Raw genomic sequence first — 144,179 nt, 5'->3', positions numbered from 1 at the left:
TCACTCTTATTTCTTACTTCTTCAATTTGTTTGCTAAATTCTTTATCTCTGAACCATGAATTTTGGAAATTTCTATTACATTTACTCCACTTACTCATCATATAATATGGGTAATACAATAACAAAATTGAATTCGCAATGTTCACATTCACACAGCTTCGTTTGACTACTAGGCGTAGTCATTAACTGAGGCAGCAACACGGTCAGATACTGTAACAGCACATATTCAATAGAAGTCTGGTATTGCCAGATTTGAACATTAAAAAACACTAAAACAAAAGTTAAACTAGTATTGAACATGTTAATAAAAACTATTGTTCATTGTGAATAGAATATTTACAAACAAAACTTTTATTGTATTATATACCAATAATATTTTTTTATTTCATACATTAAAATAAAAAATGTAGTGCATGTTTAAGAATTATTGCTCACAGATAATTAAATGTAGTCCAGAAAGTTACATGTCACCCAATTGGATGTTTTGGCAGCGTGAGCATTTAAAAAGTCGCCCAATCGACTATTTGTAGCCCAATTTGGCAACAGTCCTGCATTTCCGTCACAGCAGGCCGGATATACGAAGTCTACTGTATATAGTATACGTCCTTTAAAAAAAAAAAAAAAAAAATCTAGAATATAAACCAAGCATTCAAGTCACCGCTCAATGACCACGACGACAAGGTGGGAATATAGAAGATAGAGTAACCAGCAGACCATGGCTTCCCACATGGTTAGATCCATTCTTCATCGTCATCGCTAAAAATAAGAACCACTTCTCACCAAGGAGAATTGAGAAGCACTGTGTGATAATGAAACTTGCATTTATATAATGTTGTGGTAGTATAGTTGTAAAAAAAAAGCCATGTAGGTATATTGTATATAACAAAATAAAATGCTTGTTGCTGTTAACTCTTTATTTGCTTTGCCTCCTCTGGGACGAGGTAACCTTGACACAATTGCCTTTCGCCTCTGTTGTCAGGTATGTAAGTATTACGTGGGTGAAGCAAAATGTCATTCCTACAGCATCTCAAGAAGGAAAAACAATTCTGTATTCTATAGTTCGTGTACATATATCTTATCTTCTGCTCGCAAGTTGTATATTCATATTGCGTCCTTCATTTTCGTTCTCGTGTATGGCTGCACGAAAATTGTATTTTGTTATTTTATCTGGCCTTGTTAGACAGCTATCCGTAATATACAGTACTTCAATTGCTCTTGCTTTCATACCCACTCTTCTTCGGCCACATATGCTATTGTACTCTCACAGTCAAAAGTTTCTTCACGTTCGTACACCCATATTAATAAATAAATAAACTTTACACCAGGATTTTCCTAACTGTACACTTTGGCTAGCTTACAGGGCCAAAACATTTGGAAGATTTTCTGAAATGACATTTAGCTACGTATTGGTTTGACAAGGATAACTAACTAGGGTACGTACCATGGACCTTTGTTTATGAGTATTGAAAGAATCTTTTAATGACCACAGGAAGTTTACGACCGTCCAGGTCCAATGGTATTCTAAGCTGCCCAATAGTATTCTACGGAGCGCCTGGCTACCCTCTACCTACTTCTATGCACTTAGCCTTATAATGATGACAGTTATTTGGATTTTGGGTTTACATCAATATTTGTCGAAGGCTACTGTAAAAATTTGTCTTTTTAGAGTAGAGCTAAAAATGGTAAACGGAAATTTTTGGACTTTTCCAATAGCTTTTAGTTATACATATAATTTTAATGAACAATATAATTAATTATCCTCCAAATATAAGTTCGTCTTGAATATTTGGTGTTTTTTAGTGAGTTTGTAGAAATAATTCTTTAAAAAAAAAACTGTTTTAAGTTAAAGAAATCTGAAGCTTTTCTGTCCAAGGAGTGTGTGTAGGTACCTCTCAGAGACCAAGAGTCCTAAGGAGAAAGATAAAACTTAAAATTCAGGCGTCCTAAAATGTAGTAAAGTGTTTGCAAAGAGCAGGCGTCAAAGCAAAAGAGCTCTTAAAAATTAGGCTTCTTGAAGAGTGATGAAGATATTGAGAAAACCAGGCTCCAAAGCGAGAAAACCAAGCGTCTTAGGGAGTAAAATTATAATCAAGCAGTGAAATCTAATGCATTTTGCGGTGTGTTGGCTCGTTTTATCTAAAAATATTACTACCTTCATTAATCTTCGTTACTAACAACTGTTGACGACGGTGGACGATTTTCTTTTTTTCGTGGTTGCCTTCTAAAGTTGTTTATAGCCAGCACATGATATTGGGAGCACGTGTAAAACCTTGCACTACACATGAGAAATTCTTCGTGAATTAAAATATTCATTTTTATTATATATGGAACAATTCTCTAGAAAGCGTATATATATATATATATATATATATATATATATATATATATATATATATATATATATATATATATATATATATATATATATATATATATGCCTATATAGTTTACGTACAAGTATGTATATGTATATGTACGTACGTATATGTATGTATTTATATATATGTTTTAGATACACGTCTATGTTTTGATTTGTGGCGCCGACGAAAAATTGTGACACCAGTGGCGTACGTAAAATTTCGTCAAGGGGAAGGGTTCAAGCCCCCAAGTTCATATAATTGCACATGCTTGAGTACATATCTTAATATGGTAAATGTTTACTTCTACATAATATATTGCTCAAAGGAGGAAGGGGGGTAAAACAGCGAAACTTCTTATGTACGCCATTGTGTGACACTCTAAGGGCACCACACACCGGAAAAGTGTAGGAAGCACTACTTTAGAAATCCTGTTTGTATATTTAAACCGATTTGTAGATTTGATTCACTGACGTGCATCTCGTGATACTATTTCAGTCATTTCCAACTAGATATTGTGTGACGTCACAGATTGCAGCTGTCATTCTCACTAAATTACATAAAGAAACGTCAAACCTGTCATTGAAAACTGAGTAATGACAGATAAACAAGAACGTCGATAGCGTAGTTGATAGATTTGTAAATACGTTACTCGTGAATCCTTACTAACACACTGTCATTACTTGTTTTCAGTGACGACGCCAGAGGGGGGGCAAGGGGGGCGAGCGCCCCCTGGTGGCTACTCCTGCCCCCCTGACTGCCATCCAGACTGCCCCCCCCAGACTCCTACAATCATAAAATATTCTACATATAGTATTTTATATCAGTATCATAACCAATCTCATTGTCAGATCGTACTATCTATACATTTACTATGTGGCAGATTAGTCCTCAAGCTTTCTTTTTTGAGCGTCTGGGTATGCACACATATTTCTGTTTTCTAATTTAGCGCCTTTTCCGGTAAATTTTAGTTACAGTTCTTTCTTATGAATCTTAATTACTGTGCCTAGCGAACAATAGTAGATTTGGTAGACTTGTTTTCTTCTCATTGGATCAACTTCGATTAGAAACAAAAGAAAGGTAAAACCAATTACATAACTTGTTTGTATTTATCCAGTTTTGAAGTTTTCAGTTTCATATTTTGTTTTATTTAAAGGTTCTATACTTCTATTTCCTGAAACATTATTCTCGGCTTTCAATATTCGGAGGATGGGCTTATAACAGCTTAATTTGAGACTACCAGGGCTTAATTTTTTGAAGGAAAAAAATTGTGTTTTCCCTTCCTGCAAATGATAATAATAATAAATATATTTAATTAAATCGATTATTTATTTAGCTCCCAACAAAACGTATTGTCAGAGTGTTGATCTTTAATTCGTAGTTGGTATGCACTAGTGCTCCCTTACTTATTTTGTTTCAAAGTACTGACATGACGTCTACCATATTGACTAGAAATGTACGTCGAGCTGCTGAAAAATTCGTAGCCCAACCCAGGAGTGTAAGTGGAATGATGAAGTTTTACTTCTTCTACACTTCCCCCGAGAGTCAATATACTACCTTGTACAGTGCTCCAGTTTTGCAGAAGTTAAAAAAATCTGGAGACTTCCTCGCACCACTGTTCGTAATACTACCCTTATCAGATCTAAAGTTCAATCAGAACTAAGTTTGGGAAATAAATACAAGCAATAGTTAGACGCTGCTAAATCTGGGGAATAAGGATGATGATCTAGGCACTGAAATCCTAGATTATGCAATGCTAATTGTGTTCGCAGGGGTTCGATGGACAGGTGTATTCTCTTAAAGGAACACATTTCCTTTCTTTTCATTTTCTGCGGTGTTGAACTTTGAATTTTTCTTTTAGTTTTGTGAGTAATGTAGAGATTCTGAATTAAATATCTGACCGTTGCGGAGGTAGTCTATGAGTACGACTCCATACTTATCCCAGAACAATGTTGCAAACAGTTTTTCAACCAACTTCTGTGTCTTGAACTTCGTGGGGCGAGGGAGAAATGAGTGCTACTACTCCATTGACTGTTGTTTCGTTTCAGGATCATAGTGGTACAGCCATATTTCGTTCATGGTTACTATTCGTGAGCGAAATGATCAGCATTACATTCAAATTGGAAGAAGACTTCTCTTAATGCCGTCACTATTTTATTCTCCTGACTGATTTTTCGGAACCCATTGTGTCAAGAACTTGCGCACACTCAAGCCATTCTGAATTATACTACCGACACGTTCCAAAGAAATGCCCACAATCTCTGACACAAGTTTTACTGAGACGGTAAAAACTGATGGAAGGGGGTTGCAGCCAGACCTCAGACTATAATAAGTATATTGTGAGTTTACTACACTTTAAAAACTATATAAATATTAGCTTAAATTCTTTTTGTCAGTCAAAAACTGGGGTGGCGTAGGAACCCCGGCCCCAGGTTATATCTACCACTGGCTGAAATGCTGCAGTGTTCAAGAATAATGTCACAAATTGCATCCATGATTTCGGGAACAGTCACTGGATGTAAAGTCATCCTGGATGTAAAGCATAATTTGTTGAGAAACAGCCACGTTTGAACTAAGCCATCACTTCTTCACCACTGTATATAATGGAGAAGAGTTCCGTAGTGTTTCACTGATTTTCTCATTAATTTACTTTGGTGAGTATCCTTGGTGGAACAAAAATGTTATAAATGTTGTGATCTGGATGTTCGTGAAATTCGCTGTTTGGGCACACATAATCACTTCAGAGGCCTGAGAAAGCAATAAGAATTTCATTATTAATATGAAAATTTGTTTTCATTATTAATATGAAAATTTGTTTTCATTATTAATATGAAAATTTGTTGAAAACATGTTTTTCAAAACTACAGTTTCATCTTTCTACCTAGTACCTACACTCCTTCTGGGTTGGATTACGAGATTTTCAGCAGCCCCTCGTAAATTTATATATACGTAGCATATAATACTAGACGAATTTGTTACTTGTAGCAAACGCGAAAGTAATTCAATTTAGGTTTCAAAAGTTGCATTGAAAAATATTTCATGTGCAGACGTTACTTATTTGTTAGTTACAAATTTTTACTTGAAATAAGTTTACCATATAGACCTAATATAAAAACAACAACGAAATACACAATGTAAAGTAAGTCAAACGTAATAAATGTCATTTTTGGTGTGGAAAATAGCCGCTCCCCCGAAAATGTATCTGCCCCTCCCTTGCCCCCCTAGGAACTTACAGCTGGCGTCGTCACTGCTTGTTTTGTTATTCCTATACCTCTAATCGTCCTCTCCTTTTCTCCTCCTATTTATCATACCCTTTTTTCTAATTGCAAAAGCGTACACCTACTTCATATGTCGTGCAGTTAGAAAATACTGCAATATTGTTTTTGAAAATATAGATATAATTTTGAAAGTAAGACTATCCATGACTTTGGATTGACTATTTTAATAAAAAGCACTGACCAAAGCTTAAAACCCACTGTATTTTAAATTATAATATGTAACGGTTTCGGATATCTAACATATCCTTTTTCAGACACTATTGAGCATAATTGTTCAATATGTTAGAATAGAATAGAGTCTGAAGAAGGATATGTTAGATATCCGAAACCGTTGCATATTATAATTTAAAATACAGTGGGTTTTAAGCTTTGGTCAATGCTTTTTATTAAAATAATTTTGAAGTACGTGAAACGTTTGATTCTACAGTTCAGTATGAGAACTTATACACATGTATGTATATTGATATATACATTCTGTCAAGAAAGTACCGGGAATTGTACATTTACAAAGCCCAATGAAAGGGAGCGTCGAAATTTTCTTGTCGCTACGTTAGTACAATTGCCTTCTATGCTCACGCGGGGTTTGAGCGCCATACAGTTAGTATGTTTTCAGTGCTCCATTTGTCAGTTCATCGCAAGTGTGATTTTTGCAATGCGTAAATCTATCAAACAAAAAATCTGTCCGAAATTTTGCCGGAATTATGTGTGCCGAAGTGCTGAAAATGTTACATAATTCTTACAATGAATCGACTTTATCAAAAACATGTGCATATGAGTGATAGTATACAGTACACTCGAAAGCGGTCGAAAGATGGTAGAAGATTTGCCTCGCTCTGGTCGACCATCAACGTCTTCAACTGAACTTAACTCGCTAAAGTAAAGACAATGGTGACTGAAAATCGTCGTTTAAGTCTAAAAGACACAGCCGCTGAAATTTGTGTGTCTCACGAATCAATTCGTACCATTTTAAACGATTGTTTGGGCATGAAGAGTGTTACCGCTCAACTAGTACCGATGCACCATCTCACAAAGCTATCATTGTGAATGAATTTCTGGCCAAAAACTCAATAAATCTTCTCGAACAACCACCGTATGCCCCTGATCTGGCTCCGGTCGATTTTTATCTTTTTTCTAAAACTCAAATTACCATTTCAAGGCACCTGTTTTCAGTCGATAGCAGACATCAAAGAGAATTTGCGGCGAATACTGAAGTCGATTCCGGAAAATGCATTTCAAAAATGTTTTGATGATTGGATTAGTTGTTGGCATAAGTGTATTATTTCGGAAGGAGTCTACTTTGAAGGCGATACAATAAATATGGATGAATAATGCATATTTTATGTTTCATTGACCTATTTCCGGTACTTTATGACATAATGTATGTACTATATCAAAAAAGAAACTTCTTTCTTTGGGTAGGCCTAATTCTACTTTTATATGATGTGATACCTGTGTTTGGTGAATTCATTGAGGTCTTTTCATTCTTTGGTTTATGATTATACAACGAAGCCATGTACTAGGACAAATAGTAAATGAAATCAAAACATTTATGAAACCAACATACATGAAATGAAATGAAAGAACATTGTTTCCCAATTTTATATAGTTAACTTGCTATTAAAGCCAAAAATATTCTGCGTTTGGAATTTGGTTAATGGTGAAACTTAAACATTCGTTTTTAGATACAATTTATCACTGCATACATTTACCACTTGTAAGTCTAGAATTTAAAATTTAATAATGTCCAAATGGTATATAATAATAGTGAACATTGATGATGAGATGTCCAGCTAGATATAGCTTCTAGGACGAAGTTCTTTGTAACGTTCGGGCCGGGAATTTCTGTCTAATCCACATTATAGCTCGCATCTGGAACCTTCATATTTTCAACTTTCGTCAACGAGGTTTTCTTCAGTAATATTTTGTCTAGGAGGAAGTAGGAATAAAAAAAATATGAGATAGCTGCACTAGGACACCAGTTACTAAATGAGGTGCTCTGCACAAGAGTGTTGTTATACAGTCGCAGTTTAATGTATCTTAGCTCCGAAGGGGTTAGCCAACTCCGGAAGCCAAAATTCTCCTGAAATATTCTTGAGAAAAAAGAAAACGCTGTCTCAAACATCTCTCTCTACGCAGAATTTTCCAAATAGAAAAAAGCCTTAACAGAGAAGGTGACTGACTATGTCAATAAATAGTTAAAGAGAATATCTTTGTTGTACATGGAAATATTTCAATTCAAGTGTGGACCCGCGGAGCGTAGTCGCTAACACTCTCGCCTTCGGTGTGAGCGATCCCAGGTTCGATTCTCGATGGGGACACTAAGTCGAAAAAGTATAAAAATCTGCCAGTCATCCCGAATGAGATTTTCCTGGGTTTCCCTTATTCATACCATGCAAATGCCGAGGTAGTACCTAACTTTTTGGTCCCAGGCCGCTTCTTTCCTTCCCTCTCCCCGAATCGTGTGCTCGGCGAGGGATGTCATCCCTCATACGTGAGGGGCTAATTTAGCCATAGATGCCGAAAGCACAGAAACCTAAATCCAAAATCAGTTCCAGTGTAGCACAAAAAGAAAAAAAAAGATAAGAACCTTGGTTTTTTACTTATCGTAATATCAACCTTTGATAAGCGTTGAATATAATGAATATAATAGTTGCTCACCGGTATCAAATTTTGCCCTTCCTGCTGGTCTACTGGGTAGCGCGCTCCCCTTTGCTATACGATTTTTGATTACTCAGTGGGAAAACATTAAACAAATTATTCCACCTTAATCTGTAGGCCTGCATCTCATTTAGCTTCGGTGCTGAAAAGGGACTCGAAAGGATGAAACAGCTCCTATAACTACGTGTTCTACGAAGGATTTTCACAATTGTGAAGTTCAAAATGTTCCCTACTAATGAAGCACATTTTTTTTTACATCATTTTCAAGTTTTGAAATGAGGGAAGAGGTGAATTCCTAATCATTTTCCTCATGAATGTGTTAGCACCTTACAAATGCCACACAATAACTATTCTGTTTTTAATGTGGGCAGAGGAGAATTTATTTTCGTTAACTTGCTACCGTAGTTTGTATTCTAAACTGTCTTGCTCCCAGTCACTTTCGTTAAAAGAGGCGAGAATTAAATACATTTTCGTGCAGTTGCCTCCATAATTTGTACTCTACGCTTTCCTGTCAGACAAGCCTTTCGTAAATAGATACAAGTGTCTTACCTTACCTTATTGCCTACATGGTAAGAATACGTATAAACATGATCATTCTGGCAACACTGTCACCGTTAATGCTGTTAAAACACTTCTTCCTGTTCAACCTCCTGAGAGTCTTCTCTCGACGCCCTCTACCATCTGGTCTATGACCCTAAGAAGGCTTTTACTGATTCGACTACAAATAAAAACGCAACTTTTTTTCTTTTAATTTTTTACGTTCAACGATTACAAATAGGAGGTTTATAATAGATAAGAAATTTAAATCGGTAAACTACAGTAGTTTAGATTTTTGTTCTATGCACCTTGATACGTACTTACATTGTATTAACTTCATTACTTTGCTAGAGTGGGGAGGAGTGTGGCCCCTTACTTCTGAGAATTGCAAGAACTTTTCAAAATAAAGATTTATTTTCTTTTAGATTACATTTTGAGCCTCCACCACGATCATTGCTGTTGTACCCTTCTTGGCTACTTACTAATACTCACCTCTTCCCCTATTCGTCTTTTCAAATTCTTTTTTTCTTCTTTATTTCTATGTTCATTCGCGTACAGAGGAGTTGAGTTGATTTTGAGTTTAACGTCCCTTTTCAGCAGCGAGGCTATATGAGACGTGGACCTACTGATTGACGTGGAATCCGAACCACGTGAGCTCCCGCCGGGAATCGAACCCGGTCACGTACAGAGGAGCACTGGCGGCTCCAGAGTTCTACAAGAGGGAAGTTATAAATATCAGCAGTGGTAGCGAAACCGGCAACGCACCGGGGCCTCGAAGCCTAGGGGTCCCCGTCGAACCCGTTAATTACTCAGTTGGCTACTAATTTTATTATTAATTTCTTATGTACAAGTGGAAATCATTGTCAATTTTAAAATTGTCAGCAATATAGCAATATTTTGTTTTTCGTTTTTGGGGCCCCCAAGCGTAGAGGCATCCAGTACTGTATACTTATATTGTTATTCACTTTTTAATATAAAGGAGAAATCTTTGTCAATGTTCAAATTTCCAGCAATTTTAGTTACGTTTTTTGGGGGAACCTCCGAGCCTATAGGGCCATTTCTTATGTATGAGAAATAATCATTGTGATGAAATTCTTGATTACTAGTAACTTTCATAACGTTTTATTTTTTATTTTTTTCGTTCTTGGAGTTTCCAAACCCAGGGGGCACCGCTGATTACTCGGTACTGAATGCTTATATTCTGTTATTTATTTCTTATGTGGAAGAAGTGAACATGAAGTTATTTTTTGAAGATGTTCGAAAATCTCTCTCTTTTTTTTTTTTTTTTTTTTAATAATTAATCGTGGATTCAACATTGGACATAACAAACTGATCAGGTTAGTGTCATTCTTCGCTACATTGCTGTTAACTTTGAAGAAGCAACATTAGAAATTAAAGAAAGTTTCGTAGAATTTTATGCATTAGATAAGCATGGTGCCAAGAACTATGAATATCTCGTTCGTGAAATTTTACTCACAAGGAACGGACATGAACGTGTCACCCGGACATACGAATCAAACGTAGTCCATTCGATAAACGTAACAAAGATATGTTCATGCACAAATAATTAGGTGCCATAGACAACGGAGTAAGTCCTTGGGGCCCATTAAACACGTAAGTCAGCGTTTCCCAACCGGTGTGCCGCGAGGAAATCGAAACAAAATTATTAATTCTATTTCAACCAAATTGCAAGACATAGGAAAAAATATATATTTTTGTATTTCACATTAGTATACATTTCTACCATGGAAAAACTTACTGTAATTGTGATATATTATTCTACATTTATTACTGTGTAGCAGACAGTATTTTGCCTCGTACACATTTTCACGATTAGCTGCTACGTTAATTGAGAGTCATACTAATATCGAGAAATGGAAGCACTTGTACGGTACGCGTCAAGTGAACGTTCGTAGAACACTCATTCGCACGTGAATGACAGAACAACACTTTGTTCAACAGGTGTGTTTTGACTTCGACCCATTGCAAGCTGTGTGATTGCAATAGTATGCACCGGTTTTTTTGTTTGTTCGTTTGTTATTTAGTGATCTTCGTTTTTAGTGAAAGGTTGGATACAGTTTTCGAAAAAGAAAGCGTATTTTAAAAAATATGAGTCCTATATTTCATCGCAATTGTTTTCTATTTTAAAATTAGAATAAAAAAATAAGCATAATGAATTAGCATAGGGGGAAACCAGTGATCGAGCTTTCATCTCTGTGAGAAGATCAGTAATCATAGAAAAAAAATTATCATGGTATTTTATATTTGCAAATAATAATACCTATGAGTGTGCCGCGAGAATTCAAGTTACACCCGTAGTGTGTCAAAAGTTGAAAAAGGTTGGGAAACGCTGCCGTAAGTATAAAGAAAATCATATACTCGTAGTGAAATAGGTATTGCATCATCACTGTTCAATGGAAAGTCATGGTCTATAGTTCATTCTCTTCAGCATGAAACAAGCTTTCCAGAATTGCTATGTATTGGGGCCCCATAACGTACTTGAACAGGGAAAATTGGGAGAATGTCGGGAAAATTTCCTTCAGAAATCCCTCCCATCAACTTTGGCCCTTTTGGAGTGGCACCGGGTCGGGTCGGGTTGTCAGGTCAGGCTACTTGGGTCAGGTTGTCGGGGCGGGTCAGTCGGGTCAGCTCGGGTCGGGTTGTCGGGTCAGCTCGGATCGGGTTGTCGGGTCGGGTTACTCGGGTCAGTTCACTTTGGTCAACTGAGTTAGGTTGAGCTTAAACTCGGGTGGAGTCGAAAGGTGCTGTTTTTCACTAGCTGCCTAATTAAAAATAGCAATTTTAAATTGATTTTATAGAAATCATAAATATATTTTAAACACTTGCAGCTAGTGTTTTTATGGTAAATGCTTATTTTTGTACTTGTGTGTACTTTAATTTTTAAATGTGGAAGATTGATTTTACCAATCGACTGTAATATATCTCCGCCAATATGGAGTCTGGATTTAGAACCAAACTAGAAGTTGTTTAAGCAAGGCCAAAAGAAAGATTGGATATGGACGATCAAGCCCAAGCGGGGCCGCGGTGGCTCAGTGGTAGAGAATTCATCTCTGGTGTGTGGTGTCCATGGTTCGATCCCAGCTTGTGCTAAGTAGGCTTCGTGGTGGAGAAACGCCGTGTAGTGGGTTTTCTCGGGGTTCTCCTGATTCCTCCCACTTTCTTCATTCCACCATTTCATTCATTTCTCATGGTCACCATCTCCCTTAGCCTCGGTGCAGAATGGAGGGACCTTAAACTAAATATTTAATTTCATTTCATCAAGCCCAAGAACATCGTTACAAGAACAAGATAAGGATTGGATATGCAAGACGAAGTGCATAGTAATCTTGCTCTTGGCCTTGTTTTGGTGATCACCAAGTAGCGATGAGCATATTTTCTTGCTTTCCGTATATATGAAAGACCATAATCAAAATCACACTTGGTCTTCATTTGTACCGATGAGGCGAGCATTCTTGGCTCTTGTATAGCATGAAAGACCACCAAGACTACGAAATGCAGAACCAAGACTTAACTGTGCAAGACAAAGAATAAGACGCAGTATTGATGACCAAGACCCAGGGAGCGAATTGTTTGAATTTCATTTGTTGGGCTGAAAGTGATGAAATAAAATTAGTACTTTATAATTAAATATCATACTGTATTTTTAAATTTTAAATTACAAAATTCATATTATGTATCTTCTTACTTGCAACTATATATACTGTAAAATACGTTTTAATTACCGAGAAAGAAAAATCAAAGTGGCGCGGGTCCCGGAATCATAAGAACCTATTTTGGAATGAAAGTTGAAGGGTAGGAAAAAATCAAAGGTGTTCTCCCGTTTCCTCAACCCTTATCATTGTAGTTAAACGATTTCCTTTTGTCTCTGCCAAGAGACTCTTGCTACTGCCTTCCGAGAAGACCCCCTCCCCTGCCTTCCGAGCAGGTGAGAACACTGACATTGAAGAATAATTTCGTCTTATAGAACTAAAGCAAGAAAAAATAAATTTCTCCCACGTCGGACATTCTATCAGTTATAAAAAGAAATAACCAAACATCAAAAGTGCCAAATATTCCCTAAGATGCATATACAAATCCCCCGCTTGATCTAGCTAGTGGTTAACGTGTAAGACTTCGGTACACGTGGTCCGGGTTTAATTCCCAATGGGAGTGCATTTTGGCGTTCACCCAGTGTCGTGACGTAGTGCTCTCAAACGGGTCGGGTCGGGTCAGCTCGGGTCGGGTTGTCGGGTCAGGCTACTCGGGTCGGGTTGTCGGATCGGGTCAATCGGGTCGGATCACGGGTGGGTCAGTCAATTCGGGTCACGGGTCGAGTCGGGTCGGGTCGGTCTTCAACCCGACCCGTTGAGAGCACTATCTCTGATATCGCCTTTTTATTTCTTAATCATGATGTTCTTTTCTATAAATAACGTGTGTATAACTATTGTATACTATGAATAACAACATTTCTTATATTTTTTATTTTCTCTTAAAAATTTTTGTGATTAATACCTTTTTTCATTTTCATTAATATTGAAACGATGATGGATACGAACTGTACTTTTTAAAAGCTCTATAAAATAATGGTAAATTGTGAAATGCTGGAGTATGTAAATATACCATTTCTATCTTATGTTATTCCATTATTTAAGCTTACTTTGGTGGAAAGTATTTCTGTGTAAGTATGTGTGTAGGTGTGTGTGTGTGTGTGTGTGTGTGTGTGTGTGTGTGTGTGTGTGTGTGTGTGTGTGTGTGTGTAATACGTATTTGCTGGTCTTACTATTACATTGAAAAATACGTTCTCTTGCGGGGCTCCCAAATATCCTCTTGCACCGGGGCCCCAAAGAGTTTTGTTACGGCACTGGTCCCACCTCTTCCAAAATCACACCTCCTCCGGCTTTGAGACATCTGGTGATCTATTTTGAAGATATTCTTATATTCTGATGTGACGCACAAATACTACAGGTAAAATAAGAAAGAAATTTGATATGACAAAATCATAGGAACAAGTAAGTATATTCAGCATTGTACTTAATTCTAAATGCTTTACTCAGCACAAAGAATTCAAGCTATTCAAGAAGGGGAAAACAATCGATATTACCAACAGTGCTTATAAGTGGTCAATTCAGGATGAGGGCGGCGAAGGAAACTGTCCCCCTACATAGGCTCCTTTTTTCTAACTGCTATTTAGCATGTCTACCTTTATAGTATCACATTACGATTATTTTAAGATATTATATATAAAATCTACTTACAAATATACAACAAATCATCTATAATATATCTATAATGCATCTAATATATCATTTGCTTTATTTTACGTTGAAAATCTGTTATAGCTATTTTATAATATATGAGGGGGAGTCCTAAAATAAGTTTCCCCAGGCGACTGTGGACAGAAGTGGGGGATGCAAGCCCAAAAATAGCAAGTGACATTAAAGATTAGACACAGGGACGGCACTAAGGGTGGGCGGGGGTGGGCGACCGCCCACCCGATGAATGGCCTTGCCCACCCATCCGCCCACCCCAACAGAAGTTAAATGATGAAAGTGACATCCTGTACTTCAAAAGCAATAGGTATTACTATTGATTGTAATGTAATGGGTTCTAGGACCCTCTTTTACTCTGCAAGGAACAACGATTTTATTTACAAACATAATTCCAGATACAGCTGTACGCCAATTTACACTGGAATAAACAGTCTTCACCCTAAAAGTGAACATTTCCTCTCATTTGAGAAAATTGAACCACTTGCACGCGTCATTATGGATGTGATGTCGATAGTGTAGAGATGGAAATGAAACTTCTCCCGAAAGTTTTGAAACGTTATGAGGAGGGAAAGCAATGCAAAATTACCTCCGTTTCTCAGTTTACTGAAGTGATGGATCGTTTCAAAATTGCTTTTCATGAAATTCACAAATTACCTGTAATTGCTGTCACCATTCCTGTATCTAGTTCACCATGTGAAAGTTCTTTCTCGTGTCTTAGACGGTTAAAACATATCTACACTCTGTAAAAAAAATAGCGACACCTCATTTCTCAAGGTAACTGATATAAAAAACCATAGTTGCAACCCGCTAGAAAAGAAATAGAAGGAAACAAACAGTGGGATAGTTCATTTGCGTTATATGTGATACTTGTGGTGCACAACGGCGCTTGCTAATTTTTTATGTAGCAGTAATATTCTCTTCAGATGGCAGTGAGAGCACCTCGCAAGTTATTATAGGAAGAATTCTGCTTTGAATTTGAGATGTGTAGGTCCTGGTAAATAGTATTTTGTGATTGTTCTTTGGTTTCTCAATGTTTGGACAGTGTCAAGTGGCAGTATTCTTGTCGTGCAGCGTTGTTTTTGTTTGATATTGTATATATCTGGACTGTAAACAAATAAGGTGGGTAAGAAATGTGATTTGTCGCCATGTGAACAAGGCATAATTCTTACTTTGCTCAGCTACGGTAAATCTCGAAGGGAGATGGGTCTAATACTCAAAATCCACCACTTGACGGCAGGAAGAGTAATTCACAAGCAAAGACAGCATAACAATCGTCCCTTCGTCAACAATGTGATACAGAAAAGAAAGCGTCAACCACAGCAGATGGCCAAATAAAATCAATACCATTGCACAATGAAGGAATGAGTTCCCGACAACTCGCTTCTCTAATTCAAGATGACCTGGGAACTGCAGTTACTCGTACAGCTGTATTGTCTTTACTGTATGAAGAGGATATTACGAAGAAGAAACTTTGTAAGAACCTGAAACTGATAAAATCACAGAGGGCATCAACACGTAGGTGTGGGAGCCGATATGCAACTTGGACTTAAGGCAACTGGAAACACGTCAATTTCTCCGCCAAAAAGAAGTTTAGAATAGTGGCAAACGATTATAGTATGAAGTTGTGGATACGCACGAGCGTGGAACTCCACAAGGATTGCATTTTGAGGTGCAAATATTCACTCACCGAGTGATGGTGTGGCTTTGCTTCACCGCTAAAGGTGTCAAAACGATTGTTATATGTGAAGGGTCAGTTGATGTACGAAAATATCTTCAAATTCTGATACGTAAACTTTTTACAACAGTTAAAGATTACTTTTGTGAAGCAAATATGGACTATTTCGTTTTCCAGGACGATTATGCTTCATGTCACGGAGCGAAAATCGTTAATACGTGGTTCAAGAATATGAGTATTCAGAGACTCATGTGGCCTCCAAACTCACTTGACATGAATCCAATCGAAAATGTGAGTCAATATGCGCAGAAGATTGAATAGACAATTATCTCGAGTAGAATGGAAATCACGGAACAGGTATTCTGGGTGTGATTCCACGAAATCGACGCTGAATTTTGCAATAGCCTTGTTACCAACATGCCTGGATGATTCGCTACACTGCAGAAAGCCCCTGTTGGACATACAAAATACTAGTTTGCTGTATTGTATTTCCTGATGTTTGTACACAATATATCTTACCCTTAAGATTTTTTTTGTCTGCTCTTGTTGACCTTTCTTACTTTTATGTGTAACTCTTTCTACAAACGATCTGGTTCAAAACACACATAGCTACTTACACATGCATATAAATTAATTATTTTAATCTCAATAACCTAAATAGTGGCCCCGCGTAGCGTAGTCGCTAACGCTCTCGCCTTCGGTGCGAGCGGTCCCGGGTTCGATTCCCGGTGGGGGCACTCGGTCGAAAAATTGTAAAAAAAAAACTTTCTCCTGAATGAGGTTTTCCTGGGTTTTCCTTATTCACACCAGGCAAATGCCGGGGTGGTACCTAACTTATAGGTCCCAGGCCGCCTCCTTCCTTCCCCAATCCTTTCTTCCTTCCCTCTCCCCGGATAGTGTGATCCCCGAGGGACATCATCACTCAAACGTGACGGGCTAAATGGCCTTAGATCCGAAAGCCTAGAAATCTAAATCCCCCCTCAATAACCCAAATCTCTGGCGCAAGTATTAAGGATGAACTGCTCATTGAGAATATGCATTGTAATGTCATCAGGAATTCATGTAAAAAATAGTTTGGTTAATGTATTTTGTGAAAACCATATCCGAGCAAATGTCTTTACAGAGTGTAAGAAATCGTATGGCAAACTGTCGCCTAAGCGATCTTTGTTTCCTTTCAGTAGAAAGAAAACGTAATGAATATTGCTGTAGAGAATGTGGTAAAATTATTCGATGTTGGACATAACAATCAACGCAATGTACTCCATTAAAGAGCAGGTATGAAAGTTTATTGTAAGCTTGTTCGTACCATGTGATCAGCTCTACACAGGCCCTAGCCTGCCCGGTGAAAGTTAGGGGGGCCCGAGCCAAAAATATTATAGTTCATCTCCAAGCATTATAGTTCATTTGCAAACCTGTGAAAATTTTAGAGGGGGCCAGTAAAAATTTAGGGGGGGCGGCCCCCCTCGAACCTCCTAAATACGGGACTGGCCCTTCATAGTTTAAAATACATTGTTGTTTCTGTGGATCATGATGAAGTTTTGTTAATTGCTGTTTACATCTTTATCCAATTTATAATTGTTTAATTTTTTTTCAACTTGAGTTTCAATTTCAAAGATTTCTGTGTAAGGTATGATCAAACAATTATGCTGTCGAATTCCCCTTTTCTTTTAGTAACATAAATCTTTGCTGTTGCATATAGAGATCACGTCAAAAAATCTAATGTGCACAAATTAAGGATATACGAGACAAAATATAAATGATTTATATTTTTTGTCTCTTGCTTTTTTGTAATAAATGCTTCAAAGATAAAAAATGTTTGCAATAGTCTATTTTATTCTTGTTTTACTTTACTTACTTATTGTGTATTTTATGATTTTAACGAAAGGTAGAGTATTATCTGTTAGAAATAGTCTGTGTTGTTTGAACCTTTCGCATTCTTGGAGGGAGAGAAGGTAAAGCTGTCTTGAACTTCATCGACTACACAGTACATACTGTTATTATTGTTAAAAAAAAAAAAAAAAAAAAAAAACCTGGAAGTCGAGGTAATGTGTCTGCTACGCGGAATTCGGTAGGCCGAGCATATAGCCACGAACTCCCGCAGCCCATCCTAAATTCTGCATTTCTTCAGTCCCACCAGGCGAATGCCAGAATTGTACCTTCTATAAGGCCAAGACAGCTGTTTTCCACATCCTTGTCCCTCCCCTATCTCGGTCTGAGCCTTGGCTAACTAAAGAATTTAAAGATTAAAACTTAATTATTGTAAAAAAAAAAATGTCTACATTGCCCAGTTCTTATTTTCATTGTCTGCCCACCTAGCAACTAGGTCCGCCTTTTTCCGCCCACCCCATCAAACGTTTCTGACGCCGTCCCTGATTAGACATACCTTTATTTTTCCACATAAGCACCACGTATATTGAAATACTTGTCATACCAGTCTATAAGCTTCAAAAATCCTTTCAGGAAACATTCAGGACTCTGCATACGGAAGAAGCATCGAACGGCTTCTATGACTTCAGCATTGCTTCCAAAGTGCCTGCCGCCGAGAGTCTTCTTCAAAGCCGGAAACAGATGGAATTCACTGAGTGCGAGATCAGGACTGTATGGCGGATGGGCAAGGCACTCCCTACCCAAGAGTTTAATATGTTTTTGCGTTGCCGTCGTTGAGTGTGGTCTCGCATTGTCATCCAACAACAGAATACCATATGTAAGAGGCGAGGCAACTTGTTCCAAATCGCCTCCTTCAATTTCGACAATTTCGACAGTACTGTTTGGTTCCAACATCCAAAAAGTCCAGCAACAACACCCCTGGGGCGTCCCAAAACACTGTGAGTAGCACTTTCTCTGCAGAAGGCGTTATTTTGAACATCTTGTGGGAAGGTGATGATGGATGTTTCTACTCCATCGATGCGGCCTTCGATTCGGGTGTGAAGTGGTGGACCCACATTCCCCCTCCCCTCCGTCACAATCCGGAACAGAAAGTCATTACCATCACGATGGTGACGCACGAGATCTTCCAGGATGACGCCCATGCGTTGTTCCATGTAGTTTGAGGTCAGTTGTGAGGAACCCACCGTGCTGACACTTTCCGGTATCCAAGCATAGCGTGGATGATCTTGTGAGCTCGCGCATGTCTGATTTCAAGTTCCTCCGCTACTTCGTCGATGGTGATATCGGTTCGCTTTAACAGGGTCGGATTTAGGCATGGGCCACATGGGCCCGGGACCAGGGCGGCAATTTTTAAAAATTTATTTAACAAAAACTATAAAACTATTGAAAATACATATTTCCTCAACAACTCATAAAATAAGAGAAAGTCATTTTTTTTAATGGCCGTATTGTAGCAGATTAGTCGTAGCAAATATTGTCATAAGTTAGTTGGTTATTATGGTGGTTTGATCAGATGTCGATGGATCTGCTGAAAAGGGCAATAGTAGGCAGCTCGACACTCGTACTTTCACAAATTGGCGTGTATTTATTTATTTATTCAACAAATACCAGATACAGCCCGGAGGTCATTTTACACTGGATATGTAACAAGAAGGGAAAGAAATAGCGAAAATTTCAGTTAGGATGGTCAGCGGTGACGATTCAATTCACGACCTTCCGAATGCGAACCCAACGCTCTACCAACAGAGCTTTTTCGCTCGGTTTGAAGCAGTATGGTTTAACTTAACACAATTATCCTCAAACTTCATTTATGGCAGCCTTGTGGGGGAGACATTCTCAGTAATTTAATTCTGTGAGTGAAAAGATACAATCCCATAATACGAGTGTAGGTATAGTTATGAGTCTGTACACATCTCTCATTACATTTGTGGATGAACTGAAAGGTATGTTTAAGTTCAATAAGATAACTAGTGAGAAAAACTAAAGACTGTCGAGACTGCTTTTGAACTGATGGTAAATGCATAGGAACAGACCTAAAAAATTAAGATAAAGGAAGAAATTCTTTGATGAATCAGAATCATCTGAATCAAAAGAGGAAAAGGAGATAGAAAACATAGATCATCGTCTTCAAGAAACCTTTTTGTGGTCATTGACAAGATTCTTTCCGAATTAAACAAGAGAATCACGGTCTACAATGAATTTCTCAGCAGGTTTTCCTTCTCAACAAATCTATACAACTTGAGTGCTGAAGAAATCACCACAGCAGCAACTTCTCTTCAGGAATTGTATGCAGCGGACATCAAGGAATCTTAGTTTGTTGTTGAGTGCCTTCATTTAAAAGAACTTTTAGCTCAATAGTTCGGAAGTGCTGAAGAAAAGTCACTATCACATATCGAAAAATCTGTAGGACTTATATCTTAACATAAGTTTTTGTTTTAAAGTGCTTTTATGTACACCAGCAACTAATTGTGAGCCGGAAAGATCATTTTCCACACCGTCAAGAATCAAAAACTATTTGAGATCTACTCTTTCTCAGAAGAGACTGGTTCATCTAGCTGTTTTAGCCATCGAAAATGACTTGACTGTTAAACTTCATTTTGATGACGGTATTAATGATTTTGCCAATGTCAAAGCAAGACACAAACAGTTTTGATACACAAAAGTTTGGGAAACGTAATTTTGTAAATTTTTAGGTACAATAATATAACTCTTTATATCATTTAAGATTGTTTTATATTTTGCCGTCTTTTACACTATGTAATGTTGAATAGGTTAGGCTGAAGCCAGGTAAGTTTTAATGAATCTACTCCAAATGCTGGCCAGATATAGGAACTAAAATATATTACATAAAATGAGTAATAAGAAATAAGAACAGTAATAACTAGTAATAGTAATAATTAGTAATACCAATAATTATAATTTAGTCACAAACGTAAAAGTAATATTTTAAGAAGTGGATCCAGGAGAACAGAAGTTCTGGAGAGCGATGCGATTCATGTGGTTAGGGGCGGCAATTTCGCTAGGACCCATGGGGGCAAAACATGGAAATCCGGCCCTGCTTATTAACGGGATGATCTACCTTTTCTCGGCACAAAAATTTTTATATTGGACCTTATGGGGAGAACATGGCTACCGAATTTCCTCAGTTTCTAAGGAACTAGGTATCTCTAATGGGAAAGAAAAATTTTGCAGCATTCTACAGAAGTTTATTAACAGGTTGAAATACTTAAATTGTATATTTGTCTGCTAGTTTAGCAGAAATAAATTATTAAAAAATAAATAAATTAGTTTCTTTTTATACAAATTATAATATGTCTAACTTTGGAACCAATTATTGTAGAAAGATCAACTTTTTTTTGTTTTATTCCTTGAGAAGAAACGACTCTAATAGTTTTAATCTCAACCATATCTGATACGCCAATTAAAAAATAGTATTTTAATATAAGTATTAAAGTCCACCTGTCAAGAAGTTTGACGAGGGTAAGGCATCCGCGCCCACCCTTTTCTTTTGTTTTCGTCCCGAGAGATATGAAGGGACCGTTTTCGCAGCAGGTGTCAATGCGAATGTAAACATCCTGTCCTCACGTTCAATAGCCCAAGTTCGGCCACTTTTTCTCTCTCTTTTTTTTTCTCTCTCTCTTCCGAGGAGAGAGAAAATGGTGATCAATTATTTCTGATAGCCAGATGATAGACAAGCATTCTAAAATGCCTTCGAATTCCAAAAATGTATCGACCATAACTTTACCATCTGGTTATTTTCAGGAGGCAAAAGTATTATTATTATTATTATTATTATTATTATTATTATTATTATTATTATTATTATTATTATTATTATTATTATTATTATTATTATTTGGAGTTAGAGTGCAAAGCCACGAAGATACAAATGGCTCCATTGGCTAAACATACACATAGCTGCCCCCATTCAGAACATCCCTTTGTGCGTTAGAAATCATGCTATAACAATGCGCCCCTCGCAAAAATCTAATTCAACTCTTATTGACCTCAGTAGCGCTTACTAATAGCGTAAATGCTATAAATCAGGCATTTGCAAGTAGGAACAGGGATGAAGACACAAGTGGTTCGGATCCTACGTTAAGCTGTAGGTCCCACCCATAGGACGTCATCATTCTGAAAGTATATTCTTTTCTGCGTATCCTGCTTCTTGTTTCAACTCTTTACGATAAATCGAGACTAACTGACAGTGCGTAGTGTTAGCGGGGTAAGCGCGGAAAACGAAAAAGTCAAAGAAAACAGGGCTTTGCTCCCTTGTCCCCATATAACAATGCACAGTATGGAACCCGTTCCAAATGGGTCTTATAGTTGCTATCATGGCAACATTTTTGTATAAGACAATTGGTGTGTGTCGTTTGCATGGTTGTCTGGGGACAAAAAAGGGCAAACATGTTTTTCAATAAATAAATAAATAAATAAATAAATAAAAGAAAACGTGCATTTTTCAATTCCCATATACTCGTCCTAAGAAGGCGCTTAGCACAACGAGCCTAAACTTTAAATGCTTTGAAAGTTTGTTCTTTTTTGCGTATTCTGCTTCTTGTTTCAACTCCCTAGGACAGTGATGATTTCAGGGGTGATTCTGGGGGAGGGATTCTCCCAAGAGCTACGAAATTCACCCTCGGGTGCTTGAGATCTTCGCAGAAATTTCTGTGGAGCACGCAATTTTTAGTTGCTTTCCCCCATGTGCGTGGTGCCTCCGGAGGAAATGATCTGAAATTAACACTGCTATAGGACAATTGGAGATTGGCTTACAGTGCTTAGTCTTAGCGAAGTAAGCACGAGAAACCAGAAATATCACAAAAAACAGGGCTCTTGCTCCGCTGTTCCCCCGTGAAAATGCACGGTTTACATACAATACAGGTTGGATCTAACAGGGCTATTTAGAGAACGTCTTATAGAGCATTTGGTGTGCAGTGTTGTCTGCGGACAAGGAAGCAAAACCGTGTTTTTCATTAAAAAATGGAGTATTTTAAATGTTCCTCGCCCCCTCAGGAGACGCTTCTTCAATGAGACCGTATCCTGCCTCTTTCTCCCATTCTCTAGGCTCTAGGCCAATTAGGACTGACAGGCATTTGAATAAGTTCATTACTTGGTTGGCTAGTAATTAGCCATCATATTGGCTGCCATATTGGATTTAGACAAATGTTCTCTCATGTTACCATGTAAAATATGTTGTCGTGATGAAAGCTACCAGAAAAAGTAGGTTTCGTTTCGTCCTGAGGAAGTACGCTACATCCTAGAGTAATGCGTGCACATACGCATTTGTAACTTTGTACAGTTAATCGTTAGACTACAGTGTTGCCAGGTTGTAAGATTTCTAAGTGGCAATAAACAATGCCATATTTAAATTCATCGGCCTCAGAAACCTATAGTTTGACACCAAAATTATCTTTCTAAGTGCCTTGGTTCACGATCTCTCTCTTTATATATATATATATATATATATATATATATATATATATATATATATATATATATATATATATATATATATATATATATATAGAGAGAGAGAGAGAGAGAGAGAGAGAGAGAGAGAGAGAGAGATTTACGTAGGGAGGCGGCCATATTGGAAAATGACGGCTACCAAGAAAACACCTCAAATTTGAAATATATTCCCAAGACATTATTTAAAAAAAACTTAGGGGACATTTTTTACGGACACCTATATATAGGGGCCAGGACTTTACATTGTCGGAATCCTGTGGGGGTACCCCTCTGCCCCCCTTTCCTTCGCCACTACTGTATGCTATAATATTTGTCCGGAAGGGAAAAAATTCCCAAAATAACAGCGTTTTCTGATGTATACTGTTCTTCCCGCGCACTCTAGAATGCATCTTGATGAACTTCCAGAGGTAACGTGGAAAAGAGGATACTCCACACCACATCTTTTAGTCTCTTAGTATGGAACCATTTAGGGAGACAAACTCTATAAAGCTAACAGTATTTGGCAGCTGACAGGTAATCTCAGAAACTGGTCGAGAACCTGTTTCATTCAGACATCCACCCCCTTCCCCCTCCATTTCACCAACCCCCGCCCTTTCCGCGGCCAAGCTTAGAGTTGGGCGTGACTTACCCTCGCCAAACTTTGACAGGTGGACTTTAATACTTATATTAAAATACTATTTTTTAATTGGCGTATCAGATATGGTTGTGATTAAAACTATTAGAGTCGTTTATTCTCAAGGAATAAAACAAAAAAAGTTGATCTTTCTACCATAATTGGTTCCAAAGTTAGACATTTTATAATTTGTATAAAAAGAAACTAATTTATTTATTTTTTAATAATTTATTTCTGCTAAACTAGCAGACAAATATACAATTTAAGTATTTCAACCCGTTAATAAACTTCTGTAGAATGCTGCAAAATTTTTCTTTCCCATTAGAGATACCTAGTTCCTTAGAAACTGAGGAAATTCGGTAGCCATGTTCTCCCCATAAGGTCCAATATAAAAATTTTTGTGCCGAGAAAAGGTAGATCATCCCGTTAATCACGTCATTCACCATCTGGCATTTTTGTCTGTAGTGGCCGTGCACGTCTTTCCAAGTCTCGGTGTGTCCAGCACTCACTGCCGCTCCTCACTGAATTGGACCACTTGTTTCGACATCGTAGCAGACACATAGACTTCTACGAGGTGGTTATGGATTTCTACTCTCGATACGCCACGTGTCCACTCATAGCGGATAACCGCTGGCACTTCCACCTTTGACCACGATGTCAAAATGCGTCTTCACTCCATAGCTATTATGCTGCAAAATGTCTTGAGCCGTGGCAAAAATGCGAACTAACGCTCACACCCTCACACACCCACGCGTTGAGCCAATAAGGGTTCAGCTGTTGCTAAGCGAGAGAAAGCGAGTGGAATTCCTTCAGCCGATAGCTAAGCTTGCAATGGAAGACTAGGGATCAAGTCAATGTAGCATATCTATACCAGGCTCAGACTAGGAGACTCGTCTCTGCTTTGTGCAGACAATGCAATGGCGCCATTTGCAGAATTGTGGACAAACGATACCCACTTGTCTGGTTGTGTTGCGCGTGAAACCGCTGACTTGTTTCTCCCTTTGTTATTCGCTTTCCTGGGGAAAACGAGAGGCGAAACTTATTTTCGGACTCCCTTCGTATATCTACCTAGGTATGAAAATTGGTATTCCGAATTTATGATCATCGTTCAAGAGTTGATTTGTCCTTCCAATGACCCTTCTGAATCCGTTATTGGTTCTCAATCTATTTCTTTCATTTGAATTTGACAATCGATTTTGTAAATAACCAGACTTTTGTATTCCTTAACGTAACACTCTACAATGTTCATTCTTCGCATGATGAGAACAGGTTCATGGAAATATATTTGAGCCCCTCTCGTCCTTAGGATACGCATTTCAATGACAATGTACTGATAAAGATTTTCTACTTTTGTCATAAACTTTGATATGTCCTTTAATCAAAGTGGCATGACAAAAATACAGCTTGAGGTGCGTATAACTATATATACTCCAAAAGTAATTTCAAACGTATCAGCTGATTTCCCAACTCCGAAAACTATGCATTTGACATTAACCTCGGTCATTTTGGACAGTTTATTCTCGCTCTTTATGCCGATGAGATATGAACTTGGACTTAAATGACATTAGGAGTGTTACTATTCATCTCCAGGTTCTCGAAAACTATGGGTTTGATACGAATAACGACGTTTTTGCTTATTTTTACATGTCACCACTTTCCCATTCACAGTGATAGAAGTGCTAGAGATGTCTTACTACTCGACTAAACTTGAGCTTAAATATCATCAGAACTGTCATAGGGCTAGAGGTGATGTGCATGAGTTTTCTCGGTGCTCTCCCGTTTCTTCTTACTTTCTTCATTTCACCATTTCATTCATTCTTATCTTATCATAACTATCTTCTTTAGCCTTTACGACATAATTGTGGGATGTAAAACTGATTTAATTCTTAATTCTTTAAAGATTTAATTCTTTAAACACTGTAAAAGATACATACATCATTTTCCGATTGCCGGACGAAAAATAAGGCTAAAATTGAGATTACTAATATTAATCTTTTTGTGCATATCTGAAAAAGAATGAATAAAAACTTTGTTTCCTAATTTTAGAAAGTTCACCTCTGGTATAGGGGGTTTGGGTACAAAACCTCGCGGACCAAAACCTCGCCTGACCAAAACTCTGCCGCCCAAACGCTCGCGGACCAAAACTCGCCCCCGAAAATCTCGCCGGGACGATATCTTGCATGAGTAAAACATCGCCATCGAAAATTTCGCATCCCAAAATCTCGCCTAAACAAAATCTCACTTTGCCAAAACCTCACGTCCCAAAATCTCGCCTGCCCGAAATTTCGCGGTCCAAATCTCGCAACACAGAATTTCGCCTGGCCTAAACTACGCAGGATATAATCTCGCCAAGGTGACGATACTAGTAAAGCAAAAACATATTTCGCATTCGTGTTCAGGATCTTAATGCAAGAAAAAAGTGTATCTGCAACTTTAATCGGAAACACTTAAGTAAGGACATAGGACTAACTGAAGGTAATTAGAGGAACAACAACCATTTCCACTAATTATCTTCAATTAACTCTATCTCCGTAATTAAACGTTTCCGACCAAAGACAAACGTTTTTCTTGTGTTGAGGTTCTGAATACGTATGTGAAGTTTAACGGTTCTTTTATTCACTGTAGTCACCCTATGATAAACTCCAAGAATTACCTTTAATTAGCTCTATCGCCATAATTAAGCGTTTCCGACCAAAGTCGCAGATAAACTTTTCTTGTATAGAGGTTCTGAACAAGTATGTGAAGTTTGTAGTTGTTTTATTCAGTTTGGTCACCCAAAACTTCAAATCCGAGGATTGGAGATTGTGAGTTTCTAATCTCTAAAGTAAACATGTTTCTGATGTTTATTATTATTATTATTATTATTATTATTATTATTATTATTATTATTATTATTATTATTATTATTATTATTATTTGTCGAGACGAGGCGAGGCAACCTTATTTCTCGTCTCATAGGCAACAATCTCTTCGCCTAAAAGCAATAATCTTGCAATAGCCGATTACAGTTTACTGCGAGACAGAATTATCGACAGGGGACACGAAACCATACAGAACTTCCAATAGAAACGGATACCCTTTCCGAGACAAGACAGAAACACATGTCTTTTGTTTGGAACCCTATTGTCGATGTACATCGCATTGAGTGCAATTTTCTGCTTGGAACAGTGAATACTCGAAACAGATTAACAAAGAGAGAGAGGACACGAGGATGGAGAATGAACTAGAGAAGTGTCGTAAACGCGTGCGTAGTTACACATCCACAAATGGTCTACCGTAAAAACATCGATATTTTTTAGGAGTTTCGTTTCTAACCTAAATTCCTCTATATAAGGTGGCCAGAAAATCCCTTTACACCTGGGGGGCCGCGGTGGCTCAGTGGTAGAGCGTTCACCTCTTGTGCATGTGGTCCCGGGTTCAAACCCTGCTCCCGCCAAGTGAACTTTGTGGTGGACAAACACCGTGTGGTTGGGTTTTCTCGGGGTTCTCCCGTTTCCTCCCACTTTCTTCATTCCACCATTTCATTCATTTCTCATAATCACCGTCTCCTTTAGCCTAACCGGCATAAACGTGGGACGTAAAACTCAAAGATTTCATTTCATTTTCATTTTCCCTTTACACCTGTTCTTATTTCATCTCTGGATTTATAACACTTACAGTTATTTGTCCAAAAACGTCACTGTGTGCAGCTCCATTATCCTTGCATAGCTTCATACACCTCCATGTCCTCCTACTCATGCGCTTTAGCAGCTGCTAGGGATGCACGCGAGACGCGAGAAGTCTCGTCTTGTCTCGCATTTGCGAGACGAGACTAAAAATTTTATGCGAGACGCGAGACGAGACTAAAGCATGCGAGACGAGACGCGAGACGAGACTCGGTAAAGTCTCGCAGTCTCGCAACATTTATGAATTACATTTAATTGTATATTTAGTGATTTTACATTTATTGAGTTTTCTAAGTTGAGCGTTAATGCCTCCAGGAACAAAAAAGTGATTGGGGCAATAGACATTTTATGAGATTTATTATTATTCAAGGTTGATTTTCAGAATAAAAGCCTTCTTTAGTTTCTAAACATCATTAAAAAAGAAAACTTTGTAAATTGGAAATTTATTACAGCACCGATTTAGGACTTTATTTTGCGATACAAACACATACACGCGGGCGCGCAAGAATACATGAACTTCTGTGTTTGGTCTGAAAAGCGAATAAGACTCCCTATTGCTGCGAAATGTGATATTTCTGTTGTTTCTGTCTTTTTCACATTACTACTAGCGATGAATTTTGGGGGATGGCGGGGAAATCCCTTCTCGTCAAAGTTTATTCCCGGTCCGGCTCGTAGAAATAACATGATATTTTTACATGGAATAAGTATTTTCTTTCTATATATTTATCAAAAACATCCCCCTCTAGTTCGGAAGTTTAATTCAAACACTGGTTTGGTAGGATGGCCCTATAGGTTTGGTGGGACTTACACTTACTTTCGTTTTTTTTAAAAAAAATTAATAACCTCTCATTTGAGTAAGGCCTACCGCTCACTGGCGACAAAACAGTTGCGCAACTATCTCGTCGCTGTCGCCTGCAGTCAGCAACTTCACGGAGACAAAACAGTTTTGTTGCCATACCCTCGCTCACTGGCAACGGCAACAGAAAAGTTGCCGAGCATTTGATATCACAATTTACATAATCGGCAACCGGAACAGTTCACATAATCGCTGGTTTCTGACATAAAAAAAAAAAAAAACTACCGCCCATTTCAATGGTTAAATAAATAAATTTAAATAAACTTTCGAAGGTAGCCTCAACAGGGGCGTTATTTCAGTCTTCACTTTAGGGGGGCAAGAGCACCACCGACATAAGATTTTCACGTTTTGTACTAGTATATTAGTAGACAATTGATTAAAGTATATGTATTCCTCAAACTCTCGGGGAGCAATTGCACCTCCTGCCCCCCTAAATGACGTCCCTGAACGTCAATGAGTGACATAAATAACGGCATTGTGTAAGCTAATACGAACGGGAACAATTATTTGAATCAAAAGATAACAAGAATAACGAAAATATAAAACGACTGGAAATAACTAACAGAACAAAACTAACAAAAGCGGCAATCCGACAACACTGTACAGTAACTGTACTCTCAGTCTTCTATGTATAGCCATAAAATAAAAATTGGCTATCTTCGTTCTTCCCGCGTATTCTTCACGTTTTAAAATCGGACATTTTTATACAGTACAGTTTTTTTTTATATATATTAGAAATGGAAAGAAACTTGAAAATGATAATTTTATCTGTATTTTTTTTCTAGTTGTGGGAAATTAATGAAAGTAGTAGTGTGTAGTATGACAGCGATATGTCATTATCGAAAAATGTACCTACCTGTGTTTTTTTTCTTGGCTGGAAAGCTCATTCTAGTTTCCTATTACAGCGAAACACACTTCCTTCCATATTTTTTTCTTTAACGCTGAGCGTTTCTCTATATCAGCGTTTCCCAACCGGTGTGCCGCGGCACACTGGTGTGCCGCGAATGGACCGATGGGTGCCGCGAGGAAATCGAAACCAAATTATTAATTCTATAGCAACCAAACTGCAAGACATACGAAAAAATGTATATTTTTGTATTTCACATTACTATGAATTTCTACCATGGAAAAAATTTCTGTAATTGTAATATATTATTCTACATCTATTACTATGTAGCAGACAGTATTTCTGCTCGTACACATTTCTACGGTTAGCTGCTATGTTACGCTTCAATTGAGAGTTATACTAACACCGAGAAATGAAAGCACTTGTACGGCACGCGTCAAGTGAACGTTCGTAGAACACTCATTCGCACGTGAATGACAGAACAACAGTTTATTCAACAGGTATGTTCTGACTTTGAAGTATCGCAAGCTGTGTAATTGCAATAATATGCACCGATTTTGGTAAAAACAGCAAAGTTAAAAGTATAAGACATTTGTTTGTTCGTTCGTTATTTAGTGATCTTCGTTCTTAGATAAAGGTTGGATACAGTTTTCGAAGAAGAAAGCGTATTTTTAAAAATCTGAGTTCTATATTTCATTGCAATTCTTTGCTATTTTAAAATTAGAATAAAAAGATCATCATAATGAATTAGCATAGGAGAAAACCAGTGATCAAGCTTTCATCTCTGTGAGAAGATGATCAGTAATCACAGAAAAGAATTACCATGGTATTTTATATTTGCAAATAATAATAATAATAATAATAATAATAATAATAATAATAATAATAATAATAATAATAATAATAATAATAATAATAATATCTATGATTGTGCCGCGAGAATTCAAGTTACACCCGTAGTGTGCCGCAAGTTGAAAATGGTTGGGAAACGCTGCTCTATATCCTCAATTAATTTTTCATAGTCTTTATCACTAAAGACATGCTAGTCACTAATCAAAGAATGTATGTTTCCATTGCGAACACTTCTTTTCACGCGCTACACACTGGAACGAACTGTTACGTGAAAAAAAAAAACTTGTAGAAAACATTTATTTTTTACCTTTCTATTTGGAGGTACCTCGGCAACTTTTCTGTCGCCGTCGCCTCAGTGAGCGGACTCCCATAAGACTCAATGCATTTTTAGATGTTGCGCAACTGTTCCGTCGCCGAGATGTTGCCCTGCTGTCGCCCTGCTTGGCGACACCTCGGCAACTTTTCTGTCGCTGTCGCCTCAGTGAGCGGACTCCCATAAGACTCAATGCATTTAGCCAGAGCAACAAGATAGTTGCCCGACAAAATGTTGCCAGTGATCGGTAGGCCTAACACGAGTACTGCCGCCTAGTCTGTCAGACCCAACATTTCCTTTTCTCCGGATAAAATGCCTCTCAGCAAGCGATAAAATGCGGTCTACAACTGAGGTGTTGAAGTAGAAAGTTACACGAAACCGCGTTCTTGTAAGGTCAGCATTTTACTTAGCTCAGGATCAAAATAAATGTGGTCTGTGTCTGTGTGGCTTGACACCAGTGCTGTCGGGTTAACCAAAACTTTTCAGGTTTTGATATTCTGGCAACACTGCAGTTAGTTCAACTGTATGATCTGGAAATTGATCCAGAAAGCTTTTTTCGTATCAAGTATAGTTTGCTGGATATTTTGATTCTCGCAATTGTTAACATATTGCGTTATCCACAACTCCGTTGACACAAGTAACGTTATTCCTTGATGGTTGGTGTAAAGAGAGATAGGCGACAATAGATGGCAGCACTGTTCTCCTACACAAGTAACGTATTTTTATATTTTTTCTGCTGCTTCCACAAACTTAATGCTAGAGAGTTTAAACTTCCTGAAAAGAAAGTTCAAACCTATTCTAAGGGAACAATCAGTGCCAATTTTGGATATTGTGACGTTAGAACATTCCTCGGACTAGAAGCAGGTAATGACAAGGTTGAAATCCGGTTAAATAAAGACGAAGAAATTTACATACAAACTATACAATCGAATAGACTTTCCACCACTTGTAGAACATATCTCACTCTTACGTAAACGATACATAGCCAAATGCCTAGAATCTCATAAAGATATTTTTCTGGACACAATATTCATAGACTCAGAGCAGGATTCCACTTTCAAATATTGTCATACACCGTTAAGCATCTTGATCACACTTCACGTAAACAACCTTCCTATGGATCACTTTCATCGCAGATTCTTCCAACGTCAAATCATTCATCAAGCCATCCTTCATCTTTTTCCATAGCTGCACAGTTTTTCCTCAACAATAATCTGGGCTCCCCATGTCTACATCAGTCTTGAGCCGCCCCAAGACAGAAGCCTAACATGCATTCGTTTATATTAACCATTTCATTGTGTTGTGGCGTATAATGCACTTTCATCTCATCAATCATGCTAATATATTTATAAAAATTCTAATTATACTCAACATATTATATATTCTTTCAATTTATGCTTTCATTATTTTTTCGCTTATTCCTTGTTTATAACTTTCTCATGTTATATCTTTCGCAATGCTCAGTATCTTAATGTTTATTATATGTGTCATGCATATTGTTCTATTAAGCACTTTTGGTAGTACTTGTTTCTTTTCGCACGTATAGTTTTCTTTATATCACATTGTACAACTAATATTATTTATGTTTGCACTTGTTTACAGCACATCACATGCCGAGAGAGAGGGCGTAACCCTCTAGTGGCAGTTCCATATGCAAATAATTAATGATTAATACTAATGGAATGAATTATGCCCTACAAATAAATAAATACTACACCAAAAAAAATCCTAAAAGAAAACCCATTCCTTGTTCAACCTAAAATCTTCCTCTCAAAAAAAAAAAATTACATACACTTCGCTGGTTTCCAGCTTTCTCACTAGAGGCACTGCTTGCATTGTCAAGTCTAGACTAGGATTATTACGTGCTTGTGGACGCAAGCACGGCAAGTCTTAGTTACGGGCGAGAGAGTGAGAGAGACTAAGGGTTTCACCCAAGTGGATACTTCCTTACCGTACACACCAGTGTACAAGATTTTTGGAAGCTTAGCTTCATCATTCATACATCATTTCTTCTTCTTCTTCTTCATCATCATCATCATTTCCACTATACCTTACTACAGTACGAAGATTTTCATCAACCCCGACGTGCCTTATGGCATCTCAACCTGTGAGTGGCCAACACTCCGGTTTACCACCAGTTGTACCGCAACCCTCTTGTTCTTCCGAGAAATCGGTGCGCCGGAGATGTCATTCATTGGAACGGATCTCTACCAGCCAGGGCTCTTCAGCTCGCTCCCGTTCACCAGTAGCTTCAACAAAACTGCCACCTGCTAAACGACAGCATAAAATCAGTGACGCCAGTTCTGAATCTTCCATGAATATTGACATCGAGACGACAACCAGTTTCCTGATCTACCTCCACCGGGTCGACCTACTATCTATTCTTATTTGCTTCAGAACTTTGACCCGAAATTCACTAATACAAAACTTCTTTTCGTTCAGATTACTAAATACCTGCCTCGTGCCAATATCACTCAAATTATAAAGACCAGGAACGAAATGATTATCAAGACACCTGATCCAGAGTTTCTCCGTACAATCCGAAACAAGTTCAGTTTCTAGATTTTCGGAAAAAAATCTACAATGACCAAACTCAGTGACCAACGTACCAAACAGCCACCTCCACCGAAGAAATCACCTACTCTCTCTGTTGTTATTCGCGGGGTAGATTTGAGTTATACCGACGATGAGATCCTCCAAGAACTCAAGTTAGAGGGCTACCTTATCATCAAATGCATCCGAATCAAAGGCGACCATGGTCCGACATACATGGTGCGCGTACTTACAAATTCACAGCAGACCATTGATGACCTGCTAACTCGTGGTGCATATATCTACAAACAGTGCCATCGTGTAGAACCATCCAGGACTTCTTCTCCATCACCTCTTCGCTGTGAGCGCTATCAGGTCTATGGACAACACTCTACATCTCAGTGCAGAAACCCATTTAAGTGTGGTTACTGTTCCGACCCACATCCTACACGTAATTGTACTAATTTGAAATCACCTCCGACGTGCTCCACATGTCAAGAAAATTCACACCCAACATATAGTTACAAATGCGGATCCAAACCAGCTCCTGAGCCATCAAAACCAGAGACAGTAGTGCCACTGCGCATACCTGAACAAATCCAACCACCTATAAATCCCGCTCTTCAACAGCCTGTAACTGTCCATCAGATTTTAACATTTCTTACTCTGTCTTTACAAAACATCCACCCATTCTTACGTAACCACATCGCTCAACAAATTCAGTACGCAGCCAAGGCAATTTTCAACGTTAACATCTCTCCCACATATTCTGGCAATAATGTTTACTATCATTCAAATGTACTGGAAACCGAGGTTTAAAAGCCACCATGTCTCTCTTCATTACACTATGGCTCTCTCCTTCTTGTTTTTGAACATACGCTCTCTGTCACAGCACAAGCCGCTCTTTGAAGCGCTTTTGCTTGAAGAAAAGATCCATGCCTTTCTGCTTAATGAGACTCACCTCTCACACAACATGACATGTCGCGTACCACGATTTCAATTGTTACGGCAGGATAGCACCATAACAGCCAGACGAGCCAACGGGGGAGTAGCGATTGGGTTTTCTCCTTCCATCCCATTTCGCAGCCATTTACCCGTTTTACAAAATATTCCTGAACATCTTATCACATCTTTATACAATAAAGAACTCTATGTAACAGTTGCAACTTTGTATATCCGTCCTGGTCATGATATTCCATTCAGTTTCTTCCAATACATCTCTAATAATTTTCGCACCTATATAATCATGGCAGACGTGAATTTACATAGCCGTCCGGCGACTCAGCGAGACCAGTTTCTCAATTATATCACTAGCCATACTACCGGTGTGACACTACCACTGCCGAAACCTACCAGACCTTCTAGCCAGACTACCCCGGATATAGTTATTGTGTCGAGCAACATCTCTCATCGTAGCTCTGTTGAGGTACTTGATCTCATTGGCAGCGATCATGCTCCTATCAAACTCCATATTACAACTCGTTCAGCTTCTTCTCAGGATATACCTCCACGAACTACCTATCGTTACGATAAAGCAAATTGACTGCATACAGATCGCATCTCACAGAAAATCTTTCTGATCTATCGCCACCAAGTACCGAATCAGACCTCTATCATTGTCTCGAATCTCTGACTACTGTCATGTAAAATGCTACTGCCAAATACATTCCTATATCTACTACTTCTGCCTTTCGACCATCTTTGCCTCCACAATACCTGCCGTTGATAAAACGTTCTCGTCAGTTTTATAGGTATTTCGTCGCTACTGGCAACCTAGACTCCCTGCATCACCACCGACAACTTCAACGCACCGTTCACAACTATCTCAGAGCTTACAAACTACGGAGCTGGATCAAAACTTGCAACCATCTCGGTTCTCTTTCTCATCCAACGCAGTATTGGAAGAGTTTTCGGCAACTCACTGGGCAAAATACTCGAACAATTTACCCTCTTATTGACAATAATACGCCTCTTCATACCAATACTGACAAGGCTAATGCTTTTGCACAGTATCTTCAGGAAATATTTACACCACTGACACCTGATTTATCTCATCGTCCTCATCCCGTCGACAGGCTCAATCTGGACTCTCCATATTTACAACCAAATATTCAACATACTCTTCCCGAGAACAATCCTCTTACTGAGCCAGTCTTGATATCTGACATTACTTCTGTTGTTGCTCATAGGCGTAACACAGCTCCTGGTATAGACTCTATTACATACAGGCACGTTCGAGAAAGCCCCTATACTGTTTTATATTTGCTTTCTCTTATATATACATTTATTCTTCGTACTGGCTATGTCCCTGTCGACTGGAAAACATCCAAGACTCTCATGTTTCTCAAACCAGGCAAATCTGCTCACACTGTCAGCTCTTATCGTCCCATTCAATTAACATCAACATTTTGCAAAATTCTGGAGCGTATCATTGTCAAACGTCTTCACTGCTATCTGGCACTACACAACAGCCTTCCTCTTGAACAAGCTGGTTTTAGACCCTCTTTCAGCATCAACGACCAACTACTTCGCCTTACTAATTCCATCTACAACCATTTTAACACAGGACATCCATCTTGCTTGGTCCTGTTTGACTTGGAAAAGGCATTCGATAAGGTCTGGCATCCAGCTCTTATTTATAAACTGAAGCAGCTCAGATTGCCTATTGCCTATCTCCGCTTCATTTTTAATTTTCTCACTTGTCGCCTGGTCTACGTCTATATTAATTTCAGTTACTCCTTTCCAATTTTTCTTCATTCTGGGGTTCCACAAGGATCGGCTTTGTCACCCTTACTGTACATTCTATATGTTACCGACTTTCCTGCTGTTCCAGCTACAGTACAATTCTTTCAGTATGCAGACGACACTGCACTGCTCGCTACTGGTAAAACTATCCACCAACTTAATTTGGCCTTACAAGATGCTATCAATGCCTTTGTCGATTGGTGCTCTCACTGGCGCTTGAAAATAAATCCGACGATAACGCATGCTATTGTATTCCTATCACCGAAATACCGTTCTCGTATACACCGTAATCCTCGTCTCTTGAATCTTACTGTTCAAGATGTACCTCTCAAACCTTCTCGCACTGTCAAATATCTTGGCCTTACTTTCGATCACCGCCTTACGTGGTCGGCCCATTTACAAGCTATCGCAAAAAAAGGCATATGGTCGTCTCAATTTGCTGAAAAGTCTTGCTGGAACAACCTGGGGACTCTCTGCAACTACTATCCTGAACACCTATAAAGTTTTTCTGCGACCTATACTTGTTTATGGTTTCACCGCCTGGTTATCTGCACCATCATACTATGAGAAACTACGAATTCTTGAACGACATGCCTTGCGCATCGCTTTCGAATTAAGTTGCCCAGTCCAACTCGGGACCTCTATGCTCGGCTTACATTTCCACACATCCTCTATCATCTGGAAACACTTCGCACAAAATATATTACCCGCCGTCTGCAGTCCAACCATCCACTTTTACAGCAAACATTTGAAGAACACGCCCATAATCTCTCCCCCTCTGCTGCTTTCATTCCTCCGCTTTCATTACTGCTTACTCTCTACCGCTACACTATTCCCCCTGACCACCCAGACAGTCGTTACTACGAACCATATTCTTCAGATGCTCATCTCCCTCATATCTGGCCATCATATGCACCGTAACACCTACCGTTTTAACAGGGCACCCTTGTTTTCATTAATGCCTAGCGTCGCCCCTAGGCGAGAAGATAACACGCATTTGTCATACTAACAAAACCTATGTGTTGTGATGTGAACTGCACTTCATTCTCATCTGCTCTCATCCATCTGCTTTGATGCTCTTTCACATCTAAACCTTAAACCAACCTCATGATTATGGTTATTAAAACCATAATGACCTGACTTGCTTGTTAATAAAATGCTTCTTTAACCACCCATATCCCATCTATTGTTTCCATATATTGCAATAGTACATCTACCTCTCTTCCCCTACAGAGGGCGTAACCCTCTTCGGGTAGTTGCTAGCAATTGCTAGCAGGCAAAAAAATTACATATAGTAAAAGGATCCGGGTTTGGTTCAATGAGTTCAGAAAAACATATACGGAAACGTTATATTCTTTATATCCTAATTACATTGGCGACTTTTTTTTGGGGTATATTACATTGGCGGTATATTTTCGTTGTTTCGCTTCCGTTCATGAACCCACATACTTGTCAATAAGCACTCCTCCAAAGTGAAGCCACTATATCGTTGGTCACAAAACACGGAAAGGCAAGATAATGAATCAGGCACAGATTTTACCCTCCTCACTCTGCAGTCAGTCATGTGGCATTTACACGGGAATCACATGGCAATTCACGTGAGAAGTAGTGTTGCCATATCAATGATCAGGATAGGAGGTTCAAATTTTAGATATTATAACATCTTACTTGTTACTCGCATTTAGTTCGGGTGCAAAGGAACTTCGGATCACTGCATATTTACTTTGTATGTGTGTCAGTTCAACTGAGAGACAAAAATTTCACATGAACTACTTAATGGATCACAATCAACTTTGGCTAGGATGTAAAGAGTTAGCATTTAAGAATCTAGCTCGATCCATCCTCCGGAAGTGGTAAAAATTAAACATTTCGCTTTTCACGTTGATTACTGTAGGGCAAGAAAAAAGGTAATAAATATAGAGAAGCGATTTCGTGTAACCGATTAAGCGTAACAAGAATTTCATATCTATCCTTCAGTCTCTAGTAAAACCGAAAGTAATAGAAATTCACTACATCTTCCGGATTCTTGTCCTTGGTTATTATTGTGTGTTGGAGGTTTCGTTCTCTATTGATAATCCCAAGATTTTTTTCCATTATTAAGTTTTCAAATATCTTCCCTCTTTTGTCCGTGATCTTGCTGTTCCAAATCACCGATTTGCCATTGGCATCTGCACATATAATTACCTTTGTGTATACATTTATTGCATATTTTTGCTATATTTTCTAGAAGTGGCTCAATTGGTGGGCTAAACTGACTATAGCAGTTTATTAGTACAAAGCTATAGAATATGAGACATGAGCCCAGCCATCGCAATGCATTCAGTGTTCTATCATCGAGAATGGAACCCGTTAATCCGTGCACCAACGGACTCGCGCGCTAGCTACTAGATCAGTGGGAAGGGCTCCAATCCGAACAAATTGAAGTTGTTGCTTACTTAAAATATTCAATCCCGCCACCATCGATCACTTCGATTCGGTGGCACCGGTACGGACCATTGTACGATATAACAGTTTTTCACTGCAGCAGGTTTTCGTTGCAGTTGTACCATGGTTATGACTTCCCACTCCTGCTTGCAGGTATTCCTTTCCGCACTAACCCGACGTGATTAAAGGCACCATTCGAAAACTCCGAAAGCACAATAATCTATAAAACTAGGTTCTAGACCCTTAACGGAAATATCTTCGAATGAAATACCATTACCAGTTGCAATTGCCATCCGTCTGTACAAGGTCAGTTCCCCGGTGCAAATCTACATAACGGATAACGTCGCCATACAGTGCTGGTATTTCTTCTGTGCAAACCGGGGATAAGGCATGTTTTTGGTTTTCAGCATTGATTATGATATTTTTAAACCTTACGTACAGGGGCGTCATTTCAGCCTTCGCTTGAGGGGGGCAAGAGCACCACCGACATAAGACTTTTACAATTTTTGTACTAGTATATTAACAGACAATCGATTAAAGTATATGTATTCCTCAAACTCATGGGGGAGGGCAATTGCCCCCTTCTGCCTCTCCTAATGACGCCTCTGCTTACGAATCTTGAGCGTCTCTCTCTAGTAAAAGCCAGTAATAACCAATAAGATGCTTCGGGAAGCTTTCTCTGCGTTGGCGCATAAATTTATACTCGTTTATCATGTATACAACGACACCTTGAAAATGAAGAAAATGAACTTAATTCATTCCTCGAACTCCTGTTCGAGTTCCAAGACAAGTGTTTTCCCTTTAAAATAATCGAAACTGGATAACTCTTGCTGGTCCCAACGAACGCAAATGATTTTAACAGTAAATATACTGAATTTTAAGGTAAAATATTAGTGAATAATAGCAATACTTGAATAAAATTGAACTTTTTAGGATCATGGCGAATACACTATAAAAGAAAATAAGACAAAACAGGTTCAAAGGAATGAAATTAGCAGCGAAAATCATGAAATGCTCTCATTCCAGCTTCCGACAACGAACTAAAGAACAAAGCACGTGAGTGTACAGGGAAAATGTACACAGAAAAACACAAAATATGTTGTGGATGTTCGGATTACAAAGCAGCGTTCGTATTCCGAGGCAAAATTTATTCGAATTTATTGTTCATATTTAAAGTTTTTCGAGTTCTGGGGCTTTCGTATTTCCGAGGTAATACTGTATATCTGTAAGTGATAGCCCAAACTTTTTCAGGGTCACTTAGGTAGATCCAAGTTTCATTCATTCTCACAACAGAGGCGCGCACCAAGGGCGCCGATTTCTCTGTAAATTGGGGGGGGGGCATTTAGATGCAGAAGGCATGAGGATTTGAAGACAAATTTCATTCAAATTTTGCCAAATATTGTATAATCATAAATACAATGAAGGGGCCCACATGAGCTTTGGGGGGCGAGCCCCCGGTCCCCCAGGATCGCCGCCCTTGGCATGCACCCAGAATTTTTTGTTGAGACGGGTACAAAGTATGATGGAACCAACACTACAAGGAACTACGTCTATGTACTACTGAACCGGATTTATTTTACATCAATAAAGACGATACGTATTGTTGTTAAGTACTGTCACCTATGTTCTCTGAAAAGATAATAGAACTAGATTGTTTCTATAATAAATAAATAAATAAAAAGAGGAATGCGAATCCGGTGAGTGTGCCCTTGTGCACTCAGCAACAAAAGTTCTTTCCGTTGGGAAAATTTATTTTGTGAATAACGGTGGTATTGCTGGAACGTACAAGAAATTACATTCTTTTTAATTTACTGAAAACTGTACTCAAATTGTCCTTCCATCCTGAAGTTATTTACGAAACTAATTTCATCAAACGGAAAGAAATTTTGTCGCTGAATGTACAGTAAATATCCAGTTGTCATCAGCTATGTAGCACTCGTACAGCCTTTTGTCCTTGTTTCGCTCTATGATGTGCCGTGGTGTGAACGCGCACGCTGGCCTTGCAAACAGCAGCATCAATTTGTGATGGATTGCATGCAACATCCACTGTTGATCGGTACATTCAAAAAATTTTATTGAGGGGTCCGAAATCGGAAGTCCCGTGGTGCACACAAAATACGTGTATATTATTTAAAAAGAGTTATGAAGATTTTGGATTTTTTTCTTTTTCAACACAGGTAGCATCCTCATGAAATGAAAAGATAGAAATTTGGGCCGAGTTAAGTTTCTATCCACCTTATTCAGAATCGTTTTGATGAATGATTAGCGTCATACTAAAGGCCTGCCTATTGCTGAAAACATACAGTATGTTAGTACTCTTTACTATGGCACTAATAACGCGCCAGAACGACTCTGCATAAGGGCCTATATATTTTCATTTCGATTAAAATACGCACTCTAAAGCGTGAAAAAAGGGTTGAAACATTCCTTTCTTATATTTACCATAAATTAAAACTTCCTGTGCTAAGAACTCCCCTTGGTGGTCTAGTAGGTAATGTGTGAGCCTTTGGTACACTCGGTACGGAGTTCGATTTTCGGTGGGAGAGCACAAAAAAAATAATTTCACAACCCTTCACTTTGATTAATAATCCATCTCCATGTAGGAGGTAATAGTTAAAGAAAAAAAATAGTTTTTCGTGTGCTAAGAACGAGATATTGCAAATTGGAAGAAAAATGAAAATTATATTTGAAAAGAAAAAAAGCCATTTTTGATTAGGAACACCTTTCCACTACGTCTTGCATAGTGTGATCATTTTTGACATGCTGAGTGCAGATAACTTGAATTCAAATATCCATACACAATTCATATATATTCATACACATTCACATTCATTAACGTGGAAGATATATAAAAGAAAAACCTTTTAGAAAGCTTATGTACTAGCTGCGCAATGCTATGCAAAATTTTTGCTGTTCTCAGGATGCTACAATATTCTACACGTGCATATTTTACTTAGTCCTTTACCAATTAAGATCGTTAACAAGAATTTTAGGAAAACTAAAAATGGATCAAAAGATTGCGATCCTGGCCAATAATTAGTTTCGGGATCAGGGGCCACAAAATTTTTGAACGATGCCTAAATCAAATTTTTGTATTTTTCTACAGAATGAGACATCACACTGAGTTAACTGATGTAGTTTGGGTTTGGCTACACTATTTGTAGTTTTCCAGTTATAAGACCTACAAGAAAATTTTCTGTTGAAATATATTGGACCTTTTGGGCCAATTGAATCAGGGACAACAAAATGTTTGAACGGCTCCTAAATCGAGTTTTCGTATTTTCTACGGAATAGGCACATCATACTGAGTTAACTGATTGTTTGGGTTCGACTATTGTAGTTCTCCAGATATAAGGCCTACAAGAAATTTTCGATTGAAATACATTGGATCTTTTGATCCAAAAATGCAATATGTACTAAGACTATTATGATTACCTTTTTTTTTTTTTTTTTTGTCCAATTATTGTGAAGTGAATTCTCAGGGTTATTGTGACCACCCACTCATATACCAGTATGTTGGGCTCGGGAGAACAATAACGCACTACTACTGAGTAACATTCACGTGTGAGAAACTTCTTTCTTTCTTTTTAAGTATCAGGAATTCTCCCATTTCGTTCTTAATCTTATATCACAAAATGAAAGAAACCTGAAACTCTTCTAATTTACCAGTTAAAAAGGAATATAATTTAAATTGTATTCTGTTTTGTTTTAATCAAGTAGGCCTATAAGTGATTTATGTATAAAACAATCAACGAACATTATTTTCTAAAAAATCGTGGTTTTTTCAACCCTGTCTCTACTCTTCATACATTCGAAGATATAGGCATTTTATTATAATAATTTCCACTCCCTATCTCCCCTCCTTCTCGTCGAATTTCGGTAAATTCTTTCTTAGTGGTACCTTACATCGAAAATCCTATTCATTATCAAATTCAATTTTCTAGCTTAGGCAATTTGGCCTGGGTTTTATTAGGCAGTCATTCAGGAACTTTTTTTTTATAGATTACTTTCATTTTTTTTCAATAATCACTTAAACAAATACTCATGTTATTCGCTTTTCTTAAAAATAGGGAGAAACAAAACAATAAAAATGTAACATTTTTAAATTCTTGTATTATTTTCTGGAGTATCCATAGAGTAAAATTTTCCTGTCAACTTCATTATTTTGAAGCAGAAACATCAGTGTCGTAATTAAGAATTTTGTTTCGGAGATGGGGCTAAATTCAAAATAGCTATAAACCTGGCAGAAATACTGTGGGAGCAGTGGCGGCGATAAGGGCCCCGCAGACCCCGCGGTGCGGGGGGGCCCCGGACCAGAGGGGGCCCCTACAAGGTACGCTCAGCAAGACTTATTTTACGTCATTTATAATTTTAATGCATTTTGAAAGCGTTTCTAGACAGCCTATAACTAATTCTAACAGTTTCATTACCATTTTGAGCATCGAACATGAAAAAAAAAAAAAAAAAAAAAAAACGATAAAATTATAGACAAATTCTTGCTCCTGAAGGTTAGGTAAACAGTTCTTACAAATTTTGTGTTCCATTCCATTTCAAGTGAAATATAGTGATAGTGACGCTTACAATACCTCTCCTTAGTTTTATCATATGTGTTTGTGTGTTGAGTGTTCAAGTGTGACGATACAAGAAGAGTTTCCCTTTCGTTTTATTCTCGGCAATGAGAGTACTGTATTTTACGCGAGTACACAAAAATATTCTACGTTAATGTTCCGTTGTGTGGAATGTAGTTACAGTATAATCCCGGATAACCCAAGCCCGAATTATCCGAAATCGCAAATCCAATAAACATGTACTGTACTGGAATAATCTAGAAGACGGGGACGCGCTAGGCTGTGCTATTACAATACTAACTACATATAGATGTACTGTAGTCCTAAAAATGTTCATTTAACTTCCAAAAACTAAAAACTGAAACCACTGGCGTAACAAACCTTAAGTCCTGAGCCGGCCTCAACGCCATATGTTAACGACTGGTGGACCTACAACCAGGGTGGAAAAAATCATTATTTAAAAAAAAAAATCATTTTTGTTGATTTTTTGATTTGAATCGATTTTTTAAATTTAAATCAAATCTTTCTCCTCGTATAATAGAAGTCACGAACTGAAGAAAAAACATTAGGAATTAGTATTAAATGTTATTTATGCCATTTAAGCGAAAGTATTGAGGTTAAATTTTGAAGTAATCCCCAATCGTTAACCTATTTCAATCCCAAACAATATTTCTTCAGCATGAAGGAAAAAGTACAGCAACATTTATCAACATGACACTTTTCTTTTCACGAAAGTTACTGATATTTCGCAGGGGCATATTTTAAAAAATCGAAACTAGCTAGCGGCACGAAATACATATAAAGTACATATATTTCACCTAAAATTAAGTAACTAACTCTATGGTCTATGGAACTCGGAGCTTCAATGCCACGTTTACAAAAGCTCTCCATTGATTTCTATCCTTAGCCAATTGGATCCAGTTTCTACTTTGTATTCTTATTTCTGCGAGATGCATCTTAATATTGTCTTCCCATCTGCGCCTAGGTCTTCCTAATGATCTTTCTCCGATTGGTTTTCCAGTTAAGACTTTGACAGCGTTCCTACCTTCTTCCATTCTGGCCACATGACCTGTCCACCTGAATCTCCCAGACTTGATGACCTTAACAGTGTTGGGTAAACCGTATAAATTATGTAGTTCCTCGTCATGAAGTTTCCGCTATTCCCCATTCCCGTTCCTCTTGGGCCCGAATATTCGTCTCAGGATCTTGTTCTCAAATACTTTCAGTCTATGCTCTTCTCTCATAAAGCGACCATGTTTCGCAATCATACAAAGCAACAGGCATGATTATCATTTTATATATTTTAAGCTTCAAATTTCTCGACAAAATTCGCGACAACAGATTTTGAACTGATTAATAACAACAATTCCCTGCTTTTAGTCGACATTTAAGTTCTTCCTGAATATGGTTTAGGTCTGTTAATATTGATCCTAGATATTTGAAAGTATCCACTTCATCAAAAGTATTATTCGATATTTTAACGCATTCAAAATTTGCCGTATTGTGATCCCGAGGAACCTATGTATTTAGTCCATAAATTTCGCTTAGTTTTATTTTTTTTAGGAGAGGGGATCGGACCAACTCTAAATGCGCTCCTATTATCTGGAAACCAACAAATAGACGTGAATAGAAGAGAATTTTCGCTTTAAATGTCCATGGTGATTTCTCCGTTGGAATAGTTAACGATTTAAAAACCTTATGCTACGAAGAGAAGAAAGCAGGATTCACCCGTTATCCGTTCAAAACGGGATTTCTCTAATCATACTTTGCATGATACTCGTTTTCATACTGTGCTTACATACATTTGAGTCCCATTGTATTATTATCTTCCATAATCGAAATAACAGAACAGAAACAGGATTTTACTTATTTTCACTTTAAATTAATTTATTTCGGATTTTGATTTAAGTCAACGATTTTTATTTTTAAAAAATCAAATGATTTAAATCTTGATTAAAATCGTGATTTAAATCAGACTGATTTAAATCAACCCACCCTGCCTACAATTACTACGGTGACAAACCGGTGGTCAGCCCAAAGCGTCACCCTCCACCAACAGGCGTACACTCCTCAGTTTTCCTCACGACGCTGGGCAGACGTAAAAAATTTGGAGTATTCCAGCGGAGGATTGAACCCAGGATCACGTGGATATGAATCCAACGCTGTAACCACTAGATTATGGAACTCCCTAACTTTAATAAAGAACATAAGTGTAGCATACAAAGAAAGTTTTGAAGTTATTTGATCTTCAAAACATTTCAGATAAATAAAAAATATTGTAATACAGGCCCGGTAACAGATGTCCATGACCTAACAAATAAACAAAAAAAAAAAAAAAAATATCCGAAATAAGCCTCCTACTTTAGATCGGTTAACCGTGGTTATACTGTATTATTATTATTATTATTATTATTATTATTATTATTATTATTATTATTATTATTATTATTATTATTATTATTAGTTATGCATAGTAGCTGTAATCATAGTGGCCATACTGTTAACATTGTAAAATGGTACATTAGTACGCATATAGAAATTGTAAATGAAGTTCGAGTAACACATGGCCATTCGGTTCAGTTTTTGCGGGGGGGCCCCGAAGCCGGTATCGCCGCCACTGTGTGGGAGTAATGACAGACATCAAGGAACACCACAAAACTATTTATTTATTTATTATTTATGAAATCTGTAACAGAGGTGTAAATTCTTTTCATGTTAACATTCTTGACTGCTTATTCTTTGAACATCAATGGGAGTTGAAGGTGACCACAGCGAGTTCCACAGTCCACTGGTCGCACCCCAGCTACGGGCCCGTTCTAATGCGCATAATTATTTGAAGTTGACATTTTGTATATTCATGCAATTGGAAATGCATCTAATCACTAGCGGCGCTAGGCTCGTAATAGCAGGGGGCAAGAGGGGAGGCGAGGCAACCAAATTTGTTTTGCTTTGATTATTATTATCGGTTGTAAATATTATTATTATTATTCACCTCGGGTGGCTGTCGTCCCTCCTCGGCCCCTGTAGTGCCGCCACTGCAACTAGTCCCACGCATTTGATGTTTGCCGTGGAGATTAATAGGATATTTGATTTTGAAATTCTTCGAATGTGAAGAGGCCAATGGGACGTGTTTGGTGCATCTAGCAAGAAGCTTATTATTTTATACCCAATTGAATAAAACGCACTAAATTTAATTTAGTAAATAAAATCTCAACGATTTAATGTCTAGATTTACTTTAATTTTAAAAATATCAACTGTTCTATTTGAGGAGAGTAAAAAAATGTATAGCAACGGGCCTGATTTGTTGACTGTTCATGACGTAGCTACGGTGCAAAGAATTATTCATGTTACAAAAAAAAAATTATTACTTCATAGCCCTATGATAAGTTATTTCCTACAGTATGACCCATTCCCTTCCCTCAAAAGAAATTTAAAAAAAAAAAAAAAAAAAGTAATGTTAAGTAAATATTAGTTAATCTCCATACCCTTGTTTTGAATTCTGAACCACTCCCTCAACTCTTACGTATGGGTTACGCAATTCTCAAGAAAGTAGAGGGAAAAAGTAACTCATATTAGATTCAATTCGTCGAAACGTTGACAGCTCAATTACTAGTAACATCAGATTTTACTTTTGTGCGCTTTTGTTTCATATTTAATTGATAAGTAATGACGTTAGATTTTAAAATAAGCTACACGACCTTAGAGTAAAAGTAAACAAATAACTCTAAGCATCTGCTTCGAAACTGTTTGCTATGCGCGCTTGGTTGGTCGGTAAGTCAAACTTCAGGCAGTGTTGGGAGTGCCAGTGACGTCATACATCACGTGTCCACAACGGCGGGTTTCGGCCATGTTAGCTTGATACAGTGTGGTGGTGGTGAGGGAATTGAGTTGTGTTCGTGTTGTGATTTGAAGTTTTGCTGAAAGTATAGTAAACCATGGCGACCAAATCGCTTAGAAAGACCACTATAACTACTACTTCGTCTGTAACATCTCAAAATCCGACACCTGGGCCTTCTACATCACCTGGAAGACCTTCGAGTCCTCTTAGCCCAACCCGGCATAGCCGGTTACAGGAGAAGGCAGAACTGCAGAATCTGAATGATCGTTTAGCTGCATACATAGATCGAGTGAGGCAATTAGAAGCTGAAAATTCAAGACTTACACGTGAAGTTCAGACATCACAAGAAACAGTAACTCGCGAAGTAACTAACATAAAGTCTATGTATGAGCAGGAATTGTCAGATGCAAGGAAGTTATTGGATGAAACTGCTAAAGAACGTGCCAAATTGGAGCTTGATTGCAAACGGCTGTTAGAAGAAAATGATGAACTGCGTTTGAAGTAAGTATGTTTTAAAATTGTCAGGTTCTGTTTTACACTAAAGTATATATAAATACAATATAATATGTTATAACATCGATTTAGTGGGCGTTACCAACAGCACTCAAGTCACATATGACCAGTGGGCCTCTACACTTGATACCGGCGTTATGATTGTAATTCAACGGATAATCTTTTATTCAAGAGTTCTGCAAGATTGAAAGAATAATTTTTAAGTATTTATATTTCTGTCTGAAACCGTATGTGTAGGGTTGCCACATGACATCCCCCCCCTTTTTTTTTTTTTTTTAAGATTTCACAGAATTTTTTACAATGTCGAGTAGGAAAATGCAGGTACTAAGTTTTTTCCTTAATGCTTACAGCTAAATGTCTTGTATTTCCTCGGGAATTAAACATTTAGACAGTATTAACATTCTTTGCAAATATGAATCGTGACGTAAAACTCCCTCACGTTGGATTCATGAAATGTGAACTACTTTTAGTTGCAGCAAATTCACTCTGGTTATAGTTAAGGAGCCATACTTCCCATTTAGGGAAGGACGAGAAACGCCATACTTTCAGGAATTATTCAATGACTATCTAGGATGTTAAAAAGGAGGTAATAGACTGAGTTCTTGCCCTTGTACTTAGGGTGTTTAGGTAGTGCAACAGTAAGATGTATCCTCGTGCACGGGAGATGAGAAGTAGCTGTTCTTAACTATTACCTTCTTCACTCTTACTGTCTTTGTCTCTTAAGGGAGAAGTTACGTCAATAGGCGCAGATTCACTTTAGAAGGGCTCACAGGGTGTCTTTCGGTCACGAAATCAGAAAACGGTCAAGAAATTGAACTTTTGTTCTGTAAAACATGAAAATTCACCGCCAAAATGTCTGTAGTTGGCTTTAGACGCTAGCAAATCGCAAGCAAAGCACGCTTCTATTGCATACATTAAAATTCGGCCTGATTCGCACTCAAATTCGCTCTTGAGAGTGTTACAAATTTTATGGTTTGGTAAAGAAAAGGTCACAAAATTTAATTTCGGAATTTTAGTAGACACTCTGGCTCAGCATTAAACACTAACCAACTTGTACTAGGTGGCCATAAACAGCACGAATGCCATCGAAGGGAGTCTGGACAGCTCAGTAGGGAGAGGAGCGTGAATGGAAGCAAGGAATTGCGTCATGTAGGGAGCAGGCGCGGCAGCGGTGGTGGGTTGCGCGTAAACTCTGGCAATACAACAAACTTAACGTTCCACTGGTATTTTCACTTCTTTCTGCTTTCCTCTGCAACTTTTCACTGCCAATTTCTTATTTCACGTCTCACTTTACCGCAGTAGGCTACCGTGTTAAGCTTTCAACTGATTCATTTCTCTTTGTTTATGTTATGCACGTCCCATTTCTTACATATTAACGTCACGTCTGAGTAACTCACTCTTGAAAATTGCGATTTTTTCCCTACATCGTAGGAATATGAGGAATTCCTTGAAACCCTAATGTTTTATCCTTTCGTACGTCAGGTAATTGAAGTTGCTGTTTTAATTTTGTTTGATATTTGAGTACAACATTCAGTTCCGTCATACCATAACACTATCATCACTGCCGTTACCTTACGGAAAATAAACAATCTCCAATTTTATTCACCAGGTGGAATGAGTCTGACACCTTTCTGATTCTTCGATCATTGAGGATCACGATTTACAACGCTGCTTATTATCACCTACATGTTTAACAATACCTTCATATGTGCTTACACGTGCAGACGTATATCCAATATTCTCGCGTTTTACGCATGCTACTAGATCTACATATATTCGGATTTCTTATCTGTTCCTCTTTTCAAATCATAATTTGTTTCTTCCGTACATTTTACAAAACTGGGATACCATCTAAATTGAGATTTAAGTGGTCTGCCACTTCATTCAAATGAATTTATTCATTTCGAAGTGCAAATCAAAATGAATGGAATAATATAATTAAATTTTGCTTGGCGTACATGGGACGTATTCATTATAAGTAGGTTATTAAAAGTTGCTATGATCTCTACTCCTTCATAGCTATGTAACGTAGTTTACATCTAGAAAGCTGTTATTTTCGATTTGAGGAACCGGAATCTGAAATGACAACAAAGAGCCACGTTGTGAATGATCATGGCGTATATATTTGTGGAAGTATTCGGAAGTAAACTCCTGAAACAGTATCAAAATTGATGATTTGTTGGAAAGGATTTTTTAAGTGAAAGGAATATATTTTTCATTAAATCGCTAACTACATCTCGCCCAATAATTCGTAAAGAAAATAAACAAGCTTCAAACCTAACTTCAATTTTATTAACCTAGTCTTCCGCTTTAAATAAGTTTCGTAGCAATCCTGATCATAGTGGAGTGTTGGTGATATTCCTTATAGCAAAACCTAGTGAGGATGTCTATGAAAAAATGAAACGAAATTTTTAGTTTTACGTCCAACTGTTGTGACTTGTAAGCTAAAGGAGACGGGTGATGATTAATGAAAATAAATGACTATGAGAACTCCGAGAAAATCCATTGGCACGATGATGTCCTCCAAAAACTTAACATGATGATGCTTATGTGTATAAAAGTGTTTATTTGTGAAATGTTCAGGTATGCTGCACTTTTAAATGTCTTTTGAAATGCAAGCAAGCTAGGGTGTAAAATGTAGAGTTAAGTTTCGCACACTGTGTTCAGGATTTATTATTGAATGATGAGTAATCTGCAACTATAGTTTCTGAAAGTACACTCTTAAGTGACACGAAAATAATTACATTAAATGGAACCTAAGCTGATTCCTCTGAGCACAAGAATATATAGCCTATATTTATTTCTTACGTGCAGATTATTGACATGCTCTTAGTTTGTAACGTAATTGGAATATGAATTTTTAAGACTGGGTGATCAACTTCGGAATTAGTTAGTTGATAGCTAGATATAAAATGTGGATTGATGTTTGTAATTTGTGGTAGTAATCCATCGAAATAATTCTTAATTTGTGTCCAACTACTTCGCTCGATGAGAACACTCGGTCAAAAAATTGTAACAGCTTTTTCAGGTCAACCGTTCTGAGTAAGGTGTTCCTGGGTTTTCCTCATTCACACCAGGGAAATGTATAATAGTCCCAGGGCACTTTTCCATTTCTTTCTTCCTCCCCAATTCCTCGGGAAGTGTGACCGCCAAGGGACGTCATTTCTCATACGTGATAGGCTAACAGGCAAAGCCCAGAAATCTCATTCCTAATCGTAATCGAAATACTTAACTAGGTTTATGTATCGTGTTTGTTCTATAAACTCATGTTGAACTTCCATCACTTATAATCATGAACAGTGAATTCCATAACTTATAATCACGGACAGTGAAGTACAAGAGTTGATTATGAACAATGTTGCTACTGAAGGATATGACACTACAGAACTATATGTACGACAGTTTCATAATTTGTTAGTCAAAGAGTTACTGTTGTTGGAAAGATTGCTCTAGGAGTGAGGAATAATCCCTTAAAATTGTAGAAACTGATTTTCAGCAATGGAATATTCAATGGGAAACAGTAGTTTCTTGCGACATTCAATATTTATAACGTGTGTTTAGTTTTAACGAGCTTTTTCAGTAATTACTTGGCCATAAATTCCATTTTAGGTTCCTTAAAACCTTTTTATTTATTTATTTTTGACAGTTGTCTAGTACAAGGAATTTACATTACCGTATTAACAAAATAGGCTTAGTGCAAAAGAAAATTCTGAAAAGCGAGATCAGTTACCAGTGAGTTGTCCGATCTGGTCAGGGAACATGGAAACAGAGCAGTTGCATAGAGTCTAGTGCATTAAATGTTGGACATAATAAATAGATAAATAAATAAATAAATAAATAGAGTACACTTAACAAATGTACTTTCCTTGAGTATTGAAAGTATTCGGGTTTCTGTCTTGGTACTGTTTTCTTTCGGTTGCATGAAGTGCAGAGTAAAGCATATTACGTTTCAGTTGTAATTACTTTGTACGAGATGTGAGTCGTATCCTTGATATTATTTTCCCTGTATGTTCTGTGATTAGTAACTACTTACAGTGTTTGCTGTTGTCTGTTTGAATTATTATTAGTTTAGGCTTTCTACCTGATTGAGGGTGTAATTTCGTCAGGATCTGTATATGTGTATAAATCGGTTAAATCCGAAAATGATTGAGATTATGCCTCTAGACTCTTGTATTGAGGAGGGCAAATGATTTGAGTGACACAATTAGATGTATAATTGAGAGTTAAAAAGTGTAATTTATTGGTAATTAATACAATGTTTTCAATCTTAACAATATTACGAGTGAACCAGGGAATTCTTGTGCCGTGTGGTCTTTCACTTGAGTTTTTAATGGAAGTATGTGAAAAGAGGTAAATGATAATCTTAAAAAAGATGTCCTTGTATTTTTTCCACAACTGTGATCTACAAGAATCTAGTTGGTTTGGTGTCATATAGGGGTAGCGTAAGTGGTAAGATATGTATCTTCGTACTGGGTGGCCCGGGTTTGATCAACGGTGCGAATGAGTAGTAATCCCCCGCTACTGCTTTGGAAATTCATGCAAATACTTTAATCCTTTGAACAGAGAGGACAAACTATTTTGGTTGGTAGCCAGCACGGGTACGTTTCTATACTACAGGAGCAATATAATTATTGATATAAAAAATAGTTTTTTGGTACTAATATTACAATTTTACATATACTGTGGATACTAACCAGTAATAATGAATGTCACAAGATTTATCAGCTAATAGGCCTATGTCAGCGGAATTTGCAAGCGCACGTTACAAAACAACTGCTTTTTGAACTCAACAATCGTGTGGTAATGTTCGAAACATTGACCAGGACACAATACTGGCTCATTCGAACATGTCTGCCAATAACAAACAGTTTCCTTTGTTTACTCTTAATTTTTTTCTGTCAGTACGTTTAAAGCAGAGACTTGCTATAGTCGTAGCCTTGTACGGCACAAGTGTTAATAGACATGACGAGAGACAGTGTGCTCCTAGTTCCAGATACTTCTCATGATAATGTGCTGAGGGATGATTCGGTAGTAAGGAAAGACTATTCATTTTAATCTATAGTCCGAATTATCACTCAGTAGAGCTAAATGGAACTCATTGCAGTTCCATAACGGTATATTTTCGAACTCAAATTGCCAGTCACGCAAAATTCGTGCGAACAATGCTCGACAACCATTAACCTATTATTATTCTTATTATATACAAAATATGCGTGACAACGAACAAATAGGATTGATATGTTTTGGTTCAACTTTAGTTTTCAGACCATTAATATTTCTCATCGGGGGACACGTGGCTTAGTGGTAGAGCGCTTACCTCTGATGTTTAGCGTCCCTGGTTTGATCTCCGGTCAAGTAAGTTCGTGGTGGACAACATTGTGTTCGTGATTTTTCTCGAGCTATTCGTGCTTTCTCATTCCACAAATTCTTCCAACGTCATTTACTTGCCTTAATCAGTCTCCCTTAGTCTAACAGCCATAAATGGGACGTGGAACTAAAACATTTCATTTTTGTAGGTTATATATTAAAATAACGCAGAAACATAATTATAAAATGTGTTCAGACAACATAGGTATTTGTGGCTATTTCCGTTGTGAATGTTAAAAAGTGTAAGTAGTGGATTTTAAGAGAAATATTAACATAGACTTAAGAAAACATTAACATTTTTCTCTATAATTGAGAAACACCGATAAACGTATGTAGTTCTACTCATAGTAGCATAATTTCTTGCTTTAAAGAAAATACGCATGGTAAATAATATGACAAGAATCTATTCAAGCGTAGCATCAGTATACCGTTGTAACATTTGGATGCTTCATTGAGTACACCATTTTTTACTTCTATTAAATCTACCAATGCCATTCATGTTCCCAAGTATTTTGGACGTACTGTGGTATAGATATAAATTATTTTACAAAATTTAAGTGGTCACTATGTAGGTAACCTAGTTCGTCGATGGATTTGCACTTAATGTATCTGTGCGATACTCGATTTTAATATGCAGTTTTCAGTTTCAAAGGGAGTACGGGTTTCTGCTTTATTAACCCCCTCTTGCTGGTCTAGTGGCTAGCGCGCTTGCACACCGTTTCTGCACTGGGACACGGATTTGATTTTCAGTGGAGGAGCCTTGAAATTTGGACTCATTACGGTGGTCCGGATTACACCTTAGACCGTAAATTCACTTCTCATATAGCTACATTGCACTGAAAAGTAATCCTAACTCCAACCAACAACCCAAAATATTGGTAATTAAGGCATTTATTCTGCGATAAAGCCATTGTGACTATTTTGTGTGTCATATCAGAAGAATGCTGAAATTGTCTGTAGTAGGAGTATTGCTTTCTCCAATCTTCCTTGAAATATGGAAATAGTTTTGTTTATATAAAAATAGCATTTTTGCTGGACACGTTTGCATTTAATACCAAATAATCAAATAGGCAATGTAGCCGACTGTGCTTTTATTCTTTTTTTTTTTAAGTAGGGTAATTTCGAATTGACGTAATGTTATACAGAGTTCTGCTGTCAATAAGAATGTTTTGGAGTTTCCAAGAGTATTTGCCAGTACTGATGGAATCTATGAATCCTACATTTATGGCGTAACGCGTTGAGAAGCCGGAAGTAGTAGTACGGGATGATAAACTATATGTTTTAGAAGTTTCGTAATGCTTCTCAGAACCTTTATCGTTTACGTTGTGGTGATAAGATAGAGTATGAAATAATTTATTTCTGAAGTGTGAAGTTACTTTTTTCTTACCTTCCACGTCTCTCTTTTCTTTTCTTTCTTTCGTTGTAGTACATTGGCTACACGAGTGAAGTGCTTTCCCTGTGTGTATCATGTAGGAGAGCATGTTGTGGGCTGACCCATTTGGTGGAAGCCGTTCTATTCCGGTACAGGATGCCGTGTGTTCACACACAGCGTCATGTTGCGTCATTTTTCCGCCATGACGTCACACCTAAAATCAACGCTTGGCATGATTACGTTACCACAGCTGTATGATGGAGTTCAGCATTGTTTCACATTTTGTTGATTTATTGTACGGGAATTAAAATTAAAAAATGGAATGTTATCCCTGGAATATACAGTTTCTGCTCCTTTTAATACTCAGATGGGTGCTGGAGAACCCCAGCTACTTATTTGCTAGTTTTGTAACTAAATTTGCCAGAAATGTTTATTTAAATTCTGATGTGCTGTTTGGAGATAATGGAAATTGTTAGTCAAGCACAATTGCTGCCACTAGTCAGGTAGGAGCTCGATACAGTTCATTCCTTACTTTGTTTGTGTCTAAACATTTTGTATTGTGCAGGGGTTCGATTAGGTAGTTCAATGGTCCGTCTGAATCCAGTTATTCTTTGATATATAACCATGATAATCAGCTTTGGTTCCTTCATTTTCACTTAGGCCTGATACGTCTGTTTCATATCTTCCGATTAAATTTCGACTTTATCTTCGATATAGATCTTCAAAATTTAATAACTAGAAAGTAATTAATTGGGTCCAAAAATTCATAGCTGTTTAATTTAAATAACTGAACAGTGATTACAGAATTTCAAGAAGAAATGAAATAATGTTTTGTTTTTTGTTTAACGTCTCATAGTTAATACTCTTTAGGCTGAAGAAGCCTAGATGATTAATGAAAGTGAATAGTTGTGAAATTAATTTTTTGTACCTCCACTGGGAAGCACTCAGTACGCATACCTTTAGTGGACTGTGCCCCGGATCATGTCCACCAAAGGCATGCGTACTGAACTACTAGACCAACGAGAAGGGCTAATGTCAAATAAGAAAGAAAGAAAGAAAAACTCGATAATACGCATATGGGATGACAGGGAACCCTAAAACAAATATAAGCCACAAAAACTCAACTGAAAGTTCAACAAAAATACGTCAGTTAAATAGTAGATTATAACTTCAGCTAAGAATACAAAATGTGCAATGTGCCTTCTTAAGTAAACAAACTAGTGGGGGTGCCTTGCCACCTTTCTGTGTCCTAGGGTTAAGTGGGACATGAATAGCAAAATGCAAGATCTAAAGCTTCTGAGTGATCTCCTACTCTCACTTCAAATTGTCTGTTGGGCGTAATCCGGCTATGATTCCTGATGCTACCCAAAATTTTCGGCATTGACCCAACATCGAGGCATTTGAATTAAAAAGGTAGCTAATCAGTACGAAAATACGGAAGTAAGGCAGCGGAAACGGTTTTGACTAGGAGAGCTATAGGTACTTTCAAATTGCTTTCGATTCTCAGAAGTTATCGTATTTCTAATACTGTATCTTTCGGGAGAGAATGTGTTGAATATGTAATATATAATATTGACTTTCATATAGGACGTTATGCATATTACGTATATGCTACAGAAATACAAATAGTACTTGTATATAAAGTAAGGGTCACATTATATTTCATATATGCACAAATCCTGTCTATTAGTTTTAGCTTAATATCCTGAATTATATATTAGTTTGTCACAAGGTTGCTTTTTTTTTTTTTTAACTGGTTTAAAAAAAAAAAAAAAAACGAAAAATGCTTTAAATCGTATGAGCTTAATGGTGACGTTTCCACATATCAAATCATCTGCATTAGTTTTATCTCCTGTTCACCTTTTAATCAATGCGTCCCATGTTCAATTCTCTGTTGAACCACAACCCTTCTTTCAAGTGTAAACCAAGTAGCGGTTCGGATGTCACTAAGCGGAAGGCGTCTTCTTACCTCGGTATTACGTAAGGATGTTAAGCCTAAACACACGAAACGAACCCAAATTGTATGCCTGAATACCTGTTTTATAAAAAAGCCAAGGTTGCTTAAATATACTGATAGAAATTGGCAAAATTTATCGACTGTCTATGTAGCTTCCAACATCAGCTTGGATTAGACTTTGTTTTAATTTAATTGAATGATATCTCCATACTAAATTTGTAATTTAATATACCTCAGTTTTAGCGTACTGATTGATACTTTGACCATAAAATTTTATATGCCAAACAATATCGGGTTTTCGTTATTGCTTCACATTTAAAGTAACAGGGTTTTCCCAATGGCTAAGGCGGGAGTTTCCCGATTTATATATAATTCTGTATAATGGGTTCAATTGTGCAACTGTTTATCTTTTTATCCTTCTGAATAGCTCTTGACAATATTATATTAACAAGTATGTAAAGATCAATACAACGTATTTTTATCAGGAGTCCTTCGTGAGTGAGTCGGCAGACTCATCGCATTTGTGACCAATTAGTCCCGATTTTGAGTCCAAATGGAGAACAATTTCGGATAAGCCGAGAAGCTGTTTGAATTCCGCTGTAAGCTTATGTGACCCCTTTCAGCAGAACCCCGTTGTTGCATAACACCAAGGCGAAACAAACTTCTTTCTGTTCATATGTAATACGTATAAATACATTGAGCAAATTATTAAAAAAAAAAAAAAAATTAAAGCAAAGAGAACTTTTTTTCAATAAAAGCTATGGTTTTTGCCAACCTTGGTTTTTCACCTGTTGTGCTTCAGCACGTAGTCGAATAAACTTAATTTTAATCTTGATCAACTGTTTGCCTTTCTTTAAGTTTCAAACAACTACAGTATAATATTTTTAACCGCTTCTTTAGCTTGGCTATCTATCTGTGAAATCACGTGCTATTATGTTTCCATAAGTTTACTTACATGAATACCAACTGGGCAGATTTCGGTGTATGGTTTTAGTTAAGTGATCCATGAAAAAAAAAAAAAAAAAAAAAAACTAAATCAGTAGTTTAACTTTCCACGTTTTTATTCCTTTTTTCTCCTAAAAAGAAGCTAAAAAAGATAAGTGTGACGATGAAATTGTGGAAGAGTCCGTAAAATAAAAGTACGGGAGAACCCCCGACAAAGCAATACAAACTTCGAAGGGCTTGATATCAAACCAGGGACTTCTCACAGCAGAAGTGAGTTCTCTGCTAATGGGTTACTTGCCCAAAGTAAACCATGCATAATAAGATGCAAGTATGGAAGGGAAGTATAACGTTTATAAATGTCATCATAATACTTAGGATGCAACTTTGAATGTTTGGCATTTGGATTTTATGACTAAAACTGTGTTGTAAGTGCTAAACAACTTTCTTGATTCTCACCTTCCGTGATTATTTGAAAGATTACACCAGCAGTCATGAGAAAGATATCGAAAAGTATTTTTGATTTTGTTTTCTGCCATGTTTGACGAACGATGCTGTAACTTTCTTCTGGCATCGAAATCTTTTTTTTAAATTTCACGCTATGTTAGCCTTCCAGAACCTTCAAAAGAGGAGATATCTGATTTCAGGATATAAAATTATGCTGTCTGAAGGAGATTCCACTACGTTCATTAAAAGTAGACTGCAATGTGAAAGACAATAATAAATGTAAACGAGAGGATCAAGGCCCAAATTACATAAGATTCTGTGATTTATTGTTAGGTTTACATGTTTAGGAATGTTCCACCTACTACGATCAAGAAGTGTCTGTTCCTCCGTGAATTGCGGAAACGCAAGGTCATAAGGTCCTTAAAACCAGTTTTCACTCTTTTTATGCCTAATCAGCGGAGCAGGGATCTCAAACGCTCCGAAAAAGGAGTTCCCTTTCATTCAGAAAAGGTGAATCTAGAATCAATATACTGATACACAATTCTTTCCACAGTAAAGTTAATTTTCACGGCAAATTTTCTGATTAGTTCAATTTGCGAGTAGGATTTTAACTTTTGAGGATTTTTTTTTTTTTTTTTTTTGTAATGAATCTAGCACTTCCAAACCAATTGGGGGTAAGAAACTAATAATTATTCAAATCTGAAATTAAATAATTAGTGATGCTTTGTGCAACAGAAGCGAGCGGAGCTTTTTAAGTATTTTTTTCTCATGGAAGGAAAGGGTGATTTCAGCCTAAACAGTAGGCTTAGTAAGTTATCATGGTACTGAAACTCACAAGAAAATATGATGCCGAATGATGGAAGATTACTTCAACTGTAGGATCGTCCCTTAAATATTTTTTTTTTTCAAATCTGGATAATTTTTATTAGTAAGAATGTTCTACTCACTATTGTATTTGTATAATTTATAGTTTTCTCAGCTGTAGTGTAATTCGTTGTTGACATTATTATTATTATTATTATTATTATTATTATTATTATTATTATTATTATTATTATTATTATTACAAATGTTCAATCAAAAGTCCACAAGGACAGGCCTCGAGGAGTATTTGTGGTCCGTGGACCATGGTTAGAGAAACACGGAACTATAGTGCAAAGCATGTGGTGTATTACTTCGCTATGGAGTTCTGTGATTTCTATGTTCCTAGGAATTTTCTAGGTTCTTTTCACATTTCCACTTGACCAGTCATAGTTTTGCACTTATCGCTGCCACTGTAATATTCTGAGAACAAAATACCTTCATTCTTGTCTAAAAACTGGAACATTAGTGTATTTTAGGGTATTATATTTGTTACAAACTATCCATCATTGTATGGTTTACGTTTTTTTCAGAATGTGACAGGTAAAGCTTAACCTACCGGCGATGTTTTTTCATTATACACTAGCTGAACCTGCGTTCTCTACACAGAGTATCATTCACATATAAGCATGAATCTCATCATTCCTCACAACATCTGTACATAGGCTATCCCTTTACAGACCAAGTGAAGGACGTCTTGATTTAAAAAAAAAAAAAAAAAAAGCGGCAAGGGGTATCATAAAGGGGAGATTTTTTCGATTGTTTTTTCAATATCTCGTACCGTTTGCAAGATTTGAGCCTGCTTCCGGTTGGAATGTCTAATTCGTGATGATCAGTTTTTTCTTTCCTCTTCCGTGCAGTATGTGATAAGCAAATACGTACATTACACACACAGTTATAATGTCAGTGATGGATGATGTTCATTGGGCAAAACAATAAAGATTTATCTTAGACTGGAGAAATGGTTATCCCTCGTTTATCATTTGGTCATGAAACAAATGCCGGAGAGGTATACTAACCCCGTGGTGTTGGAATGTATAACGCGTAGGATATGATGCTTTTTAAAATTTCAATACTTCCAATGTACCCCTAAAATTTGTAATATTAAATATTCATTAGAACTGAGCAATCTACACTAAATTTGCAATCGATCAGTGAGAATGGTATCTTTCTTGAGTTTGTGGTTTCCGAGATACCATTTTCCAAAAATTGTCTACAGACATGTAAACGTAGCATTTTAACGTATAGATTGAAAGCCATGAGATGATTAAAACAGCAGCGTTTATACACTGGATAGCGTAAATGCTAGGTATTTCCATGAACGGAATGCAAATTGTGGTTTGTCCATATGCTACCATGAAACGCGGTAGGAAAAATAACATGGAACTATAGTACAAAGTAGGCCTATGTGCTGTATTATTTCGCTACAGCGGTTGTTCGAGCAGAATATTCAGATATTGCTACATTAAAAAAATAAATAAATATATTGGAAATTAGATAAATCGTTTCTTGCTGAGAACTGTAAAGGGAGATTAAGTAGAAATTTTCGAAGCGTTTGATCTAATAAGAAGAATCGTTGGGCAAATTGGAAACTTTGTATCTCTGTGGTTGCCATAACAAACCTAATTTAATACGAAATGCCTCATGTGTTGGCGTGAAGGGCAAACCCTGAGAGACAGAAGAAGAGTAGCAACACAGCCGCCGTGCTTGTTTGCGTGTAGTTTAATTTTTGTTGCTAAGCAACCTGAGTAATTCAGACATCCGTTCCGGTGAAATAGTACATTGCTGTCTGTGACGTCATGCTGGTTTCATTCACTGAGTGAGAAATCGATGTCACGTGACCAGATCGACGTTGCACCGTCGATGTCATTGGCGTGTTCTAAGAACCCTTCATGTTCCAATCTATAATTTCCATTCCATGCTGGCGATCATTATGTTAACGGTATTTTAAATTAAATGATTATGTAATAAAAAGTTGGAAACAACACGAGGCCAGTGATTTGTGCTGTATGTTGTGTAGTTTAAATACTTTTACTTTTATTTCTTTTTTTAATGTACAGAGAAGGGTAGTGATTGTTGTAGTTCCTTGTTTAAACAAGAAAAATGTTGCAAAGTAAGTAACTTCATGAATATTTAATTAAATTGTGAATACGTCCGTTTCTTTTGTATGTATGTGGGTGTTTGTGTGTATGCTGTTCGGTAGCATAATGTGGGGTAGTATGCTGATAGGAAATTTTGCCAAACTATAACAGTGAAACATAATTAAAAGTTGATTTAGGACAACTTAAAGTTGAAGATGCTATTACGAATTTCTTGCAGAAAAAGGGGAAAAACTGGTAAAAGTGTTGACATACCGATATCAAAAAGACAGTGTGACATTCGCTTTGCAGTCGTCGGTGCGCTTTTATAAACCACTGTGTAAAATTCAAAATGATACAGAAGAGTTAAAGGTCGAGTTCATTGTTATTATTTGTTAGCTGGTTAGAAAGAAAATTAGATAGGTCCTATGTGCTGATGCTGGCCATGCATTATTACCATTTTAACATAGCTATGAGTTTTTGAGAACAATTAACGAAAATTTTAAAAGTAATTTGACTGAAATAACATATGACGAGTTGTTTTATGACGTACCTAGCCTCGGCTGGCCGGGGAGAAGGGGGGGGGGAGAAAGCGACCAGGGGACCTGTATGTTAAATACCATTCCGGCAATTGCTGGTGTGAATGAGGAAAAACCTTACGTAGGATGGCTCCCCTGAAATAGTTGTTACACCTTTTCGACCAAGTTTCTCCACCGGAAATCGAACCCAGCGAATGTAAAGAAAAGTGCTTGAATTGTTCGCATCCAGTATTGAACTCACGATTAAAGGGTGCTATGAGTTGAGCCAACAGGTTTAGTAAATCCAACATTGGAAATTTCATAATGAAGGCTAACAACGTTTCGATATTTAAGTGATGACATACATTAATTTGTCAGTGTTTGACCACAAAACAAAGCACCAGTTATCCGTTAGATTTTTTTCTCGGAATCACTTAAATCAAGCGGTCAGACGCGTGGAAAAGAAAATGATGGCAGCGTTCGTAATAAGTGCGCATGTGACTACAATTCCTGTCGAAAATCAACGGACACGTGAACTCAAAATGATGCACAAATGTTCGTCTTCCAAAAATATCCAGTAAAATGCTGGAAGGTCGTTCCAGGTCCGGTTTGAGAAAGCTCGTGTTACATCACGACAACGCTTCGTCTCATTCTTCCAGTCTGTTGTCGGACTCATTCCCATTAAACGTTATCCATTCACCGTACAGTCCTGACCTGGCACTGCGTGATCCTTTGCTCTAGTGATGAAGAAACTTCGTGAGTATCGATTTCCTCTTGAAGATTCTTTCAACACCTACGAAGAAAATTCAAATGTAGTGCTTGAGGTGGAGTGGTACCAGTGCTTCCAGGATTGTTTTAGAAGAGTGAAACTGTGTAATATAAAGGAGGCTTTTTTATAAAGATGTAATAGGTGGAATATAAGTGTGTATTTTCAGGATTACATGTCGCGGAATTTTTGTAGTGGCTCTCGTAGCCCTGGTCCTGTCTAACTCAAATTATCGAAATTATGGTGTATTAATTTAGAGTACGTAAAGAAATGTTTAGATTTTCTTTGGTTTTCGGAATATTTTTTTAGAAATGATAAAAAGGAGGGTGTGAGACTGATGAGCATCCTTAATGAAAAGATAATAGTTTTTCAGAAGTTAATGATTGACTTTGTTGTTCGATACAATTGGTTAAGTACGACACATAAGCACGTATTCCAGTAGTGCGGTTTGATCTGTACTGCAAGTTTAACTAATCGAATCCGTGATTATGTATATATGCATTTTTCATCCAGCATCGAATTTAGCTGAATTCACTTTTTAAGATTGTCCGACATAAAGAGGATATTATGGAGGCAGGCTCTGACAGAATCATATCTTTATCAATTTGAATAGCTAGTTATTTTTTGGATAGTAAATTCAGTTTAAAAAATAATTGTGCTTTTTTGCTTAAGTTTTTAATTTTTAGCGAATGCTTTACTTCTTAATTTTTAGTTCCATCTAAACGTGGTTTATCGTATTGGAAACGATTGATAAAAATTTATGCAATAATACGTTATGTTTATTTTTATGTAGTAAACACCTTACAAGAAAATAACATTATAAAAATCATAATTTAATAAAAAAAAAAAAAAAAAAAACGTAAGACAGAATCTGAAGTTGCCTTATGTTTAGTTTTTTTTTGTTGCATCACTGTCTGGAATGTTTTGATTACCTTGTAGAACTTAAAGCTTCAATGTCTTTTCCTTCTATCGACCGTTCGTAAGAAGTAGGTCACCTTGTCTTTCCGTTTTAAGTTTGTTTGGCTCAGTGTGGTTTGTTCCAGTATTGGGATGATCAAGAATAGCTCGGAAGTTGAGCATGCCGATAGTGCATACAGGCTGTGCTTGCATTTTGTAGAAAGTCTGTTGGATCATTTCTGAAGTTTGTTTTGTAAATAGGTCAATCGCTAGGGAATGCGAGAGTTTTGTCGAAGGTTCGTAATGCGTTTCGAAGTAATTTAATCAAATATTTAAAAACATATTTACTATGTTGACAGGAAGGCAGGTCAAAGTCGTCATTTTCATTCAAAATAGTGTACTTGTCTCTAATGTAATGACTGCGAAAAAATATCCATACTGTTGTAAAGGAAAGAAAATAGTTTACTGTAACTTCAAACTCAATAGAAATCTTTTAAAGTTCTGTTGATAGCGCTTCAACCACTGCGAACATTAAACAGTAGCCAAGAAATTTGGGGTTAGTAGTCAAGAAATTTGGGCTGTGAGCAATGCTGTTACATTGATTTCTTACCAGCCTGCCCCTGACTTCTATCTGTAGCCAATTGGACCCAGCATCTACTTTGTATTCCTATCTCTGCGAGATCCATCTTAATATTGTCCTCCCATCTGCGCCTAGGTCCTCCTAATGGTCTTCCAGTCAAGACTTCGAAAGCGTTTCTACTTTCTTCCATTCTAGCTACATGACCTGCCCACCTAAGCCTCCTAGACTTGACGATTCTTTAACAATGTTGGGTAAACCGTATAAATTATGTAGTTCCTCGTTATGAAGTTTCCGCCATTCCCCATTCCTGTTCCTCTTGGGTCCGAATATTCGTCTCAAGATCTTGTTCTCTGATACTTTCAGTCTATGTTCTTCCCTCAGAGTAAGCGAACATGTTTCGCAGCCATACCGAGCAACAGACATGATTATCGTTTTATATATTTTAAGCTTCAAATCCCGCGACAGAATTCGCGACAAGAAGAGATTTTGAACCGAATAGTAACACAAATTACCTGCTTTTAGTCGACATTTAATTTCTTTGTGAATATGATTTTCGTCTGTTAATAAAAGGCTAATAGTCACCGCAAGAAACAAATTTTATCTCTAGGAAGTACTTTCGAAGAACATCGTCAGCCTAGGCACACTTCGAAAAGGATTTAAACCATAAAAAGAATTTTAAAAATGTACGAAGTAAAAATCTTTGTCTCTATAATTAAACATATGTTAATAGTAATTCATTTGTTACAGTGAACAGTGACAAGTGAATTACTATTAACATATGTCTAATTATAGTGACAAAGAGATTCTTACATTCGTACATTTTTAAAATTCTTTTTGTGTTTTAAATCCTTTTCGAAGTGTGCCTAGGCTGACGATGTTCTTCGAAAGTACTTTCTGTCACCACAAGATGTTTCTTGTGGTGACTATTAGCCTTTTACTTACGTTATTTGTATCTTAATTGTTAGAATATATATATATATATATATATATATATATATATATATATATATATAATATGTATGTGTGTGATTTATAATATCCATATACCGAATCGTTATAAAATCCTGTTGAAATGAGGTGGAAATAATCCTGAAGCATTCCAATATTTATTGGCTTTTGTCAAATTGTTAAATATAATACGGTAGAAATATCGCAGTTTAGTTGTTTGAACCGAGAGTTTTCCAGTTAAATTTTAAAATTTCATCCTTGCCTTATTATTCTAAAGTATCTTGCGGTAGTGTGTTGTCAGTTTAATAATCTCCACTACATATTTTGTGTACTATTTTACTTATTGTGAGAGATTCCGTGTGTTGAACATGTCTCTCACTTGTAAACCTTAAGATATTCCACAACCACAAGTGGCTTAACTGGTTAACGTGTTATTTCACAAGACCCGCAGTACTTACTTTTTTTCTTTTAAATCAAATCTGGCATGAACCAGACGAATACACATTCTTAGAGATGCCGTTCACCCTTCACAGAGTGCAGCGTTGCATTCTAATGTTGTTGCTCGACAGGGAAGCGCCATGCCTGAGCAAAGGAAAGAATGTGTTGTGTTCTATACCTGGCTCAGTACAGTGAAGCAGGGAGCGAAAAAATCTGCTCGTGCACGTGTAATTATCGTCTTTCCTATCTCATGTCGAAAGGAGAACCAGTAATAAATTCATAATGCTTGTTCTGAACCCGCAAACTTTTAAATGTTTTCTGTTATAGGATGCAAAATTGATTTTTCTTTTTTATCAGGAAGATCATGCAGCCTTCTTTAAAAAAAATCCATCAAAATATCAAGAACGTTAGACCTGTTTATAAGTTTAAAAAAATGAAAATTGAGCGTGTTTTGGTGGATACTTAACGAATACCGGGATGATGCGATAAATCATTTGATTAATTAATTGATTGAAAAGGGTTTAGTGGGATATCAATGATGTCCCCATAACTATAAAGCTAATGGCCAATACATGCAGCTAGTTATGAACCATGGTCGATCTTTTTTTTTTTTTTCTTTCTTCCTATGGGGAAAAAGTTCAACTTGAATTTCTTGCAGACCATGTTACGTTATGCTCACAATGAGCATATTTATTTCAGTTTTTATGAGTGCTTTAAACAGAGATATGCCATTTTGTTAAATTACAGTAGTCAAGATCGTATTGGATCCAAGAGTAGTAACATCGCTGGTATGTTCTTGTCGACTCCACTATGTTTCTAATTGTTGTCAAGTGTTAATGAGTATAGCGTAAAATGGCCTCACAGACTAGCAGTTTAAATAAAATAAAAGAAATACTGTCAATAAATAAATGAAGTAATGTTTTTGAATTAATTTTCAAAATTAATTTTCATCTAATTAAAGTGAAGAAACAAACTTAACTGAGATACCATAACAAGGAAAAGGTGATGCTTGGCGTTGTCCAAAACCAGATGGGTCTTCTGAAGGCGTCCCCTACCAGTAAAATGCCTCCTGCTAACAGCTGCATTGTGTATCATATCAAACATCTGCTTTTGAGAGCGTGCGTGCGGGGAGATGAAACAAGCGTTCGAGTAAGGCCAAAAGCACGTGTCTATCCACAGTTGAATACTCGAAATAAATCAAATGTCAAGCGTGTTACCTCATGCCATTAAATAATGTATATTTTCGTTAACAGCAGGTGAGAGGAGGTCCGCTATATTTAGATAGTGAGTATCTTGATATGAGTGCAGTGCGATCTATTTGTTTGATATCCACGCTATTTGTCGTGATGTTGGCAAAATTAAATGCACTTTTGGAATGTAAACTACAATATGGATAATATGACATGTAATGCGTGTTGTGGGACAGGTGCAAGAGAGTTTGTATGCAGTTCAGTGTATACAGATCTGATGGGGTCAAAATAGTTGTGAACTTCCTGTTGAGGAGAAAACTCAAGTATATTCTAGTTATATAAGTGTTGTATTTCTTTAACATTTACAGTCCTTTGCCAGAGTAAGGATATGGAGAATACTAAATTTCTTTGAGTTTGGCAGAAGAATGCAACCTCCAGAAATTTCCGAATATACATTGCATATATTTCTATTATTACAGTGAACTCTTTTTAATTCGAAGTCCAAGGGGACACGAAAAAACTTCGAATTATCCAACAACATTCATTTTCACATATCTAACAACAAACCAAAGTACTGTGCATCAAAAACATATTCATATGGAGTAGACTTTACATTTCAAGCAGCTTTTATTTGCGTGATCGAATACCGCAAACTAACAAACGACGTTCACTCCACATAATTCAAACTACGTGTACAATGGAAAATATATTTACGTACAACACTGCAACATACGTTCAATAGCCCAAACAATTAAACACCAGTAACAATGTGAATATTCTGTTCTCACTCGTAAGAAATCGTAAACCTCATTTGCTTAAATTTGATTGTTTTTGTACGGTCAATAAATCCTGAATTTCATGTATTGCGTGGAATACGATATTAATAACATTTGGTTGACTTTATCAATAATTCATCTTAAAGTTTCAACCAATTCTGAAACAAGATTAGATTGGCAAACATTCTCTATCTTTACTTCTTCCCCAACTCACCTTCATCTTTATAATTACATAGATTTTCTATTTATCTTTTGTATTCTCTGTGGCTGTATCTGGATAACTGAAAACACGTTATAACTGTATTTCTCTTTTTACATCTGTCCAACATTAAAAATTTTCAACTGTATTTACTTCGAATTATCCAAAACATAGGTTCTAAGTTCGATTTATCCACGATATTTTACTATTGTTTTCAATACAGTTTTCAAGGGGAATGGACTTCGGTTCGAATTATCCAATATTTCGAATTATCCAAGTTCGAATTAACGAGACTCTACTGTATTATTATTATTATTATTATTATTATTATTATTATTATTATTATTATTTGAGGGCAGTAATTCCTTCCGAAAGTGCTTGATGTTGGTAGGTTGGTGAGAGTTTCGGATATCAAGGGACAATACCAGATTGTCACTAATTGATTTAAGGTTTTGTAATGTGCATTCGTGGCAGAAAATACTTGTCGAATGGGAAGTACATCCGTGAAACTGTAAATAAATGTATCATGACAAGATGGATAAACACAAACCGTGGGCGATGAGTGTAAGTACCAGAATGAACAAAATAAATAGTTACATTAAGACGTGAAAGATACGAAGAAAAGAGAACGCAAAGCTACTCTTAATTCTGCTGTTTACTTTGTATTATAGGCCCCAATGTTTATAAAAGCACAGTGATAAAGGAAAAAAAAGAAAACCCTAGAAGATTTCCAATGTTATAACAGGAGTGTAAGCACTTGTATTTTACTGTTTAAAAATATAATTAAACAATTCACACCAACGATTAATCCTGACTTCAGCAATATATAATACTGAAATGGGTAGTAGACGTAAGATAATACGTGAACAGGGTGTCTATCGGTCACGAAAGTCGTGAAATCAGAAAACTGTCATGAAAGTCAAGAAAAAGTCACGAAATTTAGCTTTTAGGTCACGATTTTTTTTTTTTAATTTTGAGAAATATGTATAGGCTGGAAAATTTTGTTCTGTAAAACGTCAAAATTCTCCACCAAAAACTTCTATTTTCGGCTTTAGACCCTACCAAATCGCAAGCAAAGCACGTTTCTATCGCATGCATGAAACTTTGGCCCAATTCGCACCCAAATTTGCTCTTCAGAATGTTACAAAATTTTATGGTTTGGGAGAGAAAAGGTCACGAAATTTCATTTTGGAATTTGAGTAGACACTCGGTGAAAGATAAGATTGTTGAAACGAAACTGATCGAGAAACTGTTTCTTCTAAAAAGTAATGGAATATCTAATCTCCGGGAGCTACTCCAGCTGATTCCTCAATCAGATGGATCCGCAAATCAATTCTCAGAGCTCCCTTGTGAGTATGTAGTTAGCGTACTCGTTATCCGCACAGACCCGAATTCGATTCCCGGTGGGAGTTTGTCGTTCTGATCTCACGTCAAGCTAATAAATAATTTCATGTCTCATATGGCCTGGGTGTTGAAAGGGACGCTAAACTCCAATCCATTTTCTTAATGTAGTAGAAGAAATAGATTCTTATTAAGGAATAGTTGGTAACTCGTAAATTTAAGAATGGACTATTAGTAATTAACTAATAACATAGCTGTTTCGCACCTGCTACTAGATACGTCCAACTTCTGTAAGCACACCGAAATCCGTGTTTACATATAGGTGAAATCACCAGAGTGGGTTCAGACGTAATGGCTCAATATTGGACACCTACATCAGATAGATAATGGAGAAAAATTGGAAATAAGGATACGTATGACTTACCAACTGTACATGCAAACGTGTGATTAGGTTGAAAGAATAGATTACACATATTATCTTTTAAGAATTTGGATTTTGTAAAACGATCATAATATTGGTGAACGTACGTCCTAGTAAAACAGCTAGCAAGGTGCATGGAGAAGATATCTTAGAATTAGAAAGACGCGAATAGGAAGAAAGCTTCATGATTCTTTCGAATGTAACACTGAAAGCTCATTCCATTTAAAAAAGTAAAAAATAGTGAATAACATAAAAAGATGGAAGAATATAAAAATGTAGAAAGTGAGACAGATAATATATATACAAAACGATATTATATTAACTAATAATTGCTTACAAGACCTTTTTTTTCTTTAACAGTGTCCACATTTGACTGCCTAAGAATTATGATGTTATAAACTGTGCACCCATATTTCTAGACCATAAACGAAGGTCTAGAAGCCGTTATTAGTTTATTTAATAACATTTTGTAGGTACTATCTGGCTTGTTTGCTTCACTTCTGATATTCTTCATTCTCTTCAAGCTATTTACGAAAATCAAAAGTGGGAGAGAGTTTATCGAGGAGCCTTGAAGTTATTGTTTCAAATTTTGAAAGTATATTGTAGGAGATGGATTTTTTTGGGTTTTGTTGTGTATGTGAATTAACCCCACCCCTTTTTTTATGGGGGGAGGGAAAGATTCCAACGCCTTTGCTCTCAAATGAACTCCTGTCTGGGAATTTAGAAATTTTATATATTCAAAATGTAACTGTGTTAGTTATACATAAGCTACACAAAATGCATTTTTTTTTTTCATAAAGATCCAGGGTCATTGAGGAAATACTACATTATTGCAGTTCCCAACTAGGAGGCGAATCTGGTTAAAAATAGTAAACAAGAACTAAAAGAAATACAAGAGAAAATACTGGGAACAGTATTTTTTCACATACATTCTTCACTAAGCATTCTTTCTGCCTTATTTAAATCCTTACCTAGTAATCCAATGAGAGTTTCGTGACTATTCTAGCTCATTTCAGAAGGGAAAATATAAAAGTGCGGAAGCGAACAAGGTCATCCAAAAAGGGAATTCAGTTCCGTTAATAAATGTCATAACTATAATGTACACACGATATGAATAGTCTATTCTGTGACAAGTTTGTGCGTGTATCTTGTGAAAGATTGTTGACATTCATTTTTTGAAAACGGACTGATAGTTAGAGATCAAGGATTGTACATGAAATTGATTTTGTTAATATACACACCCTGATTTTCCTTTAGTGAAAGTACGGCCTTTGAGTTGAATTTAGTATTACTTGAATCATAGTAATTTTAAAAATTCGAATAGTGAGCTTTTATAGCGCTAAAATCTATTTGAAAAATCTTACGACAAAACATAATTTGAATTCGTACTAATAAGTAAAATTGTAGGCTAACATTGCGTTAATCCTGTGTCTTCCGCTGGGTATTCTTTGTGTAGGGTGCTCTTTTGTTGATTATTTTAACTCAACATTGGGCCACCAATTAAAAATCAGATAACAGTTCGCATCAATTTTTTGTCAGCGGTAGGGAACTATAATTTGTACCAGTGTTCGTTCTCAGGAGGTCAGCGCCTTCCGTATGTGTTTTTTGTCATCTTGTTTCAGATTCCATTACTGGTGGGTGTAGTGTATATGATTCGAATCCCACGAACACTGCGTATAAGTAACATCGGTGTTGAAAAGGTTAATTCAACTCCATAGAATACAGGTACGAATCAAAGATATGTTCATATTATTAAGAATCGTTAATTACAGCTGGATTAAATTGTATATGCCTAGCAATTGTTTAATTCTTTTTAAAACTACTTTTTCGAGTGGTGTGTGTAGTTTATACTTTTTCAGAAAAAGAAGCGAACAGGGAGGGGAAACAAAAGTTCTTAAAATTGCGTACAATTTGCAATTTTACATTCTCGTTACATTTCGATGACGATTGTATTCCATTCCATTTAAAAAATGGTATTAATACAAAATGTCAGATAACTGAATTTTTCACTCCTTCATCCTGTTCCCTTTTCTGCTGTCATCCGGTTTGGATGTTTGGTCAAGGTCTTGCATCTCGCTCTTTCGCTCTACATTTCTTCCCTAAACACCTTTTCCGTTTCCCGCCCTCCTTTCTGTCTTGATTTTCTGCAGTTATCTTTTACTTGACCTACCTCTCGGATTTATTCCCTGAGTCTTTTGCGTGCTATCCTTTACTATTCCATTCTCGTCTCTTGGGGAGCGCGGTGGCTCAGTGGTAGAGCGTTCACCTTCGGTGCTTGGGGTCCCTGGTTCGATCCCAGCTCGCGCCGTGTGGACTTTGTGGTGGACAACCGCCGTGCTCGTGGGTTTTCTCGGGGTTCTCCCGTTTCCTCCCACTTTTTTCATTCCACCATTTCACTCATCTCTCATTATCACCGTCTCCTTTAGCCTAACCGGCATAACCGTGGGACGTAAAACTTAAAGATTTCATTTCATTTTTTTCCATTCTCGTCTCGTGACCGTTCCATCTTATTCTCCCATCTCGATCTGTTTGTCTATATTTTTCACTTTCAACTTTTCCCTATTCAAGTAATCTTGTTTTAAGTTCTTTATATCAGTTGTTAAAAAAATAAAATAAAATAAACAGGATTTTAAAAAGCTAACTTCGAGTGTTGCTATGACAATATGACCAGAGATCTCTTAATCTGAAAAGTAAAAGAATAATTACGTTGATTAGCTCCTTATTTTATTATGTTCTTAAAGCAAAAGAGAGAGAGAGAGAAAAAAATGATTTAGTTTAAAAAAATAAGGTATATCTTACCAACATTTTATTTCTAGACACTATATGAAATCAGAATTCGTTTTATAGTAGGAATAGCAGTTGACTTACGCAAGTTAATATCTGTAATGGGGCCATAATTCTGTAGATGTCACATATGTGATCAGCGGCTTCAGGAACCTCCACTAAATGTGGCATTGCTAAATTCTCAATATACCCTGTCATTTCAACTACTTGGTTTCTAGTTTTCTTTGTATAGTCTTGTTAAAAAAATAACCAGACCACCTACTTCTCTTTGAAAAGCCCTGTATTTGTGTGCACAGTAGCAATTAAATCAAATTTAATTTTTATTGCCAATTGAGACTTTATTTAGTGTCAAAACATTTAAACTTCATATGTAATGGCTGCTAAAGTATGACCTTGTGAAGCATAGAGAGGAGGCAGGATTTTTTGAACAAGATTGTATCTATGTGAACCGTACTGCTGCTTTACTATTTTCATTATGTAAATGGGCCAGAACCTTTCTTCGTGCAGAACATTCGATAAATAAAATATATTTAAAAATGTCAGTGAACCGTACTGCTGCTTTACTATTTTCATTATGTAAATGGGCCAGAACCTTTCTTCGTGCAGAACATTCGATAAATAAAATATATTTAAAAATGTCAATACAGTATAGTATTTTGTCATTTTCTGTTTTTCATCATTTATGTATATCTTGATTTTAATTTCTCTGTTCAGCTATATAAAATAGTTTTCCAAAGCATCCGATTTCTTTATCAGTAATCGTCAGATGTTTTGCGTGTCGAAAACGCGTGTACAGTAAGGAGAATTTGTGGTAACAGGTTAACTTAATTAAACTTTGCGTGTCTGTAAGTAGCTTTAAAAATATTCTTTTTCCTCTGAACGCTGCAATGCCAATCTTCGCAATGCTTAATTTAATGCACACAAGTTTAAATATTACATATTAGTTACAAAGCAGTTCAGTGGGTGTTTAATGTGGACTGTAAATAATTACCGTAAAAAACTTTTAAAAACAACGCTATATATATATATATATATATATATATATATATATATATATATATATATATATATATATATATATATATATATATATATATATATTATTTATTTATTTATACATATTTTTTGATATTACCGGCATCTATGCCCTTAAGCAAGTCACGTATGAGGGATGACATTATCTGAGGAAGGAGAGAAGTGGCGTCGGACCTGTAACCAGCCATCCCGATATTTAACTTGTGAGAATGAAGAAAACTCAGGGAAAGTCTCACTCAGGATGGCTGGTTTGAAAATTCTTTTCGACCGAGTGTCCCCACTGGATATCAAACCTACGTGTGTTTGCACCAAAGGCAAGATCTTAGCAACTATACTACGCGGGACCATAAAATATGAAAGGAGAAAATAATTTCTTCGATGAGGTAAAATAAAGAAATGGCAATACGATTAAAAACATTGAGACTCTTCTTAAGTTTAAGAGCTACAGTTCTTATGCATATGAATGACGTCACTTAACATTAACTCACGCCCAGTGCTTTATCTTATTGTCATTTCTTTACTCCACCAAAGAAATTTTCTCCTGTTTAGTTCATTTTTACCTTTTGCATTTTTTAAAGGTATTTTTCTCTAATCAATTCTTAGTCTATTGTAGTTTCGCTATGAGAAACAAAATTAAGTAACGAAAATATCCTGATTGTTATACTGTACACGCTACTTTCTGAGCACTGTTAACTGCACAGTGGAATAGGATATACAGTTAGAGAAGATAACCTAATTAATTTTGCAGAAAGAAACACACAAGCTACAGTGAAAATTATATGAAAATATTGTATTCTCATCGGCTTTATGTATCTGTACATAGTTTCAGTGCTCTGATTAGTATGAAAGTGCGTGAAATTTAAGTTCAAAGATTTGACTCTTAAAGAACGTAGCCTATATAATGAAAATAGCATGCGTGTGTAATTAAATTCTGCCCTCGAGTATAACCAAATGATTAGCGCGTATGCTTCCAGAATCGATCGCCGGTGGGATCATATTTATTGACTCGGCGTCGTAAAGCAATTGAGGATCTCTATACTTTAACAGGTGGCGGACTTGGTTTTATAGTACCTGAAATAATAAGACTGGAAGTAGCGCTTTGCGATATCTGGATTTGAATATGGATATCAGTATCGATAAAATAATCGAAATATCGAAATGGCGGTTATACCCTTTAGGCTAAAGGAGACGGATGATTGAAGAAAGTGCATTAGTGTGAAATTATTTGTGTTCTCCCACCGGGAATGAACCTGAGACCACATGCACTAAAGGCACACGCGCTAGCCACTAGACCAGCGGGGAGGACTATACAGGATGGCCCAAAAGTAGGTATACACCCCTGTATTGATCAAGTATAACATTCTAGTTTATGGATTTATTTACTTCGACTGTTTCGGTCTTAAGTTATAAGTAAAAACACGTTAAGATCAAATAATAAAGAAACTAGGTCTACCCGTTTGATAACAATAAGAAATGATACAAGATACGGGATGGGACTGTATACCTACTTTTGGGCCACCCTTTATTAAAATATCAGATAACAAATGTACAAAGGTATCAAAATATTGGAAAATATTGAAATTACGAAAAATAATGGTGGAGAATATAAGTAAGTATCGCACAGCCGTGGCTGAAAGTGGAAGTAAATGTGCTGATGATGTATCACTCAATTGAATGTACGTCATATGGCCGACCATAACCTTTCCTGTAGCGCAAAGAATTATTAGTTGAGTAATTAATTGCCTTAAAATTACCAGTAGTTGCAGTATTCGTTATTTCAGGATTGCTTCACATATAGTCACCCCTCCCCCCCAAAAAAGTTTAAGAAAGGAAAATATTTTGAGATTCGAATACAGTTAGGTAATTTAGTTGTTTCCGTTCTTCCCTTACGAAATCAAATCTAAAAAGGCAGTTGTCGCCAGTAGTGACTTTTGAGCTACATAGATAAAAAGAAATTAAATTTCATCAAAACAAGCTAAGGAAAGAAAGCTTCATATAGCTTCAGAAAACTGTATATACAACAAGTGATACTTAGGTAAGCTTTCTTCTCTTTGCTTGTAGCAGTAATATTTATTTATTTATTTATTTATTTATTTATTTTTTTACCAGTGTGACTTCCCTGCAGATCCGTCACTGATATTTCATAATGTACAGTCCGCAGCAAAAAAACCTGCAACATGAGTTTGTAAGTTTATTGTGAAACGACGAAGTCTTTTGCTCCAAAATAAGTGTACAAGGGAGGACGCCAAGGTTTCTCCTGGCGTGATTCGTGCCACTTAGACGTTATGTTGATTCAGTGCGCTTTTAGGCGTAATTTCACAATAAACTTACATGCTCATGTTGCAGGTTTTTTGCTGCGGACTGTACACTTCTCCAAAGTATAATTGTGCGCCTGAATTTTTTTCAAGTGCCTTAAAATTGTCAGTTTCGCAACAACGCAGTCGAGGTAATAGAAGTCACAAGAAAAAAATAATAATAACGGGACTTGAACAGAGTGCACAGTTCGCTGTTCCAAACACACAGCTTCTCTTCTGTTAACGTAATCGCACTTTGAGAGAATAGTACTTTGGCAAATGCAGAAAATTTGGTTGTAGTTAAAACAATCTTTTAAGCACAAAATTTTTTTAAGAAACAAGAGGGTTGTTAAGATGTTCGTTATCTATCTATACAACTTGAGCAAAGCTTTGTAGTTATTTGATACCCATGCATGTTAAGTTGTTTCTTTTTGTGGTGATTTAATACTTTTGAACCTCGTTCGAATTCCACTGGGGGATTTTATTTATTTATTTTGTAACTTCTCAGTTATTCTTGCCGTACAAGAAGGAAATGAATCATAAAATCAGAAATTGTAAACTAAGAACAGTGGATTCACTAAGAACGGTGGATTCAAGTAAAAAAATAAAAGCACTCAGTGGGATTTCAACCAGGTTTAAAAGTTTTGAATTCCAACTAAACACATGGCTATCGAAATAAACTGGATCTACCTTTCAGTTATATTGATATCGAGGGAGTTTCTTAAAATCCTCCTGCTCCTCTTTTTTTAAAAATATATATACGATTTGTTTTGGGTAAAAAAAAAGTTTTCCTTAACTAAACAAATTTTGTACATTCACCAGTGTACTATTTTGCTTTAAAACTAACATTGTGTTAAGTAATGGAATAGGACCTGAATATTTCAAAAAGCAATCAATAAGATGTGTTGGGAAGACTTCACTACTCGTTTTTTTTCTTCTTCTTTCTTATGACTTCCTCTCCCGTTACTTCGAGTGTGTTGTTGCCAAACTCATAATTTTAAGGAACTTAGAAAAATTCAGGCGCGCAATAATATTTTGAGAAATGTACAATACAAAATACCAGACGTACAAATGAATTGGCTGTGTAAAGTTTGTTTGTTTTACTGTCTGGAGTGCGTCTTGATTAATTGTTTCTGATCGATGTTTTCTTATAAATTTATTGACCTTTTTGGGGTATGAAAAGAACTATACTATAACATTAAAGACTTTTAGTTCTGGAATTCGGAAGCCCATCGATCGTTTATCAAGCGCGTAAGATTTTTATCTTTGTGATTTATTGTCACGTAATATACTCACGCTAGGACAGGCAGCCGTGCTTCTCTTTGAACCGGGTAGAACTTAAGTAGTGTAGTTGCGTGCCATTATCAATTTATGCTTTTTTCTTCTGTTTTTTCATGTGATTTTAGAACGGTGACTCTGAACCTATGGATTGCGAAGTCTTTACTATAGAGTAAACTCTTACATTTAGCTTAATTGTATTTCTTATATCATTAACAGGTGAATATTGTAAAATTTCGGATAAGGCATTAGTTGTTGTCATCACTCTGTATGTTTGGATGGAACAAGATGAAATTCTTGAGATTAGCGAGAACCGAGTTCGATTTCCGATGGAAGCTCATATAGTTCGTATTCTATGTTTAACATAGGGGTCCACGTATCATATAGCTTCGGTGCTGAAAGGAACGTTTAATTCCAAACTAACAAACGAAATAAGATGATTATCTTGAATTCAAATTAGTTAGGGAATAAGGGGTTACATTTCTGCAAGGTTCCTACTGGTCAGGGAAGTCAGGGGGAACTCAGGGGGGGGGGAAATTGGAAATCAGGGAAAGCCAGGGAAATTTTGTAAAATATATTCTTTCTGACATTAATTGTACACCAGTTTCAGTTTGGCCAACCATTGATGATCACAGTATGGAACGTTACTCAGATTTTTATGCGTAGTAAGTGAAATGTACGTATTAGCAATTTATTATTATTTGTCTGTATAAAATAAATGTTCTCATATAAATATTCACCGTTATTTATTTCTTAAATCATCCGACACTTGTCATGAAAGTCAGGAAATGTCTTGCCAAACGTCAGGGAGAAATCAGGGAATTATATTTCTCCAGATCAGTAGGAACCCTGTTCTGGACTTTCGGCATCTATGACCATTTTAGTCCGTCATTTGTGAGGAATGACGTCCTTGACGTACGCACTACATGAGAAAGGAAGGACACGACCTAGAACCTTCATATTAAGTACCATCCTGGCATTTGCGTGGTGTGAATGAGAAACATCACTCAGGATAACTAACCTCAAAAGTCTTCCGGGATCGAGTATATCGACTGGTAATAGAGTTCAAACTAAGAACACAAACCAAGTCAGATTTGCGTTAGAAGTTAATCTCGATTGAACATAACATTCCTAGCTTTAAAAAGAAGCCTGTTTTACATACGGTTTATGAGTATAAAAATATTTGCCTTTAAATGTCAGTATCAGGTTAATTACAGTTATTTAGTTCCTAGAGTAAGAACTTAATATAAATTTTGTTTATACTTTTGGGTCACGTAATTATTTAATATTTTGCGAGGTGGTTTCCCGACTTTAAAAAGTAGAAAAACTTTGTCTTAAACTTTTATTATAAATAGTAAAATAAAGTACAGTGAGTGTAAATTAAAGATTTTTCATTCTATACCAATGTGTATGAGATACTGATATGGTCACTGGGTTTGCAGAAACTCGATTTACCTCGCTGATGCTCTACTAGTGGAGCTACGAGTGATACGATAACAAACCTAGAGAATTGATCATGTTATTAGCAGCTGAAATGATTAGGCTTTTGCCCACGGGTTGAGAGTGCTTGCCACTTCAGTGTTCAGTTTGTTTCACGTTTGTTTATGTTCAGCATGATGTTTGCAAGTACTTACTTTAAATATTTTATTTTCAGACTTGATAAGAAGACGAAGGACCTAAATAATGCAGAGAAAAATTTAACTATTTACGAAAGTAGAGTTGCAGATTTGTCCGCCAAATATAATCAAGCACAATCAGACCGAAAGAGAGCAGCTGACGAATTGAAGGTAGGTTTTAAAATAGGTATATACTTGTTTTACATTCTGAAGTCTAGATTATGTTTTCAAAGCGAGAGCCATGTGCATAAATTACACACTATTAGTGAAATAAGCAGGGTTCGGTGACCAAAAAACGAAAAAAAAAAAAAAAAAAAAAAAATCCTAAAAGTGTAAGTGTGAACACAGATTTGTGGGTTATCACGTTTCACTTCCGTATATTATTCGTATTAGATTCAGACCTGAATTCCCCCGTTCATTACTCAGAGATACTACATAAGCAACTTTTTGTTGTTTTCTTTTTATTTTATGAATGTTTCTTTTCTATTTTTTTTTTTTTTACAGTTGTTATTGTTATGCAATTGCAATCAAAGAAAAATTCTAAATATTATTTCGTTTAATAATGTTTACTATTGATAAAATACATCGAAATGACATACTTTTTTGGGGGGTATGTAAACCCCACGAGAGGCATTTATTGAAATTAGAAGTATCTTTGGTATCTATTTATGTATAAATGGGTCAGTTACAAAGTCAGGGTGGCCACTCACCTGGAAAACAGGGAAAAGTCAGGGAAATTTTTAATTCTGGAAAAGTCAGGGAATTTTGATGAAAAACCGGGAATTTTTACTCGGGGGAAAATTTACGTTCTACTGTATTCCTAGCCATTTAGCCGGTTTATTTATATACAAAATAGCTTTGGTTACTGGGGGCTTCGCCCCCAGATCTCTCCTTCGTTCCAGGTTTCGTTTATCTAGCTCTGCTGGTTTGGGCTGCGCATACTTCATATTCTTTCTTCATATGGTCAGAATCCAGGTCCTTCTTGTCCCGCTGAAGAACTGGTTGTAAGTAAAGAGATGCTGGTGGCTTCCGAAGAATCTATTAAAAATAAACATGCTAATGTTATGAAGTCGTTTCTAGTGTCTGAGTCAGTAACTAAAGCTGAAGTTCTGTAGTGTTTGCAGGCAGTAATGGAACACTTGTCATTCCGATCTGCTTCCTGACTGGCAACAAATTTCAAGCTCATGTTCCCTGATAGCGAAATTTGTAGTAATATGCAATTACAACGTACCAAGTTAGCTTATACTATCGTTCATGGTCTTGGACGACTTTTTAAAGGTGATCTTCTCAAAGAAATAGAAGCTTGCAAGCATTATGTTATTGGGTTTGATGAAAGCTTTAACAAAGTCTCGCAAAAGCAGCAAATGGACCTTACGATTCGGTTTTGGGACAATGAAAGAAACCAAGTGTCAGCAAGATATTTAAATTCAGTGCGGACATTCAACGTCAGCAGACATTCAAGTTAGTTTCAAGAATGGTATCTTAGGTTTGGACCTCAAGAAAATTGTTCAAGTTTCGATGGATGGCCCACATGTTAACTTGAAATTTTTAAGTGACCTGCAGAAAGATCTTGCAAGTTCACCTTCAGATCCAATTCTTCTTGATATTGGAAGTTGTGGGCTGCATACTATGAATTGTGCTTTTAAAGCTGCCAGGCAAGCAACAGGTTGAAAATTAGAATAATTCCTAAGGGCGTCTTATAATTTATTCAAAGACGTTCCAGTTCGTCGTGCAGATTACATAAGATGCACAGGGTCTTCTGTGTTTCCGAAAAAAAATTGCAGCATTAGATGGACAGAAAATTCAGACGTTGCTTCCTGGGCGATGGAAATATTACCGAACGTAAAGAAATACGTACAGTGGGCTGTTGATGAGAAGAAAGTACCACAGTGCAAAAGCTTTGATACTGTAAGACATTTCACAAATGATAACCTGCTTGGTGCAAAACTTGGCTTTTTCACAACATTAGCAAAAACTGTTGAACCTTTCCTGCGGGAATTTCAGGGAGAAGCTCGATTAGCTCCTTTCCTTTACAACTCGCTCCAGGCCATAATATTGTCTGTTGCAGGTCGTTTTGTGAAAGATAGTGTTTTGGAAGGCCGGCCATTGGTTAAGATTTATTTCAATAATAGCGAAAACTTAAAGCCAGCCAAGTTTGTAAACATTGGGTACACATCAAAGGATGCTATACGAAAAGCCAATACCGTATCGGATAGACAGACTCTTGAATTTCGACAAGACTGTCGCGCAGGATGTCAGAAATTCATACTGAAAATAATGGACAGGTCACCTCTAAAATTCAACCTGACAAGAGCAATTTCTTTCCTGGATCCAAGTGTGTTTGTTATGGATGACACTGTAGCTGCAAAGAGATTGTCCAATTGCCTAGAAATTGTAGTATCCAAGAATTGGATTTCAGGAACATTAGCTGATGAAATCCAAGGTGAATTCAAAGTTTTTGCTAAAAATCCGCTTGTATTGGAAGCAATGAGGACTTATGACAGGAAAAGTAAGAGATTAGATGACCATTGGATGGAGATGCTGCATTTAGGCGCATGCTCAATACATATGACTGATTTTGTGAAATTTCTCTTCATTTTATCTCATGGAAATGCTAGTGTGGAGAGGGGATTTTGAATCAACAAAGAATGTTTAATTGAAAATCAAAGCGAGTTGAGTCTAATTGCACTCAGGCAGGTGCATGATAAAATTTCAGCTGTGGGTGGTATTGATAAGTTTCCAATTACAAAGAGAGTTGTCCATGCTGCCCGCAATGCTCATGGAGTATATGTTGAGTCTATGAGGAATCAAGAAGAGGAAGAGAAGAAACAGAAGAAGAGAAATGCCATTAAGGATAAAGTTATTGAACTCGAGGCGAAGAAAATGAAGTTGTTGAATGATGTCAAGGAGAAACTGTCTGCAATTGATGATGAGATTATTGGTTTGAGGTCTTAAAACATTTAAGTGGATGTGGTCTTAACTTCAGTTTGATTTTAGTGAACTGGGAGTCTGTGATTTGAAGTTTTAAAACATTTCAGTAAAGTAGTGTTCGTTCCAGTAATTTGTGTTTTAGTAGTGGACTGTAAGTGTGTGTACTTTTGTGACTAGTATTAAGCTTAAGGTTGGAAAGCGATAGGGATAGACATTCCTCTTCTCGTTCTGTGCAGCAGTTGGTTACAGTGGAGTGGAAACACACAGGAGAATTGAAAATTGGGCAAGTAATGATTAAAGTTAGACTATTTATCTTCGCTAGTGTTTTTTGTGATTCTTTTTTTAATAATGATCCTCTAGTCCACATTGCATTTCACTTGTAGCTTCTGTTTAAGCTTTGAAAAACAATTATATACCAATTTTAGATCTCTCTAGACATTTTCTGGAAAACCGGGAAAATTTCTGGAAAAGTCAGGGAATTTTGAAATTCCAAATGAGTGGCCACCCTGAAAGTGAACTCAAATAGTGCGTTTCTTTATTCTTTTTTTTTTTCTGTTGTGCAAATTAAGTAGTTGTATTCCTTTAAATTGGACTCCTAAAAGTCTTAGTGAACTAGTTTGGACTAAATTAATTCTTCTGTACTCTGCAGTATTTTGAAATTGTCCATATGTAATTCTGTATAATGGTTTCATTTGTGCAACTGTTAATCTTTTTGTCCTGAAATGACTCTTGACAATTACATTAACAAGCAGGGTTGGCAAAAACCATGGTTTTTATTGAAAAAACCAAAAAAACAGAGTTTTTTTGGTTTAAACCCGTTTTTTTTGGTTTAAACCCGGTTTTTTATATCACATATGGACAGAAATAAGCTTGTTTCACCTTGGTGTTAGTATGCAACAACCGGGTTATGCTGGAAGGGGTCACATAAGCTTAAAGCGGAATCCTAACCGCGTCTCGGCTTACATTCAAGAGAAATTGTCCTCCATTTGAACTCGAAACCGGGACTAATTGACCACAAATGCGATGCGTCTGCCGACTCACTCACGAAGGACTCCTGATAAAAATACGTTGACTGATTTTCACATATTTGTTAATATAATCGTCAAGAGTCATTAGGACAGAAGGACAAAAAGATCAATTGCACAAGTGGAACCATTATACAGAATTACATATGGACAATTTCAGAGTAATACAGAGTACAGAAGAACTAATTTAGTCCAAGTCAGTTCACTACGACTTTTATTAGTCCAAGTTAAAGAAATATAACGGCTTTCTTTGCATATCAGTAAGGAAAGTGAATAAAGATACGAATTATTTGAGTCCACTTTGGCTCTGACCGATTTATAAATAAATAGTTACCAAAGATTCTTATTTCAATAATTGCCTCTCGTGGGGTTTATGACCCCCGTCCCCAAAAAGTACGGCATTTCGATGTATTTTATGAATAGTAAACATTATTAAAACGAAGGAATGTTTAGAATTTTCCTTTGGTTGCATAACAATAATAACAAACTATATTAAAAAATCACAAAAGAAACATCCATAAAGTTACGTTAAAAAAAGTTGCTTTTGTAATATAAACTTTTTGAGTAAAGAATGGGGAATTTAAGTCTGAATTTAGTACGAATAATATTTGGTCTAGGAATTAATTCGTGCAGGTGGACAAGAGATGGCGCAACGAACGGAGCGTCCCACAGTTCCGTTTATCCACACGTGTGTTGCAAACCCCTGTCATCGCGTATCGTTCGTAGTATAGGGCAGTGGATTAAAGCGTCAACAACACCAGTTTGTAGTTAAGTGAACATGGCGCAATTTGTGCCTGATAAAGTGTTTTTGCGGGGTGTCCTGCTGCATTACTTTAACATGCAGAAAAGTGCGACTGAAAGTCATCGTATTTTGGTGGAAGTGTATGGTGACCATGCTCTAGCTGAGCGAACGTGTCAGAAGTGGTTTGCACGGTTTAGAAGTGGTGATTTCGGCTTGGCAGACCAAGAGCGAGCTGGACAGCCAAAAAAATTTCAAGACGAAGAATTGACAGCATTGCTCGAGCAGGATTCGTGTCAAACGCAGGAACAACTTGCATCAGCATTAGGCGTTGATCAAACAACAGTCTCCAAACGCTTGAAAGCCATGGGAATGATTCCAAAGATGTCACATTGGGTTCCACATGAATTGAAAGACAGAGACGTTGAAAGACGAAAAACCATTTGCGAATTGCTGCTTCAACGACAGAGCAGAAAGGGGTTTCTGCATCGAATTATTACGGGTGATGAGAAGTGGATCCATTACGAGAACCCTAAACGAAAAAAGGCCTGGGTGAAACCAGGTGAACCAGGTCCATCACAACCAAAACGAGATATTCACTGTGCAAAGGTTATGCTGTGCATATGGTGGGATATGAAAGGTGTGGTGTACTATGAGCTGTTGCAACCGGGTGAAACTATGAATGGAGAACGTTATCGACGACAATTAATGCGTTTGAAGCAAGCTCTGGCCAGAACACGACCAGAATGGGAGAACAGACATGATAAACTTATTGTTCAACATGATAACGCTCGCCCACATGTCGCAAAACCGGTCAAAACCTATTTAGAAAATGTCGGATGGGAAGTTTTACCCCACCCGCCGTATTCACCAGACGTTGCTCCTTCGGACTACTACTTGTTCGATTGCATGAACAACGATTTGATTGGACAGCAGTTTACTTCTTCAGAAGATATCGAAACATGGGTCTCTGACTGGATCGCTTCCAAGGATGAGGACTTCTTTCGCCACGGAATCCGTACATTGCCTGACAGATGGGCGAAAGTGGTGGCTAGCGATGGACAATATTTTTCTTAAGGTATTTATGTATTTTGTGTTTGTACTACAGCTTCAATGTGTGTGTACCAACCGCACGAATTAATTCCTAGACCAAATATATGGGAATGAAACGTGATAACCCACAAATGTGTGTTCATCAAGATTTTACGAATAGTTACACTTTTACGAACATTTTTCGTTTTTTGGTTTAAACCAGCCAACCCTGTTAACAAGTATGTAAAGATCAGTACAACGTATTTTTATCAGGAGTCCTTCGTGAGTGAGTCGGCAGACGTATTTAATTTGTGGCCAATTAGTTCCGGTTTCAAGTTCAAATAGAGGACAGTTTCTCTCGGATGTAAGCCGAGAAGCGACTTGGATTCCTCTTTAAGCTTATGTGACCCCTTCCAACATAACCTGGTTATTGCATAATAATACCAAGGCGAAACAAACTTATTTCTGTCCATATGTGATATATAAAGCAAATTATTATTAAAAAAGGTTTAAACAAAAAAAAAAAAGTTTTAAATTTTTTTTTTTCAATAAAAACCATGGTTTTTGCTAACTTTGGAAATAAGTCTCAGTAAAAAGAAAACTTCAGTATTTTTAAGAACAGTAATACCTACTCTACTATAATTCCTATTTCAAAGAACATGTCATTACAACCCATAATTTCCACAGAGCAAGAACGATAAGAGATCGAGATGCGGTTTTTTGCAATTGAGTCATTGTCTCGAAAATAGGTTACGTCTTCATTAACCCTCTGTTCAAACCGAAAGTGGTTCAGATTGATCTTTTCCGATTTCAACATTTATCACCATAGAACGAAAATTGTAATAGATAGAGGCAAGCGGTTTTCTGCAAACGATTCAGGGTCTCAAGAGAACATACCATCACAACCCGACGCTCTGCCAAAACCGGAAGTGGTTGAAATTTCCTACTTTAAATTTCCGTAAATTCCGTAAAGCAAAAATGGTAAGAGAGATCTAGATGCAGATTTTTTTGGTGATGGATTCAGTTTTCCAAGAGTAAGTTCTGTCTCCTCCCTTAACTATTCAATCCGGAAGTGGTTCAAATTAACGGTTTTCGGTTTCAACCTTTATCGCCACAATACAAAAACAGTAAGGGATAGCGAGTAATGGCTTTTTGATATGGATTCAGAGTCCGTGAAACAGGTTCTATAATCGATTCTATCAATTTATTGCTACCTGTAGCTATAGATGTACTACTTCAAGTGTGAGTATTGAATTCTCATACTCTGTAAGTCTACTACTTTTTTTTTCAATCGTCTGTATTTTCCTCTTTCTGTTGACGGTAAAGTAAGGAAAATAATATGGTAGTTACTCTGGTATCCAGCACTTCTAGAATTTTAACTTACGTTGCCGTACCAATAATTGATTTCCGTCAATTTAACTAGTGGAAGAATTGATTTCCAAAACTCTTCGTCTAGGAACTTCATTTAGACAGTTGTATAGGTGTCGTTTCTTGTAAGTTACATACCTCCGATTTAGCTTTAAATTCCACTGGAATACTCAGTCCTTTTACCCCTCATATACTAATAGTCTTCAAAAAGGTGATATCTATCAAAATAATCAGATGGCCAATTTTCAGTGAATGTACAGGTAAGATAAGTTTTATTATATCTTCGAGTTTTTCATATCAGGTCATCAATGTATGTTTCATACTTTTTTTTTTTTTTTTTTATCATGTGCTATTTGCTAAATAAAAACAGTTCACATTTAATAGAGAACAAGCAAAGAATAAAAATAGTTTAGAATTTAATTTACTGTATTCTTACCTGTGCCTTTTCGTGAGAAGAAAATATAATCCCAGACACAAATACATAGACATGTGACCGTATCTGACGACACATTTCTATGTGCTAATATATTTTAAAGCTGAAGGACAGGAAATCACAATGGTATTGCACCAATTCTAACATAAATGATAAAATTTGAGTTATTAAAATTTCCAAAATAGGATGCAGCAGATAATTTGATGAGAAAGATGCTAATTAATAATGGTGTGATTATGGAATATACCTAATTTACATCTCGAAGTGTGTACTGTATCCAAATGGAACTAAATCTTTCTCTTTTGTTACTATATCGCTCGCAAATGGTAATGTATTATGTAACACTGAAAGAGAGAAGTAGAATTTATATATGTTTGATCTTTATCTCAAAACCCAAAAAAAGAAAATAAAATGTTTACAAACTTGAATGATTTCTGTTCTTAATGTAGTTTGTTTCAGTGGCTGAATAACATTTAAAATTGTCATATGAAAGAGAAATGTTACAATCATATTGATGTATTTTCATAATTCCGTGACTAATGTGAAGTTTTATTATTATTATTAGGAAGTGGAGAAGGAACGTGACAAATTACAGAAATTAGTGGATGAGCTACGTAAGCACTTGGAAGAAGAAACTTTGGCGCGTGTAGATTTGGAGAACAATGTTCAAAGCCTTAAAGAAGAACTCAGCTTCAAAGAACAGGTTAGTATCTATTGTCTTGATAGCAGAGAAAAAAGTATGGCGATTGTGAAAAAATCTAATTCGAGATTTCAACAGATTTACAGGCTTCATTGCCTCCCGTTTCCCTATGATGTCCAGTGATTTTTGAATGTCTCCTCGCTTCTTCGTTCGTCCTGATGTTCGTACACTCATCTAGATGTCATACATATCGTTCAAAATATCTGGACCAAAGATTTTTCACTCCCCCCCCCCCCCAATTTCCTTCCTACCCCCAAAGCAAGGAGAGTTGTGTGGAAAATGAAAATTAAAAATGTTATTGTCTCATAAATGGCTCTAATGAGAAAGTTTATATTTCATTAACAACCCTATATCATATTATAGTATGAGTCGTTTCGCTGGGGAAGTACAGAAGGAATGGTTTACATTTCGGGTTTACAATTCTTTTCGGATAATTTTCTCAGCGACTCTGATGATTTTGTTCATATCATTAAATATACATCATACAGGATCAGTGAGGGTAATTATGAGACAGATTACACAACTTTTCCATGTTACTCATCTTACATTAGTTTTGAAAACAGTTAACCTAGGCAGCAAATGAAGTAACAATTTGCTTCCAAGAAATTTCTTGTCTCATAAGTTGATGAGTACCGGTAAATGTCAACTTTGTGCTGCCTTATAATTTTCCTTCAAAAGGCTAATTATGAGACACCCGGTAGGTAATTATGAAACACTTGTTGTCCCCAGCTTTCTGTATGTGATATTGAGATATGAAGGAGTCAAATTGTGAGACAAAGAAGTCTTCGTTATTTTGTGTTTATTACATAAAGATATACAAATATTTGGCTGTTGCAAGAAAGTAACTCACAAAGAAAGTGGAAATATCTATTGATGTTATTCCATCATTCTTCAGAGTTGACTACAATAGGCCTATAGGCTAATAAGCAATATTAGGTAGTATTAGGTTACAAAACAGGCTTATGAAACAAATTTAGACCAAGTTCTAGGCTGTTCCCTATAAAAAACAACTTAGACTACTTCTGTTTCTTTGTTTTAGTATGTTGATATGCAGCCTAGGCTAGGCTGTTTTCAACAAAATAATGTAGGTCTACAATTTTGAAAGTTACTAAGAAACAAGATTATAGGGCTACCTAAATTACAGAATACAGCTTTTTGAAACTTAACATACTAGGATACAGAGACAGGTTCCAGCATGCGTCTCATAATTAGCTTCCATACGAGCAAAATGAGATTTTTTTTTTTTTTTTTTTAAAGTAACAGAAACAAAAGCCCTAGGGATAAATTCAACTTAACCTGTAACTGCCGACCTTCCCAACACCCATTGGTTTCACAATAATGGTATTACTGCACGAGTAAATATAAAAGTTAATGATAGGATTTCAAACCAATTATTAATTAAAAAAAAAAAAAAAAAAAAAAAAAAAAAAACCTTTTGTAACTGAAACTTAAAAATGTAGACAGAACATTCTGAAAGATATTCCAAAATGCCTGTGCTCTTAATTTGTATAGATTATTGAGGGTGTCTCATATTTACCCTCACTGACTATATATATATATATATATATATATATATATATAAAATTTTCACTAATAGTCCTATAATGTGGCATAACTCATTATCCTAAAAAATAAATAAATAAAATAAAATAAACTAGCAGTTTGCCGTAGGTGAGAGTTGTTCGAACTTTTTATTTTTAAAATGACTGAGGCTATTTTGTTAATTTTCATACATAAAAAAATTATCAACAATTCTACATTGTGGTTTAAATGATTTTTCGTGAAAGATCCGTATGTTAGTTTATTCCTGGGGAAGAGTTCTTATTCTTTATTTATTCGCACTCTGTTGTTAAATATGACTCAGGCAATCTTGTTGATATTTCATAAATAAGCGTTTCATTAATATCCCTAAAATATGGCATTAGTCATTTTTCATTTAAAAAATCACAAATACTGATTAATCTTGGGGATGAGTTTTCTTGAGAGTTTTCTGAAAATGGCGTATAATTTTGTTCATATACTATAAATAAATGTTTTAACATATCATGATTTATGAAATTGGTGCGAAAAAGTCAAGTACGGTTGCCCATACCTTTATTAACTTATTTTTATACTGTGGTAGTGTTTTCGCTTTTATATAATTTTCAGCTTCTTTATAACTAATGAAGATCTTGTACCCTTTAGGTTTACCAACAAGAACTTACAGAAACCCGAACTAGGCGACAAGTGGAAATCAGTGAAATTGATGGAAGGCTTTCAGAACAATACGAAGCAAAACTTCAGGAGAGTTTGCAGGAGCTTCGTGACCAATATGAAGCCCAGATGAGAGCTAATAGGGAAGAGATTGAACTGCTGTATGAAAACAAGGTATGTAACGTGATTAAGGTTTAGATTCTTCTTCTCTCTCTCTCTTTTTTTTTTTTTTTTTTTTTTTTTTTTTTGACTCCCTCTCTGCAGCAAGTATCAGTAGGCACAGAATAATGATGGAATTAAAAAAAAAAAAAAAAAAGAAACTGCATTTAAAAGGAGTTTAGAATGCTGTGCATACACAGTATACCTTGTGTTTACTCGGTTACTTAGACTAAATAAAAACTGGTAACACTGCTGTCAGGTGAGAAGCATGTCAGATACACAGGTGATAACAGAAAGACGCGCAAATGTGTCTAGTAATTGTCTTATTTAGAAAAATATCACAGTATCGTGAAGTAGAGGCGGAGATATCGAACACCTAAAAGATACCTAATGTGAGGTTGAAAGGAAGCAACGTGCAAGAATCAAAAGTTGAAGTTGCACGTAATCGGAATGTACAGAATTGTTTGCATGGACTGCATGAAGCATGTGGTGATGAAGCTGTGTCGTATTGGTCAGGCTGTCCATAGTGACGATTTCAAGGAAGTTGTCACTTTCCTTCTCATAGTTGTGCAGCGAGTCATATGCAATTGCATCATTGCTGTGTTTGCATTTCGGTGATTTGCCTACAGTGATGCAGTTTTGCAGATCCCTGGTAGGATTTGAAGCACGGTTTTATTGTATACACCTAATTCTGCGACTAACTCATGCGCAGTTTATCTGCTCTCCACTTCCAGCAGGAAAGAAAGAAGCTGAGTTGTACCGTTCTCAGTTTGGTGTTACTTCCTAACGGCATTCCTGCCATTCCATACAACAACCTCAAACTTAGAACCACCAAATTGATGATTTTTTTTTTTTTTTTTTTTTTTTTCCCTGGTGGAGCGGATTTTCGATGGACTGTACTTGAGTTGGTGCAGACAAAACAGTGCGCCACATTCTGCACAATGTTCTTCGTTCAAACTTCCTTAAGAGAAATTGGCAGTATGGACAAAACCTGTATTCGTTCGTGTGAATCACGCTTGAACCGGCAACTCAATGAGTAAAATCATACTGATTCTCATCGTCAAGTGATCCTGCGCAAGGTGGTGATATGTAGGTGATGTTCATTTTGGGAACGACACACACAAGGTAAACCTGTAGCATTTTGCACGTCACAGCAGATTGTTGATACAGCCTAATTACTTCGATTTCTTGCAGTATTATCTCTGTCAGAGAAAACAGCATATCTACTAATAATGATGCCCATCATTTTGTAAGATAATGCCAGATGTCACACGACTAATACTGTTCAAAATCACCTGTGTAATTGGCAATTGGAGGTACTTCAATATCCGCCGTATTTCCCTGATATGAGTCCATGCGATTGTAATAGTTTCACTCAGATAAAAGAATTACATCACGGGAAGCAATACGACACAAGAGAAACCATCATCACTGCCATAGGATGGTCCCTAGAAAACAAAATAATGGACGTGCAGACGGTGTATGATGCCTTCCATAAGTATACTAGAAGGTCGTAGACATCGTGGGCGATTACATTGAAGCATTGTAACTGGTATTTACTCTACCAATAAAGCTAGGCATAAATTATAGTAATATTGCCACTTATGTGGAATCCTTGTAAAATTTCATCAGTTGTTGTATTACTTCTACAAATTTTTTGCAGATGGCTGAGCAGTAGGGATTTAGGAAATAAATTGGAAAGCGGAAAAATTGAAAGTATCTGATAATTCACGTGGTAAGAAATTGTTACACAAGCGGCAGGTGTGGTTCAAATCTCCACAGTCCAGCATTCATTTTTTTTTATTTTAATAATAGTCTTGTCTGTCTGTCTGTCAGGGGTATTGAAGTAAATGGTCTCTATAATTGTGTGTGTATTTTTTATTTTATTTAATAAAATATTAAAACCACGAGATTGTTACGGAAGTTCTTAATGGTTTGAATATATTTCAGATTAAGGATTTGAGAAATCAGGCCCAAAGAAATAGTGGAGCTGCGTCAGCTGCAGTTGAAGAGCTCAGGCAGTCCAGGAGTAAATTAGACATCCTTAGCAATAGGGTTGGAGAACTGGAGTCAGCCAATGGTGCATTGCAGGTACGAAATTTTCGTCTTTTCCAGTGTAGAAATGTCTTTGTGTCTCGTTATTAAAGTTGTAGTATCTATTGTGCAATCCATTGTTTAGATGTTGGTTTAGTGGTCAATCAAAATACCGTGTCATTTATCTAATTGAAGTTATTAGGTTAGTTGTTTGTTACAGATGAATGTTTATTAATTTGTAAGTATATGTAATTTAAACATTTTATTTCATAATAACGTAATAGGTTTGTGACAAATGATACATCTCTTAAGTGAAACTTATATTATGTAAGTAAAAGCATATTCTTGAGTGTTTTTGGTAGTATGTTTTAATTAATTGATGTTTTTACAGTATATAATGTGATTGAGAATTAACTCCGTACTGAAAACCGCGAATAAATTGGATTTTTAATGAGACAGATTTTGATGGGTATAGTATATAATAGTAAAAATTGTATGAAGTGTTAAAATTCCACAGACAGGTGAACTGTATTTTTTAATACTTGTTTTCTATAATTACCCAAAAACAGCCTTGGATATCTTCCACAGGAACTCGGATAGAATATAGATCAAAACATTGCGATTGCGATCCTCCTTCCAAAATTTTTGGTTTGGTGCATTAAATGTATTTTCGTGAACCTCGTAAGAATCGGTTGAACTTCCTGCCTATTCATGTGACAACAAACCATTGTTTTGGAAATTTGTTGCTGAGGCACTGATGGATATTATTTGCAAAATAAGTGACATCTTTGCATTTTGTTGATGTCGATATTATTCCACGTGGATACAAGAAGCTAATAATTTTCCTGCATTGTTAGATTTAGCCGTATTTATTGTGCTACATCATCTTCAGTATCATGCTGAACCATACTGTAAACTTTTGATGCTACTGTGTTTATTTCAACGGTGGTGAAGGAATTCTGTTACGACCAGTAGTGGTTTGTATGGAGTCACACACCTGAGAAATCCATTCGCTCCTTAGAATGTTTTTAAATAATTGGGTCCTTCTTATATAGTCTCTCCATTCTCCTCGACACCGATAGTCTCCCAAGATGGTTTCCAACAATAATGCGGTTTCAAGAATGAAATTTTTCATCCTCTTTTTAAAGTGTTGGATCGTATTGCAGGTTAAGTCATTTCCATGGACAGTGATGGCGGGTTAGGCTACTTTCATGGGTGATGTGGCCTGTTAAGCTACTTCAGCGGGCGGCTTGGCTTGAGACCGACTAAATACTTCGTTCATCGTGCATTTTTCCTCTAAACGAGAAATCGAGCGACGATTATTTGTTTTAGAAGAGTGCACACTGATCTTGAATGTCAAGGATATGCTTCAAAATATGCTGCGAGTCAGGAAAATTGCCATATTTCACAAGAGTGTCAATATTTGTTAGCTGCTCACAAAAGCTATGAAGAACACCGCAAATAATCTAGACAGATTCAAAATGTGTTTTAAAAGAAATTGATGAAAGAAATGAAGCTCTGAAAGAAAAAGAAATAGTAAATGAAAAATATAAATGCTACAGAAGAAAAGATAAACTAGGTTGTAGACAAGCAGGAGAGAGAGCTCAAATTATGATACTTTATTTTTCGTTTGTGTTGAGTGTATTTAGAATGCTTAAATATTAAGATATTAGTGAATAATTACTGTTGGGTGCTAATGTTGAATTGTATTTTCTAAATACAGGAAGTCTGACTTATAATAAACTAGCAGCGTTCACCCCGCTTCGCTGGGGTCACCCCGGAACGCAATAAACCTTGTTAATTAGATAATTTTTACTTTTTCGCTTTCAAGTGATATGATAAAAACCATAGTAGATTGCAGTAAATGTTAACATTATATCGCCTGTCATTTATGTTAACCCGCCGAGTGACACGGTCATGCGGGTTGCATATAAATACGTTTATTTTTACCTATGATGAACTAACAAAGGATTTGTACGTTATGGACACTTGAATGGTCAATTATCTCAAGACACTGGTAATTAAAAATTAAAGTGATATGATAAAAACCATCTAGGGTCCAAATCCTAATAACCCCCCAAAAATGAAAGAAATTGGTTCAGCCGTATTAGCGTGATGAGGGAACAAAGGATTTGTGCGTTCTCTTTTATATATAAGATATTTACAGTAAGAAAGTAAGCTTGTACTGTATCTGAAAAATAAAGAAAGCGTTTAACAACTATGGGGATGGTGAAGCCGATTAAAAAGTTATTTTTTTTTCTCTCTCTCTCTAAACCTGTCACAAATGATAGTGTTCGCGATGTCGTAGGTCAGGGAAAATTTACGTATTCATAGAAATTCAGGGAAATCAGTACCAGAATTTCAGTATGGAACCTATTTAGAGTATCTGCCATGGGTCGTGATGGTCTTGGCATCTACAACACGAGGTCCGTGAACACTCAGTCACACTCTCTACTTGAACCGTGGACTACAACAACCTTATAACGGGAGACGTGTTGAGCTCATTACACCATGCCATATGTTGGGCCATACCTGTCACTCCTCGCCATTGTAATAGTCTTAAATGAGCAGTTCAAATCCACTCTGTAAAGATAATACATTTTCTTTCATGCAAATACACAATATGTACCATATACAAGCAATTTTCGGTTATGAAGTTAATGCTCAACAACCTTGTAGGTATCACATTTTCAGTTGTAAGGATCTTCTCTCAGATCGTTTATTCATTCATCAGAATTGAGACGCTAATCATAATTTAAATATAATACTGATGAATGTATTCCGAACTATGAAATTAATGTTAACAATAATACACTGGTTTGCGAAACTTATGTCACTCCCAAGTGGCATAAATTGGTGAAATTTGAACCATACATAGAAAGTAGTGTAACAGCAGAAAGGAACACTTGATTATGAAAACAAAATGACACTTTTATACAGAGACAATGACTTGCACTGAAAGCACTGTGACTCGTGAGTTGCATGGTTCTTGCTGCATGTAGACATGCTGCAAAATTGTATCACTGTAACTTCCCAAACGTGCTTAATGGGACTCAAGTCTGGGAAGTCTATTCGTTGAATATCCTCTCGTTCCAAGAGCTCCACCACCTGCGTTATTCGATTAGGCCACGCATTATCATCCATAAAGAAGTTGGGGTCGACTGCACCTTTGAAAAGACGCATGTGGACAAAGAGTACGGTGTTACAATAACATTGACTGGTGAATATGCCGTCAAAAATTGGGAAATTGATTCATAAGAATCGTTACATCGATCGCTGATCTCCACATAAGAACACCGGGCCACCAAAGTAGTAATGTTCGACAATGTTCCAGTGTTCATTGCGTGTTCTTACCTCGCGTCAGATGAGTGTACATCCAGATTCACTATTCATACTGAATCTGCTCTCATCGAAGAAGCGGACGTGACCTCAGTCCTGTTCTTGGGGCACGGAAGACGGTGCTGCCGATGTGATGCCAGCAGGTAGCATACTTCACTAACACACATGATTGCTATCTACAATTTATCGCGTTGATCATGTTGATTGTTCCCCCCAAATGTAAAAACAAATAGTAACAGTTGCTTTACGAAACTTACATCAAAACTTTTTTTGATGGGATGTGAAAAAGAGACTTTAGCAATAGATTCAAGGAACACATATGAGATTCAATGTTAGGCCTTTCAAAACATATCTTAAATATATATCTGTGTGTAGAGAGAAGAATATAATAGAAAAATTCAAGAATTGAAAATCAAATATTTGAGTATTCTTCGGTGAATATAAACATACAAAATTGAATCTTGTTTCGGAGAGATTAGACAAATGATTCTTTGCTTCCGCTGATTCTTCATATATTACGTACCTGGAAGAAGAACAAAAGAATCAGCATATTTAACGTAACATACGGTTATTACTATGATAGTGAAATGTACTTAATGTTGGGAGGCATTATAAGTTCTGTCGTATCACATTAGATAACTATTCCTTCAATAATGATAACCATCGAGTCTTCGACAACCATACCCTCGTGCTGGGATCACAGTGATTCGGAAAATTGAAGGGTAGATGCTGTTAATGGAAAGCATGTAAGGTAGATAATTAGATATAGTTTTCATATTGCATATGTTTTCTTTGTGTAAACAGATGATCGCGAGTAGAAATGTACATGAATAGAACATTCTTAAGATTGACATAATTATTTCATTTTAGTCACGGATCAGAGACCTGGAGAAATTGCTCGAAACGGAGCGATTACGTCATGCAGAAGATTTGCAAGTGTTAGAGAATGAACTTGCGCGACTGCGAGAGGAGATGGCTAATCAGCTGCAGGAATATCAGGACCTTATGGATATCAAGGTGGCATTAGATTTGGAAATTGCTGCATACCGTAAATTGCTGGAATCTGAGGAAGCCAGGTTAGTTTTCATTTATTTATTAAATATAAATTAAGACTATACTAACAACTTGTTCACTATATACAGAACATTTTCTAAGTTCCTCATTTGCTGCACGAAATATTGATGTCAGCGAAGTTCGACATAACACATAATTAGTAAATGTGTTATGCTGACGTTTTATTGCTTGTTCCAGTTCATAAGTAAATTAACCATACATTTATTTATTTATTTTCCACATTTTTGTTTCAGCTAATTTTTATGAGTTGTCATTTTATATCCTCATATTTATTAGTTTACACATAGTTGATAATGTATGTACAAAATCAATTAATTGAGAAATGTATTTAATTCCCATTACATATTCTGTTAACAACACGTACATAAAGTATATTTTCGTCAAGAGAGATCAGCGGTAGAACGCTTATTTTCTTTTCTTGCGTATGATGTGTTACATTAGTATGTTCGGTATTTTTTAATCACACATTGAAACACGCAAGATACAAATGTAGGAATAGTGTGTTACTTGCATATAAAAATAAAACTCAGGGATTGTTGTTTCTATCTTAATGTCTGTATATTGAAAAATATTAATTACAGATTTCTTTCTGCTGTGTCCTGATAAACTTGTAGTGGTGTCTTCTCTATATTTCCCAACAAAGAAGATTCCCAAATATATGTAGAGTTTTTTCTTTCTCTTGGCTCGACTCGTCTAGGAGATGGGTTTTATTAATTCTACAATACATCACACACATATATACCTAGTTATTTCATAAATATTTTCCGAAATTTTGACCACTGTTGGACCGTGCTGGGTATGAGTGGTGCCACCTGTGTATCGTGGGTAAAGTAGGTCCCGGAGCTTTTCATTTCACGGTGACAGGAGTGGCAGTGGAAGCTTGTAATGATGGAGTAGGGCTACTACGAGAATTGTATTGCAGTCATAGCGCTTCACAAGATGGGCATGCTACCACCATGGATCTTCGCCACCTGAGACCCTGCAAATCAGTGAACGATTTGTCTACTGCAACATTGTGTTGCAATTAAACGAGAAGTTTCAGTGACCGTCAGCGTAGTGGCAGACCGTGCACAATGAGGACATCACAGGCCGCAACTGCAAGGATTCGGCCAAATTTCCTGAAGGCTCAATCAGTGATATCCCGAGAAATGTCCATTTCGAAACGAACTATGTCACAAATTTCAATTAGGACTTGGGACTCAGAGCATACAAACAAAATACAGGTTATTCTCTCATGCGTTACCCCATCAAAGAGTGATGAAAGTCAGTTTCCCCAAGCGTCATGCAGGAAATTATCACAGAACAATTTTCTTTTCTGACGAAAAACTGTTCTCAGTTGAGCAGTTCTTTAATGCTCAAGATGACCGTCTGCAAGCTGCTGAACATGTTTCGAGGGTGTGAAGGTCCCATCATCTAGCATCGGTCATGGTGTGGTGGGGTGAGAGCTTCAATGGTAAAATATAGCTCAGTTTTTGTGGACAAGGGATAAAGATATCGGCTACTGTGTACCAAACCACAGTGTTGGAGTCCATTGTGAAACCACTGAGTACTACCGTTTTCCCTAGCCTAGTGGACCTTTAACAGGATTCTGCCCCGCACACAAGACACGATCAACACAGGAGTGACTACCTGCAGGGTTCTTACGTTCTGGAAAATCAGGGAACGTAAATGTGCAAGTGTAACTTTTTTTTTTTTAAATCTAAAATTGTTTCCTCTCCATCAGTTGTACATAATTGATCATGTAAAAGCAGATATCGAGGTATGATTTGTCATATTCGTGCACATCGGTTTTAAGAACTACTGAAAGAACTGAAAGCATCAGATAAAGATAAACTAGCTTTCAGGCTTGACTATCGAAACTTTTTGGTGGTCACGATCAAGAAGATTGTGAAAAGGAGACCTCTGAAGTACAAACTAGTACGTGCTCTGTCAGCTTTGGACCCCAGGTTACAAATTTCATCCCACGGCAATGCCTCAGTCGAGGGCGGGTTCTGTCAATAAAAACGCTTACTGTAGAAAATAAAATCGAAGATTCTGTGGTAGTGCAGAGGCGGGTGCATGATGCAATTATGTACTATGGAGGTGTAAAATCTGTTCCTGTTGACCGAAGAACGCTTCCCTCAGAACTCAGAGACGCTATGATGGAATACCTTAAACAGAAACGAATCAAAAGTGCTGAAGTTAAGAAATTGGAAGCAAAGAAGAAACAAATGGAATAATGTTACAAACAAGAACAAGACACTCGTAGAACAAATTCAAGAACTGAAAGCAAAACAAAATTATGTTTAAAATTGTAAATGTGAGGATTAACATGTCTCAGAATTGGCATTGTTAGAATTGAGAGTGGGCCTCGGTCGCTTAGTGGTAGAGCATTCACTTGTAGTGCATGAGGTCCTTCGTTCGATACCAGCTCGCGCCAGCTGAACTTTGTGGTGAACAAACACCATGTGCGGGGGGGGGGGGTCTCGGGGTTCTCCCGTTTCATCCCACTTTTTCATTCTACCATTTCATTCGTTTCTCATTATCACCGTCTGCTATAGCTTAGACGGCATAACCGTGGAATATAAAACTTAATTTCATTTTAGGACTGTTAATATGAGGTCTCGGGGAGAGTTGGCAATATATTCTTGACTGCACGTTATATTGCTTTTTATTTTATTTTATTTTTTAATGTCTAATTTGCAGTGTTAAGGTATGTGGTACTGTATCATACATATATTATTATATACTTACATGATAAATTTTGTAAATATAAATATAAATGTGAGGATTAACATGTCTCAGAGTTGGCAATGTTAGGACTGATAGTGGGCCACGGTCGCTTAGGGGTAGAGCGTTCACCTGTAGTGCATGGGGTCCTTAGTTCCCAACAATTACTCCTATTGGACATAAGAAATATGTAAATGGTAGTTAGAGGAGTATGTTAGAGACGGCTGTGGGGATGGAGGAGGCCGTTAAACTGTATGATAGAACTTCATCTTCCCGTTTATATTTAAGAATTTCTTAGGGAAAACAAGAATTTGTGTCGAAGAAAGTCAGGGAAATCGATCTTCACTTTTTTGTGGGAATCCTGTACGTGCCGACGTCCCATACTTCGTAAAAGTAGCCCGTCACTACACCATCAGAACTGGTCCAAACGATCGATGGGACAGAGTTCGTGTTCAAACTAGTGATGCGCGATAGGTTTTCTTTCTTTCTTTCTTTCTTTCTTTCTTTCTTTTTTTTTTTCGTAAATAACCACCGAGTGAGGTGTTTTTTCGGGTTCTTTATTTTCATCCCTATTCCAATTCCTTTCGTTCTTATATCTAAGTAATTACTATCTCGTTTGTGTGACGGTAAGCTAATGTTTTAATGTGAAGTATAAATGTTAAGCAATTAGTTTTCGCGTGTCAATGACTGAAAGGCACCTTCGAGAATTATGAAACTACGAATTTGTAATGATTAACTTTTACCCATGTAAATAATGTTTCGGGACACGATTTTATTTTTCTTAGGAATGGGCTGTTCTCTGCTCGCTTTCTGTTGTGGAAATTTAGTTTACTTTCGCGTTGCTGGAAAATAGAATTTTTTTAACCTAATAATTAATATCAAGTAACAGACATTATTCAAGAAATCGCTAATGAAGAAATGGCAACCTGAAAAAAGAGTATACACTTTATTATCGAGTATTAAGTGCACGATGTTTACGTGTTTTAATTCAGCATTTTTATTTCTTGTCGTAGAAACTTAATGTTTAAATACCTAGATTAAACAAAAACTGATGTGTCCCAAAAAGCAAAAGGAGTAGCAAACGTAAGTTGATTTGATGCAGTGTATCTTGGTGGTGTACATGGCAGAAGAAAAATATTTTGTCAAAACAGTTCAAGGGAAAGGATTCAAGTTTAAGGGAACAAACACCGTGTGCGTGGGTTGCCTCGGGGTCTTTCCGTTTCCTCCCACTTTCTTCATTCCACCATTTCATTCATTTCTCATCACAGTCTCCTTTAGCCTAGCCGGTATAACTGTGGGATGTAAAACTCAAACATTTCATTTTCAAGTTTAAGTAAAGATGTTTAATTTCTTGCTTTTGCAGGAATTTTTACTAGGTAAATGTTCTGTAATTTCATAATAAAATACGTTATATTTGTTTATATAATGTTCACTATTCTAGTTGATCAGGGAAAATTATATAATGTATTATCATTGTCCAAAAAAAAAAAAAAGTTTTGGAAAACCGGAGAAAGTCGGGGAATTCTTTCTCGTAATTTTTGTCGCACATTTGAACAGAAATTAAAAATAATAATAATTATTATTATTATTCATTTATTCTATTTTGTCAACGGCGTGTTTTAGAGCTACAACTTCTCACTCGAAACTTACAATTCTCCTAAGTCAGTCGAATTGGCCTCCATTCAGACCAATATAAAAATGATGGGACTCACTCACCTCGGAAGCCGTCTTCTTTCTAAGTAGCTTGAAAAGAAATTATAATAGGAACAAACTAACTACGGTCTCCAGTTAGACAGGAGGAAATCATTCATTCGTTCACCAACCGATCACCACTTTCACAGCTTACAGCTAAGTTTGTTCTTTCGAATAAAACTATAGCCATCACTTTGGCCAAGAGAAATCACACTTTTTTTCCGCTACGATCACCACTTAGATCGTTCCCGATCAAAGATAATAGAAAAGGTATCATCGAGGCGGACCTTCGACCAACATGTCAGAGGCATGATTCATTCCTACAACCTGTTATATATATATAAACGGGAGAGAACGATCTAAGTGATGATCGCAGAAGAGAAAGAGTTATTTCTGTGGACCAGAGTCATGTATAGGTTTTCTGAGGCAACGAATTTAGTTGTAGGACGGTGATTTAAGTGACGGTCAGTTGATGAAAGAATGAATAATTTCCTTCAGTGTAAGAGGAGACCATGTTGGTTGGTTCTGATTTTTAATTTTTCAAGCAAGTCAGGAGAAGCTTAAGTGATGGCGTCTAGGGTGATCAGTTCCAGTCATTTTTGTGTGGTCTCAGTGGTGACCAATTCGATTGAATAGGAAAGTTTTGTAAGTTTCGAGTGAGAAGTTAACTGTAAGACAGGCCGTTGTCAAAACAGAATAATAAAGAATTATTATCTTTTTTAAAATTCTGTTAAAGAGGAACAGAAGCCTAGGTCAGATATTACCTTGAGTGATGGTTTCTTCTTTAGAGAAAAGTAACTGTCTATGGACATAAGTGGTGTCCTAAGAATAAAGTTACTTTTTAATTATTTTTCTTTTCTTTTTTTTTTTTTTTTATGTAGAAGGCAAGTTTGAAATCAGGCTTTCCTTATAGTTTAGGCGTCAGTCGAAACTGGATCTAAGTGGGGACCCAGTGGGTTTCAGACTAAGGTAACTGATTAGGAATTTGTGATGCTAAGTGTCGCTCGCAGACAGTGATTTGGGTCACCGAGGTAGAAGATCTTACTTTACAAGCAAACTTCTTTTTAACTTTTAAAAACATCGACATCGGTATCTTTGAGCCTTTTTATGAATAAAAATGTTTTGTTAAGCCCAATACTGTAATTTGTAATAAAAGAAAACAAGCCTACCCTGCAACTTTAGGTTTAGATAGGGTTTGGTTTGCAGGTTCGAACTTGGGTTGTAGAAGTGCAAAAGTTGTACGTAAGAGGTAAGACAAAAGATAGCTATTATTATACATGTGGAGAAGACACCCTCTAGACGAGTCAAGCCAAGAATACTACACAATTTGGGAATCTACTCTGGTGGAAAGTACAGAGAAGATATCACTATGCATTTATTTATTTTTGTACTTCTGTACTAATATTTCTCAATTTTTGTATATATATCTTGCTTATCTAATGAGAAAATTAACTATTTTAGGTTGAACATAACTCCTGCACAATCTCCTGCAATGGGTCGTGTTTCAAGAAGTACTCCTGTTCGTCGAGGAACTCCAGTACGATCTGGAAAACGTAAACGAGTTCTTTTAGAAGAATCGGAAGAATCATCCCAGTCTGATTATTCTGTAAGCTCTCATGCCAAAGGAGATATTGAAGTATCAGAAACATGCCCACAAGGAAGATTCATTAAACTTCATAATAAGAGCAATAAGGTAATACTTGGCCCACTTTCTTAGAATTCTAATCTTGTAGAATTTGTGTATTTAAGTATAGTTTAATTTGATATATGTTTATTCTGTAAGTGCAAAATGAAATGAAATGCATACGTCAATGATAATGCCCTGAGAGCTAAATGAGAAACATGTTAAATGTAAGTGAAAGGGGAAAACGACAGAAAATTTTAGGACTGCGGACACGGTACAGTCCTTTCAAGTTCACACAATCTGCATTCAGTCCTCAATCTTTCGCACTAAAAGTTGGAATGGTAATGGAAACAACTGAATACTAAAGTTGTCCAGAAAGTAAAGAACATTCTGGTGCGAGACTTATAAACCAAACAATACAAAATAATGCGTAAAATAGAGGTAGTTACTTACGTAGATACACCTTGTTAAATCAATTGCTGCGGCCAGTTGTTAAGTGGCAGTGCGGCTAGCTGTGTCTTTTTCCACAGCATTCTGGAAATTTGAAATTTTGTAAACATGCTCTTGAATAAAGAATGTGTTAAATTAGATTTTGCTGAATAATCTACCCCTTAAGAGGTAAAAAGGTGGGAGGTGTAATATATTATTCGTTCTTTTTAACAGCAAAACTGTTAGGGGTAGGAACTTGACATTTTTACGAGACTCGTACAAATAATTTGACTTTTTACTCAGAATCCAGCATTTAAGGAAGAAGTATATTAAACGTTAGTTTGCCCTTCACCAGATCTCCGAAATAGTTGACCAAGGAACTTGAAATCTGTGTGTAAAGCGGAGCTTTTAGAAATATCCGGAACAAGAAGGGACGAATTTTTTATATACAGGCATGGAATTTGTACATGGTTTCTGATATACAAAGTATAAAAATAAAGTATAATTTTGCAAAAATCTTTGAAATTTTAATCAAAGAAATAATGGAACTGAAGATTTTTTTTAACTATTGGCCTTAAAAGGTAAAGAAATTTGGTATATCGAGACTTGATGCTTTATAGAATACGAATATCATTCACTTATACAGATACAATATGAGAAAGGTGAGAGAGGGTGAGTACACTGGCTGTTGGAAGACCCCGAATGTGAAATCGAAGTATCACTGACCAGTCACTGTATTTTCTGAAATTTGCGACCGAATGAGATATTTGGTAGGGTTGTTACTCTTAAATCACCGGTTCTTGTTTAAAAAGGATATTTAGAAATAACCCTTAAGAAGGTTCAGAATGGGGTTTCAGCAGGTGGACTCAACTTGAAAACTACAGGATTTTAAGGTACAAAATATTGGATGTATCATTGTTTTGTTTCACAGTATATGAATTTATTTGCTTTCGTAAATTCAAATGTGTATGACGACGCAGGAGGCGGAGATGCTTTTTACGATTAGATGTACGTAGTAGTTCCGTCTTTTTTAACCTTCAGGTGTTGAGAGTTTCTAGAGAGCTTTCCACTCCATTTCTTGCAAGTATCTCCTCCACCTTGGAATCTTTGTATTCTTTATTTTCGAATGATTTCTAGCCACATATTTCTTGGTTTTCCTTTTGGTTTTTCCCTATAACATTTGCTTCATACGCCCTTTTTACTATTTTCTTCCATTCTTATTAAGTGTTCAAACCATCTCAACTCTTTGTTTTCTGTATTTTATCTTCTAATTGAGTTACTGTTAACATTTCTTATTTTGACATTTTTATCTTATTTCTTCGAAATTTGCGTACAATTTCTCTAAAATATCTAATTTATCTTGGATGTAATATACATGATTTGTAGCGATATCTTCAATACGTTTTGTTCTCCGAATTTGGTTTCATTATTTATTTATTTATTTATTTATTTATTTTTATTTTTATTTTTTTATACAAACCCTGAATACCCTACGAAACTGCATGTTAGAAATTTATATTTGGACTCTTTTTAGATCACGACTTAGGTAAAATTATTTAAGGATTGAGCCCGGGAAAGTTAATTTCACAGGGATTAATAACTATTTCCAGTGAATGTGGTGGATGTACCATTTTCACGTGCGGGAAAGCAGTTTAATTCGTGAGACTCCACTTCGCCAATATGGACTTTGGGAAAATTCATTTCGAGCGAGGGCCAAAGAATTACATGAAATGAGATGTATTTGTCGTTTTCAGGTACAAGAAAATATTTGGTTTGGTCACAATGGTCAGAATAATTATTTAGGATGATTCTTTTATTTACTAGGAAGTGCCATTAAGTGGCTGGCAGATTCTGAGGAAAGCAGGAAGCGAAGAAGCCACTTACAAGTTCCATCGAAGTGTGAAACTGGAAGCTGGTGGAACCCTGACTGTGTGGTCGTCAGATGCTGGTCAGACACATGAACCACCTCATAACTTCGTTATGAAGGGGCAAAAGTGGGTAATAGGAGATTCAATGACAACTACTGTCCTCAGTAATACTGGAGAGGTTAGTTAATTTGTTTTATTTATTTATTATATACTTACTATTTTATCAGTTTTTTTTTAATTAATTCGTCTTACCTGATATTCAGAAATCAAATGTAGAAAACAATGTCAGTATATCAAAACGTGATTGTTTCGAATGGGTTGAAAATAAGCAAAAAATTTTGGTGAGTTGGAGTTTGTAGTTTTGAAATAAAATGAAATCTTTCAGTTTTACGTCCTACAGTTATGCCGGCTACGCTAAAGGAGACGATGATAATGAGGAACGAAGTGAATAGTGGAATGAATAAAGTGGAAGGAAACGGGAGAACCCCGAGAAAACCGACGCACACAGTGTTTGTCCACCACAAGTTCACTTGGTGCGAACAAAGATCGAACCAAGGACCCCACGTACCAGAGGCGAACGCTCTACCACTGAGCCACCGCGGCCTCGTTTGTAGTTTTGAATAATAAATGAAAGAATATGCATTTACCCACTAATTGCACTTAGATTCTTTCTTGGACAGTTTCAACCACAATACGATGGCCTTTCTTTAATAACTTGTAGAAGGCCGTAACATCGTAGTTGAAATTATTGTCCAAAAAAGGATCGAAACTCAGTTGGTGGGTGCATAAGGAGTTTGTCTGATCGTACTTGATCAATTAATTAAGTTTTAAAATTCATTTTCAGCAACGAGGCTATATAAAAGTGAACTTAACTACTTCCAATGGGATTTTACTCGAATAGGGAAGTAGACTCACCTGAGATCGAGCTCAAGATCATACGCACAGAAAGCATCGAGTTAAACACTTAGTCACGAATGGGAAGTAATTTGACTTAACTCTTGTTTGAGAGATTAGTTGTTTTATTTTTCTGATTATTATTTGGTGTGAGTTTAATGTTCCTTTTCATTAGCAGGGCTTTATGAGACGTAGGCTTACAACATCCGAAGACGCAAGAAATCTTACGTTTGACATATATATTGTTCTACAGAATACATTCAAACATTAGAAAAATGTGAGCAAAAGACTAATACTTACCGCAGAAATAAAACTCTCCTCTAGGAAGTACTTTTGGAGAACATATCTCCATCTTCAGTCTAATCACGATTCGAAAAGCATTTAAAACGTGGCGAGAAATGTGGATGGATAAAATTGGTTTGAAAGGATTTAAAATATGAGAAGCGTGATTTTTTTCTTGTCAAACATAAGCAGACAGTAATGGTAACTCACTTGTCACTGTTCATTGTTGTTCACTTTTTTTTAAAAAAAATTACTTCCCAGACGCTAAAAATGAGTAGTAAAAAGACTGCTCCAAATCGGATTTATGTCTGCGTAATCTGAATTGAGTGTAAGTTTCTCTTAATGATTGTAATAGGCTTCTTTCATTTTTCGTTCAGTTGGTTTTGCTTTATCAAACATGAATTAACAATGTTATGGTTATTATCTTTGAGATGTGATGCCAATCCGGATAACTGTTGTAAGCTACGAGATTTCGATGTGCGAATGTGCTCAGCTATTCTGGTACAAATATTCCTTTGTCTTTGTCTTCCCAAAATCCTTTTCGAATCGTGACTACGCTGAAGATGGAGATAATGTTCTTCGAAAGTACGTACTTTCTAAAGTTTTTTTTTTTTTTCTGCCTTTAGTATTAGTCTTTTGCTTACATTTTTCTAAATATTATCACCGCTCGCAACATAGTGATAATATTCAAACATTATTTATTTGCACATGGCAGTAGTAACTACTATCTGATCTACTTTTGATTTCTTGTCTCGTAATGTCAGTACTTGTTCAGAGTTTCTATGGTTTTCACATAAAGAGAAAACAGTCGTTTTAAAATGTGGAGTTTATTATTATTGTTATATTGTTCGGATTCATTTTAAAGAGGGTTTTGCATGAAGAAATATATATATATATTTTAAATTTCAATGAGTGTGGTATAAACACTTCAGATTAATTATCAGGTATTTTAGTTACTGACTCACGACGTCTCAAGTCAGAGTATAGGTGAACTTAAGACACACACATTGTATTTCCTGTTTCACGTCAAATTTTCGCTGATGTATTTTACAGGTTTGGAAATCCGGGCTTACGGTATTGCCTTGATTTATTCGTATCCATTTTGTCAGTTTAGCACTTCCGTTATTCTACGATTGTTTTAATTGTGAAAATTAACTTATCACACTTACCTGTCAATTTGACCAGTCATGTTCCGTATTGTTTGTTTCCCCTAAGTTGGCGCGACGTTGCAAAATATCATTTTGAAACTCCACATGTAAGTTCGATGTGTGGCCTGTGCTTTCTTTGGTAGCTTGTATTCAAATGAATAAATAAACTCAAAACAGTAAACGGCCTGAAATAAATGAAAGCATACAATGATACAACAAAATACCTTGGCATTACTAATATTGTATTGTGTTATCGTATTTGACGTAGCATTTTAATTTAACTGAACGTATGATGCCTTATCCGTAAACCAGGGTTGGCTGGTTTAAACTATGGTTTAAACCTTGGTTTAAACTAGCTGTTTTTTTTTTTTTTTTCAAAGAAAGAAAGAAAAAAAACTGGTTAAAAAAGAAAGAAAGCCTTAAATCGTGTTAACTTCATGATGACGTTTCCACATATTAAACCAACTTCATTAGTTTTATCTCCTTTCCACCTTTTAATCAAGGCGTCCCATGTTCAATTTTTGGTCGAACTATAACCCTTTTTCAAAGTGTAAATCAAGTAGCTGTTCGGATGTCACTTTAAGCGAAGGTCTTCTTGATAACCTCGATATTACATTAGGATGTTAAGCCTAAACACACGAAACAAAGCCAAATTGTATGCTTGAATGCCTGTTGTTTTATAAAGAAGCCAGAATCAATATCTTAAATATAATGATAGAAATTGGCAAAATTTATCGACTGCCTACGTAGCTTCCAACATTAGCTTGGATTGGACTTTCAGTTTTAATTTAAATGAATGATATCTACATACTAAATTTGTAATTTAATACGTCAGTTTTAGCGTACTGATTATGATACGTTGACCTTAAAATTTTACATGCAAAGCAATAATAGGATTTTCCCGATGGCTAAGGCCGGAGTTCCCCGATTTATATTTAATTCTGGTTTTGGCTGTGCAATTGTTTATCTTTTTGTTCTTCTGAAATAACTCTTGACGGTTATATTAACAAGTATGTAAAGATTAGTGCAACGTATTTTTATCAGGAGTCCTTCGTGAGTGATTCGGCAGACTCATCGCATTTGTAGCCAATTAGTCCCGGTTTCGAGTTCAAATGGAGGACAATTTGTCCCGGATGAAAGCCGTGAAGCGGTTTGGATTCCTCTTTAAGAGTATGTGACACCTTCCAGCAGAACCCCGTTGTTGCATAACACCAAGGCGAAACAAGCTTACTTCTGTCCATATGTAATATAAATACATAAAAGCAAGGTATTTAAACCAAAAAACCTGGTTTAAACCGAAAACGGGTTTTTAATTTTTTTTTTAAATAAACCATGTTTTTTTCCAACCCTACCGTAAACAAGTGGTAGCACTTAAAATACTGTTATTTAAAATTTCCTTTTAGGAAATGGCAGTTTATGAACAAAGAAGACAGCAGTTAAGTTCATCATCAATGCGTCACCGAGAAACATCCTCAGGGTTTTCTGCCCATCGTGCACTTGATGTAGGATCCGAGGAGTTGTATCACCAGCAGGTAAGTGTTGGCTTTATTAAAGAACTAACGTAACAGAGTGTCTTTGTATGTTGCATGTCTCACATATTGCAGAGTAGAATAGTTCGAAATACCAAGTTTATATGTTATATGAGTGGGAATTCAATATAATTAAACCATTTCAATTTCTTTTCTCCTCGTTGCTTGTGCAGTTTTTTCTTTGCTTCTCACCTTTAATTGTACATAATGTTAAACAGTAGAGTACTTTGACAAAGTAAAGTAAAGTAAAATAAAATAATAAAATAAAATAAATAAATAAAAAAAGTATTGGCTACATACAAAAGATACAGCCAAATCTCCAGATTCACTTTATGTTGAGAACAAACCGGGAGACTTGTAAATGAGCCAGAAGAGGTACTTCTAACAAGCAATGCATTGTTTACTGAATTACGGTATCGCTTATTTTAAAATTGTTTTTAGTAAAAATCAGATACATAACGTTCCTGCTAATATTCATGTTGTTTTCAGTTCTGTTACACCTTACTAAATTCAACAAAAGAATAATGCTGCCGTAAGATCGTCTTATTTTCTTGCTCTTAGTCAAGCTTTGATGGTGCTGAAATGGAAACAGAAATATAAGTATATAGTTTCTTCAGTTAAATTTTCGCTGAAGCAAATGCTGGGCAACTATTGAAGATCCTGCTTCTTATAAGCCAATATTGCGAAATCCCACTTTAATCAGTCTACAGCTATAGGACCGCAATAAATAGCTTCTGATTTTTTAAAAATTATTATTATCACCTAAATATGGAATGTAATTTTTGAAAAATTTAATTCATATATAAGAGACGGCTTTTTATCAAAGCAGCATACTATGATTGGATTTAACAAATACAGATACCAGAACTAATGACAAACGAGGCAAAACCAATACATAATGTAACGTTTAAATATACTTTAAAATTTCAACATAGTATCGTGATGAAGTGATATTTGTAATCTTTTTCAGAAAAAAAATCATATGTTCTAGTGTTCACTCACTGCGTACCTTCTACGTTGTCCCCAAATGCATTCAGTACCGTAATGATTTTACAGCATTGTCCGGGGGAGGCGAATTGCACCTGGGTCATTCACGTAAATAACTGAGAATCACCATCTCATCATAACCAAAAATATCTGAATGCAGCCCATGGTAAGGAAGTTGAGATTTCAAATGAAAATGTCTCACTCATAGGTTCTCCCCCCTAAAAATTAAAAGATCAGTGGCAGGAAATATTGAATACGTGCGTTAAAACTTTCTTTTTGTCTTGCGTGAAGAGACATACAGAAGTAATTGAGAAGTAATTAGAAAGGTGAAGGGTTCTTTTACATGTACAAGGCAGCAAAATTATTGAAAAATGTATTGAGGATGTGTTTAGCACACGGAAAATTAGTAAAAAATGATTGTTGACGATAGCTGTGGAGAAACCCTGGACATAATGTGGTTGAAGGTACAAGTGTAATTGTTGGCATAGTGAAGAACCTCCTGTTGATTTACTATGGTAAGTCAGGATCTTTGTAATAAGCTTTATGATCTGAAACATATCATTATGTTGCAGAGAAGCGTTAGAGTATTTAAAACATTTGAAGAAAAACATCAGTGTTGGACACTGCATTCTCAGAAAATTTCAACTTAATTGTGCATCGTGCTGTTCAGGAATTCCATTGGTTGACAACACAGGCAAGATACATCAGTTTGTTGCATACTTACCTTCTGTTTCCCCACAGCAGCCAACACTTGTCATCATTTATATAATCAGTGACTGGACCACACAAACATAATACTTTATGCTTTACAGAGCACTGTTATCTAACATCGCCACAACATAAAAATTTATTACTTTTCTGATGATTACAAAAAATCCCATTGCAAAAAATCGCAAAAGTTTTGCCCATCTTGATTGTCATTAGCAAAATTACAACATTGAAACTGAATTGAATTTTCTCACCGCGAGTCATAGCAAAAGTTCATACGATGGTGTGAAAGGCATAGGAAAGAGACTAACTGCAACAACCAGTCAATAACCAATTACAACACAACAGTTATACCAATATGCACTAAATGATTTTTTTTTTTTTTCGTCATCTGATACACATTTTGCTGAGAAGTTGGCCAGTAGATATGGTGCTTTCATCACTGTTCCATAAACCATAATCTTCCACAAATTTGTTCCTGTTGCTAAGGGATGTGTCAAGATGTACCGCACAGGGATGTGTCAAGATGTTTTTAGATTATCAAGAATTCGCAGTTCTCCCCACCACACAAAAAATGTAGTGAAATTAAATACCATTAAATCATCATCATACATTGCCTGTGTATATGATGGGAAGTGATATGTGGCTTTTGTAACAGAAATTTCAACTAGGAAATGTGATGTTCATTTTCTAAAACCAAGTGGACCAGCGGACTCATTCCACTGGACCAATGAACACAGCTGGGTGAAATCCACTGATTTTCTGAGAGCAAATATATCTCTGGCAGATAGAACACTTTCACCAAAGAAGTTCAGAATGGCATTACTGCATGTTTTTAAAACCATCATGATTAAACACATACCCTTCTACTGTGCATAACGCATGTATCCAGTGAATCGTCGACTTTATAAGGTGAGAATATTGGTATAATATATTGTTCAAGTTCTTCCTCATTTTTCTCGATAATGTAAAATTTCACGTTGAGTCTGCAGTGTCTGGCATTACACGAGAAGACTGGACAAAGTGCATTCAGCAAGTAATAAAAGAAGAAAAGAAAATGTGGGACTTGGATGACCAAGTGGTGGAAAAAGACCTGAAACTCCAATCAATAATAATAATAATATTAATAATGTATTTTTCATTTAACAAAACTGTGAATGACTTTCCCCTTTCTACTGTTATTAGTAGTAGAAGTATTATTATTATTGTTCAACCAGTTCATTTATTTTCTTGATCAAGCCGAACTGTTCGTTTTTATTATATTTTGCAAACACTGCAGTTCATACATTTGTCTTGAGTGCTCTCGCCCCAGCAGCAACAATTGCTTACCAGCGAAATTCAAATCTATTTTTAATCTTTCAAGTTTTCTTTTCTGCTGCTGCTCTTAAGTATCGGGACAACACGAGTCAGTATTGCCAAAATGTATGATTTGCTCCTTCCGTAGGGAGTGGGAGTGATACATCACTAGCCAATCGTATTTGTGAGAAGCGGGAGGATACAACTATTTTTTTATCGGAGTTTAGAGCTTACGCTGAACAGGGAATAGTCATTTTGAACAAAATATTAGCTCAGTGGTAGAGCGTGCACCTCCGGTGCTTGGGGTCCCTGGTTCGATCCCAGATCGCGCCGTGTGGGCTTTGTGGTGGACAGACACCGTGCTCGTGGGTTTTCTCGGGGTTCTTCCGTTTCCTCCCACTTTCTTCCACCATTTCATTCATTTCTCATCATCATCGTCTCCTTTAGCCTAACCGGCATAAGCATGGGACGTAAAACTGAAAGATTTCATTTCATTGCATTGCAATGAATTTTTCAGTAATTTTACTGCCTTGTACATGTAAAGGTGCCCATCAGCTTCCTGATGACTCCTCAACCACCTCTGTACATCCATTCACGTAAGACAAAAAGGAGAAAAAAAATGTCTTCATGCATATGTTGAAAATTTCGTGCCCTTGATTTGACCTTCATTTTTTTTTGGGGGGGGGGAGAGGGCATATGTGAGCGACAACTTTTTCATTTGGAATTTTATCTTCCCTTATCATTGGTTACATTTGAGATGTTTTTGGTCATAATCTGAGATGATCATGCTACCAAATTCTTGTTCCGTGGGATTATTTCCATTCTCCGATCGTGCTGAATCTGTTACCAGAATTTTCGAAGTACTGCTTTTTCCCTCATGTATTCAGGCCTCTCCTTCCCTGGACGAAATCTGAAATCACTGTTTTAATAATTGAACTAAGGATAATATCTGCATGTTCTTGACGTCTTGTCATTATGTGTATAGCGATTTCAGTGACAGATATCGCTACTATTGCGCATGATATATATGTAATATGTGAATTATACTATATATATATATTATTTGTGAAATTATTTTTTTCTCTAATAATGTTAGTTGCGTGTGTTTGTATAAGGCTTTTTATCTCATATGTGGATAGTATGCGATATCAAAACTTTGACATTTTTTTGAGACCATCGAATGGTGTTAATGTGAGATTGAATCTGCTATCGTAGACTGTCGTAGAGTGCAACATTGCGTTCTAAGTTCTTATCCGTATCAGGTACCTTTTTGTTCTTAACATAAAGTGAATTTATATATAAATAGTCCAATTACAAAGATACATTGCGTGTGTGTAAAGTGAGGTTTCGAGATAGTTAAGACTGCTAGCATTTAGAGCATCAGGCTTGTAAAACTGCGAGCATTAAGAGCCTCAGGATTGCTTTACTGTATATCTGTAATAGGGAAGAAAGAAAAAAAAAATTAAAAAGTGTGGAATAAATTTTCAGTAACACTCAGTACTAGATTCTGTAGTAAATTTATAAAAGCTTTACGCAGCACTTTATATAAGCTTGCATGTAGGCTTTTTAAGTGTTCCATAGTCTGAGAGTACCACAAATCATTGGTTAGTAACCTCAGTAAAGGAGTAGTTTGAACGTTCTTGTGAACGAAATTATGATAGGTGCTAGTTGCTTTTTCCAGTAGTAAATTATTTTGGCTTTAACACTCATGATGGATTTCAAGGTTAGAACATAACGTCATTCTTTATAAGTTTGTTCAAATACATTAAAACCTGTCATTTTGTTCACCTTTCTAAGTTAACCACCGACTTATCTTGGCCTGGTTTGTTTTGAGCCTAAATTTTCCCGGAAGACATTTGTTACTTATTACTCTGTAAGTTGGCCACTTGTCTATCTTGGAAGTTGGCCGCATTGAAGCAGTGTTTACCCTATGATGATAATGATAAATTTACCTGCGTAGATGTTGTGTATTTGTGACTGGAGACAAAGAAGCATGAATTCCCACGATTTGTTCTTGAAGGTCAATGGTCAGAACATTATCCTGATAAAGGGGTGGTGAAGAAAGATGTGATTAAGAAAAAGCACGTATAGGAATTCAGAAAATGGTTGTACGTATTTGTTTACCCTGTCTGTTTTGGTAAAACCGTTAGCTATATCGGCTCTTTTCATCAGTGGGAAGCTTTAGTAATTCCGGAAAATTTTCAGGGTTAAAGTTAATCATCTCAGTTGTCAACTATTGGAACCTGACGGATTGTCGAAAGGTAGCGGAGGTTTTGAGATAACTACAAAATTAGAATGTGCATAGGTACCAAAAATAAAAAAAGAAATACGTCTAGAATGAACCACTATGAATAAATCTGTTATTAATACTGTATACTAGTAATTTTTTTTTAGTACTGTGTATTGTTATGATTACTCTATATACATTATTTAAAAGTAACTGTCGTGCCATTGCTTCTTAAAATTTTACAATCAAGTAATAATAGAAATGTATTCGAAAAATACACCAATCACACTTATTTTCTGTAAGTTGGCCACTTTTTAATGGAACCGATGGTGGCCAATATAGACAGGCTTCAGTATAGTCATTATTTGTTGGTTATACACTATGATATTCGTGAAATAATGTGTTACGTTTCAAGGTAAAAATCGGACGTGTTAGCTTAACTTATATCGAAAGTTCGCCTGTGAAGTAGAAATTAAAGATGAAAAGTATCAATGTGACCCCAATGGTAGGGACTCTCATTTCCACACAGTCAAAAACTACGAATCGAAAGAAGACAAACAATAATAAATATTTGCGAGAAATGCACATCAAAGTCCCTTCATGCAAGAGGATCGATTAGTCAAATGCAGGGATCAAGCTGCTGTAACTAAGGTCAAATAAACAGAGCAACTTGATGTCCATTACTGGAATGCTATCCCTTACTATATCCATTAATAAAGAATTGTGCTAGTAGGAAAGGAAATTAAAAATTATAATTAAAATATCTATTATTTAGTAAATTACTGACATTTTAGTCTGTTCATCCAAAATATAGAATCTGAATAAGACAATCTTCTCATGTAACAAACAATTTTGCAGAGTTCTATTTAGTTCTGTCGAAAATTCTTGCTCTCAACACACCCAACTTGTCAGGCATAGGCGCTGACTGTACTCAAGATTTCTTTTTCTCCTGCCACAAGCTTGACTGTAATGATTCTGTCGTTTATTCTCTTCACGCCCACCAATATTTCTCCTTCATATTCCTATTCAAGACAATTCCAATACGATTCCTTCTGTTGTTCCACGGTATATGAGCTTGTATCCGTTTCCTATTTCCTTTGATCTTGAACCCTTCCATTTAGTATCCTGGATGCACTCTATGCTTATTCTATTTGAGATCGTTTTCGATAACCATCTGTCAAGGTTCCGACGTTTCACATTCCTATTCTGATCTGGTGTTTCTGGACGCTCTTCTTAGCTCCTTCTTTCATTGTTAGGAGATAGCCTATGCTCACTTCTCACGGCCTTATGGTAATGGATTCACACGTCGCTTCTGGGGTACGCCCTAGTCTTTTTCTTACATTCGTTTTTCGATCCATGGGAGATGGCAATTGTTTTTGCAACGCGCTTCTAACCTGACGTCAACCATCAACCTGGAGAATCAGGATTTTCTGTTGGATTTTCTCCCCTAACCGTGATGGTCCACGACTATATATTCGCCATGCAATGCCTGCTTATTTCGCATATAACCAGCCCTTATTTTGCTGCTTATCTTCCTTCTCCAGTCTATTCCCCCCCCCCCCAAAAAAAAAACATTCTTATTTTTAAACTTGTTCAGTCCTTTTGAACTACAATATCATCTTCGTTTGCGTAATCTTTATTAACATATATTTTACGTGTAAAAATTGTACATTTTTATACAATTTTAAAATTAGTTTAAATATACCGGCAATTTTTTCTCGACCTATCCCCGAAGAAATTCAATAACGTTTGCATCATGATCCTGCTATCATGTGATTAAAATCTATTTAAACACAGGTAAACTATGTTGTGTCGATTGTGTTGTTTGAAGTATGATGCCTACGTGATATGGTGTAGTGAAGTGGATCCCAGAAAAATGCTTCCCAAGCCACGATAAATTATCATGGAATATTATTCCATACATTATTACAGAAGGAAAAGATACGCCTTCCTTCACATATAAAATTTACTACGCTATTTCTGTTTTTAAGTTTCCGTAAATCATAAACAGGTATACTACTACTACTACTAGTAGTAATAATAATAATAATAATAATAATAATAATAATAATAATAATACTTAGTTCTATTTTAGTAATACTGTACGTTCATTATATCTTCTTCTTTTATCAGGTATAAAAAATAAAAGTTTATTAATACTATTAGCGATAACCTTAAGGTTGCACTTTGTTAATTTTCTAGTAATTGGTATTTCGGGTTCGTAGGCCATCGTAGTATATACTGATAGGTTCACTACCTAGATATATACACTGTTAGATACATCATCTTTCGTGTATACGTGGAACTTCACCATGTCGATAACTATTAGAAGTCAGTTGGTTTACAACTGATTATAACCTATGTCTTTGTTTTAACCTTCACGGATCATAATTAAATGTTTGCTTGTTACAAGATTGATTTTGAATTTAGGAGGGTAACTTCACGGAAGACTTTCGCTGGTAACTAGCCATCTTCGTTTGCTTATGATGTAAGTTCTTCTCTAATTTTGTTACTTGATTCAGTAACTTTAAGACACATTAAGTCATTTTAACTTTAAACATTTTTTAGTTTGTATCCCTCTTTATGATTTCTTTGTTTCTTTAGCAGTAATATCTTAAAGATTACCTCGTCGCCTCACTTTACCGAGCGAGCTTAGGATATTCCCTTCTTCCTTTATAATGGGGAGGTCCCGGTTCGAATCCGATTGCCAGTCCTTAATTTTTTCCTTGATTTTCCTTCACTTTTACGAGATGATTGCCAGATGATATTTTTAATTCTATTCTAGTTTAAAATTTGACCTTGCAGGCTGTATCAGGAAGTTCGGTGAAAGAAATAAAATGTCAAATTCCTTGCTTTCCTAACCAATATACCGTAATCTGGATATTCTAGTAATATTTTAGGTTAATGGTTTGATGTGTAATGATTCAAATACCTCCTCCTGTCTTAGAAAAATTGTTCTTTCGAGATCTATCCAATTTTTCTCCTGTTTTTTTTTCAAGTAACCATTGTCTCCAGATGTCTATAGACAGTAATGTCTTATTATTGTTACAAAGATTGCTGTCGTGTGTATGCGTGTGCTTTTCATTCGTACTTGCTATTGTCTTCCTACTACTTCTAAAGTTTTATTCATGGTTGGTTGTGCTTTTTCACATAGCTTACTAACATTATTGTCAAAATTCACTTCTCGTCAAGCTATACTCTAAAATACTTACATATATTGTTCTATTTTGGCTTTTCTTTTTTTAATCTATGATGTCTTTAAATTACTGTAAATTTCTGTGTGTGTTTGAAAAATGAAATTTGAGGTCATTAGCATTTCATTATACATTTCTGCATCTGCAGTTTTAACATAATAGTTCGTTACTAACAGTTGGTGGTTTGGTTGGCGCTTTATTAGTCAAAGGTAATAGTGCGTAATCAATTGTTCCTCAGTATCACTAATGTTGTAAAAATATTGGTAGTGTATACTAAGTATTCCGTGTAACTTCAATAATTATTATTATTATTATTATTATTATTATTATTATTATTATTATTATTATTATTATTATTATTATTATTATTATTATTATAAGTCTACTTTGTAATGATAAATGAACATAGTGGACTTCAAGTCGGTGACCATACCTACATTGGTAGGATGTTTCTAAAATTCTTAATGGAAGAGGTAGAGAGTAATGTATATTTCTTTTTCAGTTCCTGCATAATTTTTAAGTTCAACTACTGTTCACTGATTTGTAATTAGTGGCTAGTTTAACATTTAGAAATTTATTATGTATATTTTGTGTTGACAGCTTACAGTTTAAATTTTTTTTCTAGTTCTTCAAGCAGATTTTAATTGTTACAAAGGTATCATTTCTTCTATTTAAAGTTCAGAGGGTTAATTGAGGTGTGTGGTTTAAATAAACAAGTTTGAATATTACCTCTGGCAAGATAGTTCGACATTAATCAAAATATTATCTAATGCTGTGAAAACTAATATTCAGCTATGCTTCTTCGTAGGCAGATGATTAGTACAAGTGTGCTCTGTCCACATGGTCCCGGATCCTATCCCTAGTAGGCATATTCTCCTCGAATAAAGTCGCGGAAAATGATTCTGATTCTACTTGAAGTAGTAATCTATCTCAAGCCTCAAAAGTTGATGGAATTAACTTTAATCAAGCAAAGAGATTGTCTATGAATTGGAATTACATTAAAGCAATTTAATGGTGTACAATTGATATGATTAGTTTCGCCGTTCAAGCGTAGCTTTCCAAATGTTTGACCGTGGACAATTATATAGGAGTGTTATATTTTATTGTATATTAAAGTATACTAAATGTGTGTTTCGGGAAGGGGTGGGGAGGGAGATGAAGTAACATACTTCCGAATTGGTGCTGTTCTACTGACAGATAAGTATGCCAAAATTAATATTTGTTCAACGACAGAAATTAACTAAGTTGATAATCATAGTAAGTACAAAGTATTTCAACTTTCATTCATTGTTCCGAAGAGTTGCAGCAGTTCTGTTGCTATCGTCAGTGGGTCAGCATTCTTTCTGAAAAACTATCATACATCTCAGATTATCATCCACTTCTGTGTGCATAATGTTGAATAATCTTGAAGTCACAAATCTTTAGTGACAAAGTTTCTTGTTCTTGAAAGACTCTTGCAATGGAATGTTATTTCTTGTGAAGAATTAAAAACTAAAATTATACTTACGAAGTGGAGCGTAGCTTCCAAATGCATTATATACACTTGCCTACAATTTCACTGTAAATAACAGTGAACCTGTTAATTGCTAAAATAAATTTAGTGTATTAATTTATATATTGTAATAATATTCAGAACGCACAACTTATCTAGTCATCGTAGTGTTCAGTCTCCATTGTTTCATTCAAAAAATTATGTCAAAGTGAAATTGTAGTCAACATTGTATAGTGCATTTGGAAGCTGTGCCACTTTGTAAATTTCATAGTGGTGAGTAGCATTCCGAAACGTAGTATTAAGATTTGTGACCTTAAGATTCTGCAACATTTTGCATGTCATTTGGAAGTGAGAGTTGATTTTCCAGTAAAGAACTCAGCCCACTAAAACTATTTTTGATAAGTTGGACGCAATAATTGATAAGTTCAAGTAAATACGTACTGTTTTTGTGATTGGCATTTTTATGATTATTAACTTTCCAGGTCAATATGCAAAGTAATTTACTTTTGTTATTGTCTTACATAGAAGTAATGGTAATGCATTGACCTCACATTACCCAAATGAACGTACGTCATCTGACCAGCCATAGTTCTCTGTAGTTTGTAGCGCTAGAATATATTAATTTAGAAATAATGCCAATTTTTCATAGTTAGAAATTTGTTGTAATTGCAAGAGCATGTATGTCATGTTTGGCAGGTTCACCAGGAAACAATTTGGAGGTTTTCTTTAGAATTGTGAAATATTGTGGGAGAAAACTTGCCAAAGTAAGCGTGATTGAATAAAACATAATATGCGTCAAAACTTCATGCTAGTTCCTATTAACCACGCACCTTTACAAAAACCCACTAAACATAAAATAGAAGTGAATGATGATAGATAAGTAAATATCTTCGTTCAATTAAAGAGAAGTTTATTGCAGTTTATCATGTGTTAAGATATGTCAGAAGGTAAAATAAAGTAGGATTTTTATAAGTTCTGTAACATAGGTATCTTATATATTGCAGTGGTTCCCTTGGCTTCGTAGACAATGATTCATCATAGCTTTGGAGAGAGTTAAATCTTGTACGTAGTTACTATTATAAACTAAGCTAACAAGAAAGGCAGCAAAAGCAATTGTTTGCAGAAACCGAAATGGCAGAAATTTAATTAATCTGCTCTTTAGCTGGAAGACAAAGCAATAATGATCATATTAAACCAGCATTTTTAAAACAAGTTCTTGCCTGACATTTTACATTAAAAGACTGAGGATTGCTTTTTATTAGTGACAGTTATGTTGTTTATATAGTATACTGTAGCATACAATTTCAGTTAAAAGTCTTATTTAATATCGACATTTATACTATGTTCAAGAGACGATGATAACTACAAGTAAATAATAATGAATGATAAAGCAAAATGAAATGGAAAAGCTGAATACTCCGTGAACACCTACACATGGTGTTTGTCTACCACAAAATCCACATCAATGGTATCCAATCCAATGGTATATCGAACATTTCACCATAAAGTAGTATGTATCCTATACACACAAAATAACAGCTCGACAAATAAAAGCACTATACACTATACAAATGCGCAGATCTACTTTGTAAGTAATAAAGTCTTAAAAACGTATAGTGTCATCCTTTTGGGAGATTCTACTAGACAAGTGTGGTAATCGTCGTGTTTGAAATCCGCACTCATACGATTTAAGAAGTTGGTATAAAAAAAGAAAATAAAAATAATAATAAGATTGTTGATACAGAATTGCTAAAAGAATGTATTAACTGAAAAATCTCTTATTAAAGAACAGTGCGAGTGTCGACGTACAAGAGATCAAAGAATATTCACATCATTGGATGGGTAGAACCCGTTTTTTCTGTCTTCTGTATGAATAAGTGTAATTTCTTCAATATTTTGGCTAGAAATAATTAAACTTGATCAGTAAGGTAGAATGAAATTTTTGAAGTTTTTAGGAGAGAAATCGATATGATGATAATTCGAACTACAAATACTAATTCTTATTGTGTAAATTGTAATTATCCAGATATCATATTATATTAGGTCTTTTAAACATTTGAGAACAATCAGCCAATAGTTATGCACAAGGCAGGAGTTTACATTCTTCTAAAAAAATAACACCAAAGTTTAAGGTTTTTGAAGTGTTGCTGTTAACTCTTTCTTGACAACCTGTGCCGTCTTCTCATTACCTTTGTGTAGACTCGAAGCAAATAAACATTAACTCTATAAAAATAATGATTAGTGATCGTTAAAACATTGCTTTTCCTGATTTATAATCTCTGCTGTTTTCCTATTACCGGTGCTCAAAATTGAAGTTGTCTTTTGTTCACAACAAACTTAAATTTTCTGCATCACCTTATCCAAAAACTCAGTTGTTTCTATTATATGATATACATCCTATTAGTGTTTCCTCGTGGCCATCCTATGGGCGCGGAAGACTTGACTTCGATTCCCGGTCGGAGTTCATGTGGTTTGGCACCCACGGTAAGCTGTGGTTCACGTCTCATATAGCTTTGCTACTGAAAGGGCATTAAACTTAAATCAACTAATTCATTCTATTCCTTCTGTAAGGAACCTCTTACCTTCGTGATGAAGATGGATAAGTTTTAGGCGAAATGTTGAAGAAATTACATTCAGTCGCACGTACAGAAGATAGTGAGGTAACACTTAATCCTGATAAACAAAGACATGGTTGAATGTATTTTTCGTCGGCGTGACGTAAGTTTTGTTACCAGCTCTACATCTAGGCACAAAAAATGCCTTATTTCGTTGAATGTAGTATTTTTTGTAATCTTGATTGAATTGATACATATATCAGTTCTACTAGTTTGATGAATTATTTCTCACCTCTATAGTTATGATGAAAAAGTCTTTCTCACATCTGTCAATTATGATCGAATACTCTTAAATATACGTATGTGAATACTGCTCACGCGCCACGAGAAAAACTGTGATGTAGTTATATCACATGTTTCCACTCTGTCGATTTTACGAACACAGGGGAGGCAGTTTCATTCGAACACGAGACATCGTGTGATGAAATGCTGTACTCAAAAATAGATTCAGGGTTGCAACGTTGTGAGCAATTGTTAAGATTTGAAGGAAGAAAACATTTCCAGTAGCAAATAATATTGCATTTAACGTACAACCATTGAATACATTTTGGCAAGATTTTCATAAATGTGTAGCTTAGAATAGAAGTCAGTCTGGAAAACGGCTACTTTAGAGTTTCATTTAAAGTATCTCTTCTTGGGGATATGTTGATTTATGGTGTCTAAAAAAATCTGGGAAATTGGAATCTCACCGTTTGAGATATCTCCTAACCAACCCTCCTGAAAGAAATAGTACTTTCGCTGTGTTTCCCAGGCGATAACAATTTCCTTTCAGTGATCTCGCATTGCGAATCTTGTTAATAGATGTAGAAAAACTTGTTGCAATTGCTGCACATCTATTGGCACAAGTGATAGGGGAAATGCATTGCTTAATTTTATCCTCTTGGTTACAGAAGTCGAAATCTTACTGATGATTTCCCTTCTTTCCTTATGCATTGTTTTGCCTTCTTTTCCCCCCATGTTCCTGCAAAGATTCGTGACATATGCAAATTATTCAACACACCATGATAAAATGTCAAAAATCATAAATTGCAAATCAACAATTAACAACACCAATAATAAAAACACGAACAAATAAAAAACAAATTAGAATAACAATTCCGCAACCAACACACAACAAGTACTATTATGTTGAACTGACAACTTACTACAACAGTAAACTAAATTTAATAGCGTATCTCTCTGAAAACCTTTCTAAAAGCCTGACCGTTGTCATCAAGCTTGCCATCGATGGAAATCAGAAGCACGAGATTTGACGTACCGAGTTATTTATTTTTCAACATTTGGTTTCGACTACTATGTTCACTTACTTCAGTTATATATAGTTTCGGAATTACTTAAGTAAAGAATACTGTAGGCAAAAATAGTACCTCATTATTTAAAAATATGATTGCGGTTTTCGATTAATACTTTCCTTGTGCAAATTCAATGAACTGAACATTCACTGCACCATGCTGCCAGCTCTTAGTACCTTATCCCTTCCACACGGTAAGACCAAGCATAAAACACTTTTCACCCCCCAGATTCTGAAAATAGTTATCCGTTTTGCCACTTCATTTCGTCTCCCCTCTGTACAGGGTTTTCTCGTGGTGCGCGGGGTTGGCGTGTAGAATAATAGTCTGCAGATGGAAGAAAGATGCTATTTGTTTCTCTAAGTAAAATAAATATGTTCCAAGGAAATTCTTCCACATAACTAGACTATGTGAGAATGAATTACTTGAACAGGCGCATTTTATTTATTAATTCTTTCTTTCTTTAAATAAGCTAAATATAGTAATTATATTTAGATGATTTTGAGAATTTAAGGAACCATAAGTAATACGTAGGAGTTTATTTTTAATTCGTTGTCACCCATCGGTTAGAATATGCGTATAGTACTTGCAACGTAGTATTGCAAATTCTTATTTGTTTAGTCTCCGTGTTATGCAAATTCTGTACATATTTAGTTATTCCATGTGCAAATATATTTTCTTGTAAAAGACTTTTAAATATAAGCAAGGATTGCAGTTGTTTTCGTTTAAGAATCCCGTATTTATAGCGGTAAGGTACTGTTCTAAGAAAAGAAAAAGAGACATTGTAAAGATAAGACTTACATTTGCAAATTACTTACTGTGTTAGTTTTCGATTAGTATTTTTAGGCAAGATTTAGTTTACTATTTCATAACCTCAAATCGAAAAATAACTGAAGGCAGCAATAAATAAAATTTATGAGTTACAGTATTTGGAAGTCCGAGTTTTGCTGATTACATACCTGGTTTCATACAAAATATATTTTTATATCAAGAAACTAAAAGCGTGCATTATATAACTAATGACGAAGAAAGAATATTTTATTTTCCTTCATTAATTTCAAACAGGAATGTGTCTTGAATGTAGTTCATTAAATATTACAACTAAGATTATAGTTAATTGTTAGTCTTTCGCAGCATACAGGAGATTGCATTTAAATGTTTTGATACTTCGTTCTGTTCAGTAATAGAATATTCAATACTACTACTGGCATATTTTTCGTAGGTAAATGCATATTTGAGGGAAATATTAAATATTACTATTGATTTTTCCCTCGTTAGTCTATTGAAAATTTAAGTCCGGGGGAATAGGAGGGGGGTTGTTTGACGTTACAGAGGTAAATTCAGTTAATTTTGTTCGATTCGGTTATTTGTTTGACTAGCAGTGAGGAGTTGCAGCAGTAAATCCATATATATATATATATATATATATATATATATATATATATATATATATATATATATAATGTGTGTGTGTGCCAGGCTCCGAAGTGTCGACTTCGAGGAAGTATATAAAACCATTCTTACTGGAAGTTATGATCTGTCTTATTGTTCTAACCTATTAATTGCTCTAGAGAGATACAAGTGATTGAAAGTTTTTTTTGTTTGTTTGTTTCTGCCGAACAAAATATTGTTTAATTGCGCACGCGTGAGAGAGAGAGATAGAGAAAGGGAAATATCGTGGAGGAGTGAATGATTAATCATTATTTGTTTAAAATAGATGAAGGGGGAGAAGTGAAGCAGCAGCTGGAATGGATTGTGTTGCTTTTGCTGCCTTCATTTAGTTGAAATATATATACATAAATTGACATTAGTCTAGAGGCGTAGGGGCTATTTTTCTAACATAGCTGTCCACTTTAAATTCCTTTTAATCATAGAAAGTGGTTGAAGTTTTTCTCGTAACTGTTGACATGTATATTTTAAATTACATTTTCTTTTAATTTCAGACTTTAATAGTAAACTGTTCTATGTCGACTTTTAGTATATTAGTAAATACAAATTTTAGAATGATTTTTTACTAGTAAAAATGTTTTTAATCTGTTAGAATGTCGCTTTCATTGTAAGTATGTCGTGTCTTACACCCGCATAATTCAACGGTGTACTATAATTCATAATTAAAAACCTTTTTAACTTTTTAAACATTTTTATATATTGAAAACAGTAATAGAACTAAATACAAAACAACTTAATTACTGTTCATTGATTCTCTAAGATACACATTAAACAATAGAATAAAATATCTTAACCTGAGCATCAGTTTAGAACTGAAAAGACATTAAATCATTTCGATATTGTTTGATGTTTTCATCGGTAATAAATCACCTGGTTATATATACTCCTTGAAAAAGTTCCTAATGTGAGAATATTCTACACGAGTTACAGGAACGTGAATCATCGGGAAATAATTAAGGTTTTAAGTATACATAAATTTTTAGAGAACTTAATGATATCTATTCACACCGAAGCACCTTCTACTACTTCCTTCAAGATTTGTCCACCCATGAATATCACCAAATTCGAGAATTGTGGAGTGCCAGCTTATTATACATAGTAGTACTTTATATGAGATATTATGGGAAATATATATATATATATATTTGTTCAGACTGGCTGTCTAGAAAAATGTCGGACTGAATTTGTCACGAGAATCCACTCGTCAGATTTCTTTACAAATGTTTTCTTCTTGAGCAGAATTTGTAAAAGTAAACTCTTACGTTGAATTGAGGGTCTATTCGTAGTAAATAATGTTAAAGATACACTCGCTTTATTTTGTAGATCTACTACGTTCTTCCATAATATATCGTGTAAAGTACTATTATATAAACTGACACTTCACAGTTCTCAAATTTAGTAATAATCAGAGCGGGTAAATCTTAAAACAAGTAACAGAAAGTGCTTGATTGCGAAGAGGGATCATTAAGTTGGCTGAATTTTTGTGTATACTTCAACCTTAATTATGTTCTGACAACTCACGTTTCTTTAACTCATCTAGATTATTCTCATACCAGGAAGATTTTTTCAAGAGTATGTAACCAGGTAATGAATTACCGATGAAGACATCGGAGAATATCGAAATAATTTTAAAGTCTTTTCAGTTTTAAACTGATACTGAGGTAAAATATTTTATTAAATTACTGCTCATATTTTTTTCTCTCATCTAACATAAACTTAAAAAAAAAAAAAATTAAAACTAATGAACCTTAAAACCATTTCTTCCGTTTGGTAGTGTGTCTAGGAAAAAAAAAAAATTAGTGGCAGTAACATCGAATGATCTCTTTTCTTGCCACGAAATTATTTGTTGTTGAGAATAGTAGTGTTACTTATTTTAATAAAGTGAAGCAAAATGTGTTTTATACTTAGAACTTTCAAATATTAGTATTTTTTCAAGAAGACATATTTTTTAAGAGTATGCTTTTTATATGGTTGGAATGTAAAGATTTCTTCACTGTTTGGACTGTGACAACTTTCTGTAGGTGAAACTTACACTTCGTTTTTGAGTCGTAATAAATCTGTTTTTTCTTTATCTTTGAGTAGATCTAATCTTTGAGTAAACATATGTAGTAGATTTTTATTTCCCATGTCATTTCGTGGTTATTTACATTAGTAAGTTGTAAACTTGAGTGTGCACTTCGAAACTAATTATTTCACATATTTCTAATCTATGAACTCCAACTGTTCTAGTAGGTGGTGGTTGGCTTTTATTTATGTAACTTATTAATTTGAAGTAAGTGTTGTTATATGCACATTCTTTTTTCCAAATTAAGTAGTCAAACGTGATTATTACTACTTCGAAAAAAGAAAATCACGTTTTGATTTTTTTCACTCGTTAATTTAGTAACAGTAATTTTTGTCCAGTATTGCACATGTCCGTGATGTATATGCACAGGAAGTTACTTATGGTTTCATTTTGCTGTAGTTGTCTACCTACTCGAATTTACACATCCTCAAATTTAGCAATAATACTTTCCCTCTCTCTCCCTCCCTCTCAAAAGATGTAAGGCGCTTCCTATATCTTAATAAAAATAATTCCAAGAAGAATTTGGAGAACATTTATTTCAGAATTATAACTTGCCAACCATACAAAACACTTTTCTGGTTTTAACACTTCGTACATTTTTTTCTTTGAAAACTTCGGTACTTAACTAGAGCGATTTGCTAACTTATAGACAAACTGGCGTAAACTCTACTGAAATATCCATGTTTGCAAACCGTGCGGTAATTGCACAACGAATTTAAAATAACAAAGCCAAATATGAGAAGATTTTCCAGCATTCACTCAACTTACACTTCCGAAGTCTGTGTAAATAGTGCACGGTTCGTAAACACATATATTTAGATAGGCCTTCGTAGATAATTTAGTACTTCGTAATTTCTCAATACGCGTGAACGAGATCCCAAAGCAACGGTATTTCTGATAAGTTTATTCCTGCTATTTCCTTTACACTACGTTTACACGACCTCGTCAAATATAAATAAATTGAAATTCAAAAAATTCAACTTGAAAAGGAGCTGTGAAATTGATTGTCTCAACTTAAGAGATTTAAAGTAATATCGAATGAAGGTAAACCGATGTTTTAGAACTATTTATGTTCGTTTCACTTTTTCCTTTCTTTCTTTTTAAACTTTACCTTCCTTTGTATTGCTCTAAAGATTTATGCCATTCTTTAAGACAAAAACTCGAGAGTAGAGAATTGCAAGAGAGTCAAGTAATGCATACCATGTTTTGTTTGTGTATAGGGAGCGTTCACGTCTGGTGCTTGGGTCGTTGGTTCCATCCCCGCTCGCGCCGTATGGACTTTGTGGTAGACAAACACCGTGCACGTGGGTTTTCTCGGGGTTCTTCCGTTTCCTCTCACTTTCTTCATTCCACCATTTCATTCATCTCTCATAATCAGTCCCCTTTAGCCTAAGCGGCATAAACCGTGGGACGTAAAGCTGAAAGGTTTTTTACTTTAAATCGAGATTACATGCGGTAATATAGTGAAGTACACGGAAGCAGAATTAAATACATAAGTAACTGTAATAATTGCAATAGTAGTTGAAGAGTAGACAATCATTTCAGTAATTCATATACTAAACATAATGACTTTTCATTTTAAGAATTCTGTACTGAGCACAGTGGTTAAAACGTGTTATGCCAGTATAAGTTTACATATAAGCAAGCCTCCGTTCCCAAAGATCAACAGAAAGTACAATACTTAACTATTATTTATTTATTTATTATTACTGCCACACTTCTCCCATTCTGTTTCTTAAAGCAAAATCCATAGACCAGTTGATTGTATTAAGATTTGATCTGAGAAAGCGTATTTACTAAAATTATGGCAGAATTTTTCCGGAGTCATTTATATGAGACTAAGTTCCTCTACCGAATATCTCGAGTGTATGAATGTATATTGATTTGAGAATGCTATTAGTGACATGCAGTTAAAAAGGTATCTGATAGAAGCTACAGTGAAAACTAACGTGTTTCTTGCCTGGTGAAACTAACATGCATGTTGGTTTATTAAAAGTAAGTTTGATTATAAATATACAGATATTTGATTTTCTTGTTTGTTTATTTTCAGGGAGACCCACAGGGTGAAGAAAGGTGTAGAATCATGTGAAAGAATATGAGCACATTTTCTTTAAAAAAATAAGTAAGAAAAGCTTAAGTTGAAATAAAATGAACAGAGGAAAGGAAGTAAGACTTTTTCAAGAGAAGCAAAAGGATAATATGTTGAGAAAGTATTTTGAAAAGAAAGAAACGACAAAACAAAAAAATGAGACTGAGACGTACATATGCCCTGAATTTATGAGACTGAGACGACGTGACGTTCCACGCGACATTTTTCTACGCAAGAATGCATTTTGGTTCATGGTGACTAAACTATCCTATTGTTGATATGATTAGTACAAGTAACTTACCTCTTATGTCAAAATACTTGCAAAACAGGTGCTCTATTCTTTAACAGTCAATCCCTTTGAAAAAAAATGAGGGAACGGAAGGAAAAAAAAAATAAAGCGTATAATTAGAATATATAACAATTAGCCTTATTGTTTTAATTTTCTATTATTGTAATAATTAATATATATAAATATATTTTAATTCTATACCATGTTTTGCTAAGTGGCCTTCCTAATGCTTCTGAAATATGTGATGTTAGATAAATATCTTAGGTTCTGGTATGATTCTTGATAACAACCAAAAGTGATGAAAGCATCCGTATATGTACACTGTGTCCTAGTTTGTAAGAAAAGGTCTGTGCGAGCAGGAAGCTATAAAAATACGAACGTTTTACTAAAAATAAATTCGTGACAGTAACGTTTCCACATATTTAAGATGTGTATACAGTAACAGCAGTTTTTTGTCCGAACTTTATATTTTGGCTTTTGAACTCGGAATTAATTGTCATGCTGTCACGGAGGTGAAACAAGTACTGGAACGTAAATTAGTCTCACATAAAATTAACAGGTTCGTATGTCTATTTTGGTTCATGATCTTATTGAATGCAGTACCAAACAAATGCCACGTAATATGTCGAAAGCATTCTTTGGACATCAATAGATGCAAATTTGATCCTTCTCGATTATTGAAATTTAGTTTCACGGGACGTAAATTTATATCGTTATAAGGAGTGTACATACATGGCACAAAATTAAAGTAATATATATTCTCGTTTATTGTAGGATCTCATTAAATAAGAATTGAGTTCTAGATTATACATTTTGTGAAATGAAGTGGCAAATTGAGTAAACCACCTGTTACCATGGTGTTTATAAGGAAAGAAACCGTTGTTAATTATACTAGGGTTATCGTGCTGAGTGAAAGATATTTTGGTGAATTCAATCTCACCACATGTTTCATTCAATCAGATTGAGAAAATCGTGGAAAAAAATACGAAAAAAATAAATTTGTAATCGGAGATTTATTTGGGGTGAACTAGACATTTTGTACAAGAGCTTTTTTGCTTTGTAAAGGAAGGAAAATTTCATATCATTAATACTTGTTCGTCGTTTTTTAAAATTTAATTTGCTGAATTTTAATCTTATTGTGAAACCTCCGTTGGAAACAAAACAATATTTCGAGAATAAAAGTGTGATATTGCAGAATGCCTTATATATTTTCAGGTACAAGTTAAAAGTAATATTCTATATTAATTTCTGACAAAGATGGAAATTACTTGCTTGTTGTATTTCATGCATATGTTTTCATTTGATTCTGTTATGTAAGTAGACTATAAAAGAATAACCTTTTGGCTAATGATGAAGTTGAGGGCAATCTAATTAGCGTGCCCAGTAGCTGTACTACGTTGTGTTGTTAACCCATACAAAGCTACCATTAGTGCCATTGCAGTGATGCTACATGAACACAGACCTTTATTAACTATTATTGCTGTACTTAAAAAAAATAATTTTCAGTGATTTATGCCAAAAAAAACCTTGAAAGAGAAAGTTCCTCTGTGGCGTTGGAAACGTAGTGAAATAATACGGATGGTTTCAAGAAATGTTAGTTTAAGATTGTCGTCTATTCATATGTGAGTAACACTGGTAGTCATTTTCTTGCTAAGCACTGCCAAATAGTATAATTTGTATTATTTTATTTTGAATTATTAAAAAAAATGAATTAAAAATGAGTGTGATTTCATAAAAGAAAGTCTTTATTAACAATATTATTAAATGCGGACAGCACAGAAATAAAAAGATACCGTTTACTATTTAGGTGTGACTTTTTTTTAAAGTCCTTATTGTTTCTGTAGTGTCCGCAGCTTATAAAGTATATATAAAGATTATATATATCTATTACCATGTTACCAGTTAATCATATTCCGTGGTTACCAACCATTCAAAGAATTGTTTAAAAATTTGAGTACTGAAGTTTCAATTACGTATTGGTTGAATACCACTGTCAACATTGGAAATGACATTAGTTACTTAAAATGGAGGATTATAGGATAATGAAAGGAAAAGCGGGATGCCTTTAATTAGTTGTACTTAGTTTTCTGTTTTTAGACACACTTATATTAATACACTTCGTTAATGATGTGTAGTTAAAACGAATCCAGTAAAAATTTATTCATATGTGTATGTACATTCCAGTTGAACACGATCAACATAAGATTATGTTTTTTGTTAGCATACAAATAGTATATGATTTAATTTCCTGATGAATACGCTCGTTCGTTCGAAATCTAGATAATATGATTGTATATTAATTTTTACTATTGACATTAATCTGTTGCACTGATTTATTTGCCAAATATGTACATGGAAAGTATATCAAATGTGATTAATTTCAGTTAAAAACAATTTAAATGCTGGATGTAATATTCTGTTTTTAAGCATATATATGAACATTACGCTGTTTAGAGAGCTGGATGTTATACAGTTTGCAATACCCATTTCTTTTTTGTACTAAATGTAGAAAATATCTTCTTGAAGCTTTAGTCCTTAGGAGGTGCAATGATGCTATGTGAAAATCAAGTGTGAAATAAACTGACAAAGTTTTGTAAATTGCTGACAGTGGGGGAAAAATAGTTTATTCATGTATGAAGTTTACGTATTAATTAGATTATTATTATTCTGAAAATAAACTATGATGCTATTTGACGTAGTACTGCATCTGAAATTCATTGTTATTCTGTTAAGTTTCGCATAATATCATAAGCAGCAGAAAAAAATGAAACCTAGGTTTACTAAGAAAAAACTCTACCTTTGATTTGGAGTATAATGTGCTCCTTCTTTACCTTTCATTTCCGGGAAAACGCAAAAGAATTGTTTGTAAAATTTTGCATAATGTATTAAGGTTACGTACTGATGAAGTAAAATGTTTATTAGAAAGGTTAAAAAAAAGTTTTTATAGATAAGAATGGTCACCACGCGCATTCTACGATCATACATAAAATATGATAATGGAAGTTACGTCAATTAATGTAAAACTTCCATATCCAGAGAAAAAGAATCATTATTGTATATGACCTATTTGTATTTATATTGTTTTAGATTTTGAAAGCGAGAATGAATTGTCAAAATTGTCGTTCTTGTAGCTTTTTACAAGAAGACGCAAATAAATAATTCTGGAAGAGTAATTTCTTTTATTCTGTTTATATTTAAGCATAAACATCTGCTAGACACACGGTTAACCCTTTTCTGTGTATTTTCTCATTCGTGCCCAACGACAAGTGCTCTTACGCGAATGTGCATACTGTCTGTGTAGTTGGTTCTCGGATTATATGCCCGGTGGGGATACAAAATGATTATGGTCAGCCCTCACTGTCAGCAGGAGTAACAGTGTAATGCAGAAGATGGGTTATATACGACACATCCAATTTCGAAATACTTACCTTATGGAAAGCTGTGCCGTCGCCAGCGATTGTGTTCTATCGGACCACCAGCATTATGGACTACTACACTTCAGCGAACTACATTGGAATACAGGCATAGGAGTTTCGCCTCATTCTTCCGTACAGTTGTTCCATAGAACAGTGAGGCCGATGTTGTAAATGTCGTTTAACAGTCCAAATTTTGCTGATGTCAGGGCTTTGCCAGGAATGTCATGAAAGGAAATAACACGGATTCCCGTTGCATGTTATAATAAAAATAGAGGGTATGACTGGACACTTTGTTCATGTGGCTCCGTACAAACTTGTAATGCCTTTCCTATATAGATAGGGGTCAATTCCCACAGACGGATTCCTGGGAATAGGTAGTATTCAGTTTCTCAATTACCTCGCAGCTTTTTCTTGTAACCGTATGTGGCGATCCCCATTATTATTTTTGCTGAAAACTGTCTTTACTGGTGATAAAACCCACCTGACAGAGATATCACGCTACTTAACTGTCCATATATTATCCTTACGTGTGAAATAAATGTAGTCGTAGTGGCACTTCTTTGGAAGTAAAGTGGAATCCTGAAACATGTGATAGGGGGCGCGGTGGTACAGTGGTGGAGCATTCACCTCCGGTGCTTGGGGTCCCTGGTTCGATCCCAGCTCGTGCCGTGTGGACTTTGTGGTGGACAAACATCGTGCTCGAGGTTCTCCCGTTTCCACCCATTTTCTTCATTCTACTATTTCATACATTTCTCATAATCACCGTCTTCTTTAGCCTTACCGGCATATGCGTGGGACGTAAAACAAAGATTTTTTTTTTTGAAACGTGATAGTTACTAAAAGAGAAAGTGAAGATAAGTGTGTTTAGGTATATGTCAATTTGGCCGTGGATCCCTATTGTAAGTTGTTATAACTTGTTCTAAAAAATTAAGATTTTTTAAGTACAAGCCTTGGAAGTTCGTAAAGGTAATTTTGGAAACTGAGTCCCAAGACTTAAAATTTTGTTTCAAGTTAGTCCTTTTCTGTGACTCTGACTGATGATAGACTGTTTACAATAGTGTCTGATAGTAGTGCTTGCAGTAAAAAGAGAGACTTCAACAAATGGTGAAAGAATATATTGTATGTGGTCTTTAATCCTGAATCCTGTCTTACATTGTGTTTGAACACTACCACATTAAACTGAGTGATTAATGTGTATTTTGTTCATTTGATCCTGGGTTCGATTACCATCTAGTAAAGAGACGGAATTTTTCTTCCAACATCATGAGGCAATTGGACAGCTACTTGAATTTGGAGATCGCTATGTGAGAGGGTGTGCTATGTATCACCCATCTAATAATTAAACATAGCTCTTTGTGGGCTATGAAACAAGGGAGTTAAGTTTAAAGTACTTACATGATTTACATGATACATACTTTCAAAGAAGGCATACGAGCAATGATAAGAATTTTCTTACTGAAAGATAGAATCAATCAAGTCTGTAGTCTTGAAGAAAGTATGTCATGTAAAGCATCTGAAATTCAAAATTTAATTTACTTATCACAAGGTTATCTTTAGATCTCACTGTAGCTGCAGCTGTCAGACTTACTACTGACAAATTATTTGTTCGGGTCGTGTATAGTCAAGACATTGGGTTTTCATCATTATTGTTTCTGAATTTCTATACGGAGTTCATCATCATAATAGTACCAAAGAATGTTGAGAATTTCTATTATTCACTGATCGCCATCACAACACAGAAAATAAGAAAAATATAGAGCATAATTGTAAGTTCTGCTGGATGTTCAGAGGAAATTTGATAAAACGACATTGTGAGGTAAGAAGTAATGGTTTATGAATGCCATGGTATGTAGAGTTGCAACTAGCAACGCAAGTATAGGAAGTTTTTTTTTTTTTTTTAGTTATTAAAATTTCCAAAGGACGTACTAGCGCGAAGTTTCGTGAACAAGAACGAGAGTTCGAATTAAGTAGAATGTGCATGGTTCCTAATTGTGATAAATAAATAAATAAAAGAATTTCGTAAAAGGAGTCAGATTTTGCCTCCTCTGCCAAATAGGAGACAACTGGACATGGTAATGTAAGAAAGAAAATAGAAAGGAACATAGTTATAAATTCTTACTTTAACCTTTAAAGGATGGCAAGCCACTTTGTTGGCAAATCTGGTAAACCTCACCGGCCGGGAAGCCACTTTTGTGGCGCACACTACATAGGCTTTTTTGGCCCGCGTGTAATAGTTTGCCAATCACGGAATGAGGTCAAAGTTTTGTCTGAAGGGCTCTTTAACATTGCAGTTATAAGATATGTTTGACAAGTGATGTTATAAGCATTTGTTTCAAATACTACAAATAATTTTTAATCATGTTTAAATGGCCGCCGGCTGGTGATGCATACAGGGAGTTCCCGCGCCGTCCTTTAAAGGCTAAAGAAGTCATCGTCTGTCTTCTGATCGTATGGTTGTCTTCTGTAAATTAGACACTATGGGGGTAACAATATATTATTATCCTTTGGTTCGCAGCTGTGACAACACTTAATGTTTCATTTCCTAAACCAAACTTTACAAGAACTAGTTTTCACTCAGTTACGTAATTTGTTAGACACGAAAATTCTGGCATTAGAATAAGAAACTCAGGAAAGATGATGTAACCTTTGCTAATTCACAAAAGGAGGTTACTCATGTTGAATCTTGAGAGCTATTTAGGCCTACTTCAGCCCAAAATCAAGTTTAATTGTAAATGCATACATCTGTCTCTGATCATCTTTTCTCCAGGAAAGAAACGTGTTTTATGCCTGTGTATCTCTCCTTGCAGCTGGTGGGAAACGAATGGAGAGGAAGCGGGTTGGTAAGTGGAGTTAGATTGTCTCAGCCTGTGCTGGTTTTGCGTGCTCTACACCAATGCTATTCAACCTTTTTTCTCGCATGCCCCTAGACATAGTTCGCCATTCAATTGTGTGCTCCTGAAGCTGTTTAAAAGAAACTAAATCGACAATAATTTATTGAACTTAATACCCATGTTCTGTTGATTAAAAACGGGGACAAATAGAGATCCAACAAAAGGAGAAGCAGTGTGCCAATCAGAAGACTATTTACGGGGGGATAAGTGCACACCCGAAAAAATTACATGGGAAATTTCCACAAACATTCAGTTCTACTGAAGAGAATTTTCCTCTCATCCTTCCTGATAATTTGTATATTGAGGACAATGTTAAAAATTCAAAAACAAAGAGTAACTTTGGAACTAACCTGTTAATGAGATGACGGAGCTTGTCTCCGGAACGCCAACTCCTCGATCCTTGGTCGAAACTTCGAGGATCGGCGCTGATTCTGGATTCAAACGATTTCTGTGCTTCGTTTTTATTGATGTTAATGCAGAGAAACTCTGCTTACACAAATATGTTGATAGAAATGGAAGAAGTTGTGACATAGCACTATCACTAATTTCATTGTATTCTTTTCGAGCATAATTACAAAAGTCGCAAATTGAGAAGTTATCGAATTTTATGTGCAGAGAACTGTCAACAGACATTTCCAGCAAACCCCGGAAGCGGCATTACGTATCCCTAGAAACATCGCGTACTCCCAGTTGAATAGCACTGCTCTACATGATGACGGTTGAAGGAACCCTATGACGGGGAAAGATTGACCCATATTGTTTCGAAAGCGAAACTCCGCACTACATTTTCCATATATTCTTTGTGACGCTCACATCCAAATCATTGTGAAGGAGAAAAATGAAATACTTCATTAATAAATTTACAATTTCGGAATTGAATAATACCTGATGCATATTAACAACTTCTCTTACCTCAAGTATGTAGGAAACGAATTCTTGAATTACTGTACATTGTAAATGGATTTACCTATGAAATGTTACTGTGAAAGCAAGTGTGCGAAGCGACAGACAAATATGTAAATGTTAATTCAAATGAATAATTATAAAATAGTAGCAAATAGAGAACAATTAATTGTCAGGTTACAACGTCTCACCAAAGGTAGTCGTCAACCTGGTTCGGCTAATGATATATGTAAATCTTGAGTGGTAGTAATTGTTTACACATAAAAATATCTTCAATAATTATATACACTATTATTCTCACCTTTTCTATCGAAATTATAAATCGATGATCGGTATTAAATGGTTTATTAGTTGATACTCTTTTAACGTATTTTCACTCAAACTGTCTTGCAAACATACATGTTGATTAGGTATCCATAAACAACTACATAGCAACGAATTATACAATAATGCCTATTTCTTTACATATATTAAAAACATTCTTCTTTTCTTATTTTTAAATTAACATTACATCAAGTATAGTGCTTGAGTATGAGCACTTTCTGCCCAAGGTACAGGTAATTATTAAACAATACAAAGTATCTCGTTGTATAAAAATGTCGCCCGACGATGGGACTGAATATAAAAGTTACAAGCGAGCTTGGCTTTTATATTTAAGAATCACTGGTCCGTTTACAATAATGATGTTACATTACCTGTCCTTTACATTTTGATCGCCCCTCGTATATATATATCTTCATTAAGCTTCATATATATAAATACATTTATAATAAATCTTTTATTCCATTATCTTTTATCTTTTATTACAAAAACGTCGTCGCTTAATAATATAATTACTGAAGGGTGCGCAGTCAAAATCGTAAGAGGCAAATTACCTTTTAAAAACATAAATCACAATGATTAACATTTTCAATCATTATTAAAACGGTGATGTTAAGAAAAATAATATTTGATCTTTCCAGGGCGCATTATATGATAACTACGTTAGATGATGTTTTAAAATATACATTGTATCCATAAGGCATCAGAATATAGAAGAATCTTATTCGGGTAATATATAAAATAACGCATAAAGACAGTCGTCGAATAAATAGCTTAATAGAATGAACCTTATTCTTAACATAATCTTTGACAACAAATTCTCAACACAAATACCTATAATATAAATAACCTTTGCCTTTGATCAATTATAAATCGAATTATAATTCTTCACATTAACAAGAGAGAATTAAAATCATTTGAAAATTATCGTTGGTTAATAAGAATTAAAGAAAATTAGATTAAGTAAAAATCAAAAATTAAACGTAACCTACGTTCAGACGAACAAAAGGAAGAAAATAAATCTATTTTTACACAAACAGTAAACACCCTTTTATTTTATTATTATTATTATTATTATTATTATTATTTTTTAGTCTCCTTCATTCTTATTAATTTGAGCAAGAATGTCAGGTGCAACTAGTCTCTTCACTAAACGCATCAATTTGGTAGTCAAGGAATTCTATAGCTGATATGGGTTTGACATTATCGCTTGAATTTGAAGATAAATGTTCATGAGAGTCTATAGCTGATATGGGTTTAACTCTTACTTCATCAACTGCAGTCAGTTTACATTCGTACTTGCATATGATTCTAATAAAGTACATTGTACGGCACAATCGTGATTAGGTTCCGCATTATTTTGTACATGAATTGCGTCATTATCTTGATTTTGATATAAAGTGACATCTCTTGAACTACGATTATGTCTATACATAGGATTTATTGTATTTCTAGAATTTCGCCATGAATTTCGACTGTTTTTGTGTCTACTTCGGTTATGTGATCTGACATAATTATTGTCACGATTGGTTAGGTTAGGTGGATTCCTATCATATCTTTGCCTATTTTGCTCGTTCGGATTGCTTAAATTCACTCGATTTAGGTTGTGTTCCGTATCGTTCGCATTACGGATATTTAGATTACGAACAGGTACAAAGTGATCTGAATTATTTTTAATTTTACCTACTCCCGCTTGATGATTCTGAGCGTGGTATTGAGTTTCATAACATTGTACAAGCATTAATAAATGATTAAAACTCATACACTGGGTAGAAAACAGGATCTGTTGTAGCTTAAACGGTAGCAAATTTCGGATTGATGTAATTATTCTGGATTCCGATTGCAACGGATTAACGACTTTTAATTCGTTATATGTATTTACAACAAAATCAACAACAGATTTGTGCAAACGAGGATTGAAAGGTTGATTTCTAATTGTGGCATCTGTGTTTGCAAGCAAAAAGTCATTTTCGTAATTTGCAATCAGCGCAGCTTTAAATTCATCATATGTATTGACGTGATCTCGTACTGCTTTAAACCATAAAGAACATGGTGGGAGTAATAAATGAGGGATTAGTTTCATATATTGCGATTTATCTATACACATTATATTGCACTCATCCTGAAATTTTTCTAGGAAAGAGGTAGCGTTTTCGTTACATTTACCACTGAACTTACTCATAGCACGTATTTCACTCATCTTTACACTTAACTTTACCTTTCTTTCACCTTTCCGTGTTCGTGTTGAGTGACAATTCCTACCTACTGCATCATGTGTAGTTCCACCATCTCTTTTACGCCCATCTGAATTTCTTGGATGAATTTCTTCCAAAATTATGTCCTCATCGGATGGATTACTTGACGATGATATAATGTGAGGTCCACGTTGATCTGCTACGGGTGAACGCGAGGTCATCTCCTGTGAACAAGGGAACTCCAAATGATCATTAACCGTGTTGTTTTGGTATGCGTTGTCCTTAATCTGTAGCATCCTGATTTCCTCTTGTAATGCAGATATCAACTGAGTATTCGCACGTATTTTGGTAGAATTATCCGTGACCTGAATCTTTTGTTGCCGTATAGAAGATTCTATTACTTCCAAATCCTTTTTTACACAGTTGACTTCTTGAATTGTATGGTTGTAATTATCCTGGCAATCTTCAGATACTCTTCTTAGCTTTTCATCGAACTGTGATGTAATGTCACTCACCGCCTGGATAATAGATTGTTTCGTCTCTCCGGATGTCTGTTCCAATCGTTTACTTAATTCCTCGTACTGTATACTGGAAGTCTGCTTTAATTCTTCATACTGTTTACTGGAAGTCTGCTTTAATTCTTCATACTGTTTACTGGAAGTCTGCTTTAATTCTTCATACTGTTTACTGGAAGTCTGCTTTAAATTTTCCGACATCTGGGCTAAACTTTGTTCCAATCGTTGTTCTTGTTTCTGTAAAGCCATTAAGATTTTGTCTTCTAACGATAACATTTCGGGTACAACAGGAGCTGTATTTAGTTCTTCGTTGCCACTGTCACCAGTTTCTTTTTCCATTGCCTCACCGATCATCATTTGTCTTGTGATTATTTTACCACTTCGAAGTAGAGTAAAGTTCGTAGTCATGAACCTTATTACAGAAGTAAATTCACCCTTACTTTATACTTCAGGATAAGAATTTACAAAGTTCCCGGGTGAGGTAAACCAAAAATTTTACAACGTCTCACCAAAGGTAGTCGTCAACCTGGTTCGGCTAATGATATATGTAAATCTTGAGTGGTAGTAATTGTTTACACATAAAAATATCTTCAATAATTATATACACTATTATTCTCACCTTTTCTATCGAAATTATAAATCGATGATCGGTATTAAATGGTTTATTAGTTGATACTCTTTTAACGTATTTTCACTCAAACTGTCTTGCAAACATACATGTTGATTAGGTATCCATAAACAACTACATAGCAACGAATTATACAATAATGCCTATTTCTTTACATATATTAAAAACATTCTTCTTTTCTTATTTTTAAATTAACATTACATCAAGTATAGTGCTTGAGTATGAGCACTTTCTGCCCAAGGTACAGGTAATTATTAAACAATACAAAGTATCTCGTTGTAAGGTCATGTAGAGTAAGGCGGAGAAACTTACGGAGAGTTCAGTAAGTTTGCCCACTGCTAAATTGGAGGAACTTAACGCATATTTCGGGGCTTTCTTGTATTGTAGAAACGCAATTTCGCACGGGATACCAGGGTTCGATTCCCATTAGAAGCATGTCTGATTCTCAGGTTCTACCACAGTAGGTCTATGTCTTGGTGTGAATATGAATGGTCAAATGAAATCCCATTTGCTGTAGAAACAATCGAAATCGAATGTATACTTACATTTCGATTCATCATAAAAATATTATCATACTCCTATTTTACAGATTAAATATTCTAAATGGAAGATCAGTCAAGATAGTTAACTTTCGTATCATTACTTAGTTGTCTGTGTTCGTTTCAAATCACACTGTTAATGAGTTAAGTGTATATGTTAATGAATATGCAACCAAATGATTTTTTTTACGGAATCAATTGAGAAATTCAAATTGAAGAAATAGTTTAAGCAGTATTGGCAACATCAATTATTTTTCGCTTCTTGAATAGATGGAACTCTTTGTGCGAAATAAAGTATGTAAAGTTAAGTTGAATACAATCAAGTCCCGATTATCCGCGGAACTGACTGGCAAGGGCATTGCGGATAACTTAAAAAAGACTAAAAATGAAGTGCAAACACGAAAAAAAAAAACATATTTCATCATAAAAACTTTTATTGTTTGTATTGCTCGGGTCGTCAAGGTAAGTGATCAGAGAATATGAAAGCCGTGGCCAAAACAAAAGAGCATGAGCCTGCCGCTCATCCATAAATTGGGAGATGGTCTGTAGGATTACGATGCACAATAAACCTGTCAGTAATTTTCGACCTTGTTGGTTTGGATTATTATTGTTTTAAAGCTTCATATTTAACCCTCCAGTGGTCACCTACAGACTCTCACTCCTCAGTGAATAACGAGTGTAATTTAGTACCACGTAAACCATTCTTCCCAATTCCCGTCATACCTTACAAGAATCGGCTTCTGCTTATCACTACGAAGAGTCGAGTTGCACTTTGAAACGTGCACTATTGTTGAAAATATAGATTATTTACAATGTATTTTCATGTTTTAGAAAATACAGTACTCATTTGCACGTGAAGTTTGTCCGTAGCGACTACTTATGAAAAATAATTGAGTGTGACCACAGCAAGGTTATATATTTTTTTTTCGCAGCACGCGGATAATCTGCAGTGCGGGTCATCCGCTCGCGGATAATCCGGGCTCTACTGTAATTCTGTCTGTATGTTGGACATATACTGAATATATGGTTATGCAATGACAAATCATTCTATCTCATATCTTTTAAGAATAAGTGAAATTTTCGTATATATGCTGCGTTCACAAAAAGCTCGTCATTGACTTCTGTCCTTAGTCAAATGGATCCCATTTCTACTTTATATTCCTATTTCTGCGATATCCATCTTAATATTATCTTTCCATCCGCCCCTAGGTCTTCCTAATGATCTTTTCCCGATTGGATTCCCAGCTAAAATTTTGAAAAACGTTCCTACTTTCTTTCATTCTGGCTACCTGACCTACCCACCCGAGCCTCCTAAACTTCATGAGCCTTTGGCAAACGGCATAAATCATACAGTTCCTCGTTATGAAGTTTCCACCATTCCCGTTTCTCTTGGGTCCGAATATTCGCCTCAGAATTTTGTTCTCAAATACTTTCAGTCTGCATTCTTCCCTCAGAGGAAGCGACCATGTTTCGTAACCAGCACAACAGGCATGATTATCGCACCTATATTTTAAGCTTCAAATTCCTGGACAGAATTCGCGAAGACAAAAGATTTTGAACTGAATAACAACGCGTATTTCCTGCTTTCAATCGATATTTAATTTCTTGGTGGATATGGTTTTGATCTGTCAGTGTTAACACTAGATATTTGAAAGTATCCACTTTCTCAAAAGTATTATTTGATATTATGGCGTTTCCTTTGCATTCAGTTCTAAACCCATGTGCCTACAAATGTTTAACGAAACCTTTGCATTTCTTTCTGTTGTTTTCCTATCATCTCCTATCGAATTTACATAATTCCACATTCCATAACCTGGTAAATACCATTCAACTCTAGGCTCTGGTTATCATCTTTGATTTTTCTTATAGCTTACTTTACTCCAGAAAAAGAAGTTAAATAGTAATGGCGACAACATATCTTTTAGTTTCAAGTCATTCTCGACGTGAAAGCTTGTAGATAAAAATTTTCCTACTTGAAATTTACTTTGGGATTCATTTAAAAACATCTTAATTAATCTATTCAGTGTTCCAAATTCTGTAACAATGCCATTCAATGTTTCCTTCCTAGATCTTTCTAAAATCAATAAATAATTGATATACCGGGGTATTGTACTCCCATTTCTTTGTGTTTGTCGAATGGTAAATATCTAGTCGATAGTTGATCGATTTCGCCTAAATCCACGAACGAGCGGCTGGTCAGTTGTCTCCGAGCACATGGAGAGTCAAGTGCCGTCCGTCATTAAACATAATGCACTACTTACGTACTGATGCTTCATTCATTACATTTCCATACACCTCAGTGATTTGTCTATAAATTTCTATCGGACGCACTTTTCTTGCATTCGAATAATTTCATCTGCGTAAGGGGTCAATCTTGCTAAGAGTATATTTGCGTGAATTTTAAAAGATATTGACAGAAGAGAGCTGCCTCGATAGTTATTACAATCAATTTTGTCGCCTTTCTTGTGAATTGGAACAATGATTGATCTTTTCCACTCTTGTCGCAGTTCCTCCTTGTTCCAGATAAGGAGAGTGAGTTTTTGTATTTTGTTTCACAAGTTTCTCCCTTGTTCCTTTAATTTCTTGTGACAATTTATATTTCTGTTCGGTTAGGCTCTGAAGTACAGGGTTTGTCCGGGAAGTAATAGGACTGATTTTATTCCGCCATGACTGTACTTCGGAGCGTGCGCGCACCGACTGGATCCGGTAGAGGGCGTTCCTAGCTAACGAACGAGCGGCTGGTCAGTTGTCTCCGAGCACATGGAGAGTCAAGTGCCGTCCGTCATTAAACATAATGCACTACTTACGTACTGATGCTTCATTCATTACATTTCCATACACCTCAGTGATTTGTCTATAAATTTCTATCGGACGCACTTTTCTTGCATTCAAAAATCTTATCACACTACGAACCTCACACTTGGCGGGATCAGTAATTGTATCGCACATTTTACAGTCGCACAGCGAAGCAATAACGGACCGTAGCGGATCGCAGCTGGTGCCAGACTGAGGCTAAAGCATGCCCAGGTCAATAACCCAGTGGCAGCGGGGGTGGGGGAACACGCGCACGCGCTAGCGCAAAACGTTCTTTACTTTCCGAATGACCCTCGTATTTTGTTTTGCGGATCTTCAATAGCTTCATTCTCTGCCTCGTACTGAAACTGCCTCTTCTTCTTTCGACTTCGAGCATGCACTGTATTACCTATCCCTGGATAATCCATATCTAATTCTGATGCCAACTCCATCGCATCAACTAAGTAAGGTTGAAACTATGCATAATTTCTGCTTCTCTCAAAGTATTTAGATATATTTTGAAGAAACCCGATTGCATCCAAAACGTGAGAATCAATGCTATGGAGTGAAAAGTCATACCAGATAACGAGTGAGCAAAGAAAGTAAAGCCACGCAGCTTGTTTGCTATACATAGAGAATCGCAGGCGACCATTCTGTTTGTTCTATTGTCATTATTTATTTGAAGTAAGGCATCATAAACCTCTCCTATTTGATATCTAAATGGAGTTAGAGCATCAATTCGGCTCTCCTACCGTGTGGTGCTGAATAGTTTTAAAGCGAGGCTGCTAATATGTTCCTTTAATATGGCCCAACGTTGAACTGACGCAGCAAAGGAGTCATAAACTTTTAACTATATAAAAAATGAAACGGTGGACTGAGGTGTTCTGGTTGCATCGTTAACGACAAAGTTTAGTAAAGGAACATAAAAGGCTTGGGAATTTACTTCTGATATTCTCTTCTGAATACCTGAATGTTTGCTTTTCATATTGGAACCATTGTCATATCTTTGACCCTTCTTGTCTTCGATAGGAAGTACATTTCCTTTAGCTGTAATTATTACTTCTGCCAGTCCTAGACCAGTGATGTCTGTTACTGGTACGAAACCAAGAAAGTGTTCGCAAATTTTTACAAAGCACTCTTCATTACTGTAGCCCTATGTAATTTGTATAAAACGATTGTCATCATTTGCTCTGTGCCAGAAATATTTGGTGTGCAGTTTAGTATTATACTATAATATGTTGCAGCTCTCAACAGACAGTATTTTACTTTCAATTCACTCCTAAGAATTGGAATAATTTCATTTTGAACATCTTTTCTTTAGTAATGGTGGTGTTTATTTTGTCCTCCCATGGTTCTTTTAATGTGTTCGGCCATGACGCTGTCAAACTTATATTGCTTAAATATAAAAACAATTATATATAACGTGTTCTCTAAAATATATATTGTTGATAAGATATGAAGAATTTGTAAATTGGTTAAAAACTCGCTACTAGAACCTAAATGTCTCTAGGTGTTGTAGGCTAGAACCGCCTGTCTCAAGTGGGAGTGTACCTTTTGCGTACTTGGAGTGGAGCGTTAGAATATTGCTGAATAGTATATATATATATATATATATATATATATATATATATATATATATATATATATAAGGGACTTGATAATATCTGCCCTATTTGAAAATCTTATCTACGCCGCTGTAAGGGAAATCTTGAACGAGATACCTGTAGCTAGTAGTTTCATCATTGAAAATGAGGGGGAATGCTTTGAATTTCCTGAGTGAGTATTTTCCTGAATGTGAGTGAATTAAGTTTAATTACATTCTCAGGTGAACAAAATTTTATTCAATTTTTTCCATTTTTACGAACCATTATATTTTGATACTATTCTTTTCTTTTCCAAATTTTGCCGCCCACTAGACGTGCCGCCCTGGGCGGTGGCACGGCTCGACCCCCTCGCGCCGGCCCTGCAATGTAGTATACACTATGTTTAAATGAATCCCAAAGTAACACTGAGTAGGAAAATACTTGTGCATGAGCTTTCACTTCGAAAATGGTCTGAAACAAAGATGGCTGAGATCTCCATTATTTTTCTGTTTTGTTCTACAACACTCAAAAGGAAAATCAAAGATAGCAACCAGGACCTAGAGCTGAATGACATTCACAGGATTATGGCTTATGTTGATATAAATGTGATAAGGGATGATATGAAAGTAATAGAAGGAATTGCAGATCTCATAACGCCTGTAGAGACATGGGTTTAAAGTGGGAGTAGAGGGAACTAAATATACGGAAGTTCACCGTGACTGCAATACTGCAAATTATGGAGACATCAAAATATCAAATAATTCTTTCGGCAAAGTGAATACTTTCAAATATCTAGGAGCAACATTTACAGACCAAAACAATTGTATCAACGTTAACAGACCATAACCATTGTATCAACATTAACAGACCATAACCATTTTATCAACATTAACAGACCATAACCATTTTATCAACATTAACAGACCAAAACCATATCCACAAAGACATTAAATGTTGACTGAAAGCAGGGAATTCATGTTATTATTCAATACAAAATATCTTGTCTTCGCGAATCTTGTCGAAGAATTTGAAACTCAAAACATATAAAAGGATAATTATGCCTGTTGTACTGTTATGAAACATGGGTGCTTAGTTTGAGGTAAGAAAGCAGACTGAAAATATTTGAAAATAAAATCTTTAGGCTAATATTCAGATTCAAAGGGACTGGAATGGGGAATGGTGAATATTTCATAACGAGGAACTGCACCATTTATACGGTTTACCCTAACATTGTTAAACTCATTCCGTCTTATGCAGAGTTGTTTTGACGTATGGTTAGCGTCATACTAAAAGCTTGACTACTGCAGGAAACATGTTAGTCGAACTCTTTAGTATGACACTAATCACGTGTCAAAACGACTCTGCATAAGGCCAATTCAGTCTAGGATATAATGCGCACTATTTCATACCTGCACCCTGCATAGCATTACATTGCATAATATTTTGGAAGGCGGCGATTTGCATTCTAGTCTGTACCTTATGGTTTAAATCTACATAACTAAATCTTCCGAATCAGAAAAAAAAGCAAAGTTTGAAGATTAAGTGTATCTGAATAAATATATATTTGTAAATTCTAGCATAATAAAGCCTGTTTAAGAGAGATTCGAAGCAGTAAACTACGACAGGTAATTTCTAGATATATATGTAATTATCTGATTTTGTGGAAGAATCAAGAAGTAATCAAAATGAAGCACTAATTTCACATCACTCACTCACTCACTCACTCACTCACTCACTCTCTCTCTCTCTCTCTAAAGCATCTACTACCGTGAGATATGAAAATTGAAGTATAAAGTACAACTGAACTTGAAATAGAAAGTATAATTTTACGTCTACATCAAATCTTCACAGTCTGAATCCTAAATATGTTGAATATGCAATAAAACGATAATGGAATTACAATAGATTTTATAGAATATCAAGAAAGGAGCATACAGTAGGAATTTTGGTATATAATTAAGTTATTAATCAAAAAGCAAACTGAAGAAAATTCATTTATTTTATTGTAGAGGATCATGATAGTTGTATGAAACAAGTCACTTAGAAGTATCAATATCCGCATACGTTGTTGTTATTTTGACCAGGAGATAATCAGTTACTAATTTAGTGGAACGCCGACTAAGCTTCAATTAAGAAAAAGGATATTAGTTAATATTGTGAGAAAAAGAATAATTATATTTGGTCTAGGAATTAATTCGTGCGGTTGGTACGCACACATTGAAGCTGTAGTACAAACACAAAATACATAAATACCTTAAGAAAAATATTGTCCATCGCTAGCCACCACTTTCGCCCATCTGTCAGGCAATGGACGGATTCCGTGGCGAAAGAAGTCCTCATCCTTGGAAGCGATCCAGTCAGAGACCCATGTTTCGATATCTTCTGAAGAAGTAAACCGCTGTCCAATCAAATCGTTGTTCATGCAATCGAACAAGTAGTAGTCCGAAGGAGCAACGTCTGGTGAATACGGCGGGTGGGGTAAAACTTCCC

The 144,179-nt window shown here is 35.9% G+C and overlaps 1 protein-coding gene and 1 non-coding gene across 3 annotated transcripts; both read left to right on the top strand.

Moving 5' to 3' along the window:
- The first annotated feature begins 16,438 nt into the window (after positions 1-16,438).
- On the top strand, positions 16,439-16,512 carry TRNAR-UCG (transfer RNA arginine (anticodon UCG)). Its single transcript has one exon. It is a non-coding gene; the product is annotated as a tRNA-Arg (tRNA).
- A 29,741-nt stretch (positions 16,513-46,253) lies between these two features.
- On the top strand, positions 46,254-129,074 carry LOC145675755 (lamin-like). 2 transcript variants are annotated; one of them, XM_081746421.1, is made up of 11 exons: positions 46,254-46,886; positions 77,042-77,174; positions 85,097-85,234; positions 87,416-87,598; positions 89,534-89,674; positions 93,827-94,032; positions 99,893-100,124; positions 102,309-102,530; positions 106,080-106,208; positions 117,114-117,171; positions 125,578-129,074. In XM_081746421.1, the coding sequence occupies exons 1-10, from the start codon at positions 46,483-46,485 to the stop codon at positions 117,138-117,140; spliced, it is 1,815 nt and encodes a 604-aa protein (XP_081602547.1). In that variant the 5' UTR covers positions 46,254-46,482; the 3' UTR covers positions 117,141-117,171; positions 125,578-129,074. The 2 variants fall into 2 exon arrangements, with proteins under 2 accessions (XP_081602547.1, XP_081602537.1); XM_081746411.1 differs by lacking the exon at positions 117,114-117,171 and having other exon boundaries at positions 46,279-46,886.
- Positions 129,075-144,179: the final 15,105 nt, after the last annotated feature.

This window comes from Thermobia domestica, chromosome 2, assembly GCF_964235325.1.
Source record: "Thermobia domestica chromosome 2, izTheDome1.hap1.1, whole genome shotgun sequence".
In the NCBI taxonomy this organism is placed as follows: domain Eukaryota; kingdom Metazoa; phylum Arthropoda; class Insecta; order Zygentoma; family Lepismatidae; genus Thermobia; species Thermobia domestica.
Note: the sequence above shows the minus strand (reverse complement) of the source record. Positions and strands in the feature narration are given on the sequence as shown.

What these genes read in the sequence shown, in the direction of transcription:
- LOC145675755 (XM_081746411.1), top strand. Translation starts at nt 46,483, where the DNA reads ATGGCGACCAAATCGCTTAGAAAGACCACTATAACTACTACTTCGTCT. An exon ending in GAGCAGCTGACGAATTGAAG is followed by an intron (nt 77,175 to 85,096) that starts GTAGGTTTTAAA and finishes TATTATTATTAG; the next exon opens with GAAGTGGAGAAGGAACGTGA. An exon ending in CTGGAATCTGAGGAAGCCAG is followed by an intron (nt 94,033 to 99,892) that starts GTTAGTTTTCAT and finishes TAACTATTTTAG; the next exon opens with GTTGAACATAACTCCTGCAC.